General features: G+C 60.3%; 6 protein-coding genes and 1 long non-coding RNA gene across 10 annotated transcripts in view; 4 read left to right on the top strand and 3 right to left on the bottom strand.

Annotated features, from left to right (window-relative positions):
* The window catches only part of LOC132363237 (secretory carrier-associated membrane protein 4), an 18,836-nt gene extending 6,627 nt beyond the window's left edge, over positions 1-12,209 (bottom strand). The window contains exons 1-6 of one of the 3 annotated variants that reach the window (XM_059918878.1): positions 12,129-12,209; positions 5,504-5,552; positions 4,225-4,353; positions 3,779-3,935; positions 1,622-1,723; positions 1,279-1,458 (exon numbers count right to left, since the gene is read on the bottom strand). In XM_059918878.1, the coding sequence (XP_059774861.1) occupies positions 1,279-1,458; positions 1,622-1,723; positions 3,779-3,935; positions 4,225-4,353; positions 5,504-5,510 (575 nt within the window). In that variant the 5' untranslated portion in view covers positions 5,511-5,552; positions 12,129-12,209. Of the gene's footprint in view, positions 1-1,278; positions 1,459-1,621; positions 1,724-3,778; positions 3,936-4,224; positions 4,354-5,503; positions 5,553-7,032; positions 8,626-12,128 lie in introns of those variants that run through there. The other 2 variants (XM_059918875.1, XM_059918877.1) reach the window with 2 other exon arrangements.
* Positions 12,210-33,105: 20,896 nt separating this feature from the next.
* On the top strand, positions 33,106-41,601 carry ABHD17A (abhydrolase domain containing 17A, depalmitoylase). Its single transcript, XM_059918874.1, has 5 exons — positions 33,106-33,242; positions 36,656-37,192; positions 38,313-38,507; positions 40,841-41,020; positions 41,123-41,601. Exons 2-5 carry the CDS (start codon positions 36,861-36,863, stop codon positions 41,346-41,348), a joined length of 933 nt encoding a protein of 310 aa, XP_059774857.1. The 5' UTR covers positions 33,106-33,242; positions 36,656-36,860; the 3' UTR covers positions 41,349-41,601.
* Positions 41,602-46,800: 5,199 nt separating this feature from the next.
* On the bottom strand, positions 46,801-52,109 carry LOC132363235 (uncharacterized). 2 transcript variants are annotated; one of them, XR_009502577.1, is made up of 4 exons: positions 51,795-52,109; positions 50,636-50,725; positions 48,827-48,984; positions 46,801-47,438 (listed from the first exon to the last, which is right to left on the bottom strand). It is a non-coding gene; the product is annotated as an uncharacterized LOC132363235 (long non-coding RNA). The 2 variants fall into 2 exon arrangements; XR_009502578.1 differs by lacking the exon at positions 51,795-52,109 and adding an exon at positions 50,836-50,918.
* On the top strand, positions 51,401-60,865 carry KLF16 (KLF transcription factor 16). The gene is made up of 2 exons (XM_059918873.1): positions 51,401-52,017; positions 59,840-60,865. Exons 1-2 carry the CDS (start codon positions 51,561-51,563, stop codon positions 60,139-60,141), a joined length of 759 nt encoding a protein of 252 aa, XP_059774856.1. The 5' UTR covers positions 51,401-51,560; the 3' UTR covers positions 60,142-60,865.
* A 4,332-nt stretch (positions 60,866-65,197) lies between these two features.
* REXO1 (RNA exonuclease 1 homolog) lies at positions 65,198-86,094 on the top strand. Its single transcript, XM_059918872.1, has 16 exons — positions 65,198-65,448; positions 75,491-77,223; positions 78,201-78,305; positions 79,294-79,483; positions 81,247-81,410; positions 81,560-81,691; positions 81,756-81,879; positions 82,427-82,540; positions 82,649-82,786; positions 82,892-83,005; positions 83,602-83,675; positions 83,879-83,989; positions 84,407-84,522; positions 84,690-84,828; positions 85,020-85,140; positions 85,208-86,094. Exons 1-16 carry the CDS (start codon positions 65,292-65,294, stop codon positions 85,294-85,296), a joined length of 3,621 nt encoding a protein of 1,206 aa, XP_059774855.1. The 5' UTR covers positions 65,198-65,291; the 3' UTR covers positions 85,297-86,094.
* Positions 85,430-109,611, top strand: ATP8B3 (ATPase phospholipid transporting 8B3). The gene is made up of 31 exons (XM_059919183.1): positions 85,430-85,693; positions 88,311-88,440; positions 88,620-88,788; positions 90,139-90,197; positions 90,676-90,767; positions 91,194-91,307; positions 92,289-92,387; positions 92,715-92,776; positions 93,199-93,271; positions 93,380-93,450; positions 93,845-93,927; positions 95,756-95,914; positions 96,316-96,404; positions 96,924-97,114; positions 97,228-97,436; positions 98,551-98,579; positions 98,667-98,829; positions 99,180-99,374; positions 99,456-99,568; positions 101,171-101,335; positions 101,440-101,551; positions 102,438-102,513; positions 102,738-102,858; positions 103,143-103,527; positions 103,629-103,852; positions 106,191-106,274; positions 106,420-106,659; positions 106,832-106,970; positions 107,222-107,349; positions 108,628-108,951; positions 109,045-109,611. The coding sequence occupies exons 1-31, from the start codon at positions 85,430-85,432 to the stop codon at positions 109,528-109,530; spliced, it is 4,848 nt and encodes a 1,615-aa protein (XP_059775166.1). The 3' UTR covers positions 109,531-109,611.
* Positions 109,612-114,460: 4,849 nt separating this feature from the next.
* Positions 114,461-133,324, bottom strand: ONECUT3 (one cut homeobox 3). Its single transcript, XM_059919905.1, has 2 exons — positions 132,133-133,324; positions 114,461-114,753 (listed from the first exon to the last, which is right to left on the bottom strand). The coding sequence occupies exons 1-2, from the start codon at positions 133,322-133,324 to the stop codon at positions 114,461-114,463; spliced, it is 1,485 nt and encodes a 494-aa protein (XP_059775888.1).
* Positions 133,325-135,674: the final 2,350 nt, after the last annotated feature.

Raw genomic sequence — 135,674 nt, 5'->3', positions numbered from 1 at the left:
GGCCCCCATGGGAGGTGGGAAGGTCGGCTCCGATGTTCCCTTTCTGCAGACTGGGCCCCAAGGAAGGTGTGCGCCCTGCCCGTCCGCGCAGAAACCACGGCGATGGGGGGCCAGGCAGAAGGCGGCTGGGTGCCGGCGTGAGGCTGAGTCTGGAACCGGACCTCGGGGGCTCCCTGTCCCAACACCGCCTGTGCAAACGTGGGATCCACCCGGGCACCTACTCTCCCGCTGCATCTGGGGTCTCAGCCATGCCTGGGGGTCGCCCAGTGAATCCCTGCACCTGGGGTGGTCCTGGGGACCCCAGACCCGCATCTGGGAAGGCATCGGCCAAGAGGAGGCCCAGCACTCAGGGTCTGCTCACCACGCGGGGAGGGAGCGATGTCAGGAACCCGGAGAGACACACCCTGGAAATGACGCTGGGTGACAGGCTCCATGCTGCGGAGGGGTGAAGGCCCGGCAGCAAATGGACACCGAGAGGCCGTGCAACCTCAGCGGGGCCTCAAGAACAAAAGGAGCGCGCACAGCTCACCACTGCCAAGGGCACGTGGCGGCCGTCCCCGCGGACACGGCAGAGTGACGGGGACAGACACCTTGAAGGCAATGGCGACAGGCACCCCCCACCCAGGAGCCAGAAGATCCACCAGAGGGCGTGACCCAGAGGACTCCCCGCCGCTCACACGGGCAAGGTCCCGACATGCCGAGAAATTGTACCAAGAGATGTGGGGACACGCCCGGCGGCACATGAGGCAGGAAGAGCAACTGCCCAGTGCCACCTCTGGGCACTGCCTGCCGCAGACGGACCCGCTGCCCCGACAGTGCCACGTCCTGCTCCAGGGCCCCGAAGATGTGGCACCTTAGGTGGCAAAAGGGACTTTCCAGGTGGGATTAAGTTAAAGCCCCTGAGACAGGGATGACCCTGGATTCCCCGGGGGGTCTAGCGTCATCCCAGGGTCCCTATAAGAGGAAAGCAGGAGGGTCAGAGGCAGAGAGAGACGGGAGATGAGGCACTGCTGGATACGATAGAGATACGAGGATAGAGGACGGGGCCGCGAGCCAGGGAGGCGGTGCCTCTAGAAGCTGGAAAAGGCGGGAACCGCTGCTCCCCTGGAGCCTCCAGAAGGACCAGCCCTGCCCACTCACAGGTTAAGTGAGTTCTGACCTCCAGAACGTGACATAAGTTTCTTTCATTTCAAGTCACTAAATCTGGAGTAATTTGTTACAGTAGCCACAGAAACCTCATATGATACCCCAAAAGCAAACAAATGGAAAATGGCTCACCCCCTAGATGGTAGGCCTAGGCACAGGTGGCCGCTCAGGGCAGGCCCTCGAGCTGCTCTCCCAACCCCCAGACACACCATGGACCACGCCTCCCAGGTCCTCCTGGGGCCGGGTGACCACGCACAACGCGGCAGAAGGCGGGCGGATCCGCCGCACCCAGCCCCCTGAGCCGGCACCTCCCTGGAGGGTTGACAAGAGCAAGGAGCAAACGTCAGGCCTCTCCCAGCTGTCGGAGTTTTGGGGTCCTCGTCACAGAGCTCGGCCTGCACTAACGGTATGAGCAAGTGACTCGTGGCCCCAGAGCTGATCCCACTTGTCGCGGGCTCTCGGGGGCCCTGCTTACCACGCGCCCCATCCCGAGAGGCCGACAGCCTGGATGATGGTCAGGACAAACTGGGCTCCGAAGATGAAGAAAAACGCCATGAAATTGAAGGAGCTGTCAGATCTGGAGAGAAGAAAAACAGCCATTACTGAGGCCAGAGAGGAAGAGGCAGAGGCTGCGGGAGTGGGACGGCCCCTCCCCTGCAGTTCCCATCAGGAGGGGCCCAGCGCTGCCCTTCCCAGAGGACATCACCCAGACACACTCCTCCTGGGAAGGGAATTTAAGAGCCTCCTGCGTCCTAAGCACATGCCCGCACCCGCGTGGCCCGAGGGAGGTTCATCGCGGATTTGAGGTGCTCTGCATGCTGGACCCATGCCTGCCGCCCCGGACAAGGGAGGCTGCACGGGGCTCACCCAGGCCACTTCCGGCTAATGAAAGGAGGGCAGGCGCCGGGGAACCCCCAGCAGAGGAAGGGCGGGGGAGGCAGGGATGCTCGCGCAGCTCAGGGCTGCTCCCAGGCAGTCCCCGAAGCCCTCGGGGGTCCCCATTCCTGGGCACAGTCGCACCAGCCAGCCTGGGGCCTCAAGCAACGGGCCCCTTTCGCTTCAGCACATGTGAGCGGGTTTCTGGTTCTTGCCTCCAAGAGGGCACCAGGGGCCCTGTATGACTCCCACTGAGTCTTGGATTCAGGGACCTTCCAGGGGCAAACATGGCACACACCTGAGTAGCAGGGGGCTGGCTGGGGGCAAACATTCACAGAGCAAGATTCACAGCACCCAAAAGGTGGCAATAACTCAAACGCCCATCAACGGATGATGGATAAACGACTGTGGGGGGACTTCCCTGGTGGCGCAGTGGTTAAGAATCCGCCTGCCGGGCTTCCCTGGTGGCGCAGTGGTTGGGGGTCTGCCTGCCAGTGCAGGGGACGCGGGTTCGAGCCCTGGTCTGGGAGGATCCCACATGCCGCGGAGCAGCTGAGCCCGTGAGCCACAACTGCTGAGCTTGCGCGTCTGGAGTCTGTGCTCCGCAACAAGAGAGGCCGCGATAGTGAGAGGCCCGCGCACCGCGATGAAGAGTGGCCCTGGCTTGCCGCAACTGGAGAGGGTCCTCGCACAGAAACGAAGACCCAACACAGCCAAGAAATAAATAAATAAATAAATAAAGTGAAATTCCTTTAAAAAAAAAAAAAAGAATCCGCCTGCCAATGCAGGGGACGCGGGTTTGAGCCCTGGTCCAGGAAGATCCCACATGCCGCAGAGCAACAAAGCCCACGCGCCCCAGCTACTGAGCCTGCACTCTAGAGCCCGTGAGCCACAACTACTGAGCCCTTGTGCCACAACTACTGAAGCCCGTGCCCCTAGAGCCCGTGCTCAGCAACAGAAGCCACCGCGATGAGAAGCCTGCACACTGCAACAAAGAGTAGCCCCTGCTCTCTGCAACTAAGGAAAGCCTGCACACAGCAACGAAGACCCAACACAGCCCAAAAAATACCCACGATATTATTTTTTAAAAAAAACAAAAAAAACCTGTTGTTCCTCCACACATGGGAGCACCACTCAGCCACGAAAAGGGGTGAAGCCCTGACACTTGCTACAACGTGGATGGACCATGAGAACACGATGCTCAGTGAGAGAAGCCAGACACAGGACACACAGTGTGTGATTCCACTGACAGGAAACGTCCAGAACAGGCAGATCCACAGACACAGAGAGCAGGTTCATGGTTGTCAGGGGCTGGGGAGGGGGATGGGGGGATGCTAATGGGCACGAGGTTTCTCTTTGGGGTGACGGAATGTTCTGGAATTAGACAGTGGTGATGGTTGTACAACCTTGTGAAGATACTAGAAACACTGAACTGTTAAGCAGGTAAGCTGGATACTATGTAAAATGTTATCTCAATAAAATTAAGAAAAATGAACAAAACAGGCAACAGCTGGTTTTGGCCCATGGGCCACTGTCTGCAGAGCCGATATAAAGTGCCATCCCAACTGGACAAGAGGAAGGGGTGGCGCTCACGCCTGGGCCTGGCGGCAGATGCAGACCAGGATGCAGCCCACGCGGGGCTGGGCACGGAGGGGAGCGCACACGGTGAGGTATCCTGTTCCCCTCGGTTTGGGGCTCTCAGCACCAGACACTCCCCGAGGGCCCCTGGAGGGTGCGGGCTGCCCGCCCCACTCACCGGAAGGCCTTGTATGCGGGCCGGAACCAGCACACGTAGCTGCAGGGGGAGAACAGCAGCAGCCAGACCAGGGCCAGGCCGAAGTTGGCTCCCGAGCCACCGGCGATCCACCAGGCCAGGCAGGCGACGAGGTTGACGCCCAGGGTGGTGCAGTAGACTGGGGGGAGGGGGCGAGGGGGGAGAGAGGGGCTGAGCCGGGACACCCCCCACCCTGGACTGAGGCTCCCATGAGTGCAGGGACCGCGAGGCCAGAGAAGGGTCCAGGGGGCCCAGCCCCCCACCTGCTCCATGCACACCGGACAGGAGCTCATCAGAAAGGAGCTTTATTACCAAACCCTCAGGCTCTCACCGCCCGGGCACAGGGTGGCCTCCTAGCCTGTCCCTGTCCTGGGCTTGGGTCTCTGGGTGGTGCAGGTGGCCCTCCCATTCCTGCCCTGTCCACTCACACAGCCACAGGCGGTAGATCCTCTTCACCAGGACCTGGTGCTCGATAGGGATCTCGTCAGAGAAGTTCTGGTAGAAGCAGGGCTTCAGGGGGATGAACTTGGGCAGCGGGGGGAAGTTGTTCTCCTTTCCTGCAGGGACAGAGGGGCCAGAACAAAACCCACACTGCAATCAGCTCGTAGCGGCCCCAAAGATGCGCCCATCTGGTCCCAGGACCTGTGGACATGTCACCCCACGGGGCAGAGGGCACTTTGCAGGTGGGACTAAGTTAAGGCCCCTGAGATGGGGATGACCCTGGATTCCCCGGGGAGCCCAGCATCATCCCAGGGTCCTTATAAGAGGGAGGCGGGAGGGTCAGAGGCAGAGAGAGACGGGAGATGCTGCGCTGCTGGCTGTGAGGATGCAGGAGGGGCCGCGAGCCAGGGATGCGGCGCCTCCAGAAGCTGGAAAACGCAGGAACCGTTGCTCCCCTGGAGCCTCCGGAAGGACCAGCCCTGCCCACGCCTGGATTTAGCCCCGTGAGACCCCAGTCGCACTCCTGACCTCAGGACTGTCAGAGAACAAATTTTATTTAAATCACTGAGTTTGTGGTGATTTCTCAGAAGTCACAGGAACACACACAGACTCGATGGCGGGGCCCACGTGCCATTCACACCTTTGACTCCAGGGAAGGTTCTGGCACTCGGGACATACGAACTTCCCGGGGCGGCTGTAACAAACGACCACAGACTGGGGGGCTTAACACAACAGAGATTTATCCATCTCCATTCTGGACACCAGATGACTGAAATCCAGGTGTGACAGGGCCACGCTCCCTCCACACGCTCCAGGGGAGGGTCCTTCCTGCCCTTTCCAGCTTCTGGGGGTGTCCTGGGCTTGTGGACCCGTCCCTCCAGTGTCCGCCCCCATCTTCCCTGGCTTCTGCGTGTCTGTGCCCACATTTCCTCCTTCTTAGGACATCTGCCATGAGACATCAGGGCCACCCTATGCCACTGGGACCTCAAATTAAGTCACATCTGCAATAGGGTCCTGTTCCAGGGTCCCGGGGTCCGGACTTCATGGTTTTCAACACGAAACTTTTCCGGTCTTGCGTGTCCCCCCGCGCAGGGGCCGTGCTCATCTCTGTATGGCTCCATTTTAGCGCACGTGCTGCCGTGTCAGGCACTGCACGGGCCTCAAGGGGGACGTGATCCTGCCCGCAGCACAGCGTCCAGCACCCGAGCGCTTCCCAGAGGGGTGGAGAAGCCGGAACCCTCGCTGTGCGACGTGGCCAGGACTCACCTGACATTTCCGCTGTGAAGACAGGGCAGGGGTGGAAGCCTGCAGCCACCTGGAGGGGAGACAGTCACAGTCAGGGGGTCCCCATGGCTGCTGGGCGACCCCAACGCCAGCTGCAGACCCAGGGGGCCACCGCGGGCACAGTCCTAACCACCAAACCGTCCACAGGGGTATCTGGGCTCTTGGCCCAAAGGCTGGCCCAGCCCCGAACGTGCGATCCCAGTCACCACCTCACCTCAGAGCCCCCCGGGCAGCCTGGCACTTATGCGAGGGGAGGCATCAGGCCAGAGGATCCCGGCAACCCACCCCCACTGCCCTCCTGCCTCATCCCCCCCACCCCCCAAACTTCCCCTTTATCCACGGATGGCTCTGAGCACCTCCTATGGCCACAAAGAGTCTCTGAATCACCGATAAATGGGTCCATGCTCATTGCTGTGTGACTTCAGGCAAACCACACAACCTCTCTGGTCTGTGGTTTTTGCCCCTGTGAGCCTTCCAAGGCCAAGGACCCCATTGCAATCCAAGTAAAATGCCAGGGGACAGGCCCGGCACCCAGCGGCCCTGCCCAGAAGGAGCCCAGGAGCCAGTGTCACAGAGCAGCCCCTCACAGGAGACACCGTCAAGGCGCGTAACTGAGCTGAATTCACCTGTTCCACGAGGGCCCTGTGGGCAGATGGTGCCATCTTCAGGAAATGGGCCAGGCACTGTGGCCACGCCTGGTGCCCACCTGGCCCTCACGGTACAGCTGGGCCTGCACTGCCCCCTGCGCCTGGCACCAGAGTGAGTGGGGGAGCCCTGCCTGGAGGTGGTCCAGGTGGGAAGGATCCAGTGACCGAGAGTTCCCTGGGTCCACCCCCCGGCCCCCTGCTCAGCGAGGGACCCACCGGGACCCTCAGCCCAGCCCGGCCCTGCCCTCCTGCCTGCAGGCCCCACTGTCTGTCCACTGCTCCGGCTCTGGCCGAGCCCCCCTGCCCTGTCCCCACGGGCTGGGCGCATCCCCGGGCTGGGGGCTGGAGCGGGGGCTCAGAGCAGGGATGTCTCAGGGCCCTGTGGCACCGTGTGGTCAGTCAACGCGTGTCTGCTGGATGGACAAACAGGCTGCTCCGAGCCCCACGCACACGGGTCCTAGTGCTAACCCGCCTTGGAAGAGCCCAACGGCCCCTCTGGGGACCCGGTGGGCACCTGCGAAGGACGGGAAATTGATGTGGTCAGCTGAGTCCAGGCTGGCGGGGCTTCTCCCCAGAGTCCAGCCACAGCCTTCCAGACTCCGGGGGCCCCGCCCTGCCCATGCGTGGCTCAGAAGCTCGCCGCCCACCCCCCCACCCCAGTACAAGCCCAGGTGTCGGCGGAAGCAGCCACCCCGACCGAGGGACCCTCGCTCCTCTGTCAACAGACAACGACCTGGTTTCTTTTTTTCTCTTGGCCGCACCGCGTGATACGTGGGATCTTATCGAACCTGCACCCCCTGCACTGGAAGCGCAGAGCCCTAACTACTGGACCGCCAGGGAAGTCCCAGACACCGACCTGGTTTTCAGTTGTTTATTTTCACACGTCAGGGCTGTTTCCTGACACCTGAGAAGAGGAGACACAATCCCGGTGGCCCCAGAAGCCCAGGTCTGAAGCTGCCTGGCTACTCGGCCCAGCTGGAGCCCCGCTATGCCCAAGCCCGGGGAAGAGCTCACCCAGACAGGCATGCACCCCACGCGCCGGCAGCAACAGCGCGAGTGTCCCCAAGCCGAGACGGGGCGGCAGCCTCGGGCAACATGAGGGAGGCCGAGGAAGGTCCGGGCCAGGCCTATGCGTCGGGGTCCAGCCGGCGGCACTGGGCCTCCAGCAGGCCACAGAAGGCCTGGAAGCGGTGGTTGAGGTCCGGCTGGGCGTGGAGGCGGAAGCGGGTGCCCAGCGCGCCGTCCGGAGAGGGTGCCCCGTAGAAGACGCGCCGCACGCGGGAGTGGACCAGGGCCATGGCGCACATGGCGCAGGGCTCGCGGGTGACGTACAGGTCGTAGCCGGTGCACACGTAGGGCAGGCCATCGGCGTCCTCGTCCAGCTTGCGCACGGAGCCCGCGCGGACGCCCGGGGGGGCGGTGGCTGGGGCGAAGGAGCAGGCGGGGTGGGGTGCGAGGTCATAGGCGCCGCGGCCCTGGCCCCGGGCCACCAGGTCGATGCACACCATGGTGGCGTGCAGCAGGGGGCCGGCAGCGCTGCTGCAGTCGTGGCCCGTGGCCAGCACGCGGCCCGAGGCCGGCTCCACCACCACCGCCCCCACGGCCCGCAGGCCCCGCGAGGCCGCCTGCTGCGCGGCCCACACGGCCCGCTCCATGTGGCTCTGCATCGCCGCCCGCTCCTGCGCCGAGAAGAGCTGCCCGGCCAGGGCTCGGGTCACCTGCCGGTCCTCGTGGAAGGTGGTGGGCCAGTGAGCGCGTGCCTCCTCGAACTGGCCCCTGGTCAGGGGCGGCCGCGCGGGCACGGGCACCAGGAAGGGCTGCCCTAGGCCGCGGGGGTCCACGGCCGGCGGCGGGAGGAGCTCGGCCAGTGATCGCACGCCCGCGGCCGGCTCCGCCAGGCACAGCAGCATCTCCAGCGCGTGTGGGCAGCCGGGGCGGGGGCTGGGTCGCACCCTCTTGAGGTGAGGCTGTGCGGGCAGCGGGTGGACGGCCGACACCTCCTTGAGGAGGCGTGAGGTCTGGCGCTTGTCCAGGACCGGCGCGGCGTAGGCCAGCACCAGCTCCACAGCGCCAGACTGCTGCTCAGACAGGATCGGGAGGGCCTGCCACGCCGGCTCTCGCTCGGGGCTCCCGACCTTTGCGTCTCTGTGTGGCTCCACGGCGCCCGGGGTGGGGTCCATCCTCGGCGGGGCTCCGACTGCGGGGACAGACACCGGAGCAGGGCATCATCCTCAGCTGCGGGAGGCCTGCTGGGCCGGACGAGGGGTCGGTCCCAGGAGCGTGCCGAATCTGGAGGCTCGTCCAACCGAGCAAGACGCATCAGCGGTCGTGCTCTCACTCACGGCCTACTAACGCTTGCTTTGCACAGAGTTTAAACCGCCCTCGTCACGGTGTCTTTTTTCCCCCTTTTGCTCTGAGATGTTTCATGTTGGGAGAATGCACACCGGACCTCAGAGACTTAATACAAAAGAAAGAACGTAAACTGTCTCAGTTTTTTCTGTATTCTACAGATACCGAGGACCGTCTGCACTACACCGTTTTATATAAGGGCCTTGAGCATCCTCGGATTTTGTTATCCTTGGGGGTCCTGGAACCAGTTCCGCATGGATACCGGGGAATGACTGTGTTGCCTACGTGCTGAAGTGGGAATACTCTGCCTGTCTCAGGTTAAAGAAACGTACTACTAACGTTAAGTTCACCTGTTTCTTCATACTTTTCAAAAACATGGCTTCTAAACGCTTCATCTCACATACATGCCCTGCATTACATTCCTACTGGTCAGGGCTGCCTTGGATGACGTTAGAGATGCACTACAGATGACCTTCGCGGGACCCCAGAGGATCTCGGTGCCATGCCCGCAGCGCCCTGCACCCTGGTGGCGTCTCGGAGTGGGCCAGCCCCTTCCGCCTCTCCCCCCGGACGAGGCTTTTGCTCCTGTGATGCGCCCCGGCTCACAGGCCCCCCCAGAGGACACGGTAGGTCCTCGCCCACCACCGCCTGTCCGAAGCTCACGATACGAGCTCGGCAAACGCACAGGACCAGGGGTGCAGGTGGCAGCTCTGAGAAGCGGCCAGCGTGGACGGCCCCTCGGGTGCCCATGACGCCCGTGCCAGGCGGGGCCCTCAGGAGGGTCTGGAGCACTGGTTCTGAATCCGCTCCCGGCACACACCGTGCCCAGGATGCCAGGGCCCGCACAGCCTGCCCCAGGGCACAAAAGCTCCCATTGTCTCCTGGGCAAGACAGACACAGTCCCGTTTGTGTCTCCAAGAATGCAAGCTCTGTCTGATCAAAATAAAACAAGCGACAAATACAGGGGGCTGCCATTGGGACACTGCTGGCCGGGCTGCTGGCTCCCAGGGAGGATGCCTAAGAACCACAGCAGGCCACCGTCCGCTCCTAGGTGTGTGTCCAGGAGAACTGAGACCCACATCCACACAGGCACCTGCACATGCGTGTTTGCAGCAGCGGGATTCACAGCAGCAAAAGGTGGACACAACCCAAATGTCCACAGAAAGATGGACAGATAAACACAACGTGGTCCCTCCACACACGGGAGCATCACTCAGCCATGAAAAGGGGTGAAGCCCTGACACTCGCTACAACGTGGATGGACCCTGAGAACACGATGCTCAGTGAGAGAAGCCAGACACAGAAGGACACACAGTGTGTGATTCCATTGATGGGAAACGTCCAGGACAGGCAAATCCACAGACACAGAGAGTGGCTTCGTGGTTGTCAGGGGCTGGTGGAGGGGATGGGGAATGACTGCTGATGGGGACAGAGTTCCTGTTGGGGGGATGGAATGTTCTGGAATTAGACAGACGTGATGATCACACAACATAGTAAATACACTAAAAAACACTCAAACATACACTTTAAGTGGGTGAACCACACAGTGTGTGAATCGTATCTCAGTAAAGCTGCTGCTCCTTGGGGGTGGTGGGGGACATCTGGTGGTCGCCAGGGCAGCCGGCCCCAAACGAGGCCCAGCACCTCATGACCGCTGCTGGTGCTGGAACCACTGCACGTTCTCACACTGCCGTGAACAGGCTCCCCGACTCCTTCCCATGACCCGGGACAGAGACTATGGGGCTGTTCCCTTTCTAGAGGACAAGGAACTTGCCTGGGGCCACGTGGCTGGGAGGACAGAGCCAGGACCTGATGCTGAGGCCAGGTGGCCAGGAGCTCCCCGACTCTGCCTTCTGAGCCCCAGACGATGGGGGTCCTGAGCCCCTTCTACAGATGAGAAACAGGGTCCGCAGAGGGTGACCCGCCCAGCGACTTGCTTCATCGTCCCCGGGGACCTAAGCACGCGCGCTAGGAGGCTGACCTGTTCCTCTTTTCGTCCTCGAAGCCCCGCATCCACCCCCAGCTCTGGGCGCCCCACTGCGCCCCACCCTCCCCGCTGTGCTCTTTGCTGCTCCCGCCAAGCTCAGGCCCTTCCCTGGGTGCGTCCACCTCCCTCTGCCTACAGCGAGGGCACCTCCTAAAGGTGCCTGTGCTCCAATGGGGCGGGCAGCCCCGGTCACAACTGTTTACATTTACGGTTGTAGCCTCTGAGGCGGGCACCGGCTGCCAAGCTCAGGGAGGGCTCAACTGCGTGGGGCAGGCCCTGGAGGGTCTGCGGAACCAGGGAGCCAGGACACCTAACAGCCAGTCCCCTCACTGGGTGCCCTGGAACTCCTGTGGTGCCCGCGGGCTGTGGGTCTGGGGTCCCAGGAGGCAACGGGGCTTATTCAGCAAGCTGAGTCAGGCTCTGAAGGTGACACCCAACCAGAGGAAGGGGCCTTATCTCACCCCTGGGTGTGTCCCGGCCCTGCCCGAAGCCCTCACCCAGCCCACATTTTCCTGGCTGAGACCTGATGTTACCTGTCCTAACGCCACCCCCAGCTTCCCCCTCTGTGAAATGGGATCCACTGCCGCCATGCACGGCTGCCTGGGGCAGAAAGTGAGAAAATCCACAGGAGGCTCAGCGGCCCAGTGCCCTGTGACGAGCAGACTCCAGGAGGGCTCTTCAGAGGCGGTGACCCAGAGGTGGGCCTAGAAGGAGGGTGGGGAGCCCTGAACAGAAGGAACAGCCAGGGCTGGAGTCTCCGACGCTCACACCGCTCACACATTCTGGGTGGGCGCTGGTTTGAAATACGGTTTCCAGGACTCCGCCCCACAGAAGGGAGAGGGCCCCGAAATCTGCATTTCTGACAAGCTCCCCAACAGAGTGAGGTCTGCAGATAACATGCAGAACGCCTCGCTAAATTCGAATTCCAGATGAGCAGATAAATTTTTAGCATAAGTGTTGTGTCCCATGCAATCACTGGGATATACGTATTCTAAAATATATATGTATGTGTTGTTTACACAAAATTCCAATTTAAGGTGGCAACCTGCGTGTTTACTTGCAGAACCTGGCCACCCTGTAAGGGGCCTTCGTGCATGAAAATTCGAGAACCTCGTGCATGCGGGGTGTGTGAGAGACCCGAGGTCACAATTTTAAAAGGTCTTGAAAACTCACACTTTCGTTAAGTATCAGAAAGGATTATCAATGTTTAGGACGTACAGAAAGATTGGGGTCTTTCCCCCAAAGCGGGCGGGAAGCCGGTAAGTGGACAGTCCAGTGGACAGCCGGGAGGCAGAGGGCTGGCCGCGATGACCCCAGGGCAAGGCACGCCAGAAACAGCTGGGGCACGGGGTCTCCACCACGGACGGCAGGGGCGCACGCACGCGCAGAAAGGCGATGGCACGGAGAGCTGGGTCCCGCGGCCCGGCAGCCCCGCGCGCACGCGCACGCGCACACGCGCCGCTCCCCGCCCCCGCCCGAGGCGCGCACGAGCCCGGCCCAGTTTGCTTCTTAGCTCCCCGCACGGCCGGCCTCCGCCGCAGCCGCGACCCACGCCCCAGCTCCCGCTCGCCCTCCGCGGGAGCCTGGGACGCAAGAGCCCGAGACCCCGGGGCCGTGCGCTTACCTGAGGAGACGGGCGGAAGCGCTGCGCTTCACCAAGTCTTAGCAACCGGCCCGCCTGCCCCGCCTCCGCCACCGCCTGGCGCCGCGGGGCACGACGGGAGCGTAGTTCCAGGGGCGGAGTCAGCGCGAGGCGGAGGCGGAGCCGGGACTACAATCCCCACAAGGCCGCGCGCGCGCGTGCCGCCTCACTCCGCCCCTTTCTTGAGCGCTGGTCCCGTGACCCGCAGGAGAGAGGGGCGAGCTCTGAGTCGAGGGTTCGAGACCCATCAGGGCGGCGGGAAAAGTCCGATACTGGGGGCCCTTTGGGAAATCAGCAGAGTGAAGAGACTGAGGCAGAGGGGTACACGCCACCCGCTGCAGTCACTCCCCGAGTCCAGTTTGCTGCTGCCACGTGGCACCGGAGAGCCTGTTCCCAGAGACCAGGATGCGGTCTGGTTCCAGTTCTGCTCTGGGGCCCCAGCCGACTCCGGCCTCACTTTCCCGTCTCTACAGTAGGCGAAAGGGACCTCTTGACTCTCCCAGGCAAAACATGCTAATTTTTTAAACATGCTAATGAGCAAATCCGGTTATTCATTCTGGTTAAAGAGGATAAACCCAGAGGGTCTCAACCAGGGGCAATTTGTCCCCCCACTCCCAGGGGACACTGGGCGATGTCTGGGGACATTTGTGGTTGTTACGCCTGGGGTTCCTCCTGGCATCAAAACCTGGGATGCTGCCAAACACCCCACAATGCATAGGACGGACGCCCCCAAAACAACCTCCCCAATTGTCCACAGTGCAGGGGGGGGTTGGAAGACCGTGGTTTAACCCCACTGCTAAGCAAGGAGAAAGATTTAGGTCTAGAAGGACCCTGAAGGGGGAAAATTTTCAATCTTTCCATTTTCTCCCTGCTCCCCTCCTGCAAGAACCAAGGAATCCCCTGCCAAGATCCGTTCAACGTCTACCCTTGGAAGGCGGTGGCTGGAGGGGAGAACCCACCTCCTGGGGTCCCCACCGCAGCCCAGCTCCTCAACCTTGCAGGACCCTGAGAGTCCAACCCCCTGTGTTTCTCCTCTTAATTTGCAAAGCATCTCCTGGTGTCCCAATCTATTCCTATGTGAAACAGCACTCCGGGAAACCATCCTGCTGGAAGCTAATCACTCTTTTCTTTTCTAAATACTCAGATTAATGTGTGCTTTAGTTTAACTTTTTTTTTTTTTTAGAGACATCTTTCCATCCCTGTATGTCCCACTCAAGCTAGCCAAGCTAGCCAAGAGTCCCTGTTTTGCTGATTTTTTTTTTTTTTTTTAATTTGTGGCCCTGCCGCACAGCTTGTTGGATCTTAGTTCCCCAACCAGGGATTGAACCTGGGCCCTTGGCAGTAGTGAAAGCACGGAGTCCTAACCACTGAACCGCCAGGGAATTCCCTGCTGATTTTTTTTTTTAATGCTCTTTAATTGGTATGTTGTTAAAAGCAATGCCTAGGGGGCTTCCCTGGTGGCGCAGTGGTTGAGAATCTGCCTGCCAATGCAGGGGACACGGGTTCGAGCCCTGGTCTGGGAAGATCCCACATGCCACGGAGCGACTAGGCCCGTGAGCCACAATTGCTGAGCCTGCGCGTCTGGAGCCTGTGCTCCGTCCGCAACAAGAGAGGCCGCGATAGTGAGAGGCCGCGATAGTGAGAGGCCCGCGCACCGCGATGAAGAGTGGCCCCCACTTGCCGCAACTAGAGAATGCCCTCGCACAGAAACGAAGACCCAACACAGCCATAAATAAATAAATAAAATTTAAAAAAAAAAGCAATGCCTAGATTATTTGCATCTAAAAAATGAATCTCTTCAATGTATCTTTCTGCTTATTTTTAATTTCTCAAAATGCAAAAACACATACAGGTATGGATGTAAAATGGTGCAGCTGCTGTGCAAAACATTGTGGTGGTTCTTCAAAAAGTTAAACAAAAAATTACCCAAAAATCCAGCAATTCCACTTCTGGGTATATGCAGAAGAGAGTGGAAAGCAGGGACTTGAATGGATACTTGTACACCCAAGTTCATAGCAGCATTATCCACAATAGACAAAGGGTGGAAACAACTCAAATATCCGTCATCAGATGAATGGATGAACACAATGTGGTCCATCCATACAGCAGAATATTACTTAGCCATGAAAAGGAAGGAGATTCTGACACCTGCTATGACACGGATGAACCTTGAGGACGTGACGCTCAGTGAGAGAAGCCAGACACAGAAGGACAAATACTGTCTGATTCTGCTCACAGGGCATCCCTGGAGGAGTCACATCCAGAGAGACAGGAAGTAGATGGTGGGGTCAGGGGCTGGGGGAGGGGCTGGGGAGTGCCTGATAATGGGCATGGAGTTTCCTTTGGGGTGATAAATATGTTCCACAGTTAGATAGGACTGATGGTTATACAACATCGTGGATGTACTCTCTATCCCACCAAATTGTACTGTCAAAACAGTTAATTTTGTGTTGTGTGAAATTCTCCTGGAAACAAGAAAGACATAAAAGAGAGAAAAGAAATGATCCCTGTCTTCCTGCCTCTTGTTTGTATGCTGCCTTCATTTCCTTACCGGACAGGGACAGACAGGATTTCTGCAATCCCCTGGCTGCAACCTGACAGCTGCTGGCTGGCCTCCAACCCATCTGTCTACCAGTGGGGTCCCCTTGTCCAGGGACTCTGCTGTCAGGCTGTCCATGCAGACAAATGTCCGCCTACAACATGCATCCTCTGTGTCAACACAAAGAACTCCACTTTGGGGAGAAAAACCAACAAAGGCTCACTGAATCTTTCTTTTTTCTTTCTTTTCTTTTCTTTTTTTTTCTTTTGGTTGCACTGCACAGCAGCAGAATTTCGGGATTGAACCCGGGCCCGGCAGTGAAAGCGCCGAGTCCTAACCACTGGACCGCCAGGGAATTTCCCCCCCATGCCCGCCACTGAATCTTTCCAACGGAAGTCACGCACCAAGTCTGTGCATCCACAGGGCACCAAGGTGGGGAGGGAGAGGCAGTGTGGCGGGGTGGGCAGAACAGGGCGCACACACATAACAGCTTGGTCCAGGGGTGTCTCTTCCACTCGGGTACTTCCTGGTCATCGGCATGGATACAGCAGAGGGGGTGAGAGAGGGGGTGAGACTGGAGTCAGGGCATTGACTCCCAGGTGCACACCCCAGAGAATTAAAAACAGGGACTCAAATACTTGTACATGAATGCTCCTAGCAGCTCTACTCGCAATAGCCCAGACCTGGAAGCAACCCAAGTGTCCATCGATGGACGCGAGTGGATAAACAGAACAGGGGACTTCCGTATACTAGCATATTATTCGACATTGGTCCTGGATCAGGAAGATGGGGGGGGGAAGCTGCCTGTGCTTATGTTTCCAGGACTGGGACGGGGTGGCAATGGAAATGGGTTGGCATCTCCTTACTGGAAACCCCATCAAGGCCAGGCACTTGTAAGTGGTGTCTGTGTTCTATTCTCTTAGGATCCAGCATACCCTTCTGGACATGGCACTCCAATGTTTGTGGGGGACTGTCCCTCTCACATGCTCATGTGGTTCTACAGATCCATTATCAACTTAGCCCCATCAATCAGAGAATTTCCATCCACAGAGATTCCATCCACAGTGATTGGTTCGGGGAATGAACATGTGACTCAAGTGGGACCAATGAGTGTCATCCCAGGCACTTTGTCTGAAATATAAGCAGTGTCGCTCATGGTGCCATACAGTGGAAGCCTGGAGCTGCCAGGAGTCATTTTTTGCCACCCAACAGCTCTGAGATCTGGAGGGCGTGACCATGTTCCACATAGACTCTGACCCTAGATACTGGCCACTCTGCTGTTCCTCTTTTGTGCATTCACCCCCACCTATCAGCTGGGCTTAAGCCTTCTGGGAGCATCATTGTGGTTGTTTTGTATCTCTGGACCATGAGCCTCAGTTAAAAAAATTTTTTTTTTAATGAGAATGAAGACAAAACAGAAGAGGGCAGATCTTAGAGAGAAAGAGAAGTTGAGGGGTCCATGCCTTCACAACATTGTTTAAGCACCTTTTTTTTTTTTTTTTTGGCTGTGCCACACGGCATATGGGATCTTAGTTCCCAGAGCAAGGATCAAACACGTGCCCCCTGCATTGTAAGCATGGAGTCTTAACCTCTTGACCACCAGGAAAGTCCCTGTGTAAGCACCTAGATCCAGCCATACCTGAAGCAGGTAGCCCTTAGCCTTTCCTGTGTATTTTGTTTTGGTTTTTTGGTTTAAGCTAATTTGAGTCATGACTTCAGTCTTTTGTAAACCAAGAGTTTCGACTGATAGTGTCCCTTTTTTTTTTTTAATTTTGCATTTATTTATTTATTTATTTTTATTTTTTGGTTGCATCAGGTCTTAGTTGCGGCACTCATGCGGGCTCTCTAGTTGTGGCGTGCTGGCTCAGTAGTTGTGGCGTGCGGGCTTAGTTGCCCTGCAGCGTGTGGGATCTTAGTTCCCCGACCAGAGATCGAACCGGCGTCCCCTGCATTGCAAGACAGATTCTCAACCACTGGACCACCACAGAAGTCCCATGTCCCTTTTGTTTTGACATGATTCATCATCCAGCACCTCTCACAAGTAACGTGACCCTCAAAGCTCACGGTGGTAGGTTAGTGTCTGCCACCAAAATGTGGCAAAACCATGGAATCGGTTCCCCAATTGTAAGCTCAACAGCAGCAGAAAGCACCCTGGAGTCAGTCAGAAGCCTGTGTCAGCTTCAGAGGTAAGACTTCCACCTCTGCAGGGCAATCAGTCAATAAATGAGTCCAGGGGGAAGAGAGGCTTCCCCCCAAGCCACCCCTATCTCCATGCGGCTGGGGCCAAAGTCAACATTTCTTCAGCCAAGTTGTGTGGCTTGTGTTTATCTGGCTTTTCATCCTGTTGACTTTCTGAGGTTGCTATGGGGAGCTGTATAGGCCCCAGGTGTTTCCCGCCTCTCTGGGGATCTTCCTGGAAATGGGTTGCAGGGGGCTTCCTTCAACTGCCCAGGAAAGGCAGATTAAAGGCTGTGAGAGCCTGACAAGGAGGGGAAGGTTGCCGTCTCCTGTTTCCCGGAGGTTACAGGACACTTTCAATAAATGAATCTCTGCCTACCTACCCAGACTCTAACACACACACACACACACACACACACACACACACACACACAAACACACAGCTCATCTGGCCATTCCCCCAAGCCGGAAAACATTAGTTTCCAAAAAGCAAACTCAAGTGTTGTAAAATTCTAAAACACAACCCCTTTTCTCACAGCCCTTTAACGCTTAGTTTACACACAATTAAAACCTACAGCGTTCTCTGCGTTCCCAGGTCTCAGATGCTGAAAGTAATGATAATAATTAACAGAGGTTAGGGACTTCCCTGGTGGCGCAGTGGTTAAGAATCTGCCTGCCAATGCAGGGGACATGGGTTCGATCCCTGGCCCACGAAGATCCCACATGCCGCAGGGCAACAAAGCCCGTGTGCCACAACTACTGAGCCTGCATGCCGCAACTACTGAAGGTCGCATGCCACAACTACTGAGCTCATGTGCTGCAACTACTGAAGCCTGTGTGCCTAGAGGCTGTGCTCTGCAACAAGAGAAGCCACCACAATGAGAAGCCCGTGCACCGCAACAAAGAGTAGCCCCCACCTGCCACAACTACAGAAAGCCCGTGCACAGCAACGAAGACCCAATGCAGCCAAAAGCTAAATAAAATTTTTTAAAAAATAGTGGTTAATATTGAGACTTCCCTGGCGGTCCAGCGGTTAGGGCACTATGCTTCCTCTGCAGGGGGCATGGGTTTGATCCCTGGTTGAGGAACCAAGATCCGCAAACCGTGTGATGCGGGAAAAAAAAAAAAAAAAGTGGCTAATATTTACTAAGTGCTTATTTGGAAACAGACACCATTCTCAACACTTTATATCATGTCATTTAGTCTTTTCAATAACTCTGTAAGACAGCAGTGTAACCCGTTTTAAAGATGAGGAAACAGAGATGCAATCTCCTAACCACCCAGCTATCTTTCATTGAATCTGTTTCCTTTTGATTATTTTACATTTATGCTTACATTTATGTGTGCACCTCCCCAACTAACATCCCAAGGTCTGCCTAGCTGTCCACTGTGGTTCTAGCTTAGCCAAAAACAGGGCCTGGCACAGCTAGGAAGACCACAAACCTTCGTCTCTGAGTTTTGTGGCCACGGAATGACCCCTTCTCATGTCAGGGGGCTGGAATGCACCCCACCAGGCACACATTCCAAATGATCCTCCCCAAACCCCTGGCCACGTGGGAGTGGGGTGTCAGAGAGGAACCCCCATCTCTAGTACTCCCTATTCTTTCCCGGCCAGCTCTTTATTGTATTGTCTTTCCAGCATTTATATTAGCTGGTGATATTTACCTAGAATGTCTGCTCCAGGATGACTGGACATGTTGTCTACGGAGGTATCCCCATTGTCCAGAGTGAGAGAGCAATTCATGCGAAGTGACCACGTTATTATTGTTATGTTGGCAAGTCAGTCGCTCACGCATCCCGCCCCGCCCCAACCCCCCCCCCCTTCCCTGCACCCCTTCCCCGACCTCCAGGATCAAGCGGGCACTGTCGCCACCTAGCGACGAAAGGCACCATGGTCCGAATCCCTGGCTTCAGGCCAGATCTGGAGATGCAGTCATTTGAGCGCTTCCCCCAAAACATCCACCCACCACCACACCCCTACCCCGCCCCCGCCCGCCTCTGGCTCCTCCCGGTCAGAAGGAGGCAGCACCTGGCTCCGAGTGGCTCTCGGTCTGGCAGGGGCGGCGTTACAGCAGTGGGTCTCCAAGAGGGATTCCCCACCACCAGCAGCACCTGCAGCACCTGAGGGCCTTTAGAAATGCAGATTCTTGGGCCCCACCTCAAACCTGCGGAATCAGAGACTTGGAGCGAGGCTGGGCCTTCTGTGCTTCAGCGGGGCCCCCGGGGGATACCCCTCCCGCCCTGAGCAGCAGTCTTCAACCACGTTTGCTCCCCGACATTTTCCACAAGTGGGGAGTCCTCCAGGCATCGTGCAGGTGGGGACCAGGGATGCTGCTCAACACCCTCCAGTGCCCAGAAGGGCCCCAACTCAGAGAACGATTGGGCCCCAAATATCAGCAGTGCCGAGGTTAAAAAGCCTCACACTATTTGGGGGAGAAAATGGAATCTGACTCAATTGAGTCCCTGCTCACACTACGCACCAGGATAAATCCCCGATGGTCAGACAGGGTAAACCAGGGTGACCCCCAGTGTCTGTGTCTCCTCCTCTCCCTCCCCCTCAGGTGTGTATTTAAATGTGTGTAGCAGCATCCCAGGACCTCAGAGGTCAGATGGTCATGGAGTACATTGTCCTGGGGGGTCCATGAAATCCCCTAATCCAGTGAATCTCATCCATGGTGATCCTGCCAACCCCCCAGGGGACACTGGGAGATGTCTGGGGACATTTGTTATTGTCATGACCGGGGGGCGGGGGTCCTGGCATCCAATGGGTGGGGGCCAAGGATGCTCTCCACACCCCGAAGTGCCCAGGATGGCCCCCCCGCACCAAGAATCATCCACCCAGTCTACTGTCTAGACTGAAATTCCTGCCCCAGAGCCAAGCAGATATGCTAATCATAGTGGGGGACCTTGGGCAAGGGTCTTGGGGCTCGGAGCCTCCAAGCCCCAACTTTTGTAAGTTGGGAATGATGACAGGACCCATCCGCCTAAGGATGTTGCAAAGACAACGACGAGCATGGACACGGAAAGACCCAGTCCCTGGGTTTGGGAGGAATCTATGGGGCGGCAGACCCCTCCCCTTTAAAACGGAGGCCCGTATGGGACTTGGGGAGACCTGCTTAAGGAAATGGGGGCCTTTCTGCAGAAGCCCGCGCCACTGTGCCAGGGACTGCGGGAGCCCCCTTGTCCTTCCGCCTCCTGCTCTAGCCTGCAGGTACAAATGCCTGGCCGCGTCTCTTCCGCGAGAAATGCGGAGACATACTGGCCGCCCGTCCCGCCTCCGCCGGGAAAGACCGCTTTCTACTGGTCTCGGGTCAGCAGTGGCGAGGTCCGATTGGCCGAGAGGCGGGCCGTGGCGAGTGATGGACAGACAGGGGGCGGGGCCTCGGGGCCCTGAGAGCTTTCAGCGCGCGTAGGCTGGTTCTGGCCGCTGGAATGCGGTGCGAGGAGGGGGCGGACAGAGCTCCCCAGCCCCCGCGGAATTGCCCAGGGGCCGATTCGTAGGGGTGGAACCGCAACAGCGGGGAGATTGCCTGTCTTGCTCCCACCCTCTCTTTTCCTTTCTCAGATGGGGAAACTGAGTGTTTATTCAAAATTTTATTTCCTCCACCATGGCTTTTTTGCATTAATTTTTTTTTAATTAAAAAAATTTTTTTATTGAAGTATTTGCTTTACAATGTTGTGTTAATTTCTGGTATACAGCAAAGTGATTCAGTTATACATATATATACATATCCTTTTTCATATTTGTTTCCATTATGATTTATTACAGGGTATTGGATATAGTTCCTTGTGCTATACAGTAGGACCTTGTTGTTTACTTATTTTATATAAAGTAGTTTGTATCTGCTAATCCCAAACTCCTACTTTATCCCTCCCCCACCCCCTTTTCCCCTTTGGTAACCATAAGTTTGTTTTCTGCATTAATTATGATTTTTAAAATATATTGCAATAAAATGGTATTTACCTCTATGACTGAGTTTTTCTGGCGTGACCCAAGTCCACCTCTGCAGAGAAGGATCCAGGCAAGTGAGCCCAAGGGATCTGCTGCTGCTTCTTGGGCCTCCAGCTGCTGGGGTCAAATCATCACTCCCAGATCTGACCTTTGGGAGGGAGAGGGAGCGGCCCTGGCTCCTTTGGCCTTACATTTTAAAATTGATTAATTAATTAAGTACAATGACTAAGTTTTGTAACATGTATATTGAGACATAATTTTCATGCCTTACAATTCACTCATTTAAATTGTACAATTCAGTGGTTTTCACAAGGTTGTGCAACCAGCACCACGATCTATTTTAGAGATTTTCATCACCCCAAAAGGAACCCTGCCCCCCTCATTAGCAGTCACTCCCCACTCCCTTCCCCAGCCCCTGGCAACCACTAATCCACTTTCTGTCTCTGTGGATTCGCCTGTTCTGGAATGTTATATAAATGGATCATACAGCATTTGTCCTTTGGTAACTGGCTTCTTTCTCTGAGCATCATGTTTTCAAGGTTCATCCACATTCTAGTGTCAGTGCTTCATTACTTTTTACTGCTGAGTAATAGTGTGTGGACAGACCACACTGGTTTATTCATTCGTCAAGTTATGGACATTTGGGTTGTGTCCACTTCTTGGTGATTATGAATCATGCTGCTGTATGTGTGCACACATTTTTATGGGGCATACATTTTCATTTCTTGTGGGCATGTACCAAGGAGTGGAATTGCTGGATCATATGGCAATTCTGTGTTTAACCTTTTGAGGAGCTGCCAGACCGTTGTCCACAGGGGCTGCTCCATCTTACATTCCCACTTGCCACGTGTGAAGTTCTGATTTCTCCACACCCTCACCAACATTTGTTATCATCTACCCTTTTGAATGCAGCTGTCCTAGTGGGCATGTGGTACCATCTCACCATGGTTCGGATTTGCATTTCCCTGATGGCTTATGATGTTGGAATGCCTGCTGTGTGCCAGGCTCTTTCCTGGGCTCTGGACATAGAGCGTGGACAGCAAACTTGGCCCCTGTTCCAGGAGCACTCACGAACAGTGGAAGGAGACAGGTAATAACCAAGTAAGATAAAATTGGGACTTCACAAGCAGTTCAGTGGTTAGGACTCCGAGCTTCCACTTCAGGGGACCCAGGTTCAATCCCTGGTCGGGGGACTAAGATCCCGCGTGCCACACTGTGCAGCCAAAAAGAAAAAAAAAAAAAAAAAGAAAGGTGAGGTCACAGGAAGTGCTCTACGGAGAATGGAAAGTAGTTGCTGCCTTCAGGATGACCATGTGGCCATGGTAAATGGAGTGGTCAAGAAGGCATCTCCGCAGAGTGACACTTTCCCTGAATCCTGAATGATGAGACATTTTCTGTCAGAAAAGCATTCCAGGCAGGACCTGGCTCTGCACATTGAAACCAGGAAGATTCCCTGGGATTTGAGTTTGGGGAAAACAGGGGCAGGTAGAGGAGATGAAGCCAGGGAGCCAGAGACCCCGGCTACTCTGAAAAACCATTCGGCATTTTGGACAAAATCTAAACTCACGGGTATTCCGTGACCCAGCAAATCAGCTCCTGAAGGCGTAGGTGTCTGTTAGGGACTAAGTTTTTTCTCCCTAGATGCACACATTGAAGTCCTAATTGCCTGGACCTCAGAACGTGGCTGTATTTGCAGACAGGGTCTTTACAGAGTTAATTAGGGTAAAATGGGTCTAGACCCTAATCCCATCTGACTGGTGCCCTTGTAAGAAGAGGAGATTAGGACACAGGCTTGAACAGAGGGATGACCATGAGAGGACAGGGGGATAAGATGGCTGTCAAGGAGAGAGGCCTCAGAGGGAACCAGCCCTGCCCACACGTCAGTCTTTGGAGCCTCCAGAACTGGGAGAGAATCAATGTCTGTTGTTTAAGCCCCCAGACTGTGGTACTGTGTTATAGCAGCCCAGGCAAACGAATACAGTGCCCAGTAAAATATGAGTGCGGGCTTCCCTCGTGGCTCAGTGGTTAAGAATCCGCCTGCCAATGCAGGGCACATGGGTTCGAGCCCTGGTCCGGGAAGATCCCATATGCTGCGGGGCAACTAAGCCTGCGCACCACAACTACTGAGCCTGCGCTCTAGAGCCTGCAAGCCACAACTACTGAGCCCACGTGCCACAACTACGGGAGCCCGCACACCTAGAGACCATACTCCACAGCAAGAGAAGCCACTGCAATGAGAAGCCCGCGCACTGCAACAAAGAGTAGCCCCCGCTCACCGCAACTAAAGAAAGCCCGTGCGCAGCAGCGAGGACCCAACTCAGCCAAAAGTAAAAAATATATATATATATACACAGCCAGGAAAAGACTCATAGCAGCTATGTTCATAATAGCCCCAAAGTGGAAACCACCCAAGTGTCCATTTGCAAGAGATGGGTCATGAAATGGTGGTACGTAATAAACAATGATAAACCATAGTGAAAAAGAATATATATTTAACAAAAAAGAATGTAAGGACTTCCCTGGCAGTCCAGTGGTTAAGACTCCACGCTTCCACTGCAGGGGGCACAGGTTCGATCCCTGGTCAGGGAACTAAGATCACGCATGCTACACAGTGCGGCCGAAGAAAAAAAGTATATATATGTATAACTGAATCACTTTGCTGTACAGCAGTAAGTAACACAACATTGTAAATCAAGTATACTTCAAAAAAAGAGAAATCACAATTCTCAGGTCAGTGCATCAGAAGAACAAGAATGCTTCCGAATTCTTGTAATCTGTATTTTGACTTAGGATCATACAGTGCACTGTGAAAGACTTCATTTAGACTATTTGTGAATTTAATATATGTAAATTAATGAAATTGAATGGTTTTTTAAAATAAATTCATTTCTTTATGTATATATGTATTTATTTATTTATTTATTTATTTTTGGCTGCGTTGGGTCTTTGTTGCTGGGCGTGGGCTTTCTCTAGTTGCGGTGAGCAGGGGCTACTCTTCGTTGCAGTGCAGGGGCTTCTCATTGTGGTGGTTTCTCTTGTTGCAGAGCACGGGCTCTAGGTGTGCGGGCTTCAGTTGTTGTGGCACTCGGGCTCAGTAGTTGTGGCACGTGGGCTCTAGAGCGCAGGCTCAGTAGTTGTGGTGCACGGACTTAGCTGCTCCACGGCATGTGGGATCTTCCCTGACCAGGGCTCGAACCCGTGTCCCCTGCATTGGCGGGTGATTCTTAACCACTGTACCACCAGGGAAGTCCCAAATTGAACGGTTTTTAACATGTTTTTTAAAAAAGAAATGGTGGTATGTTTACACAATGGAATACTATGCAGCAAGGAAAAAGGTGAGTGCCCTCTGCATGTAACCTTGTCCTGCATTCCCTGACACAGTGTGGAGTGGATGAAGCTGGTCTGGAGAGAAAAAGCTGTAAGACTCCTTTTACAGAAAGTACAAAATTGGACAAAACATGTCAATGGTGATGAAAGTCAACCAGTGGTGACCTCTGGTAGGGGAGGGACTGGGACAGGGCAGGAGGGGCCTCTGGGGAGGGGGGCTGAAGTTGGGGCTGGCAGTGGGTCACATGCACAGGATTGTAGATATTTGCGTGCAGCTTTTTTTGTTTTTGTTTTTGTTTTTTTAAGGTATTCTTTTTGCTGTTGTTGTTGTTGCACTTGGTTTTAGTTGCGGCTCGAGGGCTCCTTAGTTGCGACTTGCTGGCTCCTTATTTGTGGCATGCGAACTCTTAGTTGCGGCACACATGTGGGATCTAGTTCCCTGACCAGGGATTGAACCTGGGCCCTCTCCATTGGAGCACAGAGTCTTAAACACTGCGCTACCAGGAAAGTCCCTTATGTGCAGTTTTTTTTTTTTAATTTATTTATTTTTGGCTGCATTGGGTCTTTGTTGCTGCACGGGGGCTTTCTCTAGTTGCAGCGAGCAGGGGCTACTCTTCGTTGCAGTGCGCGGGCTTCTCATTGCGGTTGTTTCTCTTGTTGCAGAGCATGGGATCTAGGCGCATGGGCTTCAGTAGTTGTGGCTCGCGGGCTCAGTAGTTGTGGCGCACGGGCTTAGTTCCTCTGCGGCATGTGGGATCTTCCCGGACCAGGGCTCGAACCCATGTCCCCTGCATTGGCAGGCAGAGTCTTAACCACTGCACCACCGAGGAAGTCCCCCTTGTGTGCAGTTTTTAAATACAATTTCTCAGAGCAGTTTTAGGTTCCCAGCAAAATTGAGCAGAAGGTACAGAGATTTCCCACTTCCCCTCCCCCCCCCCCACGCATAGCCTCCCCCGCTATCAACATCCCCCACCAGATGGGACATTTGTGACAAGGATGAACCTACACTGACAGGTCATTATCAGCCATTGTCTGCAGTTGACACTCGGATTCACTCTTCCTGGTGAACAGTCTACGGGTTTGGACAAATGCATAATGAGAGGCATCTATCACTATGGCATCACACAGAGTATTTTCACTGCCCTGAAACCCCTCCGTGCTTCACCTAGTCATCCCCTCCATCCCCCAACCCCTGGCCACCACGGATCTTTTTACCATCGCAACATTTGCCTGTATGTATGTGATTTCATTCAGTCGTGCCACATTGCGCTCTGTAAGATACATCTTTTTTTTTTTTTTGTCCTCACCACCATGGCTTGCAGAATCTTAGTCCCCCAACCAGCGACTGAACCCGCGCCCTCTGCAGTGGAAGCTTCGAGTCCTAACCACTGGACCGCCAGGGAATTCCCAATATATCTTCCTTTTTTAAACTTGATTTCTGGGTGTGTCTGTGCAGGGCTTTCCGGATGAGGTGGTCCTTTGAATTGGTGGACCCCGTAAAGCAGATGGCCCTCGCCTAAGTGGGTATCAACCAGTCCATTGTGGACATGAATAACAAGCAAGGCAAAAGAAAGGAGAATCTGTCCCTTCTGCCTGACAGCTGGCAGGACCATCCATCACCTCCTGCCTTTGGCCTTACAGCACCAGGTCTCCTGGGTGTCCAGCTTGTAGACGGTAGATCCAGATAGAGGGACTTCTCAGCCTCCATAATCCTGATTATACATCTCTTTCTGGGTAGCAATATATCTATATCTATATATTATTAAATTTTCTTTCTTTATTTTTTTGGCCGCGTGGCATGTGGGATCTTAGTTCCCTGACCAGGGATCGAACCCACCCCCTGCATTGGAAGTGCAGAGTCTTAACCACTGGACCGCCAAGGAAGCCTCCACAATATATCTATATTTGTATCCTTATATATTCTATTGGTTCTGCTTCTCTTGAGAACCCTCATCCAAGCTCTTAGGGTGGTCCTCCTGCACCTCTTTGCTTTGAAACCCAACTCCTGAGGCTGGGCTGGTAGGGCCGTGGTGCAAGGTCTGGCTGTGTCCAGGGAAGGAGCGGGGCTGGGTTCCGGGGAGGGGGCTTCCTCAGAAAAGTCCCATCCAAGCCCCTCTCCCCGTCCCCACCCGCAATCAGCTGGGTGAGCAGTGCTATTTTCAGACCCTCCCCCCCACTTCCTTCCGTGCCCTGTCAGAAGCCCACTTCCTGACCGGGTCTCATCCTCTCCCCTCAGGGTGGGGTAAAGACAAACTTGCATATTGCGGCGTTTCTCCACCGACTCCAGGGTCCCAGACCCCGACCTTGAGTCCTTTCCCCGAACCAAGACTGGCCACATAATGTACAGATCCCAGTGCAGAATGAAAATGAAGATGCCCTTGTTCAAATACTATGAGGAATTTCAAGACACAAGCCACAGAGCAGTAAATCATGGGTGCGGCCCTTCTGAGCGCGAGGTCCTGGGTGACTCCACGGGTCTCAGCCCAGGAGGCTGGCACTGCCCCCAACCACCTGCAGCCCTCCCTCCACTTCCTGGTTTCATAAAGTTTTATTTATTTTATTGTGTTAAAATACACATACTATAAATTTTCCATCTTAAACATTTTTAAGCACACAGCTCAGTGGCATTAAGCACATTCACATTGTCGGGCAACCATCCCTGCCATCATCTCCAGAACTTTCTCATCTTCCCAAACTGAAGCTCTGTCCCCATGAAACACTGACTCCCCAGCCCCTCCCCCAGCCCCTGGCCCCCACCATCTACTTCCTGTCTCTGTGGATGTGACTCCTCTTGGGACCTCACATGAGTGGAATCAGACAATATTTGTCCTTCTGTGTCTGGTTTCTCTCACTGAGCATCATGTCCTCAAGGTTCATTCATATGGTAGCAGGTGTCAGAATCTCCTTCCTTTATAAGGCTGAATAACATTCCACTGTGTGGATGGACCATGTTTCGTTCATCCATCAATCCACACATGTTGCTTCTACCTTTGGCTGCTGAGAACCATGCTGCTGTGAACATTCCTGTACAGGTATCTGTTTGAGTACCTGCTTTCAGTTCTTTTGGGTCTGTACCCAGAAGCACAAACATTAATTTTTAAAAATTAATCAATTAATTAATTAATTTTTGGCTGCGTTGGGTCTTCATTGTTGCACGCGGGCTTTCTTTAGTTGCGGCGAGTGGGTGCTAAACTTCATTGCGGTGAGTGGGCTTCTCACTGCGGTGGCTTCTCTCTGTTGCAGAGCACAGGCTCTACGCGCGTGGGCTTCAGTAGTTGCGGCACGCGGGCTCAGTAGTTGTGGCTCGTGGGCTCTAGAGCACAGGCTCAATAGCTGTGATGCACCGGCTTAGTTGCTTCGTGTGGCACGTGGCATCTTCCCAGACCAGGGCTTGAACCTGTGTCCCCTGCATTGGCAGGTGGATTCTTAGCCACTGAGCCACCAGGAAAGTCCCACAAACATTAATTTTTAATAGCCAGCCTTCCCTTAGGCATCTAGTTTTATCTCAGCTTCTGGCTGATCCTAACAGTGAAAGACTCCCTTTGCCTGGCAAAACCAACAAAAACTCAGAAGACACATCAAGGAATGAAGAAGAAAAAAAAAAATCTCCTGTAACCTCATCCCCCAGCGTCCCCCCCCCCCCGTTCCCACTGTGGCGTGTGTTTGGGGGCGGGGGTGTCGGCTACAGTTGCGCTGGTTGCACTGTTTGCTGGATGTGGCGCGTGAATCTTCTCATTAGAATCCTCTGCTTCCAGGAATCTTCCCCGCAAGTCCCGCCCACAAGTGGGAAATGCCCCAAGTGCTGTTTTTGTCCCGCCCACAGCGGAAACAACCTAAGTGTCCAGCAAGAGCGGACTGTGTACACAAACAGTGGGCCAGCCCTAGGGGTTGCATGAGAGGATCGCAAGTGCAGTGTTGCTGAAAGCTACTATATGTGTCAAAAAATAAGAAGAATGGGGATTGTGTCTTTACACCTGCTCACAGGTGAACACAGATGCCTGGGTTTCTCGGCACTGAATCGGTTGCAACTGGGAATACTGGCCGCCTTAGGATGGGGTCATCTGTTTCCTGCGCAACAGGTTTGGGGGAGAGATGTTTTCTGCACAGCCTTTTAAACCCTTTGAATTTTGAACCATGTAAATATATTTCCCATAAAAACATAAATCAAAGTAAAACTTTTTAAAAAAAATTTATTTATTTTTGGCTGCGTTAGGTCTTCGTTGCTGCGCGCAGGCTTTCTCTACTTGCGGTGAGCGGGGGCTACTCTTCGTTATGGTGCGCGGGCTTCTCATTGCAGTGGCTTCTCTTGTTGTGGAGCACGGGCTCTAGGCGCGCGGGCTTCAGTAGCTTCAGCACGTGGGCTCAGTAGTTATGGCTCACGGGCTCTAGAGCACAGGCTCAGGAGTTGTGGCGCTTGGGCTTAGTTGCTGTGCGGCATGTGGGATCTTCCCGGACCAGGGCTCGAACCCGTGTCCCCTGCACTGGCAGGCAGATTCTTAACCACTGCACCACCAGGGAAGTCCCCCAAAACTGTTTTTTTAAAAAAAAGACCGACAGCCTAGTATGGGTCCGCATACCTCAGGGCTGCAGTATTTTTCATCAGGGGTTGACCATAATCTTTTTACTTAATTTCCTCTCTTCACTTTGAGGATGTTTTTCTGTTTTCTTTTATATTTTCTTTTATTTTTTTATTGGAGTATAGTTGCTTTACAATGTTGTGTTAGTTTCTGCTGCACAGCAAAGTGAATCAGTCATACATATACATACATCCCCTCTTCTTTAGATTTCCTTCCCATTTAGGTCACCACAGAGCACTGAGTAGAGTTCCCTGTGCCAGCATTCCCAAACTTTTTGGCACCAGAGACTGGTTTCATGGAAGAAAATTTTTCCACGGACTGGGGGCAGGGGGCGGGGGCGGGGGTGAGGGGGTTGGGGGGATGATTCAGGCAGTAATGCAAGCGATGGGGAGAGGCAGATGACGCTTCCCTCGCTCGTCCACCGCTAACTTCGTGCTGTGCAGCTGGTTCCTAACAGGCCAGGGATGGGTACCTGTCCGCGGCCCGGAGGTTGGGGACACCTGCCCTGTGCTATAAAGTAGGTTCTCATTAGTTACCTATTTTATACATTGTAGTGTATATATGTCAATCCCAACCTCCCAGTTCGTCCCACCACCACCCCTTCCCTTCTTGGTAACCATAAGTTTGTTCTCTACATCTGTGACTCTATTTCTGCTTTGCCAATAAGTTCATCTGTACCATTTTTCTAGATTCCACATATAAGCGATATTATACGACATTTGTTTTTCTCTTTCTGACTTACTTCACTCTCTGTGACAATCTCTAGGTCCATCCACGTCTCGGCAAATGGCATTATTTTGTTCTTTTTTATGGCTGAGTAATATTCCATTGTATATACGTACCACATCTTCTTTATGCATTCCTCTGTCGATGGACACTTTGCACTATTGTAAATAATGCAGGGATGGACATCTATGGATAGAACTTGCTATCTTCATCAGATTATTTACTTTGATTCCTACAAGGAGAATTCCTTCTTTCCTCCCTCCCTCCTTCAAACATTCATTGAGCACTGACTGAATGCTAAGCCCAAAGGTAGGCACAACAGGAAACCAAACGGATACCGATGCAGATGCCTTTCCTCTTGGAGCTCAGGGGCTAGACCGGTACTTCTAGAACTTTCCAGGTGATGGACTTGTTCTCCATCTGTGCCATCCAAAATGGGAGCCCCCAGCGCCAGGTGGCTCTTGAGCACTTGAAAATGAGCCCATAGCGACTGGAAAAGTGAAATTTAAATTTTATTTACTTCTAATCAAGTCATTTCAATTTAAATAGTGGCTTAGGGCTGATGGCCTCCAAACTGGATAGTGCGGGGCTGGAACTCATGGCTCCAGGTGGGATTGACCTCAGAGAGAGACAGCAGTGAGCGGGGGCTTGAAGTGAGATCTTAGTTCCCCACCCAGGAATTGGACCTGGGCAGCCTGGATGAAAACCAGGAATCCTAGCCGCTGGTCCACCAGGGGCTAGAGGCTAGAAGCAAGGTTCCCCTGGCTCTTGCTCCCATTGAAAAATGCATTTCTCAAGGAGGCAAAAACTGTAAAAAACAGGTACAAAGTCTGTTATTAGAGACACAGCACAACAAGCCGCAGAGCACACAGAAAAACAATTTGTTTAGTTAAGACAGAAGCAAGGCAGAGATGCACCCCTGGACAGAAAGGATATGGGCGTCCCCCCTAATGAGGAGGAGCGCAGTAAAGAGGCGGTTAAGTCATTCATATAGGGCAGTTCTTCCGGGTCTTTATTTACCTTTGGCCAATTATCTGGCTTATTTTTCCATACCTGAACTGCCCTAGGACCCTCCCCAGCACGTGTGCGCAACTTTTTTCCAAGATGGATTCCAGCCCAGAGGCCTATGGGGGGCCTTGGCATCACCTATTATGGGGTGACGCCCCCTCCTTTTTGTCCCCGAAGGAGGCTTTCTGCGCATGTGCGGTGTCTCCCTTGCCCCAAGGATGGGAAATATGTGACCTCTTGATCTTTTCCTCAAACAGGATTGCTTTTAAGACCATTGATTCCTGTGGTCACGTTATTTTGCCAGTGGGTTGAGCGTCTCGGGAGAGAAGGAAAAGCACAGCATCCCGCCAGCCTGAGGTCTGTGCCGGTGGCACCCAAAAGCTCGTGGAGCTTCCCTCCACCCTCCCGAAAGCCTTCCTCTGGGCTGGAAACTACCCTCCTCCTGTGCATCCATTGCTTCATCAGACAGCATGGGAGACAGCTGGGGACTTGGTGGTAAGAGCCTGGGTCCCTGCCCCGGGGAGCTCATGGAATGGGGGGAAGACAGATGACAAGCAAACAACTCAATATAATGATGTCAAGTTCTATGATGGAAATGAATAGGGTGTGGTAGGGATTTTGACTGGGGGTGGTCAGGGAGGGCTTTCTGAGGAGGTTATATTTGAGCAGGTGCTTGAAGAGGCGGAGAAGCTGGCCATGTGTCTATCTGGGGGCACTCCAGGCAGTAGGCACCACTTGTGCAAAGGCCCTGAGGTAGGAACAAACTTGGCAAGGATGGTTTGCCTGGGGCAGAGAGAGCAGGGGCAAAAGAGGTGGGGAAGGGACTTCCCTGGTGGTCCAGTGGTTAAGACTCCGCACTTCCAATGCAGGAGGCATGGGTTCGATTCCTGGTTGGGGAACTAGGATCCCACATGCCTCGTGGTGCAACCAAAAAAAAAAAAAAAAGAGGTGGGGAAAATGGGCCAGCAGCTGCATGGCAACACCAAGCAGGGGCTTTGGGGAGGGGAGGAGAGAGGGGTGACTGACCTTCTGAGACCTTGGGACATTCACAGCAGCGCCTTCATCCTTGCAGAGTGCCCTCTGGTTGGTGGGAGAACTCCGTGGGAGCGGGGCAGGCCACATTTGGGTGGGGATTAAGCCTATCCCCACCTCCTGGCCACCCCCTTCACAGGTGTTCCCCTTAGGGCATTTCAGTCCTGGTGGAGCTGGGCTTTCTGGAGGCGCCACTGCTCTGGCCCTTTCTAGCCCAGGGGAAGAGGGCCTGGAGGGGAAGATGGGCGGGGGGGGGGGGGGGGGGCGGGGAAGGAGGCTGCGGACAGGCCTCTTCCTGTTCTGGCACAAGGAAACTGGAAGGAGCCTGGCCCAGGTGTGACCTTTGGACCTCAGGAGAAGAGCTGACGCCAGGAGCCCTGAGGGGGGCAGCCGAGGCAGGGGGACTCCGGGGCACCCCTCAACAGCCCCCTGGCACATGGCTGTGGAAGGTGGCAGCTGAGCCCGGGGCCGGGGGCCAGAGGAAACCGGCTGGAAACTACCTCTGGACAGTGTCCACTCCTGAGCCTAAGCCTCTCCGGGAATGGGGCCCTGGGGGAGGGCTGCCCAGGGAGGCTTATCTCTGCAAATGAAGCTGAAGGTTAGGCTCCCCGGGGAGGAGAGGGGCCTGGGGTTGCCTGCAGCTGGTGGGGCGGATTTTGAGCTGGAATAGGCTGGCCGGCCCAGGGAAAGGCACACGCAAAGGGCGGAGGCCTGGAGTGACGAGGCTGTCCCACTAACTCATCTCCCTGCCTCAGGCTGGGCCCTGTTGGCCTCTGCAGCCTTCCTGCCCCTGTCCCTGTCACTCCTCAGGAAGGCCTGCCCTGACTACCCTCGAAGAGGTTCCCTGGTCACCTTCAGCCACACTGCCACTTTGCTCTCAACTGACATCCTTTTTCATCTCCCCTACCTTCAGCTCTGTAACCATCCGCCTCCCTGCCCGCAGGGTGAGCTGAGTGGGAGGGGCTCGCGATCCATAATATTTTATTATATTATTTATTTATTTGGCTGCCCCGCGCGGCATGCGGGATCTTAGTTCCCTGACCAGACATGGAACCCGTGCCCGCTGCAGTGGAGGTGCGGAGTCTTAACCACTGGAACTACTGGACCACCAGGGAAGTCCCCGATCCATAATATTTTAATTGCATTAGTAAAAAAGCCAAAACCAAGGCAAAAGAACCCATGATGAACAAAATATCAAGATTTTAAATAAAGGCAGGATGACTCGCCTCACCCCAGTCAGCGGCCTGGTTCCAACAAAACTGTGGGTTTTTTAGTAGTGCATTAAAATATTTTTTTTTATGTTGACTACTGAGTTTTTTGGCACGCTGTAAGCTTATTTTCTAGGCGAGTGCCTCACTTGCCTCACCCGAGTCCTGGCTCTGGAATGAGTGAAGGATCCAATGTATGGTTGTGAGTCTCCACTGCCTGAAACCTAGGGGGAACCCAAAGCCCTGGCCCCGCCCACCCACTAGTGCCCCGCCCACCACGACGTGCCCCGCCCCTCCAGGGAGCCAGCTCCACCCCCAAACCCTGCCCCGCGCCCGGCTCCTGGCCCCCGGCCCCTCCGGCCCCCGCGCACACCTGCGCGTCACTTCCGGGGCGGCGGTGGGAGTGAGGTTCACTTCCGCCAGCGGGGGAGCGGCGGCGGTGGCGGCGGAGGAGACCGGGCCGGGGCCCCGGGGGATCGACGGACGCACGGCCGGGCGGCCGGGAGCCATGGAGCGCGGCCCCGGGGCCGGGGGGCGCGGGCCGCGGCGGTGAGTGTCCTGCAGGGGCTGGCGCGGCTGCGCGGAGCGGTGTCAGTGCTTCCCGCGGCCGTTTGGAGAGCCGGGCCGGGCCGCGAGGCCGGGGCAGTCCGGCCGGACGCCCCCGAGACCCCGCACTCCCGGAGCGGCCGCGGTCCCAGCCGGAGGACCCCCGGATCAGGGCCAGGGACCGCGGGACGGCGTCTCCGATTCCGGCAGAGCGCCGTCCGCCGTCCATTCAGCCCTCCGACGTGGGGTGTGTTCTCACCTTTGCGGGTACGTGGCCCTGCCTTCGGGGAATGCGCTGTCTGAGCCGCGGACTCTATCCCCGGCCCCGAACCAGTGCCCCAGCCTGACACCCGGACCCAACGAAGCAGCCGGAGCCCTGCTTCCTAAACGTCTCCAAGACACCTCTGCCCTTTCGCGGGCGTCCTCTGGCGGGCTGGGACACCTGGACAGGCTTCCCAGCCTTTGCTCCAGTCCCATCTCCAGGCTACAGCTAGGGCATATCCACAGCTCCTAACCCACGGGCTCCATTCCCAGCCCGGGACTCCTCCAGGGCTCCTCCTTTTCCCCCAGGATGAAGTCCAAACTGCAGTAGGGCTCACGGGCGCGGCCCGACCCAGCTCTGGCTCTCTCCAGGATCCCTCTGCTCTCCTCTTCCTCCCAGTGTCCCTCTAGCCTGGGACCCGCAGTTCCTGGAACCCGCTGTCACTTCTGGGTTTTGCCTGTTTTCTCCCCTCCGCCCTGCTCCCTGTCACCCGGCACTTTGCCTGTGCCTTTCAGGCTGACTGGCTGAACGAGGTGCGGTCATAGTCGTCCGTATTTAGGTCGTCCTGGAGTATTGTAATTGCCTGGTTCCTTGTTGGTCCTCATGACACTGCCAGCCTGCACCGGGCCCGGCAGCGGGGTGCCCGATTATGTGCTTGTGGGTGAAATCGCTGGGCTCTTGGTGCCAGGGGTGCCTGCCCAGTGAGTGAGGCATCTGGGTGCGCTCTGTCCAGTCCGAGGCCCGGCTCTCAGGTCACATTCAGTGACATCTATAAAAGACAGCGGGAGGTCCCAGGTCTGCGTGGCTTGAGAAGAGACCTTCCCCCGTCTCTGTCAGATGTCAGACCTGGCGGACTGTAGCATCCCCCTTTCCCTTTTGCCCCTGGTACTTTGTCCATTCGTTCAGTCAGTGTTTACTGAGCAAGAACAGGTAGTAGTCTTGCCCTCATGGAGTTTCTCTTTGGTTTGAGGGGTATGGTTGAACATGCAACCAAAAGCTGCAGAGACAGATCTGAACCATGAGAGTGTGTGTGGGGGGCTGACCCTGTTTGGAAGGGTGCTGGAAGGGAGATGTGAAGGGTGGGTGGGACAAGGGTCACGGGCTGTCTGGTGAGATTAGGGGAACTGCTGGGGCTTTGGCTCTGAGGCAGGAGGAGGCAGTGGGGCTCATCAGGGGAGGGTGAGGTACAAGATGCGTGAGGCTGGAGAGGTCGGCCCCACGCCTGGTGCCGACCTGGCAGATCGTGGTGAAGGCTTTGATCTCTATCCTGAAAATAGGGGGGCTACTGGGGCACCCAAAAAGGGAGGTAGCGTGATCAGATTTGTGTTGTGAAAAGATCTTTTGGCAGCTGGGGTGAGAATGGCCCAGAGTGGGTGATGGTGGCTCAGCCGGGGAGGGGGGGGGACCGGCGAGGAAGGAGACTGTGCATGCCCCAGGCAGAGTCAGCAGGCCCTGTGACGGGCAGATCTGAGGGTGCAGGGAGGTGTCAAGGATGGCACCCCAGTTTCTGGCTTGGTCAGCAGGACCGTGTCCACCTTAGTATACCTGTTCATCCTCGGGTCACCAGAGGCCTCCTACCTGCCCACTGGCTCTCAGCCAGGCCTTCCTCTCAAAACGAGCCTTCCCTGTGCCACCCAAACTCCAGACCCGCCAAGTCACCAAAGCACCAGTGCAGTGTCATCTGTTGGGGCCTGGGCCTCTTTGAGAATATGTTGGAGCAACATCGGTTTGGTTGACACTCTGGAGGGGGAGGGAGGGCGTCCTGGGCACTGTGGGGTGTTGAGCAGTACCCCTGGCCCTGCACACTCAGTGCCAGTAGTAACCCCCCCGCCCCCAAGTCACGACAACCAAAGATGTCTCCAGACCTTGGCAAGTGTCCCCGGGGGGCAAACTTGCCTTCGTCTGAGAACAGTGTGATGGACTTGTAAAGCGAGCATCCCACCTGGGAGTCTGGGGGCTCCTGGAGGCAGTCCGTGTCCCCGCCTCGGCTTTTGCCACCCTCTCCCATGCCACTCCATGTGCCCCCATCCGAGTGACTGCGATGCGGCTCTCTGCAGCCCCCGGTCTCAGATCACAGGTCTGGAGGGAACAGGTGTATTTCTGGGCCTCAGACTGCGCCGACCTGCTCTGCATCTGCGTGTCCCTGGCCCAGTGGTTTACAAATGCTGTGGCCCCGAAACAGAACGGGCTCAGGTGCTCTGCTGCTGACACTGAGTTGTGAGCGTGTGTCCCTCCCTTACTCCAGGCTGTAGGGAAAACGTAGTAAATGAGTATTCTGTATTTTCAAACCTCTGTATTTTCTTCCAGTCTCCCTGTTGGCAGCTCCATGTACGATTGTAGTTGCTTTAGCAATTTCGCTGTAGTCTGTTCAAGGCCACGTTTCACACGACATTCTGCGTTTCTTCTCTGAGCCTGGCCCATTCCACCACTTTCCCCTCATCTTATTCACTGTCTCTGTGACCTGAGTGGTGTCTGATTGATAGATGAGGAAACTGAGGCCCAGGGAGGCTAAGCGACCTGCCCAAGATCACAGACACCTAAGCTGGCAGAGCTGGGGAAGGAACCCCAGGCTCCCATGACCCAGCCCTGCCTCCCCCCGCAGCAGGCTGACCCCTGGGCCTGGCCCCAAGCACTGGAGAGAGCCATTGTCTCAGCCCAGTAGCCCTTCCCAGCCTCGAGATGTATCCTGCTTTTGTTTCCAGAGCCTTTGTTTGTTGTATTTCCTCTGCCTGGGCTCCTGTCTCCGGACTTCGCAGGCCCTGGGAGCTGGGAGCGTGCTCCTGGGTCCCTGTGGTCAGCAGTTGGTCCTCGCCTGGCTGAGCTGTGGCACCTGGGGGTGGCAGATGGTGATGGGCCCCAGGGCAGAGTCTGGGCCAGCCGTGTGGACAGAGGCACGGGGCGGGAGTGGGGTGGGGTGACGTTTCTCGGGGCCTGGAGCAGGAGCTGTGCTGGGGAGAGCTGGGTGGGCCAGGGCTCTGATCGCCCCGCACAGCCTGCAGGCCGAGGCTGGACTGATGAATGGGCTTAAATGTCAAGAGTTGGTGTCTGCCAGCGGAGGAAGGGTGGTGGCAGGCGGGGTCCTGGTCAGGTTTAGGTCCCACCAAGGTCACTTGGGAGCCCCGGGGGAACCCCACATCTTGCTGTCCCCCTGCAGGGTTTCCCTCTGTGCGACATGGACACACGAGGCTGCGAGGCTCCCAAGGGCTCGGCTTGGACCGCGATGGGGCCGGGCTGCGGCCTCCTAACGGGGCTCTCGTTTGGGGCGGTGGCCGGGGGTCGCCCTGCCCCCTGCCCGTGTCTCCAAGCACCCCCATCCCTCCCCTGCCGGACAAGGCCCGCCCTGGGGCCCGGCGCCCGCCATGAACGGCCTGTCGGTGACTGAGCTCTGCTGCCTCTTCTGCTGCCCACCCTGCCCCGGCCGCATCGCCGCCAAGCTCGCCTTCCTGCCTCCAGAGCCCACCTACTCGCTGGTGCCTGAGCCCGAGCCCGGGCCCGGTGGGGCCGGGGCCGCCCCCTCGGGGACCCTGCGGGCCTCGGCCGGCACCCCTGGGCGCTGGAAGCTCCACCTGATGGATCGCGCCGACTTCCAGTACAGCCAGCGCGAGCTGGACACCATCGAGGTCTTCCTGACCAAGAGCAGCCGGGGCAACCGCATCTCCTGCATGTATGTGCGCTGCGTGCCCGGCGCCAGGTGAGCCACGCGGACTCGACCCCCCAGGGTGGAGGGACCGGGTGGGGGGTGGGAGCCCAGGATGTGCTCCATCCTCAGGGCTCTTGTTTCGGCCAGTGGTGGCCCCTGGATGGCCAGAGACTGGCGAAAGCCCATCTGGAGGTGCGGGTACCCCGGGGATTCTTCTCGCCAAAGGGGCGGCAGATGAGATCTGCCCATGGCCACCGAGGAACTGCCGGGGGCCCTTCCACGTGCAGCCCTCTGGGGGGCCCTCTCGGCACCCTGCCTTGTGGACAAGGGCCCTGAGGCTTGGGGGTGGCTCTGAGTGGCTGTGTCACATCACCTGCTCGATGTGGAGCCATCTGCTTCCGGGTCTCAGTGTTCACCTGCCCAGGGCTGGTCTCCTGGGCCCTGGGTGCCTGGTGAGGCCCGGCACCCGCTTTGGGCCGGTGGCCCCTGAGGCCTGGCTGGCAGCTTGGGCCAGGTCTGACTGCGGGATCCCTACAGTGGTGCAGAGGGGGCCTTCCAGCGGCTTCTGCCTCAGAGCAGGCTGGGTCCAAAGGGCAAGCTTTTACCTTTCAGCTGGGCTGGGCTAGGGCCACAGCGGGGCTGGAGGAAGAAAACTCTGCAAGGCTGTCGGCCGGGATCCAGCCTGGTCACCTGCCCTCGGCATGACCGCCTGGCAGGGCCGCCATGGGGCACAGGGCAGAGGTGGCGGCCCTGGTCATTCCCTGGAGGAGCGGGAAGAGCTGCACCGCGGTGAACAGGGGTTGGCTCTCTTTGCCTGTGGTCGGAGGGGCCTCGTCTCATCCTCCAGGATGGTTCCGAGCAGTGGGCAGACGTGCCTCCCATCCTCGGGCCGTCAGAGTCCCTCCAACAGGAACAATTCCAGGGGAGAGGTGGCTGCTGCCCAGGGCGTCAATGTGATGGTCACTGTGGCTTCCTGGGCTCACGCTGGGAGTCCACCTGTGCCAAGAAGGTGACCGGTGGGCCCAGCGGCCCCCTTTGATGAGCGGAAGCCCGAGACTCCACTGTGTGTCGTGGCCTGAGTCACGCCGGGCAGAGCCAGGCACTGTTCCCCTCGACAGGGCTCCTGCCCCCTCTGCCCTCTGACCTGTGCTTCCCCACTGCCCACCCCAAGGTACACGGTTCTCTTCTCGCACGGCAACGCGGTGGACCTGGGCCAGATGAGCAGCTTCTACATCGGGCTGGGCACGCGCCTCAACTGCAACATCTTCTCCTACGACTACTCGGGCTACGGCGTGAGCTCGGGCAAGCCCTCCGAGAAGAACCTCTACGCCGACATCGACGCCGCGTGGCAGGCCCTGCGCACCAGGTGAGCTCACGCGGCGGGGAGGGGCTGGCAGGCGTGTCTCCTCGCAGGGGGCTGGACCTGGTGAGACCAGGTGGGAGGAAGCCCAGGTGGGTAGCCCCGCAGGAGAGGGAGCTGGTCTGCAGCCACACTGGGCCACAGGAAGAGGCCTGACCCCTGTTCCCTCTGCAGGGTGCAGGGGGAGGGCGGTCCTCCAGCCTCCCTGGGGGGAGCCCCTCCTGGGAGCCGCTGGCCTGGGACTGTCCCCATGGAAATGGAGGTTCCGCCTGGAGGGAGGGGGCGGGCAGAGGACGAGGCCCCTTCTGAGCCCAAGAGGTGGTGTGCGAGGGCGGTGTGAAAGGACTCTGGGAGCCCCGAGGCTGAGGGAGCACTTGGGGTGCGGGGAGGGGCCGGGCCTCTGCATCAGGGTTCTGGTCATGGAGCTTGGCCTCATCCTGAGGAGGGTCTCCTCTGGGCCTGGAAGGTTCTGTCGGGCAGCTTCGTACCCAGCACAGTCCTGGTGGCTGGAGGGAGGTCAGCTCCCAGAGGCTGGGTCCTCCCCAGGCATGGTGCCCAGCACACAGCTGCTTGCTTGACTCAGACAGGGCCCCCGCTGTCTGGTCTACATCTCCGTCCCCAGACCCCACCGCCCCGGTCATCCAGGTCCTGGCAGCCCCCTTCCACCCGTGCTCGCTCACTGAAGCACAATAGCTCAGTCTCTGTGCAGAGATGGCCCGGCGCCCTGTGCTGCTCTAGAGGGAGACCCACCCAACCCCACCCTCCCGAAGGCGGTGCCCTCTGCCTGCCCAGGGCCACCCCATCTTGGCCCTGCCTGGCCGACTGGCGCAAGCAGCTCCTTCAGGGACCACAGCCAGCCTGCCTTGGGGAGGCGGGGCCCTGGTTGCTGGAGTGATGCACCAGGCAGTCCCTGATGAAGGCCCTGGGAGCAGGGTCCCCTGGCACCACCCTGGCGCTGGGGACCCATGCTGGGTGGCGTGGTGCAGGTGTGTGTCCACACTCGGCTGCCGCAGCCTGTCCCCACTGGCTGGGGGTCGCTGGCAGAATCATACCCCGCCAAAGGGCCAGGGGTCTGAGCTCTGTCATCCATCCGTCTGTCCTGCTGCCAGCCTTGACCTCCAGAGACCTGGTCCCTCAGACCCAACAGCTGAGAATCATCAGGAGGGTGGGAGGCTGGGGCCCAAGTGGTGGCCCGGGGCGGGGCAGGCCTGGAAAGAAGAGCTGTGTCATCCGGCACCTGTCACGTTTGTCCAGGTGGAGACAGCCAGGTGGCAGCTGGGGGTCCCTGCCTGGAGCTGGGTGATAGGACGAGGCTGGTGCTCAGCACAGCAGTGCTCATGGTGAACCAGGGAGCAGGTCGGGGAGGAGCAGCCAGGGTGGTAGGCACAAGGCCAAATGGCAACCCTGAGGCCTGGGGGTTGGGGCCGGAGGACAGGGACGGGTACAGATGGCACCTGGGTGCCCAGGTGGGTTGCCCAGGTGAGGCGAAGACCTTCCCTGGCCACTTGGAGGAGGGGCACCCCCTTTGAGATCAGGATGTGGGTGTGGGGAGGAAGGCCGTGGAGGCCCCCTGCAGTGGGAGGGTGGTGAGTGGGTCCTTGTGGGGTCAGGAGAGGACTGTGCTGGGGCGGCGCTGGGGGAGGCCCGTGTGGAGGGGGCGTGGGGGGGTCAGGACCTGGCCACTGTGTAGGAAAGGTGCCCAGGGAGGGAGGTGGTGGCCACCCACCTCCCCTCAGGAGCCGCTATGCCTGCTCACCCACGTTGTACTAAGCAGCTGAGGGGCCGCAAACTGGCTGAGACGAGAGAGGACGAGGCTGCCTCCATTCCCCGAGGCCAAGGGGGTGGGTGAGGGTGACGGGTGCTGGGAGGAAGACACGCCCCCTTGCCGTGCGACCTGGAAAGGCTGTCGAATTCCGAACAGCGAGAACAGGAGGGCCCCAAGCAGGTTCTGCATGTGGCCCTAGTCGAGTGTGTGTAGGGGTGGGGGTGGCCTGGTGACCAGGAGGAGCAGGAGAGGCCCCAGGGATCTGCCCCCAGAAACCACACGGCGCAGGTAGGGCCCGCACAGGTGCACTGCCCAGGTGTGACCAAGTAGATGCTGTCGAAACTGAGGGTAGAGCCGGGGGCCTGGGGCTGCGGGCAGCCAGCTCCCCTCACATCTGCGGGTCCTGCCCCCCCTGCTGAGCGGACCGCCTCGGGGCTGGGAGGCAGGGGAGGGTGCCTGGGCGCCACCCTATTACCTGGAGCCTGCGCGGAGAACGGGGGACTGCACTAGGAGGGCAGGCAGTGGGAGGGGTGTGCTTGTTGCGTCGCGGCTGATCTGCACCCACCGCCGCCAGGTACGGCATCAGCCCAGACAGCATCGTCCTGTACGGGCAGAGCATCGGCACGGTGCCCACCGTGGACCTGGCCTCGCGCTACGAGTGCGCCGCGGTGGTGCTGCACTCCCCGCTCACCTCGGGCATGCGCGTCGCCTTCCCCGACACCAAGAAGACCTACTGCTTTGACGCGTTCCCCAAGTGAGCGCGGAGCGGGGCGGGTCCGCGGGCGGGGGCGGGGACCCAGGGGGCGGGGCCTCGGCGGTGTTGGGGCGCGGAGGCCTAACGTGCCCCGCCCCGCAGCATCGAGAAGGTGTCCAAGATCACGTCGCCGGTGCTCATCATCCACGGCACGGAGGACGAGGTGATCGACTTCTCGCACGGGCTGGCGCTCTACGAGCGCTGTCCCAAGGCCGTGGAGCCTCTGTGGGTGGAGGGTGCCGGGCACAACGACATCGAGCTCTACAGCCAGTACCTGGAGCGCCTGCGCCGCTTCATCTCCCAGGAGCTGCCCAGCCAGCGCGCCTAGCCTAGCGGCAGGCCCGAGCCGCACCGGGACATCAGCAATAAGGCGGCGCCCGGATCCCGCCCCGGCCCCGGGGGCTGCATGTGAACCCCCGGGCGCCCCACGTCCTCGAAGCAGCCGGCCGGTAGGGGTCGGGACCTGACCCGGCCCCTAGGCCGTGGACAATGTACAGGCGACGGAGCTATGCTCTCCTTTCCTTTTGGAAGCAAAACGAAGGAAAAACGTGAGAACAGAAATTAAAGATTTAAAATTTTAAGGTTCCTCTCCCTATCTTGGCTCATGCGTGCTCTCCCTGGGGCTCAGCAAGCACGAAGAGGGGGCCGGGCTTGTCCCCAACCCCCCAAGGAAAGTTCACAACTGCGGATGTCAGGTCACTCCCTACAGAAGAGGGGTCCAGTTCGGGTCCTTGGGGCTGCCGGTTGCCTGGGTGGTGACGGAGGGGCGGCAGCATTCGAACCCAGGACTCTGCGTGCTCGGAGGGCGCGCCTGGGGAGGGTGGTGGGCTTCCTGTCTCCGAGACAACCCTGGGGGTGGAAGTGGCCGCCGCCGGTTTAGGCTGGGCCTGCTCCGGGCCCCCAGAGAGGCAGACAACCCTTCCGTGCCCATGTGGTAGACATCGCAGGGCTGCTCTTCCCATCCCACCCCACCCGTCCTCGGCTCCCGCTGCACAGAGGGCCAAGAGAGTCTTGCAAACGGGGACGCTTGGGTCCAGTGGAGGGCAGTGGCAGGTCTGAGGCCCCGTGGGGCCTCCCCAGGAATGAGGTCACGATGAGCACTCCGCAACACGCCTCCGGACCTTGGTCTGAGCTGTATCCTCCACCCGGGGTGCCCTTGAAGACAGGGTCGGTCCGCGTCACCCTGGACCCTGGCCAGACGCCTGGCTCATCAACGGCCTCCGGAGTACCCCCTGCGACCTCCAAGGGCGGCACTCTAGAGTGGGTAAGGCCTCAGAGGCCTGTCATCCACCCCGAGGTCGGGCGGCGGCTCGGCGTGTGTGGCGACACTAGGCAGTGGCGAGGCCGGGAGCCGGCGATGCTTCCGCCTCGGCCCCTCGGGGTCCGCGGCCCCTTTAAGAAGGGGCGGTGCTTAGGCCTGGGGGCGGGGAAGACGGCAAGGGGCGCGGCCGGGCGAAAGCGGAAGTGGGGTGGTGCCCGCACAGCGGCGGCGGTGGGTGGCTGAGCGCGAGGAGGCCGCGGCCTGCGCGGTAAGTGGCGGCGGCTCGGGCTCCGGCTGGCCGGCCCTGCCCTTGCCGCCGTCCCGGCTGTGGGGGCGCGCCCAGCGGGCCGGCCGACGCCGGCGGGTGTGTGTCAGCGCTGTCTGTGGCTCACAGCTGGGCCTCGGGCCAGGGGCGCTGGAAGAGCTGGGAGTGGCCCCGGGCACGCCGTCCCTGACCCAGGACGGTGCCCGGCCTTGACCCTCCCGAGACCCACGGGCCCTCCCGCTGGGAGTCTAGGCTCGCGTTTGATAATCCACGACGTCTGGGAGCAAAACGGAAAGTGGGGTGTGTTCTCTCGGGAGCAGAGAGCATCGGTCCTTTCCGCCGCGGGGCCTTTGCACGGGCTGGTCCTCGTGACCGACTTGCCGCCACTACGGCCCGGCCTTTGCCGATCCCCCTCAGCACGTCCGGCTCCTCAGCCTCCCGCTGCAGTATTTCTTCCCCGAAGCCGCCCCCCGAGCCCTGTGCTCCCATTGACCCCACTGCTGCCCGTGTCACAAGAGCCCGCCGTCTTTTCACCCCATCAGAATGTAAGTTCCCTGAATGCCGGGACTCCGCAGTGCAGCAAGTCCAAAGCGACGGCTCACGATTGAACAAAAATGTTTTCAGACACACAGAGTAATTCAGAGTACAGAAGAGTGTTGGGTGAAAACTCAGTGTTCTTCCCACCACCCCTGACCTCAAGTGCTCCCCTCCACTGGGGCAGAGAGGAAGCAGTTTCTTATGTGTCAACAAAGAAAGTGCATGTGTAGCTAATGAGTTTATACAAAAGTGTGATCCTCTTACTCAGCGTGCCTTGGAGAGTGTTGAGTTTCCTCTACATAGATAGATTGGATCCAGTCCTCCTGGTGGCCACGCCATAGTTTATTAGCACTATAATTTATTCATTCTGTTTCTTGTTGGTTGAAATGTAGGTTTTTTCCAGTCTTCTGTAGCAGGCAATGCTAGGTCCAGTATCCTCGTACAAATATCTTCCTACCCAAGTACGAGTACTTCTGGAGGATGAATTCCTTAATACAGAAGGGCTAGGTCCAAGGGCTTTCCATAGAACTCTAAATGGGTATGTGATCCCTTAAAATAGTATTTCATTGTAGCTTCATTTGTGTTTCCTAGAAGTATAATCAAACATCTCAGTGCTTCTGTCAGATTTGTTTTTATGTTGATCATTTCTACCACTAATATAATCATTTTGAAACTGGAAGTCTATTATAAACATGTATATACTTAAAAGCCATTTGTATTTCACATTCTTTGTCCATTGGGTTCTTGATGTTACTATTGGGTTCTTGGCTTGGGTTCTGTTGGGTTCTTGGTGTTACTGTTTTTTAGGAACACTTTACAGATTAAGAAAATTAGCCCACTGTCTTAAAAAAGATATATTTTTTTCCCAACTTGTCATTCGTGTTTGACTTGGATTGTGTGTGGCTTTTTTTGGTTGTTTTGTTTTTCGTTTGTTTGTTAATTTTATTTATTTATTTTTGCCAGGCACTTAAAATCGTTATCAGTCATTACCTTATCAATATGGCTTCTGCATTTTGTATCATGCTCAGAGATATCTTCCCTACTCCACGATTGTAAAACGTTTGATGTTTTCTTCTGTAAATATAATGGTTTGTTTTTTAAATATGTATTTAAATTTTTGTTCTAACTCTAGAAAGGACTTCTGAAAAGGAGTAAAGTAGGAACCCAAACTGCTTTTTCCCAAATCATTCGCCCCCAACGCCATTTCCCGATAAAGCCATTCTTTCCCCGACTGAAGCACCGCCTTTACCGCACGTACGAGGCGCTCTCCGTGTCCGGGGCTCTGTTTCTAGACCCTATCACCCTAGTCATCCTGAACCCTGCTGACTTCTTTACTGTCTGGAGGCCCCAACTCCCCTCATGAAAATCAAGAGAAGTTCTGTCATAATAAATATAGCTGATGGCTTGAACATGTTCTCTGTAATGCTAGTTCTAACAGGATTCTGAAAACTTAAGCCTTTGGGCCCTCCCCCCTGGCGCCCGTGTACAGTCACAGTGCGAGGTGCTGACCTTGCTTGAGGTCAGCACAGTGCTTTACTAGCCGGTGCCTGCCCATTGCAAGGAAGGGATAAGCTAAGGCCAGGGGCTCCTCAGGCTGGCCCGGCCGGCGGGCTCTGCCCCTCTGCGGGGGACTCGCCTCTCCCACGGGGGGTGCCTCTGAGGGGCTCAGCCTCTGAACCGCAGGGGCTGTGATGGGGGTGTGGTACCTTCCGGGATGCACCCCCCCCCTTCCTTTCCACTTGGTACAGCCCATGAGCCCAGGCCGCCTGGGACAAGGGCCAACTTTCGGTTCTCCATTTTGTGAATTTCCCAGGACACACGTGTTCACACCGGGCAGCGTTCTTGCGCTTCTCAGCAGGCGCCCCCCGGCTCCCCGGAGCCTCTGGTCCTCCGCTCGACACTTGGCCTGGCGCACCTCACCTGACACCTGGCCCCTGGGTCCCGGGACCAGGGTCCAGGCTCTCTGTTCCGCGGCCTAGGCACGCCTGGCACCCAGAGACCCCGGGGGACACAGCCTGCCCAGGGGGTGGGGCTGCCTCAGCCAGGCACAGGCCCCTCCCCGAGGGTGGGGTCCGGGTTGTGCGCATGACTCTCGCCCTGAGGAGCCCCGACTGGACTTCATGCGGGGCCCAGCCCCCGAGGGCCCTCCGTCCATCCTCCCTTCCTTCCTCTGGCGACCCTGCTTCACTGCCCCCCCAATGAAGCTGAGCTGGTGGGACCCACCCCTCTGGTTCTGCCGTCTCCGTGTGAACTGGGGGTCCCAGAAGAGGGTGGGGAGTTCAGTGTCCTCCCTGACGCGTGGTGGCTGAGGTTATGTGAAGAGCTGTGTCCCCCCCAGGGCCCAGATCTGAGATGGGGCCTCGCGGTGGGTACCACCCGTCAGGGCCCCTGGCACCCTGACCCAGGGCCTGGGCGCTCCCCCAGGGCAGGCACTTGTCTGTCTGCTTCACGGTCAGGGTGTAGGGCCAACGTGTTAACTATGCGATTCCGTCAGGTGGGAGTGCCAGCCCAGCGTCAGGGTCCCCCTTAAGTTTCGAAGCTCCTGCCGTGTGCCAAGTGGATCTTCACGACGACAACCCTGGGCTACTGGGGTCGCCGTCCCCACTGTCCCCACTTCAGGGGAGATGGCTTTGGCCAAGCTGCCCAGAGAAGAAGGCCTGGGACCCTGACTGGACTCAGGCCTGGGCTCTCTTGTCCTCAAGTGGTGTTGGGACACAGGTGTGCCCCTGCTGGACAGTGAGCTCTGTGCTGCCAGACCCCAGGGCCAGGGGGCACAGGTCAGAGCCCCGTGTGTATCCACAGCATGTCCAGGTGAAGTGGAAGGGACGGGCCTGGCTGTGGTCATGGTCATCGCTGGGAGGAGCCGAGCCAGGTGCTCTCTGAAGCCCAGCAGAGCGCCGCGCAACCCACGTTACAGGAGAGGGCCTTGAAGAGGGCTTGCCATCTCCCCCAGCAGGGCACGGGGAGGCCAGGCCCACGGGTGGCCCCCACTGCAGCTGGCCATCTGAAACTTGCCTCCGGAAGCCCCTGCTTTCCAGGGGTCGGTCCCGGGCCAGCAAGGAATGGAGGATGAGAAGGGGCCTTGGGGAGGGAATTCACACGGCTCAGGCCAGACCCGCCTCCTCCCGCTCCTAGAGAAGGGACGTGTTGCGGGGGCGGGCGGGCTGGGTCTCTCCCCAGCAGCTGGGAGCAGGGACCTGGCACCTCCTGTGGGGGAAGATAGCCACATGCCCACTGCCCGGCTAGGCCTGGGCTGGGGCCTTCTGCACTTCCTACGTGTGACCAACCCCTAGGACCACGTGAGTAATCTGACACACGTTAGAAATAAACACGGATGGGGACATCCCTGGTGGCGCAGTGGTTAAGAATCCGGCTGCTAATGCAGGGAACATGGGTTTGAGCCCTGATCCGGGAAGATCCCACATGCCACGGAGCAACTAAGCCCGTGTGCCACCACTACTGAGCCTGTGCTCGAGAGCCTGTGAGCCACAACTACTGAGCCTGCGAGCCACAACTACTGAGCCCGTGTGCCTAAAGCCCATGCTCTGCAATAAGAGGAGCCACTGCAGTGAGAAGCCCGCGCACCGCAACGAAGAGTAGCCCCCGCTCGCCGCAACTAGAGAAAGCCCACGCGCAGCAACGAAGACCCAATGCAGCCAAAAAAAAAAAAGAAGAAATAAACACGGATGGGTTACAGAGGAGAAGGCAAATCATGCATGAATCTTAAAAAATGCTCTGTTGTCAAAGTACAACATCCTGCTGGAACGTCCGCTCCACGAGGGGTGGGGGCTTTTGTCCTTTGAGAGCTGCAAGCAGGACCCACGTGGAGAGGCTGGGGGTCACACCCACAAATGTCCAATGCCAGGCAGGTGGTAAAAACGGGTGCACCTGCCTGCCCAGCCTGACGCTCTGAGGAGCTGAACCACCCGCCCCTAGCCCCCCACCCCATGTCCCCTTCCTCTTCGTGCGTCTCCAGGCCCCTGCAAAGGTGAACGCTGTGGACGGGCTGGCAGAGGCCACTGTGCACTAAAAGGCTGCAGAGACAGGTGGAAACACCCAGAGTTCACAGCGTGAAGGGGCTGTGGCTTCCGGTGAGCTCGAGTTCGCAGCTGACCCTGTGTCTTGGCCCTCCCATAGCCTCGTGCTCCATGACACAGTGACCGACACAGGCTGGTCCACCTGTTCTCCTCTTACCCCATTACAACAGTGCAGCCATACACAGACGTTTCTGTTTCCTTAAGAATATTTTCTGGGGGACCTCCCTGGCAGTCCAGTGGTTAAGACTCCGCACTCCCAATGCAGGGGGCATGGGTTCGATCCCTGGTCAGGGAACTAAGATCCCGCACGGTGCACGGCTTTAAAAAAAGAAAAAGAAAAGAATATTTTTTGTGTACCTTTGCAGGAGTGGAATTGCTGGGTCACAAGGTACCACATTTACGGCTGTGACAGCTCTGTACACAGCTGTGAGAGTGTAGAAGTCCTCCTGGTGCCTCCGACGTGGGCTGCTAGCGTCCACTCCTCGTGTTTAATTTCAAATGTTCACCTCGGATTAGTTTGGGGTTTACAGGAAAGCTGTCATGCCTACCCTTCCCCCAGCGCCCCTCGTGGGAGGGTCTTGTGAAAACCAAGGACTAACTTGTGTACCTGCCCATTCGCACACTCCAGACTTTTTTCCCATCTCTGCAGTTTTCCCACTAACGTCCTGTTCTGTTCCAGGGTCCGACCCGGCAGCCCACATGGCCTTCAGTCATCATGTCTCCTTACCCTCTTAAAATCTGTGACGCTCCTGCAGTCTTTCCTGGTTTTTCATGACCTTGACAGTTTGGGGACCAGTCGGGAATTTCTGTAAAATATCCCCTAATCTGGGCCTTTCTGAGGTTTTCTCGTGATCAGACCAGGGCTATGGGTATAGGGAAGAACACCCAGAAGTGAGGTGCCCTTCTCATCACATCCCACTGGGGATTGCTGACACCCTGAAGACGACCTTGACCTCCTGGCTAAGGTGGGGTCCCCAGGTTTCCCCACAAGCAGGTTACTGTCCTCAGCCCAGCCCACACCAAAGCGGGGGAGTGATTTAGAAGATAACTTCTCAGGGACTTTACCGGCGGTCCAGTGGTTAGGACTCCGTGCTTTCACTGCCAGGGGCCCAGGTTTGATCCCTGGTCGGGGAACCAAGATCCTGCAAGCCACATGGCATGTCCAAAACAAAAAGAAAAACGAAAACTTTTCATACAGAAAAGTATGAAAGGAAAGGGCCCATGGCCCATAATGGCACTGCCTAGATATCTACTGACATTTAAAGAAAATAAAATAAATACACATGGATTAAAAAAAAGGTTGAACTATACAGAAAGTACTATTAAAACAAAAAGTAAAGGCTTCACTGTCTTTAAAAAAAAAAAAGCTATGGTCCTTCCAGAATGTCTATACATACAGACACACAGACGTACACTCAGGTACACGAGCCTAGATTCCCACCCTGACCTGTCGGGGCCCCAGGGCATCCATGTTTCCGATGTGCTCCACTTTATATTGCCTTCCCCTCACTGGCAGCAGGGAGGCTTGCCCTCTGAGCCCCCTTCCCTTCCACACCTCCCTGTGTCTGCTCCTGCCCAGCTCGGCTCCGTGGGCCTTGTGGTCTGGCGAGAGCCCCCCTGAACCCCCTGGTGCCAGAAGGGAAGGCTAGAGATGGGCCCCCATCTACAGGTGAGGAAACTGAGGTCTGGAGAAAGAAGAGACTGACCTCTGTGTGGGTGCCCCGGCCAGGACAGAAGCTCAGGCCCCCAAACCCTCTGCTGCCTCCTAGCTCTTGCATGTGGGCCAGCCACTTCAGGCCTCTTCTGGGGCCTCTCCCAGCCTTGATGTCTTCATCTATGAAATGGGGTGACAACTCCTGAAGGGCTGTAGTGAGGATAGGGTGATGAAACATAAGGCAGAGGTGAGCATGGGGTCAGGGTGGGGCAGGGGGTGTCATCAGGGGTCACCCAGGCATCCCCGGGGGCCTGGGGTGTGAACAGAAACACTGTGGGTGGAGTGTGGTCCCCCGCCTGGGGTCTCCTGCCTGCACAAGTGGTCCGTGGAAGAAAGCCACAGGTCCAAGACCCTGATTATCCGTGGGAGCTAGTGCACACCTGGGGTTCTGAGAAAATGGTTTATCTGGGGCCGTGAGATCTGTCAGGCACAGCCAGGACGGCAGTCCTAAGCTCTGCTTTGCCACAGTCCACCCCCCCCCCCTTGCCTGTGGGAAGAAGGGCCCCCTTCAGTTATCGCCCCATTTTCCCGTGGCTGCCCCCTTGAACTGCAGGCCCCAGGGGGAGCCATCTTTGGGATGCTACCCCCACTTCTTCCACTTGTCAGGCCTGTGTCCATCCCCTGTGCCACTATCTTGAGTCCCAGCTGCCTTGCCCTAGACTCTGAGCCCCTGGAGGGCAAAGCCACTGGGGAGATCTTGCTCTGGGCCCTATAAACATCAGTGGAAGGAATGAACAAAGGGTCCCGGCCTCTTTCTTGTCCTGCTTCTTCCCCACGTGCTGGGGTGAGCTGCGGCCTATGGGGGCAGCCCGCAAAGCACTTCCTGCCTTGTCTGGACTTGGGAGAGGCCAGGCAGAGGGACTTGGGGAAGACCTGAGGGTGGGTGTACTGAGATGGTGGAGGGTGGGGGCCTGCCCAGGTGGGCCACCCTCCTAGACTTTCAAAGGCACAGGAGGCCCCAACCAGCAGGAATGCTGACAGCCGGTGCCCACCAAGTGCCCACCTGGAGTGGGAGTGGGCTCATCTGTTAAAGAAGCGGCATCTCCTCTCTGAAGCCTGAAGTCATTGCTCCAGTGCCCCTCTCCTCTCCCTCCCTCTGTCCACCCTTGTGCAAGGGCGGGCCCCCAGAGGGGGCTGGCACAAGCTGGCACCACCAAGGATGGTCGGGCCTAGACCAGGGGGACGCAGGGGGCAGAGGCCAGCCTGGGGCCAGAGGGGCGGAGCCAGGTCTTGTCAGCTAGCGCGCGGAGCGGGTACGTGTTGCAGGTGGCCAGGGTGAGTATTCAGTCCGGGGATGGGGTCTGGGCCAGAGCCCCCGGCCTCTGTCCACACCCAGCTCAAGACAAGAACCCGTGCAGGAAGGCCCCCTGGAGGCCGCTCCTGCCACTGCACGGTCCCCGTGGCCTGCCTAGGAAGGGGCGGGGGCGTGGTCGCAATGGAGGGGACCACCCCATCGCCCCACTTCCCCGCGCCCGCTGCTTCAGATCTGCGGGTTGGGCGGACCCCGGGCATCTGCGTTCCTGGCGTCATCGACGACATTAAACAACTTAGCCAGGACGTCCTCGGGGGCTTGCCGAGGCCCTACTTTCCCCGTCTGCGCCCCAAATTTCCCTGACTGGCGCCGGTAGCGATGTTCCCGACCCCCTTGTCCTGGAGGGGCCGGCCCACTCTTCCTCCCCAAAGCACCCCGAGCCCCGCCCTTTGTGACCCCAGCCCTCCTCACTCCCGAATGGGGCAAAAAAAGAGGAACGAGCGCACGTTAGCTCGACCCTGCCAGGCGGGGAGTCCTCCCCTCCCCTACCTAGCTGCGGGTCTCCGGGAGCGGCGAGGGGGACCCCCATGAAAGCGGGCGAGAGAAGGCAAGGGGCGCGCGGTCGAGCAGGGCCACAAACTGGGGAGGAGAAGAGGGGGAAGGGTCGCGCACGTGGCCGGGGGGCGGGGCTAGCCGCTTCCGCACCCCCACCGGGCCACGTGGGGAACGGACCCCTCCCCCATCTTGACCTGGGGCGCGCCCGGGCCGGGGTGGAAGCGTCCGAGGAAGGGGCGGGCCCCCGCCGGCCGCGCGCCTCAGCGTGGGGCGGGCGAGCCCGCGGGGAGGCGGGGCGCGCGCCGAGCAGGGAGGGGCGCGCCCTAGGAGGCGGGGCCTTCCGAGGAGGGAGGGGCGTGCTGGGACGGGGCGGGGCGCGCTCTGGAGGCGAGACCGTAGCGGGGACCAGGCGGAGCTTCCTGGTGTGAGGAGAGGGTGCTCGGGGAAGCGGACCAGGGGTGGCCGCAGGGGGAGGGGAGGGCCAGAGGGGGCTGGCTCCACGGCCTGGCGCCCCGCGTGGGTAAGGAGCGCTCGGAGAAGAAGGGGAGGCGTACTCTGCTGCCAGAGTAGGCGCGCCAGGGGGCGGCTCCTTCGGCCCGGCCCCGCCCCCGGCGGCCGCGCGCAGCGGGCAGGGTGGTGGAGGGCGCGCCGGGCGGGGGGCGTGGCCGCGCGCCCCGAGGGGGCGTCCTCCGGGCGGGGCGGGCCGCGGCCGCCCCCGCGGGCTCCGGTGCGTCAGGGCGCGTCAGGCGGGGCGGGGCAGGCCGAGCGCGGGCGGCGGCGGCGGCGGCGCGCGCCGGCCTCCTCCTCCTCCTCCTCCTCCTCCGCCTCCCGCACTCGAGCAGCCGCCGCCGGCCGGACGGGCGCCGCTCCCGCCGCCTCCGCTCCGCCCGCTCGGCCGCGCCGCCCGCCCCTGCCTGGCATGTCGGCAGCCGTGGCGTGCGTGGATTACTTCGCCGCCGACGTGCTCATGGCCATCTCCTCAGGCGCCGTGGTGCACCGCGGGCGACCGGGCCCCGAGGGCGCGGGCCCGGCCGCTGGCCTGGATGTGCGCGCGCCGCGCCGCGAGGCCGCCCCGCCCGGGCCCCCGGGGCCGCCGCCGCCGGCCCCCGCCGTCCCGGGCCCAGGCCCGGGCGCCGCCGCCGCCGCACCCCACCTGCTGGCCGCTAGCATCCTGGCCGACCTGCGCGGCGGGCCCGGCGCCGCTCCGGGGGGCGCCTCGCCCGCCTCCTCTTCTTCGGCCGCCTCGTCCCCGTCCTCCGGCCGCGCCCCCGGCGCCGCGCCCGCCGCCGCCAAGAGCCACCGCTGTCCCTTCCCGGGCTGCGCCAAGGCGTACTACAAGTCCTCCCACCTCAAGTCGCACCTGCGGACGCACACAGGTGAGTCTGGCCGCGCGCCCGGCCCGCGCGAGGGCGGCCTCCCGCGCTCCCCACCCCCCGCCGGGACCCCGAAACTGCGTGGCGCGTCGGGGGCGGGGAGGGGGGCGCGCCCGGGCCGCCGCCGCGCCGGCCGGGAGGGCGGGGCCTTGGTGGGTGGGGCGCGCGCGGGGGGCGTGGCGGCCACGCGGTCGGGCGGCGAGCGGATGGCGGGCGCCGAGGTAGCGGCAGGGGCTCGCGGGGCGCGGGGCGCGCGTCGCGGCGGGGTCCGCGGGCGGGGTCGGGGCTCCCGGGCAGTCTCCTTCGCTCTCGGCCTCGTTTCTCTTTTATTTTCCGTTGGTTTCGGATCTGGTTGGTGGGCGTTATGGTCGGAGCGTCCAGTTCTGAGGTTCTCGTTCTCTCTCCTGCCTTGGTTTCCTTCTCTGTAGAAAGGCAGGAGGAACCGCGCGCTGCCTCCGAGGTGGCCGCGAGGATTCACCCCAGAGAGCGGCGGAGCGCCTGGTGCGGAGCCAGGTTGGGGGGTGCCCGGCACGTTTTTTCTTCCTTTATATGTATTTTAATAAGGCGGAAGGCAGGGCTGGGAGTGCGGGTTAGGGCTTGAGTCTGGGGAGGAGGGGGACCCCAGAGGATGTCACGTCCTCAGTGCGTTTCGCAGCTTCCTGGGTCCCCCCCCACGCCCCCGCCTGCAGCGGGAGCCTGGAAGGCTTGGGGGCGGGGGAGGGTTCCGCGCAACACTGTCACGTCTCACAGCCCAGCCGGGGGTGGGGTTGGGCCGCGCCGCTAGGGAGCCGGAGGCAGGGAGCTCTGGCCACCCTTTTACTCTGTCACCTCCTCTTTTTCCTCCTGTGGGTCCCTCCAGTCCTCCCCACGGAGTCCCACCCTCAACCCTGAGTATTTTCTCTTGGGCTGGGGGTCTGGGGATGGTGGGCCTTCGTCACCAGCCTGAGTTTGAACATTGGAGGTTTTCCTTCTGTTGGGAAGGGCAGGGGAGCTGGGTGGGAGTGCACTTGGACTTGGTGGTTCTGTCCGTTTCTAGCGCATTACGTACCGCCTCCGGGCTGCCTTCTCCTGAGGGCCGTTATGGGGGTCACGTCGGGCAATAGGGTGCATCAGCTTGGCTCAGTGGACACGCTCTCACTGTAGGAACACGTGGAGCGGGTGCATGGAAGAGGGGTTGGACCTAGCGTTGTGGCAGAGACATGGATGGTGTGAACCCTGAGAGTGGCTCAGACCCCCTAGTGCACTAGTTTGGTTTTTTCCACATTCTGTTCGAGTCTCTGGGTCTGGTGAAGGGGGTGGCCACCTCCCTTCCTACTGTGGCTTTGTAGGGACACTTCCCCAGGGTATCCTGGGATCCTTGAGTACCCACGTGGGCCCCCAGGCAGTACTGGCTGCCCCCCTAAGCCTTTGGGGGAGCAAGGACTCCTTGTCGAGGGCCTGGATGTCAGTATTACCATTCTGGTTTTAAAGAGAAAGTGAGGCCCAGGGGACTGAGTTGAGGTGTCCCAGTGATGGGTGGGGGAGGGCAGGGTGCCATCCCCCCATGCCTTGCCCCCTGGATAATAATGGTGCTGGGCCCTGGGGTGGGGGGGTGCTGCTCCTAAGAGTGAAAGTCGTGCACCCAGGCACCTTTGGTTCCGGTTTTGTAGGGTTTGGGGCACCTTCGTGCTCAGTGATTGCTAATTCAGCATCTGTCTAGTGTTCAGGACCACCAAACCCTACCCAGGGTCTGTGTCAAGGCCTTTGGGTTTTTCCAGCCCCCAGGGGAGGGGGCAGCTGTTTTTATGCCTGTTTTGGGGTGGGGAAGCCATGTTTGTCTTGGACCTCTTGTTGCTCACTGCTGGGGGCAGGCCTGGGGAGTGATGTGATGAGGAGCTTTAATTAGATGATGGCTGTCTGCTGCGCCGTTGTCCCCCGAGGGCCTTTGGGAGGGAGTCCCGTTCCACCCGCCTCTGCCTGATGACCGCTCTCCTCTCTGTAAGGTAAAGAGAGCTCCCATCCTGGCCTGGCCCCATTTTACAGATGAGCAAGCAGGCCCAGCAGGAGCCAGGCGAGTTGAGTGTGGCGTCTCATCATCCCTGCTCCATTTGGCACAGAGGCTTGGGGTGGGGAGACCAAGAGGGGCGATGGGGTCTTTCACAGGGCCACCCAGCTGTGGGGGAGCGGGGACGGCTGTCCTCTGGTCCCCTGTGTCTGGCCCGCAGCCCCTGGCCCAGAAGGAGCTCTCCTGCCTCCAGTGTGGGGCAGGGAAGGACTGGGAAGCTGCAGGAGATGTTGACGCGGTTGCCGTGGATACCGAGAGGGAGAGGGAGGGAGGTGGGGCGGGGGCGGAGAGGCTGACAATCTACTCCTCGCTCTCCCAACCTCCCTCGTCTCCGGACTGCTCCCCTGCCCCAGAGCCCCCAGTGTCCAGCACCTCTGGGGGGCTCAGGCCCCCTCCCCGCAAGGAGCTGAGATCTGGAAGTGGGGCTGTTAGTCTAGGGTCTCCTCTTCGGCCCTGCTGACTTCGGGGCTGGCTCATTGTCTGTGTGGGGCGTCCTGGCTACTGTAGGGTGTTGAGCAGCCTCCCTGGCCCCCACCTGGAGCACCCCCCGTTGTGACAATGACAAATGTTCTCAGACATCATCCAGTGTCCCCTGGGCGTTGCGGCAATACCTCCAGCTGAGACCCCCTCTAAAACCCTGTCTGCTTGAGCCTGAGCAAGAGTAGCTGAGCCTTTACAGTGTGTGAGAGGCACTGTGGGGATGACCCAGTCCCCGTCCCCCGGGACTCCTGGAACACTGGGGGGACAGTGAAAGCAGCGGTGATGGAGGAAAAGGCTTCCTGGAGGAAGAGGCCTCTGAGCGACACCGCGGAGTCAGATGCAGCAGGGAAGGGTGTGTCCCAGGGGAGGGGACGGCACCCTGGCTGCAGGGGGTGGGGGCAGGGGCCCTGGGGCGTGGATTTGGAAGGCTGTAGTGGGAGATGGGGAGGGGGCAGAGTAGGTAAGTGTGCCCTTTAATCCCAAGGGCAGGGCGGGGGTGGGGGGGGCAAGCCCGGCTTTGCAGAGGAAAATCCGTTTATGGGGAAGGGATTAGGATCCAGCAGAGGGATCGAGGAGGGGGGCCGCTGTGTGGGAGGGAGAGCGGGGGGCCACCGCAGGAATTGGGTGGGAGGGACAAGGCCCAGGACTTGGGGGACAAGAGGTGGCTAGGGCGACCGCTGTTTGCCGAGCAGCCTAAGGAGGGGGGTGAGTGGTGGTGGTATTCTTTGCTGAACAGGCCCCCAGGAGGAGAGGCAGATGGGGAAACTGAGGCCCAGAGGGGAAGTAGCCACCGCACCCCCCAGGGCTGTCTGAGTCAGCAGACCCCACCTCCACCCCTCGCAGAGCTGTGAGCGCCCCTAGCGCACCAGGTGGGGCGCAGGAGACTGGTGGCTTATCTGGGGGGCCAGAATGGGGCAGTGCCAGGGCACGGGGTGGGGTGCGAGTGCCCAGGACTGCCTGCCCCCCAGCCCCCTCGTCCCGCAGCAGGGTGCAGCGAGCAGCTGGGACTGCTCACAGTGTCGGCGCCCCCACCTTGCAAGGGGTGATAACCACCCCCCACCCAGGCTCCCTGATAAAGATGGCCCAGATGGCCCGGGAGTTGGCACACGATACCAGCCTGAGGAGCTGGCCTCCCGGGGAGGGAGGGGCGCCACCCTCACCCAGTCCCGTTTCCAGAACAGCGGGGCTCCGGAACACACATGCTCTGGGGGGCCTGAACACACAGGCACTGAGTAGGCCATCACCCCCGATGCTGAAGATGCCGGTCCGGGTGGGGCAGCAAAGCCAAGGCAGCTTGGGTTCCCCAGGAGGGAGGAGAGGTGTGGGGTGGCAGGTGGCCCGCTTTTTATGTAAACGGGGGTAGTGGTGGCTCCTACCTGGGGGGGTGGGGAGGTAAACCAGATGACGCACCAGCAAGCTAGCTGGTTAGCTGCTGCTGGAGCTGTAGCAACCTGAGTGCCATTCTCGGGGCTTGTAGACGCTTTCCACACATGTGTTAAGCACCCACGGTGTGCCAGGCCTGTGCTGTCAGTTTTATGGTCAGGTGGGGGGCACATATACCCAGGAGAGACTGAGCATAAGCGTAAGAAAGCCGAGAACGGGGTCAGTGGGGGGGTACCCCAGCGGGATAAGGAGAGTCTGCTCTGAAGGGTGACGTTAGCACAGAGAAGGGACTGAGTGATGGGGGAGAGGTTCCAGGCGGTGTGTGAGGAGCAACTACCGGGGCTGCAGAGAAGCGAGGCCACAGTAAAGACTTCAGCTTCGACTCTGAGCCAGGGAGCAGAGCACAGACTGGGCGGCCCAGGCACCCGCCGATGGGCTGCCGCCCCACTCCCGGCCTGAGCCGGGGGCTGGAGCCACGAAGAGCCAGGGGGGGTTTGGACATATTTTGAAAGGGGCTCTGATGGGATTTGCTGCCAGGTACCACGTGGGGAGGTGAGAGTCTGGGAGACCTCTGCCTATGGTTTTTGGTGGCAACCGCAGAGCAATTGAAATGGAAAACCTACAGGAGGGGCGGGGACAGGGAGAGAGATGGGGGTGGCTAAGATCACAGAGCAGATGAACTTCGCACGGGTTGGTCTTTGTTAAAGCCATCAGGATGGCCAGCCGCACGGGGACCCTGTGCTCTGCCCCCCGGACCTCACCATCAATTTTCAATCCTTTTGGCTGTATGTCCGTACTGTCCTTCGCGGCCTGCTCAGGCCTATTTCCTTTGGGAAGCCCCCTGCCCCCCCACATGCTGCAGTCCCAGCCTTCTCCAGCTCTCCTGGGATGCTACCTTACCTGGGCCCCTCCCCCGGTGCAGTTCACCTGGTAGGTGGCCATTTGCGCAAGGGTTGGCTGCGGGCCACACACACCCCCCTTAGGTTAGTCATGACCTCAGGAGGTCACAGTGAAGGTCCCCTGTCAGACCCTTGGCCCCCAGCCCCAGACCAGGGAGGTGGGGCACTGTCCCCCGTGAAGGCCGAGCACACTGAGCCAGGCCTGGCGCACGGTTGCCAGGACCTCCTTTCTGGCCGTCCTGAGCTCACGCCTAGTCCCAGCCCAAGTCAGAGAGTCAAGTCCACCGCAGCCCCGCCCACCGCATCCTCCTCCGGCACCCAGGTGGACTCAGCAGACAGGCGGCCGCACCCGGCATGCCGGCTCTGAGCCTCTGAATGTTACCCTCCTTCCCGACCAGAGGACTGAGAGGGTGGCAGGTCCTGGCATCCTGCAGGCATCCGCCCGACGTTGTGGGGAGGGAAGCCTGCGCGCCCCGGGCCCCGCCACCCACGTGTGCACGTGCGCTGCGCTACCCAGCAACCGGGCGTGGGGCGGGGTTGGCAGGCGGCCAGCCGGTGAGGCGACCCCCGGCCCCGGCGGGAGTGGGACCACGTGAGCGAGGCCGGCTGGGGCTGCGGATGTCCCTGCCGCCGCCAAGCTACGTGCGGCAGCTGTGTTCCCGGCGGCTGCAGGCGTCCGGCCCTTGCGGGCACGGGCACCGCTCTTGCAACCTGCTGGTGGCAAAGTAGAGCTGCGGGACGGAGGGAGGGGAGGGCAGGGCGGGAGGCGGGCCCCGCTGCCCTAAATGGGGAAGTGAGCCAACTGCGGGGCGCACCCGCGGTGGCCTGGCCCCCCTCTCCCCCACCTTCTCCCCGCCTGCGTCCTGCAAGATGGCGACAGGGCCGCATACCCCTCGGAGGGGCGTCGCTCCCCCAGGCCCCCGTTTGCTTGGAAGCCAGCAGCCCCGCCCCCAGACTTCGGCCCTCGGGACCTGTCGGTTCCAAGTGGGGTGGGGTGGGGTGTCCCTTCTGGGGCTGTTTTGAGCCCCGTGATTCTATGGAGGACGTCCCCGCTGGGGCCCCTCCCCCAGCGGCTGCGGACTCTGCCTGCTGGATTGTTCCAGGGGAAGCATGGGGTGTGGGGGGTGGGACAGGCCCAGGGATTTGGGGCCACCTGTGGTCTTGGACAGTTGCTCTCCACGAGCACCACGATTGTGGCCTGTGACCCCTGGGGGAGGTGGCACCAGCGCGTCTGGGTCCCCAGCCTCCTGGGGCCTGCCCTCCCCCAGCCGTGAGTATAACCGACAGGTATCCCGCAAGAAACTTTCTGGGGGAGGCTGCTGGGCTTTGACCCCCCCTTTTCTGCCTCGCTGGTGGTGTCCGAGTGCGACCAGGAGGAAGGGGTGGGGGAGGGGAGGTTTTAGTGCCGCTCTCTCCTGGGCAGCCCCTCTAAAGTCCACTGGTGCCCCTTAGTGGTTCGCGATCCCTTCCCCCTCCCAGCCCTCTCCCCAGGGCGGGCCTTGAGCTTCCAGAGCAGAGATGTCACTGGGTCACCCTGAGAATGCAGGTTCCCCCACCCCACGGCTGCGGGTCTGTCCCATGGCCCCCACCGCCGGCTCCTGGTCAGCTGTGCACGCCCCCACTAGGGTGCTGCTTTGGGGGTGCTTCTCTGATCCTCGGCTGAGGACACCCTTCAGTCTGTCTCCCTCAGCACCTCCCCCACCGAAGGGCGTGTTTCCTGAGGCAGGGTCAACCTGGGTCACCGCAGTCCCCAGTGCTCGGTGTGGGCCTCCCAGTGTGTAACCTACCCTGACCCCACTGTGGCTCCCCCTCCTGCCCCCCAGCTGGCCTCCCCCTCTTCCTCTGCTGGGTTCCGTCCAGTGCCACGAGGGGCGACCCTGCCCACGTGTCCACACTCTATCCACCCCCAACACACCCTGCAAACCCCCTGGGCATTGGGCAACACAACGCCTGGGGATTCCAGGGTCCCAGGTACCCGGCGCTGGGTCCAGAAGGGTGCAAACTCTTGGGTGCTTCACGGCCCCTGGGCCTGGGGCGTGGCGGGGGTCCCCCCGGGTCGGCTGGGGACACGCTGACAACACACACGGTTGATGAGGGGGGATCGGGCGACCCTGTTCCGGGGCGGAGACCCCCCAAGGGATGGGCGGGTGGGGACTGGCAGGCGGGATGGCGGCGCCCGCAGGGGCAGGATGGGCGAGGCCGGCCTGGCGGTGGGAGGGGTCTGCGGAGGAAGTTGCCGGTGGCGGCCCGCCCCTCCCCTCGCCTTTGCTCCGATGGGGCGGGGCGAGTCCTGGGCTGCCTCGGGCTCCGCCCCTTCCCGCACCGCACCCAGGGGCTGTCCCCGCCTCGCCTTGTGTCACTCCGCACCCTGCGAGTGCAGCCCCGGGGTTGGCCGGGGTTGGGAGTCCCTTCACATGTCCCTCTGCTCGTAGAGGGGCCACGAGGGTCAGCGGTGGCGTCAGGCACGGGAAGCTGCCCAGTCGGTGCCCCCCACCGGGTGGTCATTTCCAAAAGGAAGGGGCTTGACTGGGATCGCGAGCACCTGGGAGCCCCCGGAATGCCCCCACAGGAAGGGCAGAAGGGAGTTTCGCGGGGGTGGGGACGGCAGGACCCGTTTGCATAAGAAGCCTCTCCGAAAACTCGACGTGCGTTCGGAGCGGACACGTGTGTGCCAAGTACACATGTCACCGAGGTGGCGCCGTCCTGGGGGTGGGGGCGCGCCGGCGCGCGGTCCTGGGAGAACGCGGTCTCTTTAGGTTCTCCTTTCAACTCATGGCAGCTGCTCTCAGTCTGATTACCATTAGTCGTAGAAATAGAGGGGAGAGTATTCACGGGGGTTCGCGAAATGAGTTGGGGCCGTTTTCTTTAAACATTCACGTCCAGAATTCAGCCTCTAGAACGAGGTGGGGAGAGATGAGGCAGATGACGAGGACCCTTGGGGATCTGATGGGACTTCCTCCTCTCCCTCTCTGCCCCCACACTGACCGCTGTCTGTCTGTCCTCCGCCTCCTCCGCGCAGGTGAGCGCCCCTTCGCTTGCGACTGGCCGGGCTGCGACAAGAAGTTCGCGCGCTCCGACGAGCTGGCCCGCCACCATCGGACGCACACGGGCGAGAAGCGCTTCCCCTGCCCGCTCTGCTCCAAGCGCTTCACCCGCAGCGACCACCTGACCAAGCACGCGCGCCGCCACCCCGGCTTCCGGCCGGAACTGCTCCGGCGCCCGGGCGCCCGCAGCACCTCGCCCAGCGACTCGCTGCCCTGCAGCCTGGCGGGCAGCCCCGCGCCCAGCCCGGTGCCCAGCCCGGCCCCCGCCGGCCTGTAGAGCCCCAGTCCAGCCGCCCTGAGCGCGCCCCCGCTGGGCCTGGGCATGGAGCACCAGCAACACGCCTACTGTCCCGGCCCGGGGCGGGGAACGGACTGACCGCCAGCCCGGCCCCTTCCAGTGTCCCCCTGAGGGCCCCCCAGATGCCCTTGCCCCCTCGAGAAAACAAGGAGGGGTCTGAGACTGGACCGGGGTCATCCGGGCCTTGGAGTTTGCTCTCGGGAGGGGTAGTGGCCCCGTGTCTGTATATAGCCATGATCGTTAACTCTCTTCCCAGCTGTTAAACAGGGACCCTGGGTGGGTGGCCAGGAGGCGTCCCCCTTCCCCCTTCGCCACCTCCCTGCTTTGAGGGACGTGTGGGCCTTGGGGGGAGGTGGCCCAGGAAAGGCACCCCCTAACCGGTGTTCACACTTGGTCCCCAGGCCCCTCTGTCCACGTTGGGATGAAGTATGCAAAGAGCCATAGGTGAACCAGGGGTTACCACGGGCTGCCTCGTGTCCCCCCATCCCCCGCCCCGGGAGCCCCTCACCCCCCCGAAAGCCATTGGAGACGTTCAGGGAAACGGGGTGTGGCCCGGCCGCCCCCTTCGGGTACTCAATCTCAGGTGTCCACAGGTTCTGCCCCACTGCTCACGGGAGGGGCCCCTCAGCTCCCCAGCCTCGAGGGCTGGGTGGGTGGGGACGGGGGAGGTCGTAGGGTTTCCATAGGGGTACCGGTTTTGCTTCTGAGACTTGGGGTAGGGAGGGAGAGAAGGGGGGGGTTTCTTCCAAAGAGCAATTTGACTCACGGTGGGGGCGGGGGGCGGGGCGCGAATATCACGGGATGGGAGTTACTGCAGGCTTATTTATTTTCCTCTGTCTGCTGGCGCGGGGGGGGGCTGCCCTGCCCCTCTGGGTGGGTGTGCGAGTGTGTCAGTGAGAGAGACTGGGGGGAAGCTGGCCCCCAGTTTGGATGGCCGGCTCCCCTCTCCTGAAGGGGAAGAGTCCCCGACTTTGGCCTTGTGCAGCATCACGTGACAATCAATCCCTCCTATTTGGGACCAGGCCAGCCTTCGGGCAAAATGCACCCCTTCCCCGCCCTGCGGATGGGGGTGAGGAGGCCCCGGGCCCTGGCTCCATCCTGCCCCCGGCGTGGCCACTGGACCAGCGGTTGAGGTCCCGCTCACGCGGGCGGGCGGGCGGGAAGCGGGAGGGCTGACCCCCGAACCCCCTGGGATAGCTCGATTTTTTTGGACCGGGTAGAATATTTTTTCAGGCGCCAATCTCTTCCTTGATCTGGGCCCCGGTGGGTGGTCTGTTGTCCTCAGGCTTTGTGGGTGTGGGAGGGAGGGTCTGCGTGGTCTGAACTTAGGATGGGGAGGGACAGATGTCACGTCCCCTCCTGGTGTCTTCCCACTGTGGCTGCGGTTGGATTTCATTTTGGACAGAGGGACTGAAGACCCCGGCCCTGGAATGGGAAGGGACCCAGGCTTCCTGTCCCATACCGTGAAAAGGCCTATCCTGCCTTTGGCTGCACGAGGTCTGTGGCACCCCTCTGTGTTCCAGAACCTTCCTGCCTCCCAGTTGGGGGCTGGGGCGTTTGGATGGCACTAGCGTGGACCGGAACCGGCCCTGGCAGGATCCAGGGACAGGTGCCTGGGGTCCTGGGGAGGGGGGCGGGGCTGCGGAGGATCTTCCCGCGGTGGTGAGATGCCTTAGTCCAGGGGGCGGAGGGCGGGCCAGGGCCTTGTTTCCCTTTGTGTCTGTCTGGACGCCCCCCTCATTGTCCCAGCCCTGGCCGGTGCATGTCCGCAGTGGGTGGGCTGTGGTCTGAGGACCCAGGGAGCTGAGAACTTGTCCCTGGCCCCCCCCCGCCCCCCCCCCCCCGTGTCCAGGGGTCTGGAGGGACCGATGGTCATTGGGATCTGGCTCCAGCCATTTTAGCTGTGGCCTTTCGAGGTGTGTGTGTGGGGGGGTAGGGTCCCAAGGGATTTGTGCTTTCGGGTGACCCCCCCCCTCCCCTTGCCCTGCCTGGCCTCATCCTGGTATTTAATTAATTAAACATGTCTTTTTTAAACCCGATTTCCAGAGCCTGTGTGGTTTTTCCCATCGCTGGTCCGAGCCGGTGGGCCCTCTGAGTTCCTCTGTCCCCCTCGCCAGTGGGGTCCCCAGCCTCCTCTTGGGGAAACTGAGGCAGTGGGCTAGTGAATCGGGGGACCTGGTGGCGGTCTTGGCAACGCCCCTCCAGCCCTAAGGCGCGGGGAGGGGGCTGCCCTCTGCGGCGCGTGCTGCAGTCCAGCGGCACCCACGCCTCGCACAGCTGCGCCCCCAGCCCGCCTTCCGGCTCCGTTACCCGGCAACCGAGGCGCGGTGACACGGCGCCCGGGGGCGTCCGCTGCCCGCCCCCTTCCGGAACCGGGGGTGGGGGGAGCCCGCGCTTCTCTAGACTAAAGGACTCCCGGGCTCGACAGGGCTCCTCCCCGGAGGTTCCCCTCGACCCCTGCCCGGCTCCTGTGCCCGTCGTCTGGCCGCTCCTGTATCGTATGCCTGCTGTATGCCGGCTCCCAAGTGAGAGGGCAAGGGGCCTCGGGAGCGTTGAGAAACTGGTGAGGGCTCTGAACCCCTTAGGAAAAGTGCATCCCAGGTTCCAGCGGTCTCCAGAGCCCGGAAGGCGTGTGGGACTGCGGTGGGGGGAGCGCGGACCCTCCCTACGCGTTTCCCCGCTTCCCGCCCCTGAGAAGGCGGCAGACCCGCCATCTGGTGGCCTCCCCTGGTACTGCACCACCGGCTCCGGCCCACCCCTCCCCAGGGTCCTGTCCTTGGGGCCGCCAAGGTGGCCCCAACCTGGGCACGGGGCCCTCGCCTTTACTCGAGGGTGGCCTCCCTCTGGCACTCCCCTTGCTCCCTTTCTCCTGGAATCTGGCCCGAAAGCCCGCAGATCTCGCTCCCTGGACCCCTGTCCCCCTCCAGCTCTGGCAGGCTTCTCTGCTCCTTTGTGGCAGGGTTCCTGGAATGCTGGGTCCACGCGGGCAGCCCCCCACTTTAGTCTCTCTTGGTCGCACTCCCACATGCCCCGGAAACAGCTCGAAGATTCCCCCTCTGCCTCCTGGACGCTTCACTGGCAGGTGGCCTCGGGGACCCCTGGCCCTCCTCCCCAGGTGTGCTGAGGACACCCCCTGGTCCATGCCAGCTGGACCTCACCCTCAACTCCAGGCCCGGGATATTCTTACCCCTGCCCCCAGTCTGCTTTGGTCGGCTCCCCTTCATCACTGCAGCTTCATCTTTCCAGGTGTACAGGCCAAAATCTTTGGGGTCACCCTTGACTCCCCTCTTTGTCTCACCACCCACATCCAGTCCACCCGGAAATCTCCCTAGAGCTCTACCTTCAAAACATATCCAGAATCCACCCACTTCTCCCCCCTCCTCGGCCTCCACCTGGTCCCACCTCATCATGGCCCACCTGGACCAGCATGGCTTCCCCCGTGGTCCTTGACTCCCACCCTCGCTCCTGACAGTCTGTCCACCCTGTAGTGGCCACAGGGCACCAGTGAGCACCTGCACCAGGTCCAGTCCCTCCTCTGCCCATAAGCCTGCAAGGCTCCCACCTCCCTGGGGGTAAAAGCCCATGTTCTCCCCGTGGCCCACTGGGACCTGCACGACCTGCCCCATCCCCTCCCTGCCCTCCCCTCCTCCCTCTCTCCCCCTTGCTCACTCTGCTCCAGACACATGGACCTTCTAGCTGTTCCTCCAACATGCCAGGCCCGGCCCTGCCCCAGGGTCTTTGCACGGGCTATGCCCTCTTCCTGGAAAGCCCCTCCCCCAGATGCCTGCTTAGCTTCCTCATTCCCTTCCTTAGAACTGCTCAAATCCCACCTTTCCCATAGGACTATGTGAACCACCCCTTGTCCCAGCCCCCTACCCTGTTCTACTTCCCCGCCATAGCACTTTTTACCTTGTATCAAGATACTTACTGATTTCCTGTTGTCTGTCTATCTGCATCTAGAATGCTACAGCCACCAGGGTGGGGATCTTTGCTTTGTTCAGGAGCCCACCCTCCTGTTGGCAGTGGAGGAGAGACATTGAGAGACCCCTGGGGTGAGGGGTCTCAAGCCCATATGTCTGCAGGGCCAGGTGGCTGAGGTAGGGAGAGAGGTGGGCTGGAAGAGGGGGGAGGTGACCTGCGCAGACTACCACCTGCTCACAGGAGGATCCTTGGTAATTGCCAGCTGGTGGACAGGCTGGGAATTGTAGTTGTATGTGACATCTCCCTACATTTTAAAAATGGGCAACAGGCAAATTTACATCATTTGAAAAACTAGTACTGAAACAAAACTGGTACTCAGATACACATACACACATGTTCACAACAGCACAATTCACAATAGACAAAAGGCGGAAACGATCCGAATGTCCATCATCTGATGAATGGATAAAATACGATTTAGGGCAGGGCCTTGGTATACAGTAGGTGCTCAATATTTGATGGACAAATGAGTGAATTGGAACAGGTCTCCTCTGGTAGACCTGGGGATTAGACTGCTGACAAGAGTCCAGGTGGGAGAAATGAAGCACTTATTGCCAGTCAACCAGGCCGGAGTTGAGTTTCAGAGCCTGAACTGGGTAACTCAGCTGAGGGTTCCCAGGTGCAGGTGAGATGCGCCCGCAGGACTCGAATCGACCCGCAGAGGGCGCTTTAGGGAGACAAGCTAATAAAACGCAAATTGAATGCAAATGAGCCACAGCCGGGCCGTGTGGGGCGTTTTTTTTTTTTGATCAGGCACGCCTTGGACAGCCCAGGTGCCGCAGGGGCCTGGGGCTGAAGATGGTGCTTCTGCCGCCACAGAGGCCCGGGCGGCGGCGGCGGCAAGACACCGGGAGGCCGCAGGCAGGGCAGCCCGCGCCCCCCATCACTCCCCCCGCAGCCACCTGTCCCAGGCCACGGGTCCGCGACACGCCTCGGTCCCGCGGGAGCAGGCGTTTCTGATCAGGCGCACTTCGGGCAGCCGCTCCCGGGGTCCCTTGCGGCGGCGTCCCGGGGGCCTCCGGGGACCTCGGAGCAAGATGGCGGCGGCGGCGGGGTCCGTGAGGCGCGGGCGGCGGCGACCGCGGCGCCAGTGAGGGGGCCCGGGGGCCCGGGCGGCTCCGGGCCGGGGCCCCGCCGCGGGACGGACCATGCTACGCTCCACCGGCTTCTTCCGGACCATCGACTGCCCCTATTGGGCCGGGGCGCCTGGGGGACCCTGCCGGCGGCCCTACTGCCACTTCCGGCACCGCGGGGCCCGGGGCCCGGGCGCACCTGGCGAAGGCGGAGCGGCGCCCCCCGCAGCAGGTAATGTCTATGTGCCCGCCCCGGGCTGCGTTCCCTGGCGCGGGCCTGGACCCCAGCGCCCGGGCTTCCATGGTTTCCTGATCCCCGCTCAGCCCTCTCCCTGCATGGTCGCGGGCTTCGTCCCCCCAAGTCGGGACCACCCACCCCGGGGCCCAGTGCCAGTCGCGGGACCTCTGTGAGCCACCGTTTCCATAAGTGTAAAACGTAAACAATGGGAGGACCTGCCCTCCTAGAGGTGTCGCGAGGGTGGAGCGCGCGGGGCTCGGGAAACGAGCGCGGCCGACACTGGTCTGCAGGCTCGGGACTCCTGCCCGAGGAACCGTTCCCGCCGCCTCCCCGGCCCGGGGTGTTGGTTGCAGCCGTTGTTTATTTCCGCGCTTCCTCCCCCGCCGCGCCTCTGCTCGTGGCCGCTCCTGTTTACTACAGCGGAGTCGAGAGGGTCTTGTTTAGCGGCCGCCGACTGTGTGTCGAGCCCTGTGTGTCACGCCAGGGTTAGGGAGTGAGTCAAACCCGGTTGACTGTGTGTGTGTTTTGGGGTCGGGGGCAGGCTTCCGAGAGAACGCTCAGAGACTGCGCATCCCATCAGCGTGGTGATTATCAATGTCATGGCAGAGTTCGGTGAGAGCTGTCATGGGGCAGGCAGTGCTTCTCGTAGGAAGTGTGGGCCTTGAGCCGAGACGTGAAGAACGGGGGCAAAAAGAGGGACATCACAAGGAAAGGCCCGCCGGGAGGATCGAGTGTGGTGTCATTCTTTCCGAGGGGAATTCAGGCTCCCGCTGTGGCCCCTGTCCTCTGGGACTGGCTCCCCCTTTCCATCAGGGCCTAGATTTCCCCCATAAGGCACTGGACGTCATCTCAGAGCTTTCTTACTTGAAGAGAGGAGCGTCATTGCTAGGATGAAACCATAGGGTTGTTTTCCCAGTTTGCCAGAAAAAAAAGAAAAAAGGTAGAATTTTTTCAAATTTCTACTGTAAATTTGCTCAGACCACTGGCTCCTGTGGCCCAGTGTTTGCAGCCGGGCAGATGCCAGCGTTCAAGGTCGGGCTCCACACCTGCGTTGGGCGCCGGCCTGGCTCTCAGGAACCTTCCCTCGAGGAGGGAAGACAGCCGTGCACACAGGTGCCTGAGCTTCAGGTCTGGGAGAGGGGAAGGGGGTGAGTGGGAGGCCTCTCGGTGGTCACCCTATCACAGTGCAGTTTCTCACTCCATCTGTTGAGTTATTGGCGCAGTGTGTGGCGTTCTGTAAAGAGCCCCTAGTGTCTAGGCTCCTCACCGTCGGGACAGATCGGGCGGGCCGGCTCCCTCAGACCCCGGGACTGACTCTTCTGCAGGCCCACAGGTGGCCTTCCAGCCGTCTGCGCTCTGGGGCGCTGACTTCTCTTCCCGTGCATTCCTTGTGCCAAGTCAGTCTCTTGATTGCTTCCTACACCACAAATGGCCAATTTCCCAAAGGATCGTTTTTGAGAATCCATTCGGTGACGTAGCCCTGTCTGCTTCACTTTCCCGCAGGAAAAAGTGCAGCTGCCTACCCCTGACCCCAGTGTGTCTGCATTTTCCTTTTGCAGGTGAGAATAAGCAGCGCTCTTCCCATCACGGAGGGCGGGGCCTGGGGGGTCGGCTCTGGTTACCTTCTGGTCGAGGGTTGCCTCGCCCTGCAGAGAGGCAGGGGCAGATCCCAGCTTGGCCTCTTTCTCGCTGTGGGGCCTCTCTGACACTCTCTTTCCTCCTCTGTGGTGTGCTCATGGGCCAGCGGGAGTGTGTGCCTAAACCTACCCCACCGCTTCAGCTCCCTTTGCTCCAGATTTTGATAAACCCACTTCCCATCGGGCTTGGAGAGACTGCAAAAATCCAGGCTTTGGCTGGGTCCACTTTTGACCAGATAGGCACGGCCCAAGCACAGGTGCTTTGGCAAGGGTGGGCTGCGCAGGGATGCTGAGGTGCTGGGTGATGGCCACCTGCAGGCAGGATGTGGGTGGGGGTCCCTGTGTGGCCCAGCACCTCTGGCCTTGGGTTGATGGCCTCCTGAGGGCTGGGCGGGCATCCCGTTCTTCCCGGCCCTCAAATCTGCCCTCCAGAGCTCCAGGGTCCCCACCTTGGCACTCAGCTGGGGGATGCCCAGTTACCACCACGCACCCTCAGGGGTGCTCTTTAATCAGTGGTAGGGACGATTGTCCCTATTTTACAGACAAGGAGACAGGCCCAGAGAGGGGAAGCCACGCACCTGTGTACACATGGCTGGTAAGTGGGTGACACGGGGTTGATCTGGACTGTCAGGCCCTTGCCCCTCACCACCGGCGGCCGATTCCTGCTGCCTGGCACCTGTGGGACCTGGGCACCTGGGTACCCATTACGTGTGGGCTCAGTGCTGTGCCCTGATGCTGGGAGGTAACAGTGAGATCTGGGAAAGGCGGTATAGCAGGGCCTGAGCACTGAAACCTTCCAAGGATGGGCCAGAAGGAGGCTGGAAGGCGGGGGTGGCCCCAGCTGGGTGGCAGTGGCAGCTCCCTGGGCAGCCCCCTCCCCCGGGTCTCAGATTTGGGCCTCGGCAGCGGCCCCTTGTGGTCTGGAATCCTGAGAGCAAGCCCTGCTTCTCCAGGGAAGGTAGCAGCCAGCAGTCAGGCAGGGAAGGGAGGGTGCAGCCAGAGAAACAAGTGCTTCCAGCAGAGGGTGGGTTTTGTTTGATTTTCTCCGTGAGCTGACTTGGGACAGGAGGGGACAGCAGCCCCTGCCGTATCACTGCCCCGGGCCGCTGGCCACACTGCCCCTTAGCTGCCTTCCCCGTGGGCTGGGTGCCAGCAGCTTTCCCACTGTTCTGATGACAGTGCTTTCCTCGGTTTGACACTTTCTCTTCCAGAGTGAACTGCCGTGTGCACTTCCCTCCCTCCCCTTCCTGGGAGAGAACTGATACTGAGAAAACCCAGCAGAGAGCAGTATCGCCTTTGTGTCTGGAGGCCCAGCCAGGGTACTTGAGGCCCCGGGAGGGATTTTCTTAGCTGGCTGTCAGGTGTGGTCTTTGGTCAGGCCAGCCAGGGCCTCTCACTTCGTCGGGGGGTCGGGGGGAGCTATGAAGAAGAGCAGAAACTGGGGACATGGGGGGTTATCCTCTGGGGCCCGTCCTGGGCACTTTGGGGTGTGGAGCAGCCTCCCTGGCCACAGCCCCTCGATGCCAGCAGCCCCCCAGTCACGACATGCGCAGATGTCAGATGTCCCCAGACGTGGCCCAGTGTCCCCTGGGGGGGGCGGGATCACCCTGGGTGAGACTCCCTGGTTGTAGGCTGCTTCTTGCTGAGGCCACTTTTTTTTTTTTTTAAAGTCTCCTCCCTGCCCCTCCCAGGGAGCTGTGTGCCCAGGTGCAGCTCCAGCCCCAGGGAGCCCGGGCCACCAGGCTCAGAGGACAGAAGCTTGTGGCCTCCCAGAGGAGGGGCCTTCAGTGCCATCCTGTGGGTGGTTCTCTTGTTCTATTGTTCTTGACTTTTCTGTAAAGAGGGAGTGGAGGAGAGGTGCTGTTGGATTTTCAGAGCAGAGTTCGTCTCTTACACCAGGATGAGAAGAATCTAGGTTCTGTTGGTGGTTCAGCCCCACCCAGATGCAGCCCTTGTCTTCGGGGGCAGTGTCCCAGCCAGCGGCAGCCTGGACACGTTGTCTCTCCATTCAGAGCACTTTTTTTTCTGGACTCGGAGAAACGTTCATTTTAAAACCACTGGAGAATGCCGCAAAGTCAAAGGAAAGATGTTTCGTACGTTGTCCCAAGTCCTGCATCTGCCAGCTTGTTGTGTGTCCTCCCAGCCTCAGAAACAAAAGGCTCTGTGTCTCTTTCCTGTACTTGTGACCCTGCCTCACTGGTGAAGTTGCATTCTTTTGCCAAGGCTCCAGAGACCCCAGTGAGGTGAGAGGCCATCCCCAGGCCCCTCTTCAAGCACTTGGGGAGCTTTAAAAACCTGCCTTCTTGCCCAGATCCAGGCTTGGGACATTTGAATAAGGGTACGTCTGCCGCTAAAGCTGTTTTTGGGATTTTAGGATTTTTTGCTTAGTGTCAGTCAGTAAAGCAGTGTCTTTCACCGTGGACAGCCCTGATCCCACGGGGGACACAGGGCGATAACAGGGACATCTGTGGTTGTCGTGACTTGGGGGTGCGCCTGGCAACGAGGGGGCGGGGCCAGGGGTGCCGCTCAGTGCCCTCCGGCGCCCAGGATGGCCCCCTTCCCCTACACGCACAGACTTACCCAGCCCCAGACGTCAGCGGTGCCGAGTGCCACGGAGGAGCCTGAGCAGTATCCCAGCAGCTGGCCCTTTGTGTATTTGAGAATAGGACGGGAGAGCTGGCCACGCCTGCAGGGAGCGAAGAGCCCCGAGAATCGTCACCGCCCCAGCTCCTCCGGCTCTGGAGGTGAGGCAGGGCGGCCCAGGCGCCCAGGTTGGGGTGGACAGGGACCGCACCCAGCTGGGAGAGCTCAGAGGACCATGTGGGTGCCCGAGTGTACCCCCACCCCCAGAGCATCCTCCAGAGAAGACGTGCAGGCGCCACGGCTGGCTTTCAGCCCTGCAGGTGGAGTAGGGCCTCAGATGAAGGCCTTTTGGCTCCACCTTCCATTGTGCGAAGAGCCTGGCGTCAGTTACCTCTTCTGCAAAACGGGGTCACAACGCAGACCCTCTACACACAGTGCGCCTCTCTCGTCTCGCTCAGCTGTGCTGCGCAATGCTCCTGCTTTGCCGTCCTCCTCCACTCCCATTCTGCCCTCAGAATCCCCCGCACAGGATCGTGTCCAGTGACGAGCGAGTGCTGGGTGCATAGGAATTTGGTTTATTATCATTTAAGCTGTCCAAGTGCGGAAGGTGGATTTCTGCTGGTCTGATCTGACTCAAGGCAAAACCTGGAACGCTAAAGAGGAAAAGCGCAGGAGGGTCACGGGAGCTGGGAGGTGGTCAGGGCAGATCCAGCAGGAGCCCCACAGGGTCATCTCCTGGTCCCCTGTCCTCCTTGGTGGTGGCAGGTCCTCAGGCTCCTGCAGTAGCCAGTCTGCCCTTTGAAGAAGCAGGCACATGTGCCAGCTGTTTTAGGGTGCTGGGTCCGTGGCTTCCTCTGAGCACTGAGGCTTTCTGTGAAGGGCCATGCGGAGCACCCTGCCCCCGAGGGCTGTGCGGGTGGCAGGCAGTGTTGAAAGCCCAGGAATGTTTCTGGGGGAACTGCCCTCCTGCCTGCTGCTGTAGTTGCTGGGGGGAGCAGGATGGGTGGCTGACGGACCTGGGTGCTCTGGGGGCTGGGACTTGGCCATCTCACAAGCTGTGGCCTCAGCCTGGGCATGCACGCGGGCACGGCACAGCCTCTGTGTCGTCCATAAAATCAGGAGCTGACTCTGGGGCCCTCCAAGGGCTCTCTGGGTCTGTCTGAATTCAGTACTTATCTGGGGACCAGGCTGTGGGGATTCTGCAAGGGAAGGAGGGGTGTCCAGCAGCACAGATATAGGGCCAGAGTCCAGGAGAGCGAGCCGTTGGCACCTGAGGTTGCAGGGAGTCGGGCAAGTGTCCCCAAGCAAGCAGTTACCGAGCTGGGCTTTGAAGGATGAATAGAAGTTTGCCTAGTGGCTGGAAGTGGAATATCCTCCCTTCTTTCGCTGCCTTTGAGGCTTTTGCCACCTGGGTAGCTTCCTGGGGCAGGGGTGGTCTAGTTGCTCTTCTTTGACTCATCCTTGTGTCCTGCTTACCTCTCGTGTGGCGGGACGGTGTCTCTCTTCTCCTGGTCCCCCTGCCCACCCCCTTGTGTTGTGGTCGTCCCCTGTGTTGGAGGAGTCCCAGCTGATGTCTAATCAGGGCACAAGTGGGCGGGGGGTGGGACCACTGTGTGCTTATCGTCTTTGGAGGTGCAACGGGGAGGAGGGGTGGGGTGATGGGGAGTCTTTCAGGACCCGGGAAGGATCGCGCCGCGCTGGGTCTTCTGGTCTGGGGGCGGGGAGCCAGGGTTTGGGGTTAGGCGGATCCCTCACCTGCTGCCCTAGACCCAGCCTCCTCTTTCCTCTGTGAGGGGGGCTGATGCGGGCAGGGCGAACGTCGGGATTAAAGGGGAAGGCCTCGGAGCTGGCTGGGTGGGGGTCACGTGCCTCCCAGTGGGGTCTTCACGCTCCTATGTCTGCTCGTTTTCGCTTGTCGTTAATTTTACGTGCAGCTAGAGCTTGTGGGCCGGGCGTCTGCACAGTTATGGAATGGTGCGGAGTGTTTTCTGGAATGGAGGGACGTGGTGGGAGCAGAGAGGAGCAGGGGGAAGGCTTGGAGGGGTTGGAGGTGGCCACCACCCCACGTTGTCCTTCGACCTGCCGTGGGCTCCGCGTGATCCGTTTCCCTGAGCGCTGTGGCCCCGAGTGTTTGCTTTTCCCGCCGTGGAGGTGGGGCAGCTGGCCTGGGCCCTGACATGCCGGATGCCTGCTCAGAGCTGGTGATCAGAGCCGGTCAGGACTGGGTCACTGGGAGAGCGTCCAGCAGCACCAGAGCTGGGAGGGGGAGCTAGCACACACAGAACTGGGCACAGGGATGGCTGAAGAAGGCTCGGACCCATGAGCTGGCTGGGAGCCTTCCCAAGGGGCGTCCTTCAAGCGGCAGCCCACCTGGGCAGACCCTTGGCCTTGTGGGTGTCCCTCGAGCGGCAGTAGCCGACCCCTTCCTTGCCCTGGGCCAGGGGCAGGAACTTCTCCTGAGAGTGTAACCCCAGTAGCCAGGCCTTCAAGGTGCTTTTCCAGTCATCCTGAGGTTCGCCCCCTTTCCGAAAAACAGCCCAATTAATCTTGTTTACCAAAGGCATGCTTCCCTGGTGCAAGCCCCGAAGGAGCTCCCATTGGCTTCCAGCCAGGTTAACTCCCCAGTAACGAGGAGGCGCTTCTGAGGCGCTCCCACGGCCATTCCTGACCTCTTGAGGGTCACCTGTCGAGTCACTTGTAAAACATTTTCTCGGGGAGCTTCTCCAGTTCCTACCGGTCCCTGAGGCAGGGTAGGGTGGGGGGGCTAGGTAGCATCACAGATATCTTCTCCATTCGCTCGCCTCCCCCCCACGAGCCTCCAGTAGCCTTGGGGGGGGCTCAGGGCTGCTGCTCCAGGGGCCAAGCTCTGGGCCCCATGCACTAGCTTCTGAGCTACAGGGGGCTGCAGCCGAGCCCCTGGCAGCTGTGTCCTTGACGCGTCTAGACCTGTCTGGAGCTCCTCGGGCTGGTGATTTGGCCTTATGGTACCTTGGGGACACTGAGGCTCTGGAGGGGAGGGTGTTGACCTAGATGGGCTCACGTCCACCTCGGGCTGTTTCTTTTGCTTTTTGGTGTAGCCTGATGGGGTGTGAGCAGGCAGCCTCCCCTGGGACTGAAAACACCCCACGCTGACAGAGCTCCTGGACGCTCAGATCTAAGGGGCTGGGTCCCAGGTCACCTCCTTCCTCTCCTTGCTTCCAAAGCACAGACTTGTTTGTGGGGGGATTCCTTTCAAAATACGAAGTGCAGGGGTTTGAACTCTGCCCTTACTTGGGAAGGGCTAGAGGCACTCCTGGGTGATTTGCATGTTGTCTGTGGCCCTTTGTGACCTGTTCCAGAGCAGGTAAGGGGTGGGGAAGGACCCCCATCCATTCGATCCCCACCCTGCCCTGCCCACCTCTCCTGGGGGAGGGGCATTCCCACCAGCTGGGCCCTTGCTCCTGTCCCCCACCTAGGGGAGCCGGCTTGGGTGGGAGCCATCTTGGCCTCAGGAGGGAGGTTGGGAGTGAGGTGGGTTGGGCTGGAGGCCCCCTGAGACCGGCAAGACCCGACCCACCCCTCACTTGACATGCCCTGTAAGTGCCCCCCGGCTTGCGTCCTGGGCCCTACGGCGTGTGGGGGCACTGGCTCTTCTGTTCATCCGGGCGGGTGGTGGGCTAGGGGTGGGTCTGCTTTAGTGCCTTCGGACCTGTTGAGGGTTAGGGTGGGCTGGGAAGAGGGCCCTGGATCTCGCTGTTGGGGTTTCTAGCCTTCCCTCTCGATGGTGCCTTCATCTTGAACCTTGTGTGGGGCAGAGGGCCCAGTGGCTGTGTGTCCTGACCTGTCCCCCACTCCGCCCTTCACCCTGGCATCCTCAGCTGGGAGGTGGGGGCATGAAGTGACTGCTCCCCGGCACCCCAGTCCCGCTGCCCCCTGCGGCCTCTGCATCTTGGTTTTACCTCCCCGTCTATAACCCGCAGCCTGGGCGTGTCCTCGGTGTTCTGAAGCACAGGTGTACACGCGTCCTTTCTCCTTTCTAAGCATCGTTTGAAAAATAGGTTCCAAGGTACAAGCCAGACAACAGGCCTGCAATGGGCTCCGCCCCACGTTGGGCCCCCAGGCGGCCCAGGCCCAGCCACTGGCCCCGGCAGTGCCGGGTTCTCTGGTGCTTCCTCAGTCAGTGATGCGTGCGTTTCCCGGGGCTTCTGCAGCAAACCCCACTCACCAGTGCCTTAAAACAACACAGGGCTTTTTTTCTCTGGTGGTTCTGGAGGTCAGAGGTCCAAAGTGGGTCTCCCTGGGCTACAGTCCAGGTGTGGGCACAGCTGGTCCTATCTGGAGGTTCTGGGAGAATTGGCTGTTACTCTGCTAACCAGAGGGCACCAAATCGATCCACTTTTTTGTCAGAGGTTTTACAAATTATGTCTGGCAGACGCTCTTAACAATGAATCGTCTTTTTTTTTTTTTTTTTTAATTTATTTTTATTTACTTATTTTTGGCTGTGTTGGGTCTTCGTTTCTGTGCGAGGGCTTTCTCTCTAGTTGTGGCAAGCGGGGGCCACTCTTCATCGCGGTGCGCGGGCCTCTCACCATCGCGGCCTCTCTTGTTGCGGAGCACAGGCTCCAGACGCGCAGGCTCAGTAATTGTGGCTCACGGGCCTAGTTGCTCCACGGCATGTGGGATCTTCCCAGACCAGGGCACGAACCCGTGTCCCCTGCACTAGCAGGCAGACTCCCAACCACTGCGCCACCAGGGAAGCCCCAATGAATCGTCTGTACGTTCTGGAATATTTGAACACGGTACGTTATTCCTTTCTCGGAACGTTGGGCTTTATTTGCTTACATCTTACTGAGAATTTCCGCACCTCTGTCCCAAGTGAGTCTCCCGTGAGCTCCGTGTCAACGTGGGTGGTATTGGGGTTGGACTGGTCTCGTGGAATACACCCCGGAGCCAGGTAGCCCGCCAGCCGCTCCGCCACCCCTGTTCAGATGGACACAAACCTGTGTGTCCTGTGCCCGCCTTGCCGTCCACCCCACTTTGTGCTTCCCCAACATTGCCCATTGCCGGAACGTCTTTCACGCCGTGGCGCTGTTCCCTGGACGTCATCGTGCTTCGCTTCCCCCGTGAGATGTGCTGTGCTGTCCTTCGTCCACCGCACCCGCTGCCCCTTCCCAGTGGACGCTTCGGGGCTTTCTGTGTCCTCACTGGTACACACGCAGCCGGCGGAGTTCTCTGTGGGCGAGAGCGCTTGTGGGGGACAGAGCCTTAAAGGCGCTGTTGCCAGGCAGGGCCGTGTGCACCCGCCTGCCCACCTGCTGCTGTGGGCGGGCTGTGTCGCCCCGCCTCCTGCTCCCTCTCTCACCCCTGTTGCCCCCAGTCAGGCGTCTGTGCACCCTGCACTGTCTGCCCCGGCTGGGTGTCCGGCCTCCCCGGCTGCAGGGAGCAGCGTGGTGTGGCTTCAGTGTGGGCTGGGCCCTGGGGGAGCCACCCTCTCGCCCAGCTCCCCAGGCCTCACCATCCCCTGTCCCAGGCGGTGAAGCCCCCGGGCTCTTGTGGCCTCCTCTGGGGCCTGGTCTCTGTGCCCTCACCCCACTTGGCAGCCTCTTCGGGGCAGGACCTGCAGGGAGGGGCCCTCTGGAAACCCTGACTTGCTGCTGGAGCCTTGGCGGGGGTCGGCCGGAGGCCTGGCCCCCGGTGGGTTCTGGAGGCTGGTACTCTGCTCTTCCTTGCTGGCCCCTGGGGTCGCGGCCCGGGACGAGGCAGTGACCGGTCCCCGGCTCGTCGGGCCTGCTGCGGTAGCCGCCTGCTCAATGCTGTTTTCTCCCTCTCCGTTTCAGGGCTCGGTTACGACCCGTACAACCCCGAGCTGCCCAAGCCCCCCGCCCAGAGGGAGAATGGAGCCCTGGGCAGAGGTGCCGAGCCCCGCTCAGACATCCTGGAGCTGGAGCTGGTCAACCAGGCCATCGAGGCCGTGCGCTCTGAGGTGGAGCTGGAGCAGAGGCGCTACCGGGAGCTCCTGGAGACGGCCCGGGAGCACGGCTCGGCCGAGGCCCCCGCCCTGGCGCCCCACGGCCCCACTGCCGGCCTGGATGGGGACGCCTTCCCTCTATCCTTCGAATACAACCCCAGCGGCCGAGGCCTCTTAAGCCCCGATGCCAGCTACCAGCCCACGCCTCTGGCCAGCCCCACCGAGCCTGGCACCAAGTACTCGCTGGCCTCTCTGGACCGGGGTCAGGGCCATGGTGGAGGGGCTGGCGGCACCCTGGAGTACGTCCCCAAGGCCGTGGGCCAGCCCCGGCGGTATGGCCGCCCCGTCTCCAGCGGCAAGTACGTGGTGGACAACTCCAAGCCATCTACAGACCTGGAGTACGACCCCCTGTCCAACTTCTCCGCCCGCCTGCTCAGCAGGGCCAGCAGCAAGGACGACAGGGCCCCCAAGCGGCCCCGGGGCTCCCGCGGCAGTGAGCCCTACACACCTGCACCCAAGAAGCCCTGTGACCCCTTCGGCGGCTGCGACGCCAGGTTCTCAGACTCGGACGATGACACCGCTGCCGCTCCGGGCGACAGGCCCGCCACCGCCAGCCCACCGAGAGCCCGAGCGGGCCCTGAGAGCAAGGCCCCGGGGAAGCTGGGCTCCAGGGAGGGCCCAGAGCCCGAGGAGGGCAGCCTTCGGGAGACCAAGGAGATGGCCGTGCAGTACGACGTGGGGGACCTCGGTCAGCCCGCCAAGGGCCCAGGCGGGCTGCCTCCTGCCAAGCCCAGCTCCCCGGGCAGGGCCTCGCAGGAGCGCAGCAGCCCCAAGGAGGGGAGACCCAAGAAGAAGAAAAGCGGGGGGCCGCCGGCCGCCGGCCGCAAGGATGGTGTCGGGAAGACAGGCAGGGGTCAGGGTGGAGAGCATGGGAGGCCAGCCGAGAAGCCCTGTGTGGACAGGAGGGGCCCGCAGGCCGGCAGCCCCCGGCACAGGGCAGAGCGGCCCCAAGGGACCAAGAAGAAGCCATCTTCAGCCACTCCGGTGGCCAGCTCAGGGAAAGGCCGGCCCGAGTGGCCGGGCCCACGGCCCAGCCCCGCACAGGGGGCTGCCCACCAGCTGCCAGACAGGACGGGCAGGAAGACCCCGTCAGGGAAGCTGGCAGAGCGGAAGGCCCGCTCGCTGGATGAGGGTGCCCCCCGGGGCGCCCCCAAGCTGCCGAGGCGGGCCCTGAGCCACGCCGAGCTCTTCGGGGATGAGAGCGAGGACGAGGACACGGGGCCCGAGGCGCCCGCCCCGCGGCCACCTGCCCTCCCCAGCCTCAGCTCCAGCTCCGATTCGGACTCAGACTCCAGCCTGGGCCTCTCTGGTGCGCAGGGGCCGCCCAAACGCCTCAAGGCCTCCCTGCCCCCCTCGGCCAGCCGGTCCTCCCCTCCCCCGCCCTCCTCCTCCTCCTCCTCCTCGGGGGCGGGCTCCGACGTGGACTACTCGGCCCTGGAGAAGGAGGTCGACTTTGACTCCGACCCCATGGAGGAGTGCCTGCGCATTTTCAACGAGTCCACCGCTGTCAAGACGGAGGACAAGGGCCGCCTGGCCCGGCAGGTGAGGGCGGGCTGGGCTCGGGCAGCCGGGCTCCTCCCCGGCTTCCCCAGTGACTGGAGTCCCAGCGCCCGGTGGAGACGGCTCGCTCAGCGTCGGCCTCTCAACTCGTTCAGAATTCAGGACCCCTCGCTGGCTGCCTGCTGCCCCCCTGCACCCCGTCCAGAAAGAGGACGCTGGCTTATGGCCCACCCGGCGGGGTTCCCACGGCAGCCTTCTGAGAGCATCCCGGCCAAGGGGTATCAGGCACCACCATCCCGCCTTCCCTGGCCCTCTCCCCTGAAGCCTTGCTTCTCCCCTGCCTCTCTTGCCTCTCCCCTCCTCCCTCCTTCCCCGGCTTCCCCCCCTCCCCGACCCCCCAAACTCAGCCAGCCTCCACCTTTCTGGTCTCCTGCTGCAGTGTCCCCACCTCGCCACCAGAGGGAGCTTGCTCTAAACAAAGCAGGCTGAGCCAGTCCGTGCAGAGAACTTGCCGCTTCTGAGGGATCCCAGGGTGGGACCCTGGCCCCGCCCCTTGCTCCCTCCCTTAGTGCCCCACCCTGTTCTTGGCCCGTTGCTTTTCCGATTTCTTCCCCTTCATTCCCTGTTCTGAGCTCGTCCCTGTGCTGGCTGGGTGCGTGAGGAGCAAGAGGCAGGCATGAGCGTGGGCTGGGCCAAGTCTGCAGAACTCACCATCCACAGGGCCTGGGAGGGGGGCCCGGGGCTCAGGCAGCGCTAGGGGCCTTGGCTCCGGGGCGCCAAGTCTGTTTGCTCACCTGGGAGGCAGGGCAGGGCCTGCGCACCTCCCGGGGTGGAGGTGAGAACCCCAAATCGCATGTCTAGAAGCGGCAGCCCTCCCTCAGCACGGTACTGTCTTCCACCCGCTCCCCACCTCGGGCCTGGGAGTCAGACCCTCCGCGTGCTGCAGGCCAGGGTGAGAGGAGCCGCAGCCTCGGTGTGGGGGGGAGGGGGCCTCGCTGAGGGCCGGATGTGTGTCTCAGCCCCCCAAGGAGGAGAAGGCCGAGGAACAGGGGCGCTCGGGGCTGACCACTCTGTTTCCTGGGCAGAAGAGGAGGATCTCCCACCTCTCCAAGCAAGGCAAGGAGGTAAGGGAGGGCCCGCTTCTGGGTCCTGGGTAGAGGCTGGCGGGGGGGAGATGGGCCTCGCTCTCCCTTGCCCATGGGCGCCTCTGGCAGCCGTGGATCCAGCACTGCCCGTGTCCTGCAGAGAAATGCCTGGGACCCATGTCCAGTCATCAAGTTGCGCTTAGTGCGCAGAGTGGGGCACAGAGCAGGGGCAGCAAGGTGAGGGGCAGCCCTCCAGCAGGGTCACACTGCCCCATCCCAGTCCCAGTTCAGAGGTACGCTGTGTGATCTTGGGCAAGTGGTGTGACCTCTCTGAGCCTAGGTTTCCTCCCTTGTGGTCCAGAGACAGGATCAATTGTCAGTCACTATGGGGCTGCTCAGTGAGTTAGCACAGGGAAGGCTGGAGCAGAAGACAGGGCTCTTGGCTGAAGAACTGCAGGTGATCCAATCACCAGACCCCTGCCCCACCCTGATGGGGATTTTGGAAGTACAGTTCAGAGAAGATTGGATCAAGCAGGATCTAATCTAGAGGCTGGGCGTTCCCACCCACTCTGTGTCTATATAAGGGCTGAGAGCACAGTCTGGGCACTTAGAAGCCAGGACAGCAGGGCTGGGAAGGGACCTGGGATAGTGAAGCAGCATGGTGAATTTGAGAGCCGAAGCACCAAGCTGGTTCCCTTCCAGGTATCTGCAAACTTGGGAGGAAGGTAGTTTGTTCCTTCCAGGGTATCAGCAAACTCAGAAGACCAGCTGGTTCCCTCCGGGGCCCCTGCACGCTCAGGAGGGGGAGAGCTGGTTCCCTCCGGGGCCCCTGCACGCTCAGGAGGGGGAGAGCTGGTTCCCTCCGGGGCCCCTGCACGCTCAGGAGAAGGCTTCTGAGGTGGCCTGCTCCATCCCAGCCCTGGAGCACCTGCCGCCCGTCCCGCAGTACTACCCCTCTACTGACACCCTGGGAGGCCTGCTCTGGGTACCTCTGACGTGCAGTCTGGACTTGAACTTTGTCACCCAGGCAGAGCCCACGAGCAGAGGCCCCGCGCTTCCTACCCGCCCCCCGACTGCGCAGGAGGTGTGCTACCGCCGGGCCCAGCAGGCACAGAGGGAGTCGGCCGGCCGGGCCGAGAAGCAGTCCTCCGTGCGCCTCTCAGCCCCCGGGGAGGAGAGGAGGCTTGCCCACGCCCCCGGCCCCCTCCTGGCTGCAGGTGGGTCCCAGGGTTCTGGTCTCGGGCGTGCTGCTTGTCCGGCAGGAGGATCCCAAGGCCGGGCTCCTTTTATGCCAGCAGTGGTGGCCTTGAGCAGGCCCTGGCTGCGTCTCGGTGATTATCTGTCAAAAGGGGATAAAAGTCTCCCGGCTGCTAGTGGGAGGCTGAGGCAGGCCTGGTGTGGTGCCCGGTGGCTCTGGGCCTCTGTGGGCTTTGGTGTTAGCAGTGGGGCGGGCCGTAGGGAGTCTGAGGGGTGTCTTCCTCCCTTCCCTGTCTGTCCACCAGCCCCAGAGGTCTGCCTGTGACTCCGCTCTGCCCCTGCTGCCTGCTCTGTGGGGGGCTCCCACCCAGGTGTGGCTTGCACCTGGTAAGGTGTTAATGGGGGGGTGGCCCTGGAGGCCTTCACCCTTGAGTCGAGCCAGCTGATCTGGAGTGGGAGTTGGGGGCTGGTTTTCCTCCCCCTCCCACCCTGAGGGCCACTTTCCCCCCACTTGGGCTTGTCTGAAAGCTGGGCTGCCCTTCAGCAGTCTGATGCGTGGGGTGCTCAGTGGTGTGTCTGGGGCTGAGGACGTGGGATAGGAGCCGGGGCTCCGCAGCCACCTGGAGGCTCGTTCAGATGCAGTCATTTGCCCCCTTGGGCCGGGGGGACCCCTTTGAGGAGCCAGCCCCGAGGAGACGGCTCCACGCGCTGGTCCTGCGGATACAGGCTTCCGCAGGCCTCCCTGGTTTCCCTGGGTGCTAGAGCCTCCTTTAGGAGAAGCTGGCCAGATCCCCATCCTTCCCCCCGCCCTAGGATGCTGGAGGGAGAGCTTGCAGCCAGGGGGCTTGTCAGCCAGGGGCTCTATCTCCGGCCTGGGCTTTAGCAGTGGTTTGGCCCTGGGGATGTGAACAGAGATCGCCCTAGGCTGTGGACCTGAGACGGACACTCTCAGAAGCCTACACCTGCTCTCAGGTTGTCTGGTCATCACCGGTGGCTTGGGACAGTCCTGCCACCGTTGTCACTGCACGCACTCGGGTGGGGTGGTGGCTCTCCCGAGCCCCAGGGGGACTCACCTGTCATCCAATGCCTCGTGCTCCAGACGACCGTAAAAGCGTTTCTTCCTCCGTCACTGAAAAGTGTGCATTCTTAGAGCCGAGGCCGAGGCCGGTCGGCAGCTGGCCTCCTTTGTGGCCCGAGAGGGTGGGCCTGGTGTGGGCCCCGCCGCTCTGTGTCTGTGCCTCGGTCTCCTCGCTGCTCCTGTCCTTCCTCGGGGCTGAGCCCTCCCGCCACCCCACCCACCCCCCGGCCCTTGGAAACAGCCCTGCTGGTGGTCACAGGAGATTGTCTGGTTTGTGACCTCATCAAAGGGAGAGACAGAACACAGAGGCCGCTGGGGGCAGGCTGGCCGGTCACAGTGAGCAGGCCCTCTGCCCAGGAGCCAGGGCCTTTCGTCCCTCACGCTTGAGCGCCTCGGGGTCGGGGCCGCAGCATGTGGCAGAGGCTCCCCACACCCCCCCCCCCACTTGTGGGGCCACCCCAGCGGCGACCTTGTCTGAGCCGGCCTCCAAAGCCCCGTTTTCGTCCCCTCCCCTCTCGATGGACTTGCCCAAAAGCCGATAGAGCCTAATGGCGTTCCAGAGCCCGCAGGCCAGACCCCGGCCCTTCCGCCTGTGCCCCGAGATGCACGTCCTGCTGACGCTGAACGGCCGCAGCTGCCTGGTGCTCTGCAGCTCAGTGATGGGTGTGCTCTCCTCCTGTACTCACATCCCCTGTCCCCCTCCAGCCCCTACAGGTGCCAAGAGGACCCTCTCGGCCAGCAGCAGCCAGCCCCCCAATGGCCCCGAGCCGGGCAGCCAGCCCCTGAAGACGCGCACGTTGTCGGGCATGGCGTCCAAGACTACCGCCACCGTGGCCCCCAAGCGTGTGGCGCACAGCCCATCCTTACAGGTGAGCCCTCTGCTCGGCTTGCCTCTCCTGGCTCCCCCGTTGTTTCCATTTAACCCGCAGCCTTACTGCTTCGAGCAGTTTCAGTTTGCAGACCCTGAGCGGGGTGCAGGCGGGAGCGTGCCACGCTCTGCTGGTCTCTGTTCCCCTAGAGTTTAAAGAAGCCCGTTATCCCAAAAGAGTTCGGGGGCAAAGTCCCCACTGTCATCCGCCAGCGCTATCTCAACCTGTTCATTGAAGAGTGCCTCAAGTTTTGCTCTTCTAACCAGGAAGCCGTAGAGAAGGTGCGTGGGGCGGGGCTGCCGGGAGGCGGGGCTGGGCGGGGCTGAGCCGAGTGTCCTCCTGCAGGCGCTCAACGAGGAGAAGGTGGCCTACGACCGGAGCCCCAGCAAGAACATCTACCTGAACGTGGCCGTGAACACCCTCAAGAAGCTGCGCGGCCTGGGCCCTGGCACCGGGCCTGGTCTCAACAGTAAGTCGCCTCCGGAGGACCGGGGCCCAGCCCTCCCCACCCCCATGCCCGGGCCGCCCGCAGGTTGTCAGACAAAGGCTCTGCGCGCCCGGCCACCCGGTTGCCAGGCTCCTGTCAGGATGGCGCTGGCCCCGTGCCCTCAGCACAGCCTCCTCTCGCTGTTAACCGCCCTCCTCAGCGAGCCGAGGGGCCGCCGCTAATGGAGGCCTCTTCAAAGCACAAGGCAGGGGGGCATTTCCTGACCCCTCTCGAAGGATGCATTAGCGCCCGTCCGCTCCGCCTGCCCTCCCGCTCGGCCCCGCTTCCCCGGCAGGCGGCTGCGCACAGCGCCCGAGGTGGCCAGCAGAGCCTGTGTCGACTCCTTTCCCTTCTCCTCCAAGGGGGGGTGAAGACCCCCGGGGGGTCCAGGGGAGGTGGAGGGGCTTCCGGGCCGCCTGCTGCTCCCCAGAGAGTTCAGGTCACAGGAGGTCAGGCCGTCCCCTTCTGGAGGGGGGTGCAGGAGCACTTACGAGGGCTGAACCTCGTCTACCCTCCCCTCCCCTTCCAGAACCCAGTGGCCGGAGGGTGGTGTCCCATGAAGTGGTGCTGGGGGGCAAGTTGGCTGCCAAGACCAGCTTTTCGCTCAGCCGTCCCAGCAGCCCCCGCGTGGAGGATCTGAAAGGTGAGCCTGGCTCCTCCGGGTGCGGCCCCTGGAGGCTCTCCCACCCTCCCCGGCCCCTGGGTCCAGCCCCAGCCCTGCTGGGGGCTGACCCCTCTCCCCTGTCCCCAGGGGCCACCCTGTACAGCCGCCTCAAGGAGTACCTGCTCACCGAGGCCCAGCTCAAGGAGAACGGCTACCCCTTCCCGCACCCCGAGAAGCCAGGGGGCGCCGTCATCTTCACGGCCGAGGAGAAGAAGCCCAAGGACTGTGAGTACCTCCTGTGCTACCGCCCTGGGGGCGGAGGGGGCAGGGAACGCCAGCCCAGGCTGGCCTGACGCCTTGCCCTTCCTCCTGCCCCGTCCCCACCCGCAGCCGCCTGCAGGGTCTGCTGCCGCTGCGGCGCCGAGTACCTCGTGTCCTCCTCCGGCCGCTGCATGCGCGACGAGGAGTGTTACTACCACTGGGGGCGGCTCCGCCGGAACCGAGGTGAGACCCCCGCCGGGCCGCTGGGCTGGGCTGGCGCCAGCGCTGACCGTTTGTAACTTTTTTCCGTTGGTTGTTCTTCACGGGAAAAGTAATACAAAGGTCTTCCTGTGACAGTGTTCCCGGGCAGATAAAAGGAAGGCCTCCCACCCCATGGGGCCCCCACGCACCCTTTCCACGCCTGTCCCTGTGGAACTACGTGGGCGGTTCTGCCCCAGCGGGAACAAAGCGTTCGTCCTGTCCTTCCGCTGCTTGTTTCATTTTGTCGCCGATGTGGCCAAATTCCCTCTCCTGGGAACACAGGGGGTGGAGCTGCCGGCTGGCCGCCCACAGACCCATCTCTGGGTGGGCAGGCCTCCCTGGGGGCCGCGCCAGGCGTGTCCTCACTACCAAATGCGAAGGGCTCGCGCTAGGCCTGGGCGGGGGGGGCGGGTCTGCGAGCTGTCCTGCCCCTTACTGCCTGGTCGGGCCTGCGGCCCCTCCAGGGAAGGGCACTGGGAAGCCCCTGCTCCGCGCAGGCAAACCGGCGTTTGTAGTTCCTTGCGGGAGGCTTGGGCCCAGGGCATCAAGGAGGTCTGCTGACCACGTCTCCCTTGCAGTGGCCGGGGGCTGGGAGACTCAGTACACGTGCTGCTCGGCCGCCATCGGCTCCACCGGCTGTCAGGTCGCCAAGGTGGGTGTCCTGGGCCCTTCCTCGTCCTGGGAAGCCCCTCCCCCATTCTGGCCAGAGCCCTGACCTCTGAGCGTCCCTTTTCCCATCCTTGATCTACCTGCCTGGTCTGGGGGCTTTGGGAAGAGGAGGACAGTCTGTGAAAGCCACCAGCACAGCCCAGCCCCCTGAGCCCGGCCGTGACCTTCCTTCCCTCCTACCCTCAGCAACACGTGCAGGACGGCCGGAAGGAAAACCTCGAAGGGTTTGTGAAGACTTTTGAGAAAGAACTTTCAGGAGATGCACACCCAGGAGTCTACGCCCTCGACTGTGAAATGGTGAGTTGGCCCGGCTGCCCAGCGGGGCTGCCCCGGTCCCTCTACCCAGAGCCTCGGGCCAGCGCAGGTGCCAGGGTAAGAGCGTGTACAGCAGCCGGGCCCACCTGCCCGCTGAGCACACGTCACAGCCTTGCCCGCGCCCGCGGGCCTGGCACACACGGGCCACCTTGGCGCTCGGAGGCTGTGTGTGCCTCACGAGCACAGCTCTGGCTTTGGGAGGGTGCCTGGGTTCACGCCCCCTCCGACCAGCAGAGAAGCCCCAGAAGGCCTCTGGCCGGGTTTCTGTATCTCAGAGTGGGAGCTGAGCCTCCGCCCGCAGGGTTCGGGGACAGGGGTCGCCTAGGCGGGAGTGCTGGTGCGCGGGGCCGGGGAGGGCCACCAGGCGCTCTGTCTGAGGCCTGTTCTCTGGCCCTGCAGTCTTACACCACGTATGGCCTGGAGCTGACGCGCGTCACGGTGGTGGACACGGAGCTCCAGGTTGTGTATGACACCTTCGTCAGGCCGGACAATGAGATCGTCGACTATAACACTAGGTGTGCCCCTCCCACCCTGACCCCCGACCCCTTGACCAAGGAGCTGGGAGCCCTAACGGGACCCCCATTCCCCACCACGGCCCAGCCTTCCTGCCCGCAGCCCAGCCCCCGGGTTGGGGTCCCCGTGCCCTCCCCAGCTCCCTAAGGCCTCCATCCTCCCGCCCCAGGTTTTCAGGGGTGACCGAGGCCGACCTCACAGACACGAGCATCTCGCTGCGGGACGTCCAGGCCGTCTTGCTGAGCATGTTCAGTTCAGACACCATCCTCATCGGCCACAGCCTGGAGAGCGACCTGCTGGCCTTGAAGGTACCCGCCCACCTAGGCTTCGGCTCCCTGAGGGTCCTTGGGGGGGGGGGGGCGTCCGGGGCCCGCTGCCCTTAGCCCAGGGCGGGAGCTGTGGGGTTGGTGACCAGGCACTCGGCGTCCTCCTCCCCCTTGTGCCACCCCAGCCCTCCTGGGGTCCCTGACCGCCCACCCGACCGCCCGACCGCCCGCAGGTTGTCCATAGCACCGTGGTGGACACGTCCGTGTTATTCCCGCATCGCCTGGGCCTCCCCTACAAGCGCTCCCTGCGGAATCTCATGGCCGACTACCTCAGACAGATCATCCAGGACAATGGTGAGTGCCGGGCCGTGGGGCCGCGGGTCGCGGGCTCCCTGCCCTGACGCATCTGTCTGCCCCGCAGTGGACGGGCACAGCTCCAGTGAGGACGCCAGCGCCTGCATGCACCTGGTGATCTGGAAGATCCGCGAAGACGCCAAGACCAAGCGGTGACCGCCGCCTGCCTGCCCGCCTCTCCTGCCGCCCCGGCCCGTTCTCTACCCCAGGCCTCTTCCAAAACAGTGCAATAAATCTCGAGAGCTAACCCTGTCCACGTCGCCAAGACACAGAAAACCGAGAGAACGGGATGAGCCGGAGGCTGCAAGAGCCCAACGCCGAGACTGACCCTGGAGCCCTGAGCCCCCGCCGCACCCTGTCGCCCGTCCCTGCCTCTCTGCCCCAGACCTCTGTCCTCTGGAGACTGCTGCTGACTCGACGGGCGAGGCCGGGGCCCTCCCGCCCGGCACCCCCAGCGGGCCCTGCTCGTGCCCCGGGCAGTGAGACCACCTGCCCCCGCTCCTGCTCCTGCTCCTTCTCGTGGGCAGGGGGCGGCCGGGCAGGCTTGTCGAGGGTTTGTTTGTGACAGGAGTTGTCTTTTTATTTTGTATTGTTATTTTTATTATTTGTAATTTAAACCTGATGACTTGCACAGTTGTCTTCCCCCACCCGGAGGAGCAAGACCCTGGTGCTGCCTTCCCTCCTGGGGGACGGGGGTAGGGCTGGGAGTGGAGCGCCGGCACCCCAGCAGCCGCCAGGACCTGGGAGTTCTGGGAACCAAGCCAGCCCCTCCATCAGCCCCCAGGGCCTTGCCTTCTGGATGCCCCAGGGCCCGTCGGCCTCTGGACACTGTCTTCCCGCCAGAGCCCCGCCCTCCTCCGGGGGCTGTCTGTAAAGGCCCGCAGCGCCCCAGTTCCTGCATCCCCTCTCCCCCACCCCCAGGCAGGGGCAGAATAAACGTTTGTATGGATTTTAGAGCTCATGGCATCTGGAGGTGTTCTTGGTGGCAGGTGTGGCTCTACACACACAGTGGAGGTCACCGTCACCCCTAACGGGGGGGGGGAATCAGGAATGGGACCTTGCCGTCCTTCACAAAAACCAGCCCAGTGCCCGGGTTGCCCCCAGGACCAGTGTCCAGAGCAGACCAGGGCCCCATGCTTCCAGCCCCTCGGGGTGCCGTGACAGTGGGGCCAGCGGCCAGGCCCTGGGACTGGAGTTGCCTTGCCCACCCATGAGGTGGGGCCTGCGTACGGGGCTGGGAGTGGGGAGACCCCGACCACTGCTGCATGTTCCCTGTCTGAGCAGCTAACTTGGGAAGGGAAGGGCAGCCACTGGGTAAAGCAAAAAGTGAAGCCCAAAGAGCCTCATGGGTCGGAGAGATGCTGGGGGGCCCCAGGTCCCAGTGCAGGAGCACAAAGATGCTGGAAGGAGGGCTGCCTGGAGGAGGCCCCCTTGCCACTCCACTTCTGCAGAAGTTCCGCTGGCTTCTGCTAAAGGCCTAGAGGGCAGGCTCCCATCTGAGGACACAGCAGCCAGCGCTGCAGGGTCCCCAGGGGGTATCGACTGAAAAATACAAGACCTGAAAGCTGAGTTATGTTTTATTCCAGGAACTCAACTGAGGACTGTAGCCCAAGACATTGCTTCTCATATAGCTCTGAGGAACTGTTCCTAGGAGTTTTTGCTGAAGAAAACAAAACCAGAGTCAAACATCAAAAGTTTCCTGCTAATCGCAAAAAGCTGACATCTCTAGTTAATGATTGCAGTGCTTTTCTGTGTATGGGAAGATGCTAGATGCTGTCTGGGCTCACTGAAATCATTCCTTTGATATGCACTTCAGCTATCTAGGGCCAGTATCTGGTTTTTCTCCATCCTGAATCCCCTCAGGGCGCACCACTGTGGGGAAGCGGGGCGGCGCTGCAGTGGCAGAAGGCTTGATGGTGGGCAACATTCTCTGTCCACAGGGGCCCTGAGGGGAGGGTTCTTGGTGAAGTCAGGCCCCTGCCACCGTCGTGTCCCTCCGGGGCTGTTCTTGTGACCAGTTGACTTTCCCCCACCTTCTGTGAACAAGGAGTGTTCTTCTAAAGAAAAGATGCAGGCAGCATCCCAGGAGCCCCGTTTCTGTGTGGTCTGTCCCCCTCCCCAGAGCATGAGTGCCCCAGGGAGGCCTTGGGCAGTTGGGGGAGGAACTCCCGGGGGTGGGGGGGGGTTGGGGGTGGGGTGCAAGCTTTCAGCTTGCCGAACCTGCTGCCTCTTGGAGGCCAAAGAGCTTTTGAAAACTCGCTGCTTGGGAAACTCCTCTCCCTTCTGTCACTGTCCCAGGGGGGAGAACCGATCCTGACCCCCCCCTCACAGGCGCACACCGGGTGAGGTGTCTCCTAAAGGCTGTTAGAGCAGTTTGTCCAAGCCCCTCCCCGCAGGGCCTTTCTCAGTAACCGCTGGGTAGGGCTGGACGAACGTTTCCCCGGTGAATGAAGGAAAGGTTTACCTGGCATCCCCCAGAGGCCGCTGGGTGTGCAGGGCTTCCCAAGAAATGGGAGTGGGAGGCTGCTGCTCTGATGGGGGCGGTCAGCTCCTGTGTGCTGTCACCACCCCATCATTCATTCCTTCACCCAACATCAGCTCAGAGGTGATGCCCGTGCCCCAGGCAGGGCACAGTCAGACAGGCACCCTTGGTCCGTTGGGTGACGGCTGGGCCAGAGGGAGGGAGCAACCCCGAGGCTGGGGAGAAGGGTGGTGGAGGTGTCCAGTACCTTCCTACTCTCTGCACTTCAGAGGGTTCCTAAAAGAATATGAAAAACAGAGCTTAATCACCACCCCTGAACCCCCAAGTTTGCCCCTCCTAGGAGGACCCTACCTTCAGTAGCGTCTCCCACACACCCTCCCCGCCCTGGCTCAAGTCCCCCATCTCCGGCCTGGACGCTGCCCCAGCCTCATCGCTGTCTCCCACCCCTGTCACCACCTCCAGGAAGGCCCCCGGAGTCCCGGCCGCGCGCTGGTTAGGCATACACCGGGCTAGAACCCTGTGGGCTTCTTCCTGGCGGGATGAGCTCGGTGGTTCTAACAGTCTCCCCCAGCCCGGCCCCCAACACTACCTGCGCGTACGACATGCTCGCTGAACTGGAACGCGCACACAGCTCAGACTCACGCCCCGCATACCTGCGATTACCTCTGCGTCCTTTCTCCGCCCCTAGCCTCTCCCCCAGCCCCACCCGGCCCCGCCCAGCTTCAGCCGGGTCCAGCCCACCCTCCCCAGCGACTGGCCCCTTAATACCCAGGCCCAGATTAAGACTCCTCCATCCCGCCCCCGCTCCTCGAGGTCACGCTCGGTCCCGCCTTAGGCCCCGCCCCTTTTGGCCCCGTTCGGCGAGGAGGCCTAGCTCGGCCCCGCCTCTGTCCCGCCCCGCCTTCTGTCTTGGCCCCACCCCTGGGGTTCCACCCCGCCCCCTCTACCCTGGCCCCGCCCTCGGCCCCCTTGCTTTCTGCCAGGCCCCGCCCCTAAGCCCCAACCTTCCGCGCCGCCCCGTGCCGCCCCGCGCCGCGCCCGCGCCGCCCGTTTCAGGCCCGTTTCAGGCCCGTTGGCACCGGGCTAACAGCTCCACCACGTCCGTCGCCCTGGACGCCCGCGGACCGCCCCAGGAAGCCCGGCCCCGCCCGCCCCGGCCCGCGCAGGTGAGCGGCGGCACTCCCGCAGCTGTGCGTCCCCGGGCGCCCGCGCACCCTCTCTGGACTCCGCCCGGCCTGAGGGCGGGAGGCCGCAGCCGCGGCGGCGGGGGCGCCCCCTAGAGGTTCGCGTGGGCCAAGGTCCGGACGAGCGCCGGAGTGCCCGGTGTCGTGTGGGCCCGGATCTCCAGGTGCATTTCCCAGGGGGCTGGGCGTCGAACCCTGAGCCGCTTCGCTGCGGGAATGCTCAGGGCTTCCCGGGGGGTAGTGGGCGTTCCGGTGAGCTGAGAATGCGAGGGAGGAGGGCGTGTCCCTTCCCCCTGATACGCTTTGATTGGATTCTGGCCCACAGCATTCGTCTAACCCCATCTGGCCCCGGCCGGGTTTCCCCCGGCTCTGGCTCCTGTGGGGCCAGAGCTCATCCTGGCTCTGGCCCCACGGGATGAGCCTCACCCTGAGCCTCACTTTTCCTCATCTGGTGAATGGGCACTGGCCTTGCTTGGGCCCCCAGGAGCATCAGAGCTGGCCCTGAGCCAGGCCCTCCCCCTGGGGGCCCGCCCCCCTCGACACCAGTGACCCAGACGCCAGCAGTCCCTGCCCTGGGAGGTTCCAATTTCAGCAGGCAGCCCAGACAGGGGAAGAAGCAGAGGGGAGAGGGTGATCAGAACTGGGATGGGGGATCCCGAAGGCAGAGGGGAAGCCCAGAGGAGGCGCCAGAACAAGGCTGGGCAGTAGGAGAAGTAGGGGCTGAGAGCCGAAGGGTGAGGAGGCTCCGGCCATGCGAGGGGGAATGGTGCTCAGGGCAGAGGGAACAGCGGGGCCAGGGCGTGGGGAGTAGGGAGCTGCCGAGTGCTGGGGGTGGAAGTCATCTGGGGAGCTGCCAAGGGCATCGAAGGACTAGGAAGGCTCCGGGCTCTGTGGAGGGCTGGTGGTCCCTGCCCCAACACCACACTCAGACCTCTCAGCCCCTTGGTCCTCAAACACACTTCGAGACATGATGGAGAGCCCTGGGGCCCCATTTAGTCTGTCAACAAACTGACTGAGCACCTGACCAGGCTGGGCATCGTGTGCCGTGTGGGGATTGGGGCAGGAGGGGCAGCAGGGGGGCCCGGGAGGATGTGCGTGCGATCGGCCCCGGAGAGGTGATGGGGGCCGACCATGGGGGGCCATGGGGGGCCGTGGGGGTGGGGAGCAGCGGCCGGGTGACCGGCTGTAACGGGGAAGGACTCACAGCTGGTGACTGGACCTCCAGAGCCTGGGGAGGGGACAGCAGATGGACGTGGGAAGTGACATCAAAGAAGGTGGAGTGGTGGGCACTGTCCGGCCGCCAGTGTGACCTCAGGCCCCTCTCCTCGACAGCCCCACCAGCATGGGCAGCCTCGCGTACCGAGAAGACCTTGAGGAGGAGAAGAACTCAGGTGCGTGTCCGGCCAAGAGCGGGTGCAGGGCTGGGGGTAGAGTGAGGGGGTGCCAGGGGGACCCCTACAAGGGGCGTTAGAGTGCAGTGACTGAAGTGGGGAGACGGGAGGCCCAGCGCGGGGTTCTCAGTGGGTTACAAAGAGTTCAAAACCCTATCACTGAAAGGTGGACTCAGGATTTGTGGGCCTGTGAGCCCAGAACTATCTGGGCAGGGAGTGGAGCCTCGGACACCTCGGCGCCCGTCCCTGGGCCTCAGTTTACCCCTCTGTAGACAGAATGTGCGTGAGTGGGTCTCCCAGGGCCTAGGGATTGGCTCAAGGGGAGCCGGATGCTCAGATCCACCTGGGCTCCCCGAGCGCCTACTGTTGTGCAGGGGCCGCGTGGGCCCTCTCATCTGTTTACCGGCTGGATCCCCGGGGGGCCCCTTAGCCTTCCTCCAGGGTGTCGTTAGCCCGTGTTTGTCCTCTCGGGCCTCAGAGTTCACCTGGGAGGTGCAAGCCAACAACCGGTCCTACAACAACCAGTTCAAGGAGAAGGTCTTCCTGTGCTGGCAGAGGAAGAAGTACAAGGTGGGCAGGCCCAGCCCCCCACGGCACAGGCCTCCCCCGTCCCCACCCCCACCCCCACCCCCACCCCACCCCCGCGGGCCTTCGGGACCTGCCACCCAAGCTCTGCACGCTGGGTCAGTCCACTTAGTCCTGAGGACCGTAGCGCCGCCCTCGCTGAGTTGTGGGGTCCGGTGCTGGCGCTTCGCGTGTCTCCTCCGCCCTAAATAAGTTACTAGGAAACCTTCACGGTACAGCGTGTCCGTTGGGCTCTACCAGAAACCCCCTGCCTGCGTCTCACGCGGGGAGTCCTGGGGTCACAGCTTGGCTCACTGGGTCTGCACCCGCGCTGGTTGTGGCCGGAGGGAAGGGGGAGGCCGGGTGGGGCTGGGTGGGAACCTGGGCCCTCCTGGGCGGCGCCCCCATGCCGGCTGCCGGCTCTCGTCCCAGAGGAACGTCATCCATACGGCCAAGTACAACGTCTTCTCCTTCCTGCCCTTGAACCTGTACGAGCAGTTCCACCGCATGTCCAACCTCTACTTCCTTCTCATCATCATCCTCCAGGTGGGGCGGGTGGGGCAGCCCCAGGGGTCAGCACCTGTGCCCACTCCACTCCTTCTACCTGCTCAAGCCACCTCCTCCAGGAAGCCCTCCCTTCCCACCTTCCCACGTGGCTCTGTAGACCCAGGGTGGTCCTACCTCGTGTTTGTCTGTGTGGCTGGTGGGTCAGTGTCCGGCCCCCCTCACACTGGGAGCACCCTCATGGCTGGGTCCCCACTGCCCGGCCCAGGGCCTGGCACACAGGAGGCGCTCAATATATGTTGGATGCCGAGGGTGCATGGGTGGCCCCTCCAGGTCTGAGGAGGCCTCCTGACCCGTTTGGCCCCAGCAGGCTGAGCTGATCCCAGAGGGCCAGGAGGAAGGATCAGGTTCTTGGGACCCGCCGGGTCACTTCCTGGCATCAGGCCGGTCATGGGTGGAGATGGGTGAGGGATGGGCAGTTTCCAGAGCACCCCAACCGCACCCAGTTTCTCATTCTGTTCTGAGTGAAATGAGACACTCTGCTTTTATCCGTTGATCCGATAAACTTTTATTGAGCACCTACTGTGTGCAGGTCCTATTGTGGGTACTGGGGACCCAGCAGTGGCCCTAACACCTGTCTTCAGGTGGCCCAGGGAGTGTGGGAGGTGACTGTCATTAAACCACATGGTGGGGACCAGTGATGGGGACGGGGACCCCCCCCCCCAGACTGGTCTAGGGGCCACTCGGAGCTCAGACCTGAGGGTTACAGGGAGGGGAGCCAGAGAGAGCCAAGGCCCTGAGGAGGGAACAAGCTTGGGGTTGGGAAGGCTTCCTGGAGGAGAGAACGTAGGAGCGGGGCGTGGAGGGGAGAGGAGAAGGCATTGCTGGGGAGGAGGTCTGGGTAGGGAGAGGGACTGAGGTCGGAACACACGATGCCGGGTTGGGCTGCTGGGCGTGTGGGCGGGGGCAGGGCAGGGGCACCCAGGACGGCTGGCCAGCGTGATCCCCCCACTCCTGTGTCAGGGCATCCCCGAGATCTCCACGCTGCCCTGGTTCACTCTGTTCGCCCCGCTTGTTGGCCTCCTCACCATCCGGGCCACCCGAGACCTGGTGGATGACATTGTGAGTGGGACGGGGGCAGGCGGGCCCTCAGGACTCCTGGGCACGGCGGGAGGAAGGTCGGCCCGGGCAGCCCCGGTGGGCTGCAGCGTCCATCGTGCCTTGTGGCCACGAGGGGCAGGGGCCGATGAGGTTACCTTGGTGTCAACGCGGGCGGCAGAGGCAGGAAACTGCCCTCCTTCTGCCGCTGCCCCCGCCCTCCTGAGGGCAGGGTCGCTGGACGGACACAGCAGGGTGTGGGCTTGCTAGTGGGGCACCTGAGTCTGTACGGTCACCTGGGCGGCGTGGGGGGCAGCGCCATCGCTCTGACCTACGTCCCTGTCGGCCCAGGGGCGACACAGGAGCGACAGGAACATCAACAACAGGCCATGCCAGATCCTGATGGGGAAGAGGTGAGGCCGTGGCAGCCGGGCACAGGGTCCATCCCCGGGCGGGGGGACCCCAGCGCAGAGGGGGATGGATGGACACCGCAGGGAGGGGTGCCCGGAAGATGGTCCAGCACCTTCCATGCTCCCGGACGTCCTGGTTGGGTCTGACGGCGGGGTGGGGGTGGGGGGGCAACCCAGACCAGCACTTATTAGGCGCCTGCTGTCTACCAGGCCTGGGGTGGGCCCTGTGAAGGGGCAGAGGCTGAAGACCCAAGTGTTCACCCTCGTGGAGCTGAGCGTTCAGCCCAAGGGGAGGGCGGGAAGGTCTGAAGGGGCTTGGAACCTGGGAGGAGGGGGCGGTCAAGGCTGAGCCCCCAGGGCAGGTGGGTGGGGGCTGGGAGGACCCCCCTCCCCCGCCTTCACCCCTGCCGCCCGCACCCACGCAGCTTCCTGTGGAGAAAGTGGAAGAATCTGTGTGTAGGAGACGTGGTCTGTCTGCACAAAGACAGCATCGTCCCGGTGAGCTGGCGGGCTCCAGGGGTCACGGCCGCCCCCCACCTGTCTTCCTCCCCCCCCACCCCCCGCCCCGTGCAACACCGTCTCCTCCCACCCCGCTCCCCACCCCAGGCCGACTTGGTCTTGCTGGCCAGCACGGAGCCCAGCAGCTTGTGCTACGTAGAGACGGCTGACATCGACGGGTGAGACCAGGTTATCACTAGGGCTTTCAAGGGCCTGGGGGCTGCTTTCCCAGCCCACTTGGATATTGTGGTCCTTTGCCCTGGGAGCATGGATTGGGGGGGGCGCCTGCGAACCAGCAGGGGCAGTAAGATGCACCAGTATTTCTGGAAGCCCCACTGGGTGCCAGGTGCCAAAGCAAAAAGGCCTAGGGTTTGGCCTCAGCCCGTTGGCAAACGCACTGCGTGACCTTGGGCAAGGCCCTCTCCCTCTCTGGGCCTCAGCCTTGTGCTTGGCAGCTGGTGCACAATGGGTGCTCGGGGAAAATGCTGGAGGGGCTCTGGAAGGAGGCTGGGGACGACTTGCCCGGGCACTGTCTGTCCCCACCTTTCACCTCACTCCACTTCTCGTCACCAGGGAGACCAACTTGAAGTTCAGGCAGGCCCCGACGATCACCCACCACGAGCTGACCAGTATAAGGAAGATGGCGTCCTTCCAAGGTGGGAGCTGGCAGAGCCATCCACCCGCTCTGGGCCCTGTCTGCCCCCCTGAGCGGTGGGAGCACAGGTTTCCCACTTGCTGGGGTGGGGGATGGTGATGGGGTGCAGTGGGGTGTGTTGGGTGGCTTCTGGCCTCCAGATGGGCACAGCCAGTTCTCCTGCGTTTTCCCTTGTCTCGTTTATGCCCAGACCGTTGGGATTGGGATAGCTTTTAAGAGACGGGGTTATTCCAGGCCCATATCAAATCCCTTAAATTGATGCAACAGTGGAGGCATTTTCTGTTGTTATTACGAAATGTGCTGGGCGTTTTATCAAGTGATACATTTTATTTTTAGCACACTTCAAAGCAAACGCTTTCGGTTGTTTATGCAAAAAGGCAGCCTGTGGGAATTCCCTGGTGGTTCAGTGGTTAGGACTTGGCGCTTTCAGTGCCCGGGCCCGGGTTCAATCCCTGGTCGGGGAACTAAGATCCCGCAAGCTGCGTGGCATGGCCAGGAAAAAAAAAAAAAGGCAGCCTGTGTACACTGGCTAGCAATTCACCTGCATGGTGGGAGAGGCCCATGGGAACAGGGAACCATCCTCCACCTCCAAGTTTCTTATTTTCCACCAGGAAAGTATGACATTTCACACCGTTTCACACTAGGGATCCAGTTACTGTTTGCCAGGACCCAGCGAGGGGATACTTTTTAAAAATGATTGTCATTTTTATCATTATTCCCCTGTCATGTTGCAGAGGCAAGTTACTCTAATTGGTTCTGGAGCAGACCAGGACCCTTCTCTCCAACCACAGCCCCTCTGCTCCCAACATCCAAACACTGGTTGCATGTCTGCTCATGAATCTGGGGAAAGGCCTTCCCATCCCGATGGCTCTCTCTGGGTCCTGACCTGGCCCAGCTGCCCCAGAATTCCTGCAAGGCGTGGCCCCATTTGCCAGAGAAGGGGACCGAGGTTCAGATGGGTGGCGAGTGGCGTGGGCTTGCCCTGTGGCTCCTCCGTAGTCCTTTGCCCTTCCCCACCCGCCCAGACAGCTTTCATTTCTACGTTCAGGACAAACTCAGGCTCTGCACCCTGAGAAGGAAGGGGTGGAGCAGGTGAGGGTCATTCAGGAGCAGCCCCATGGCCCCCAGCCGACTCCCTTCTGGGGTCCCAGCCCCTACCCCGCCAGATGCTGCCAGGGGCCAGCCTTTGCATCCTGGGTGGGTTTTGTCAAACGCGAGTGAGGCCGGTGGTAGCACTTTCTCAGGGTGATGGGGGAAAGGCCCTCCCCTACCGCCTGCTGGGGAACTCTACGCTGTACCCTGCATTTGGCCCCTGTGGTTTAGGGTGCTGGATGGGGGCATCCCTTCCTTCCTTCCCTCCTCACACATTTATTGAGCACTTACTGTGTGCCAGGTGCTGGGCTGGGCCCTGGGGTCCCCAGCTCAACCGAGACAAGGCTGGCGCCTGCACTCGAGAACCTCACAGACGTTAATATCTGGTGACATCCCAGGATTGTAACCACGAGGAGGGGGCTTAATGGGGGGAGGTACCTGATCTGGCTGGAGGATCAAGGAGAGCTTCCCTGAGGAAGTATGAGTGCAACCACAGGGGATAGGACACACAAAGGTCCTGAGGCCGGGAATGGCCAGCTTTGGAGCATCCAGGAGGAGGCCGTGTGGTGGGGGTGGAGGTGTCAGCAGGTCAGGTTTGGGGCAGGGCAGGGCCTGTGAGGGTGGCCCCAGCCGGAGGATGACAGGAACATTCCCTGAGTACCCCCCGACCCCACATTGGAGAGGGGTGGCTGAGCCCAGCTATGCCCGAGACTCCCTGACCGCTGGCTCGCCCCCAGGCAAAGTGGTGTGTGAGGAACCCAACAGCCGGATGCACCACTTTGTGGGGTGCCTGGAGTGGAAGGGCAAGAAATACCCGCTGGATAGCGGCAACATCCTCCTGCGCGGCTGCAAGATCCGGAACACGGACACCTGCTATGGACTGGTCATCTACGCCGGTACAGCCACTCCGGGGACCCTGGGGCGTGTGCCGTCCAGGTCAGGAGTGGGTGGGTGAGAACCCTGAAGTCAGTGGCAAGAAGTCACATGGCCAGGCACGGCCGCTGCATGTCTGCTGCTGTGTGATGAGGGGCTCCTGGCGTGGTTTCTCTGCACGCTCAGTTCTGAAACTGTGGAAATGGACAAGTTGAGCCGGCACCTTTGTTTTGACTGGGAAAAATGGGGTGCTTGTAGTAGACGGAAGGATGGGAGGCTGGGCAGGTGGATGGTTGGGTGGGGGGATGACCCAACCTCCACCCAAGAGGGATGTAGGACGGGTGGATGGGTGAGTAGATGGAAGAGTGGATGGATAAATGGATGGATGCATGGACAGATGGACGGATGGATGGAAACCTTGCAGGTTTTGACACAAAGATCATGAAGAACTGTGGCAAGATCCATCTGAAGAGAACCAAGATAGACCATCTGATGAACAGACTGGTGGTCCTGGTGAGCTTCCCAGAGCCCCTGCCCTGGGTGGGGCGACACGGAGGAGGGGAAGGAGAGGGCCCTACCCCATATACAGAAGCCCCGGCTGTCATCTTCCAGGCCTCAGTTTCCCTCCTCTGCCAAATATGCAGCCTGATCCTGCGGACAGGTCTTCGGGCCAGAGAATGTTTTCTTAAAATGACCATTTGGGGAAAAAAAAAAAAAAAAAGTTTTTATAAAATAATATTTGATCCTGACGTTTTCCAAACCCACAGGAGATAATAAAATGCTCACCTATCCTCCACGGACGTTTAACAATCCTTAATTTTTTGCCTAACCAGCTTTACCTTTTTAAAAGTTATCGAAATAATAATTTAAAAAATAGCAGCCGCGAAGCCCGGCGGGGGGGCATCCCCTCTCTGTGCTTGTTCGTTCACACTGAGCGCGCGCGTGTCCCCGTGGGCGCGTCCCCGGGGTGTCTCGCTGCCGCCCGGGCCCCCTCACGCTGCGCCCCAACGCCCCCCCCCATCCACCGCGCAGATCTTTCTGTCCATGGTGGTAATCTCCGCGGTCCTGACCTTGGGCTTCCGGTACAAGGTGAGGGAGTTCAAGGCCAAGCACCACTACGTGTCTGCTCAGCACGTGCGCAGCGAGGCCACCCAGACCTTCTTCATCTTCTGGGGCTTCCTCGTCCTGCTCAGCGTCATGGTGCCCATGGCCATGTTCATCCTGTGAGCCCCGGGGCCGGCGCGCCCCGCCCTCTGCTGAGCTGGGAGGGAGGGGCGGGAGGGCGAGGCGGCCCGCGGGCTGGGCGGTGACCCCGCGTGCGTGCTTGGGTCCGCAGGGCCGAGTTCATCCACCTGGGGAACAGCATCTTCATCAACTGGGATGAGCGCATGTACTACGAGCCCCAGGACTTGCCCGCCAAAGCGCGAAGCACCAGCCTCAACGACCTGCTGGGCCAGGTGGAGTACATCTTCTCCGACAAGACGGGAACGCTCACACAGAACATCATGACCTTCAAGAAGTGCTGCATCAACGGCGTTATCTACGGTGGGGCCCCGCCCCGCCCGGCCGCCTTCCCGGGCCCACCAGCCCTCCGCCTCCCCCACTGGGACCCGCCACACGGGGCCGCCCCCGTCCTGAGACCTCCATGGGTGCTGCCCGCACCCAGCATCCCGCCCAGATTGGTGCCCCAGAACCGTTGCCAAAGGGCTTCTTCTCACTTGGGGGTCGGCAAGCTATTCCTGTAAAGGACCCACGACAAGTCAGTATCTTTGGCCGCTGGGACAGCCCCCTCTCTGTCCTGGGAAAGCAGCCGCCTCTCGCAGGGACGACGAATTTTTGAATTTCATAGCATTTCCACGTGTCAGATAAGATAATATTCCTCTTTCAATTTTCTCCCAACTATCTAGAAATGCGAAGAACATTCTTAGCTTCGCAGGCCACACAGAAACTGGTGCAGAGGGAGTCTAGTTTATAATTAGCGGACACGGTGTAGACCGGGAGCCCACAGAGGACCCCACTGGGCAGTCGCCAGCATGACAAATAGACCTGGGCCCACGCCCTCGGGTAGATGCCACCTGACCCTCAGCCAGGCTCTCGGAGTGATGGGGGGCACTGGGGTTGAGCGGCACCAACCCCAGGCTGGGTCCTCTGATGTTTCTAGAAGTGCTTCGGACCCAGGTTTTCATGTGAAATCACCCGAGTTTTCAAAGCAGGTAGCCAAGTCCAAATTTTAAAAGGACACCAGGGACGTCCCTGGTGGTCCAGTGGTTAAGACTCTGCGCTTCCACTGCAGGGGGCACAGGTTCGATCCCTGGTCGGGGAACTAAGATCCCGCATGCTGCACAGCATGGCAGGGGAGGAAAAAAAAAAGAAAAAAAAAGACACCATGAGGAAGTCAAACTAAAACATGTTCCACAGGGCTGAGCCCCACTCTGGGACGCCCTCCCAGGGCCCCTGGGACACGGGGCTGCATCCTTTGCCTCCTCCGGGCAGAAGCTGAGGCTGGGGCCTTTGGCTGCTTGGGGCGTTGGGTCCAGAGCTCAGGCCTGGCTGGTCCAGCTGCATCCGGCGTCCCCAGGAAGCCCGGACCGGGGAGGGGGCGCTGTGGGACCCCATGCAGGGCCCAGGAGCTGAGGCCTGAAGCAGGGTCTTTCCCCAGGCTCAGAGGAAGAGGACACCCTACTCAAGGTGAGCCCGGCCGCCCTGAAGCCCCAGATGGTGGGGGCACGGACAGGGACCCACCCAGGGCTGGCCTGTCCCCCCACTGCCCCCCAGGAGGACCCCTACCTCTGGAACAAGTTTGCCGACGGGAAGCTGCACTTCCGCAACGCAGAGCTCCTGCAGGCTGTGCGGGCCAACCAGGACCGGAGGGTGCGCGAGTTCTGGCGCGTACTGGCCATCTGCCACACGGTGATGGTGCGGGAGAAGAACAGTGAGCCTGCCCCCAGGGCTGCCTCCGCCCTGGCCTCCTGAGACACTCTCCCGCCCAACTCCCGGGGCCCTCTCAGCCGGGTTAGAGGGTGCGCAGGCCCCTGGCCCGAGCCCCAACCTTTTCCGCAGAGGGTGTCCGGGCCTGTCATCGCGCAGGGAGGAGGAGGTCATGGACATTGGGAGCCAAGCTTAGAGGTTGTGCCGGCGCAAGAGACCGTCATCCCGCAAATACCTGACGGGCACCTCCTGTGTCCACTTTCTCCCTGTGCTAAGGCTGCGCAGATGGTTGGGTGGTGGGTCACTGATGGAGGGCAGGCTCTCAGCCCCCTCCCCCTCCTCCACCCCACCCCCCTCCCGGGCCAGACCAGCTGTTGTACCAGGCAGCTTCCCCAGACGAGGAGGCGCTGGTCACGGCAGCCCGGAATTTCGGCTACGTGTTCCTGGCACGCACGCAGAACAGCATCACTGTGATGGAGCTGGGAGAGGAGCGGGTGTACCAGGTCCTGGCCATGATGGACTTCAACAGCGTGCGCAAGCGGATGTCGGTGCTGGGTGAGCCCCTGTGGCTCCAGGTGGGGTGGGGGGAGGCGGAGAGGGGAGCGTGTGTGGGCAGCCAGGGCTCTTCCTCCACAGTCCGCAACCCCGAGGGCTCCATCTACCTCTACACCAAAGGGGCCGACACGGTCATCTATGAGCGCCTGCAGAAGAAAGGCCTGATGGAGCGGACCACGGAGGAGGCCTTGGCCGTGAGTCCCTGTGGGAAGGGAGGGTGGAGGGGCAGGGTCAAGGGCACAGGGACAGGAGGAGAAGGGCAGGAAAGGAGAGTGTGCAGAGAAATGGCCTCAGGTACCCAGGGCGGCCATGTACAGTTGATCAGGTTGTGCACTGTTCTGCCCAACACGCACACACACACACACACACACACACACACACGCACACACACACATATACACACACACACACAGAGACTGGAGAGGGAGCCAAACTCCAAGCTGCACCTGCCCAAAGGGAACATCTTTTTCTCAGTCACGCAAGGACACCCTGTGGTTGGGCTTTTGCTCTGGTTGCTACCCCCCTACCCCAGCCAGGCCTAGGTTTCAGGACACGCTCAGCCTTCTCTGCCCCAAAACTTTTGTCTCCGTGGGTGAAGCCCAAACGCCTTGGCCCAACTTTCCAGGCTGTGTCTTTCTGTGTTCTGCTGTCCTGTCTAGCCTGGTCCCTCCTTGCCCTCGAGGGGTTCCCCGGAACCCCAGTTTCTGGCTTGCAGTTTCCTCCATGCTCAGGTGTTGCCTCAGGACCTTTGCACACGCTATTCCCTCTGCTAGGAATGCCTTCCTCCACTCTGGCGCTCAGTTAGTATCCTTTGGCCCTCAAGGTTCAGCCTTAGGTCCCCACCTCCAGGGAGCTGTTCCCGCACCAACCCTGACATGGGGCTGTCCTGTAGTGCTGGCCCAGCCCTGACCCTGCAGGTCCCCAGCCTCACCCAGCACAGGGGCCAGCGGGGCTGTTTGTGCAAAGAAATGTCCTGTGTCCCTCCACACCACACGGGGGCCTCCCAGACTGCCCTGTTCTACCTCTGCCGGGAGGGGGGTGGGGAGCAGGCATCTGGTTTGTGACCCAGAACTGAGGAAGTGCAGTCAGAACCATGACCCAGAGCCCAGGAGCTCGGCAAGACGGCTTGGCTTAACCGCCTATGGAGCGGATGGGGAAACTGAGGCACGAGAGGAGCACAGGCCTGTCTGGAGCTCCTGACCTGTCCAAGCTCGGCCGCTCAAGCCCACCTCCAGTCAGGAACAGAAGCAAGACCCGGGGCAACAAGCAAAAAGCCTGGGGGAGGGTTGGGGCGTAGGAGGGAAGGAAGGAGCCACGATGGGACCCCCTGGGACAAGCGAGCTCTGGGTCTTCCCTGGGGTCTAGAGACAGAGTCCCCAGGATCCTTCCGGTTCCACCCACCCCAGAGGCCTCAGCTCCTTGAAAAATGAGGCAGAGGGAGGGGTCTGGGGCTGGGGGAGCCCTGACGGCAGAGGGTTCTGGCAGGGCTGCACCCAGTGTCTTGCAGAATAGTTAGAATTTGCCTCACAAAGCAGGGGGAATGGCAGGTGCGAGGTCTGGGGGCAAAACAGAGCTGGGCATCTTCAGGGGGGTGGGGGGGTGGGGTGCGGGCTGAGACAGAGCGGGTGTGGAGCAGGGGCGGCACGTGGTCCCAGCTCCCCCTGCCCGGGAAGGCAGACTGTGGGTGGCGGGTAGGTTGGGTGACCCCAGGCAGAGAGAGAGGGCTGGAGGGGTGCCCGGGTGAGGGGGCAGGGGTTGGCGGGGGTGGCAGCGCCGCCTGCCCACCCGGGGCCCAGTCCTTCGCCAAGCAGACCCTGCGGACACTGTGCGTGGCCTGCAAGGAGGTGGACGAAGACATGTACGAAGAGTGGCGCCAGCGGCACCAGGAAGCCAGCATCCTGCTGCAGAACCGTGCCCACGCCCTGCACCAGGTGTATGAGGAGATGGAGCAGAACCTCCAGGTGGGTGGAGCTCAGGGGGAGGGGCGCCCGCACCCCAGCTCCAGCCCCTCAGCCCCACCAGGGAGCTGGGTCCCTGCTCAGTCTGTCCCCACGCCCACCTCCAGCTGCTGGGAGCCACAGCCATCGAGGACAGGCTCCAGGACGGTGTCCTCGACACCATCAAGTGTCTCAAGCAGGGGAACATCAAAGTGTGGGTTCTCACAGGGGACAAGCAAGGTGGGTCCCAGGGCGGCCACCCCCAACATGGGGAGAAGGGAGGCGCGGGGAGAGCTCACCCCTGCCCAGGCACCACCGTCGGCCCATCCCTCTTGTCTGAGTTCAGCATTGCCCTCCACCTTGTCCCTGGGAAGGGAGGACCGGGAACAATGGACTGGGGTCCCCTGGGCGCCTCCCTCGGGTGGGCCGCTGCCATGCTGAGCGTCTCCTTGGGGTTTGGCCCCCTGGCAGCGCCATGCGGTGGGGCCCTCATTACCCCTGCCTCACAGGTGGCCCAGCGGGGCTCAGAGAGCATGGGCACCTGCCGAGGTTGCCCAGCCACCCAGGAGCCAAGCTGGAATGGAGCCTCAGGTCCTGTGGCCGTGGAGCTCTGACTCCACCCTGCTGAGGCTTCTTTGGGGACCCACTGGGCATGGGTGCCCGCAGGGCTGCATTAGAACTTCTGTGGGCAGGAGGCACGTACACACAAAGTATTTAGAATGACGTTTAACAGCTGTGCTGGTGTAAAGACAAATATCCAGGCTGGATTTTTATATTCATTTTTTTCCCGCTTCTTTATTTTTTTTAAACAAATTAATTCATTTTTGTGGGTTCCTAGAAGTGCCCTGAGGCCCTAAGCATGATATGTCTAACGATCCCTTGGCCCTGGCCCCAGACCCACCTCCCACTGGCAGCCCAGCTCCAGCCAGGCGAGTGGAATGGAGCCCCCTCTGCTCAGAGCTGCAACCAAAGTCTCAGGGCTGACTCTCATTGGCTGGCCTGGTCACATGCCCTCCTCCAAACCAATTGCTGTGGCCAGGGGGAGGGGCATGCTGCTGTGATGTGCAGAGTGGGCGTGGCCCCCAGGCAGGGGGCCGTGGAGGGGCTGAGCTGGGCTGGTTTGCAGAGACAGCGGTGAACATCGGCTTTGCCTGCCAGCTGCTCTCGGAGAATATGATCATTCTGGAGGAGAAGGAGATTGTGTAAGAAGTGGGGGTTGGGTGGTTGGGTGGATGAGCCTGTGTTGGGGGGGGTCAGGGTGGGGGCAGGGCACCCATGGCCCAGGCGTGGCTCTGGGGTCTGCAGAATGCCCTCAGCGTCTGCCTGGTGGGGGGCTCCCAGAGGGGGAAGCCAAGGCACAGCTGGGGAGTGGGTAGAAGGAAGCCTGTGTGGCTGGTGTGGCTGAGCCCCTGCTGGACCCCTGCAGGCGGATCCTGGAGGTCTACTGGGAGAGCAACAATAGCCTGCAGGGTGGCAAGAAGGGCCACCTGAAGAAACAGCTCCCCCTGCAGGTCAAAATGGCCTTGGTCATTAACGGGGAGTTCCTGGTCAGTGTCAGCCCAGGGTGGGCAGCGGGGCCCTGGTACCTGGGAGGGGGCTGGGAGGAGCCGTGGTCTGGGGCTGGGGACGGCCTCCACCAAAAGGCCCCCAGATGTGGTGTTGGACCAGCCAAGGCGAAGGGCCTGAAGTGTCACACCGAGAGATGGTTCTCAGCAGGGCGAGAGCAAGGGAAGGATGCAGTCAGGTCCAGCCGGGAGGAGGGCCCATTCGGGGCGTTCCTGGAGGGGAGGGGTGCAGCTGAGTGACGCGCCCCCTGTCCCCCGCGGGCCAGGACCAGCTGCTGCTCTCCCTGCGCAAGGAGCCCCGGGCCCTGGTCCAGAACGTGAGCTTGGATGAGGAGGAGCCCTGGCAGGAGCCCAGAGAGGAGAGGGCGGACTTCCTGCAGACCAGGCGCCTGTCCCTGATGTGGCGGGTCCTTGGGATCCAGCTGTGGAACACGGGGCTGGCACCGCAGGACAAGGGCTACAAAGCCCTTGAGAGCGCCGAGGTGCGACGGGAGCGGGCCTTCGTGGAGCTGGCCTCCCGGTGCCAAGCGGTCATCTGCTGCCGGGTGACGCCCAAGCAGAAGGCCTTGATCGTGGCACTGGTCAAGAAATACCAGGACGTGGTGACCCTGGCCGTCGGGGACGGGGCCAATGATGTCAGCATGATTAAGAGTGGGTGGCGGGCAGCAGCGCGGGGGGAGGCTGGCGGCCGGCAGCAGTTGGGGGTGGTAGCTGAGGGACCCGGGGCCGACAGGCTGCGTGTGCCCCTGCAGCTGCGGACATTGGCGTGGGGCTGGCGGGTCAGGAGGGCAATCAGGCGGTGCAGAACAGCGACTATGTGCTGGCCCAGTTCTGCTTCCTGCGGCGGCTGCTGCTGGTGCATGGCCGTTGGTCCTACATGCGCGTCTGCAAGTTCCTGCGCTACTTTATCTACAAGACGCTGGCCAGCATGATGGTCCAGATCTGGTTCGCTTTCTACAGCGGCTTCACTGCCCAGGTGCGCTGGAGGGAACTCCCCTCTTGGGGCGGGGGCGGTGCTCTGGGATTGCCGTGTCCTTCCCACAGCCTCCAGGAAGGCAGCAGGCAGGCTCACACTCTGGGGTCCTCACGGGGCAGAACTTGCCTGAAGTCACAGAGCAACACAGACTTTTATTTGGCTGCATTCATAGAGGTGTAGATTCCAGATGAAGGGAAGGGATGGTTCCATGCCCAGCTCAGTGCCAAGCATTTTCAGGGATATTTGGCAAATTTGAGCTTTGGAGCAAGGGCAGGACAGGTGCTCCAAATATACATCCTTCAAGGGGAGAGAACGAGAGCTTGAACTTGAGAGAAGATAAGACTATGGGGGCTGGGTCCCTAACTTCAAGACTCTTGACAGTATCATGGTGAATACTAGCTGTGCTCTCCAGAGCGTTAGAGGAGTTGTAGGGCAGTGATGTCCCCTGTGTGCAAGGAAATTGTCTGAAGATAGAGTACTGTGAGAGGGAATGAGCTTCCCATCACTAATGCCCAGGCATTAGAGAGAGAGCTTTACAGCAGCACCCCTCATAAATATATATATTTTTGTTTTACTTTTTACTTCTAGATATTTTCTTCTTTTAGATGCTGCTATAAATGGAATTGTTTCCATAATTCACTTTTGAGATTGCTTATTGCTGGTGTATAGAAACAGTTTTTTGTGTGTGTTGATCTGTGTGCCCTTCCACTTTGTTGAATTTGTTTATTGGCTCTAGTAGCTTTCCTGTGAATCCTTTGGGATTTTCTGCATATAGATCCTGTTCTCTGCAAATAGAGATAGTTTTACCTCTCCCTTTCCAATTTGGATACTTTTTATTTCTTTTTCCTGACTAATTGCTCTGGCTAGGACTTCCAGTGCAATGTTGAATTGCCATGGTGAAAGCAGGCACCTTTGTCTTGTTCCTGATCTTAGAGGGGACAGTGTCCAGTCTTTCTGTATTTGTTAATTGGAACTCTTCCATGGGAAGAACTGTTCCTTCTCCCCTATTTATTTATTCAATTATTTATTCCCATCAGTGTGGACTCGTGGGTGTTTATTTTATTCTATGCTTTGTTGCTCAAGTTGTCCCCGATTTGCCCCTTTGTCATGTGCCTGCTCTTCTCCAAGTACATCCTCACTTCCTGGTGCTACAGGAGGTTCCAGGCCCATTTTGTCTTTTCCGTGCCCCAACCCTGGAATGAGCCATTCCCATATGGAGCCCTGGTTCTCTTCACCAGAGAATGGTAGCTAGACACCAAGATCCAAGTGCTTAGTGTGGTCATTGCTACTGGGATGCCATTACCCTCTCAGTAGACAGAGCTAGGAAATGCACACATATTAACCCATGTTTAGATGCAAATCTATATCGCTATCTGCACCTATCCATCTATCTATTTTTGTGTATGTGAGTTCACACCGATACCTCTGATTCCTGACCCACAGAACAAGGCTCAGCTTAGCCTTTTCCTTTTACTGCTTTGTGACTCTTATCTCCAATGGTGAGAAACTTGATTCTGGTCAAAAGTTTGATCGTTACTTATTTGCTCAATCCCAGAATGCATATAAAGTGGTGAAACTGATATTCTTTTAACTAGTCTGGATTCATGCATTCGGGAAGGGAGCTGGGCTATTTGTCTGTGAGGTCTCTTCCAACTGTCCTACCCATCAGTGATTTCCTAAATCGAAAATGATCTAAAAACACACTCTCTAGCCGTTTTCCCTCCTGTAGCTTTTTATTGAAGTCATCCACTTAGAACAGGCTCAAAGGTGCTGCTTTAAAAGGATTAGACCGTGCTTTTTCTCTCTGCCTTTTATTTTTTTTAATAAATTTATTTATTTAGTTAGTTTTAGCTGTGTTGGGTCTTCGTTTCTGTGCGAGGGCTTTCTCCAGTTGCGGCGAGTGGGGGCCACTCTTCATCGCGGTGCGCGGGCCTCTCACTGTCGCGGCCTCTCCCGTTGTGGAGCACAGGCTCCAGACGCGCAGGCTCAGTAGTTGTGGCTCACGGGCTTAGTTGCTCCGCGGCATGTGGGTTCTTCCCAGACCAGGGCTCGCACCCGTGTCCCCTGCATTGGCAGGCAGATTCTTAACCACTGCGCCACCAGGGAAGCCCCTCTCTGCCTTTTATCTTTCAGTCTTTATCGTTTAATGTGGCGCTGATCTTAGCCCCAATCTTGCTTGCAACTTGACTTTCGAAGTCACCTGGAATCCTCTCCAGGTGCCGACCTAGCTTGGGTGGGTTTCCTCAGGTAAAGGCTGGTTTCTGTTTCTGGCCATTTGGCTCTGAAGGCTCACCTCATTCTCCCTCCCCTCTCCCCCTCTCCCCCACCCCACACCCAGCCTCTGTATGAAGGCTGGTTCCTGGCGCTCTTCAACCTGCTATACACCACCCTCCCGGTTCTCTACATTGGGCTCTTCGAGCAGGTGAGCAGCTGCATGCCTTGCCTCCTGCTTCCCTGTAGACGCTCCTGTCTCTGCCCCACCTTCTCCTCCTGGGGGACTGGGGTGGGGTGGGGGACGTCCCCACCTGGTCCCTAGAGAGCCGGCTTCCCCACTGCAAACTCAACAGGACGTGAGCGCCGAGCGGAGCCTGGAGTTGCCCGAGCTGTATATGGCGGGCCAGAAGGACGAGCTCTTCAACTACTGGGTCTTTCTCCAAGCCGTTGCCCATGGCACGGCCACGTCCCTGGTCAACTTCTTCATGACCCTGTGGATCAGCCGGGACTCAGCTGGGCCTGTCAGCTTCAGTGACTATCAGTCTTTCGCGGTGATCGTAGCCCTGTCGGGACTGCTGTCCATCACCATGGAGGTAGGCATGGCCGCCTGCCCACCCCACCCCAGGGGACCTCAGACAGGCACTGAGGTCTCCCCGCTCAGTGACCTGCCCCTTCACGGGCCCCAGGGGCCGGGCCGCCACCCTCCCCACGGAGAGCCACCCGGGGTTCCTGGCCCCGCTGCCTTAACGCCCCCTCCCTGTTTAGATCATCCTCATCACCAAGTACTGGACCGTCCTGTCTGTGCTGGCCATTTTCTTCAGCCTTGGCTTCTACGCGGTCATGACCTGGCTCACCCAGAGCATCTGGCTCTTCAAAGTCTCCCCCAAGACCTTCCCGTTTCTGTGTGAGCCCCCAGCAGGGACGGGGCAGTGGGGGGGACCCCAGTCGGAGCACCCTCTCTGAACCTCGGTCTCCTTGGCCATACAGGTGGGGGTGTGTGTGTGCAGGGGATGTCGGTGTCTTTTGGGAATTTTCACAAAGGCATCCCTGGGGTAAAGGGAGGGGAAGGAGATGGGGCGTTGGGGGGTGAGGGGCACCAAGCAGGCCCTGGGGAGGCTACACCCCAGGCCATTCATGACCCTGCCCTGTCACCAGACGCTGACCTCAGCGTGCTGTCCCAGCCCCCCATCCTGCTGGTGATCCTGCTGAACGTGTCACTGAACACCCTGCCCGTGCTGGCCTTCCGCATCATCTACCAAGCCCTCCAGAAGCCAGGGCCCAAGGTGAGGGGCGGGGGTACCCACCGCATATGTGGGACCCCAGCAGCTGGAGCCTGAGCTGGGAGCCGGGGACTCGACAGAGACGCAGAGCTGGGGGTACAAGGATGGAGACCAGACACACGCCCAGTGCCCCCAGGGGGCCCAAAGGACAGGCCTCAGGGCCCCAGAGGGGAGGCCGCACTTCCTGGGGAGGAAGCAGTGGAAGCACGCAAAAGGCCAGTGCTGGTGCTGTCAGACTTCCGCCAGGAAGTAACTAGGGCTTGGGGGTCGAGGTGACAGGAGTGACTTGGAAATGGGGCAGGCAAAAGGGGGACTTAGGAGTAACCCCAGTGTTCGTCGGCAGATGATGGATAAACAAAATGTGATATAGACATACAGAAGAATACTAGTCTTAAAAAGGATGGAGTTTCTGACACCTACTACGATGTGGATGAACCTTGAGGACATGATGCTCAGTGATATAAACCAGACACAAAAGGACAAATACTGTCTGATCCCACTCACAGGAGGTCCCCAGAGGAGTCACATCCATAGAGACAGGAAGTAGATGGTGGGGGCCAGGGCCTGGGGGAGGGGTGGGGAGTCAGTGTTTCTTGGGGACAGAGCTTCAGTTTGGGAAGATGAGAAAGTTCTGGAGATGATGGTGGGGATGGTTGCACGACAATGTGAATGGACTTAATGCCACTGAGCTGTGCACTTAAAAATGGTTGAAATGGTACATTTTATGTTATGTGTATTTTACCACAATGAAAAATGGTGGAGGAGAGGACTCACTGGCTCATGGAATCAGAATCTAGAAGGATGGGTCTCAGCTGGGCTGGGCCCCAGAATTGACTGGAATGGTGGACTAGGACATGGCCACAAACCTGCCACCTTCAGCCACACAGGCTGGACATAGGGCTGCCCCAGACTCTGATTGGCTGATCCAAAGTCAGGTCCTAGGGAAGGAATCTGATGGGCTGGTCCAAAGTCAGGTCCCACGGGACTTCCCTGGGGGTCCAGTGGTTAGAACTCTGCACTTCCATGGCAAGGGGCACGGGTTTGATCCCTAGTTGGGGAACTAGGATTCCACATGCTGCGCGGTGTGGCCGATAAAAAAGAAAAAGAAAAAAGTCAGGTCCCATGGAGGACTCCAGTTGGGTCAACTTGGGTAGGAAAGAGCCTGGCCAATCAATGGTGGCCAAGGGCCCTGATTGGCCCCCACTGGAGGGGCAGGTGACCCGAAAGCAGTCAACATGGCTTGGGAGCCTGATGACTCCTGCTTTCCCCTTTGCTCTGTAGGAGGAGGAGGAGAAGACCACAAGTGAGGAGATCATCACCGTGGAGCCCATACCCCATGTCCTCCGGGAGGCACGGACCCGGCGCTCCAGCTATGCCTTCTCCCACCGGGAGGGCTATGCGGACCTCATCACGCAGGGCACAATTCTGCGGAGGTCACCAGGGGTCAACAGCGACATGCTGGTTGATCACACGAGGCCACCCGATGAACTGCCCTCGAGCATGGAGGAGTCCTCCTGGTACCCCAGGAAGATGTCGTTCCTGGGGAGGAACAGGCGCCAGCACCAGGGGAAGGTGTCCTCCGAGGATGTGCAGCCTGCCTCTGAGGTGAGCTCATCCGTGCCTGTAGATGGGCAGTCCTCTCCTTATCAGGAGAGCCAGCACTCTCTCACCAAAAACCGGCTGTCCGGTTCTCTCCAGGAGAAGCTGCCGAAGAGGCAGGAGAGGTCACTGTCATATGAGCCGTGGCCATATACTCCCGAGAGTCTGCCACCAACCAAGGAGACACCACTATCAGCGGAGGAGAGCCAGATGACATCTTCTGAGAGCCAGATGCTGTCTTCAAGCCAGCTGTCTTTGAAGAGCCAGTCAGCACACTTGCAGGAGAAGACATCCCTCTGGAAGATCCGGAAACTGTCCTGGAAGAACTGGCCATACACCTGGCAAAAGGAGCCCGGGCCCCCCAAGGAGGGGACGGTGCCAGTTTCCAACTCGAACCTCACTGCTCTGATGGAAACTCCGCCACCAACTGCGAGAGGATCATCCACCAGCGAGCAGCCGATGGAGGTGGAGCCCTCACCTGTGGAGAGGCAGCCGTCACCCATGGAGTGGCTGCCAGGGCCCAGCGAGGGTCAAACTCCACCTGATCTGGCAGGGCTGCCGCCCTCGCCTGAGGAACAGCAGTGACTGCCCAGGCTTAGTAAGTGTCACCCGGCATCACGAGGCCTTCCCCCAAAGACAGGGGCTCCACCTGCTCTTCTTTCTCTAATAAACCACGGTCTGTCTGACCCCAGGTCTCCTTGAGGCTCTCTCTTCCTATACTTCTTTTTGTGATGTCCCACGGAATAGTTCTTTTCTGGTTTTAAAAATCAAAACACTGACCTCTAGTGGCCTGATAGGGGATTTGCAGGGAAAGCTGGGTTTCTTTGGGTTTTTTTCTTTACCCTGGGGTAGATAATGTGGATAAAAGCTTTATTGCTCTCAGAAGGGAGAAAGGTGCTGAGCAGATTCTGCTTACCAGCCCTGGCTTCCTGCCTGCAGCCTGCTGGCCTGTCTCAGGGCAGTTTATAAGGTCCAGTCCTGACACCACCCAGCCTTTTCCTCCACCGGGTTGCCCTGGTTTCTTCTCAAACAAACCACCTTACACTTTAGGCTCCAGAAAGCAGTGGTCAGTGACACCTCAGAAGCAGAGCCCAGTGAGATCCTGAGGCTCAGGTGGCCCAAAGGCCCCGTGGAGGTTGGAGCCCTGTGGGGGCGGGGGCTCAGGGAGAGCTGAGTTCAGAGCGGAGAGGGGTGGGCTGGGAGAGGCCCATTTCCACTTTCCCTCGTCCCCTTCCTCCTTCATGGAGGGTGAGCCCCATGCCTCCCCCTCCTGCACCAGCCCCTCCCCCCCCATTCAGCAAAGGCACAAGCCCAGGTGAGTGACTAGAAAATAATTTATTGGAGGGAAACAAAACAACAAATCCAGCACAGCAATGGTTCACAACGATGACGATATATTTTTTTAAACTTTTAAGCCTGTCGCCTGAGGGTAGGGTGGAGGGGGCCTCCGTTCCCTCTAGCCCTGGGGGTTCGGGGGAGGACTTTGGATGACCGAAATCGTGTGTCCCCTGAAAGCAGCCCTAGTGTCCAGTTGTGATTACACACTCAGGGCCACATGGCCTCTTGGCCCCCCCTCACCCCTGGTGGAGACAATCCCCCCAAAGACCAGCCCTTGAGGGCCTGCCAGGGATACAGGAGGAGCCCAGGGAGCTGATGGGCTGGTGTGGCTGAAACTGCTTTGGGCCAAGAATGTGAGTGGCCCCAGTTCCAGCCGGTGCAGGGGCCCCAGAACACGCCCCACACCCCCCGCCCTCATTGCAGGTGGGTTGAACCTGCGCCCCCAGGCCCAGCCCTCCAAACTTGGGCCTTCTGTCCTCCAGGGTGTGAGGGACCCCCTTTGGCCACCCAAACCCACCTTACCTGGGGCCTGTCCTGGAAAGTGGGCTCTCCCCTGGTGGGAGCATGGGCCCCATGGCAGAAGAGTCATAGTCTGGGAGACTGTCCCAGAGCCCCCTTTCATGATTTTTTGGGGAGCCCCTTTGTTCTCTGGGTACCAGTGGGGGCTGGGAGGGAGGGCTCCACAGGTGTGCACCTCCTACCTCCCAGGCCAGACAGAAAGGTGAAGGCCAGGCCTGAGGGGGCTGGGGCGTCTGGGTGGAGCCCGGGCAGGTGCCTGCCTTGGGGGGTTGTCTCAGGAGGGCCCTTCAGATCTGAGGAAGTTGGGGTACACCCCGTCCCCCACAAACCTAGGCGACAAGACTCGAATTGGCTGATTGTCTGTCTCCTCTGAACAAGACACTTGGGAATTCATGCTAACGTGAGACCGACCGGGCGGGGTGCCCGAGGTGGCAGTGACGCCCACTGGTGCCCCAGGACCAGAACCCGGAGGGACTCTGGCGCCAGGAGCTGGAGGCCCCACCACCGGCCGCCTTCCTTCTCCACCTGAGGCCCGTCCACCCACCGCCGGCTGGACACAGATCCTTGGAAAGGGGGGATATTAACACAGAGCAGCGCCGAGGAGCACCGAACAGCACCGACTGGGGCATGAAACACAAGATGCGACACGGAATCCCCGGGGCTCCGGCCCCGCGGCCCCGCCCCACCCCCACCCTTCCACCTAGTACATTATCTTCAAGAAAAAGTACATTAGTCATGCATCAAATCAAATTCCATTGCGTCTTTTTTTTTTCATTTTTCTTCCTTTTTTTTTTTCTTAAATTACATTTGAACACAGAACACATAGAATAATAAATACTCTTATAAGACATGACTCCAAAAAACGAGAAACAGAACACGCCAGAGAACAGAAAGGTATCCAACGCTCTCTCTCTCTCCTCTCTTTCCTAAAGGACTCATTGAAATAAGAAATCTGTAAACGCCGCCAGTCCTTCCTCGTGCGCTCCCAGACTCTCTCTCTCTCTCGCTCATGCTCCCCCGGCCCTTTGCCTCTGACCACCCAGCTTCCCCTGCCCTGACATTCAACGCGTCTCCCACGGAGCTCACCAAAAGAAATGACATACCATCGTCTGCAAAATTATAATTTAACAGTATAAAGCTTCAAGTCACGTATTCCAAAAACTAGCTAAGGATTTTTTTTTTAATCACATAAACTATACATTAAATATCTTGAGGTATTTCAGAGAAAATTGTCAAAGGCTCGAAGGAGCTGTGCTGGAGGTGTCATTCCCTGTGTGGAGAATGGTCTTTGGTATGTGACAACCAGCTGGGTGTTAGGGCGAGAGGGGCTGGGGGGGCTGGTCAAGCGGGGGGGGGGGCGTCAGAAGGGAGATGGTGTGTGTGCACGTGCATGCGTGCGTGTGCGCATGTGTAATAGGAGGGTGTTTGAAAGGGATGCAGGAGTCAGGGACACTTCTGTGACCGGTGTCACTGGGGCTTGAGGGATCCCATCACCAGAAAGGTCCCATGTCCATTCCTAAGTGTCCAACAGGGGACAAACCCAGGCCCTGGCCTCTGACCCTTGGGCCTTGAATGCAGGACCAGCAAGTGACTTAACCAGCAGAGAAGCCCCGTCCCCAGAAAGCAGGTGCTCTCTCAAGTGGGGCCCATGTGTTCATGGCAGGCTGAGAGAGGGGCCGTGTCCACCCAGACCCCAGCTCCCAGCCCCCAGTGTGGTGGGACCAGTGTGTGCACAGGAGTGTGTACGTGTGTCTGGGGGGAGGGGTTGGTTGCTGAGCGGGAACGGGGACCCTTAGGATTCTGCCCCAACACCCAAAGGTTCTAGAAGCATCACTCAGATCCGGTTGCTTGAAAAGCGGGGAGAATAGCGAGTCGATAAGGACAAGAGAGCATCTCACACACGTCTTTGGTTCAAGAAAAAGGCACTCATCGACCTCACCACCCTCTCCCTCCCTCCCTCTCCCTCTCTCTCTCTGTCTCTCTCTCTGTCTCTCTCTGTCTCTCTTTCTCTCTCTCTCTCTCTCTCTCTCTCTCTGCTCTCTCTGGTGGTGGACAGGTGGCACCTGGGGGGCAGGGCCCAAAGCAGACCCTCGCCCACACCTGGTCCCCAGGCAAGGGAATCCTAGCATCCAGCACAAGTCCTTGGGGGAAATCTTTGGTATCAGGCGTGATTTTTCCAATCACAGACATGAACATTTGAGTGAGGTAGCCTTAACCTGGGGAGGAGGAGGGGCATTTCATTAGAAATGTCTCTTGCATTCTCAAAGGGGAGGGGTGTGGCCACCTCCCTGGGAGGCGGTGGTCAGGGGGTGGGAGGCGGTTTGGTGGGGAGAGGTTCCTTCTAGCCTCCAGCTCTTGAGCCCTGGGCGGGGGAGCAGGCTCTTGGGACCCAGCTGCCGGCCAGTCCTGGAGGTCACCTGGAGAGGGCGAGCAGGGGAGGTTGGGGGGAGGGGGGCGTGCTCATCTTCATTTCTGACCCTTCCTTCCCCTTTGTCATTTTTTTTTTTTTTCTTTTGGCAAAAATCAGAGCAAGCAGATTCCACCTTGTTCATCATCTTCTTTCTCTCTTTGGAGAAAAAGCAGCAGCAGTACAGGCTCACCCCTGCGGCCCTGCAGGCCCAGCGCCGCACCCCCGAGCGCTGGGAGGTGGGGGGAGTTCCGGGGGAGCTCCGCGACGCCGCGACCCCAGCGCGCAGAGGCTCAGGTGCGCCCCTGCTCTCCCGGGGCCCGTTTCTCCGTGGAATCCGGGTGTTTTCTTCTGTTTCCTGGGGTCTGTCTCTCCCCGCGCGTCAGTCATCAAGGTGCCTAGCGGTAAAGTGAAGTGGCAGAGGGATGTGGGGAGGGAGGCGTCTGGAATTACCCGCTTGTTTGAGCTGCCGTCCCCTCCGGTCTGGGACAGGGTGGGGAAGGGTGCTCGCCGGTGGGTGCTGGGCGGTCGCCGCTGCAGGGCCCCCCCCCCCAGACGTTAAGGCAGGCAATTCTTGGCACAAGGAATCCCGGCTGCCGGGAGGGGCGGCTGGGTCTTGGCTGCGGAGGCAGTTCTGCCGGCGGACCCGGGGTGGTCTTGGTGGGGTGGGGGCAGCGTGAGGCTCCAGCTCGACGTGGGCTTTGGCGGCTTTGGAGGGGCTGAGTTCTCGGGGAAGGGTCCGTGGCGGGGGTTTGGGGGGGTACCGCTGGAGAGGAAGCCTCCCTGCCTCCTTCCGTGGGGTCGGCGGGCCGGCGAAGGAGGGGTTATTCTTTAAATTCCTTTTTTAAATACCCGGTTTATGTTTCTAGTATGTGCTTCTTGACCCGCTTTCGGGACGACACGTGAGCCCTGGTTTTCGTCGAGGCCCCCTGCGCGTCCTGCATTGAAAGGGAGCCCGGGAGCCCCTTTCTGTCACCCCCTCCCCTCTGGGGCGGGTGTGTGGAGGGCTTCCTTTGGCCTGAAGGGGATTGGGACGGAGGGAGGAGGGGGGCCCTTTTTGTGCACTTGGGCTGGGGGTGTGCTGCGTCCCTTCCCTGGGTGTGGGAACCCGGACGGCAGCCCCTCCAGGCGCCCCCTAGGGCGGGTCTCCGGGCCGGCAGGGTTGGGGCTGGGGGACGTGGGAGGGCAGCGCCCGGGCCGTGGAGGCTGGGAGGGCGCGGGAGGGGGGGGAGGGGAAGGGGGCGGGGCGCCTCAGGCCTTGGAGAAGGTGGCCGCGGCGCCGGCGGGGCCCCCGGGGGCCGCGCCGGGCTCCTCGGCCCAGCGGTTCATGCAGCGGCGCCGCGCGTTCATGAAGAAATTGCTGACGGTGTTGAGCTCCAGGCCGAGCTGCTGAGAGATGGTGACCTGCATCTCCTTCGACGGCCGCTTGTTCTCCTTAAAGATGGCGATCAGCGTGCGCCGCTGCAGGTCGGTGAACACCAGGCGCTGCTTCTTGGGCTGCAGCGCGCGCTCCTTCTGCTGTTCCTGCTCCTTCCGCTTGCAGGCTGCGGGCGAGCGGGCGGGCGAGCGGGACGCAGCGCCACCGCGCGGCCGGACGGAAGAAGACAGGCCACACGTCCCGGAGCGGAGAAACACCAGGAAACACACAGAAATAACGCGGGAAACGCGAGAGATGGAGGGAGAGACGACCCGGGGACAGGGCCGAAAGAGACAGGGAGACACAGAAAGAGGCCAGGAGGCAGCGAGTAGAGACCACCAGTAATGGAAGGAAAGGGGGGCAGACAGTCGTGGGCGGGGAGACAGAGACAGAGGAGGCAGATGTGGAGGTGGGGAGAAACAGAAGGGGACACAGTGTGAGCACACCTCCACAGGCACGGGTCGCCACCCCCTCCCATCCCCCTTCTGCATGCTGGCCCCCTCCCCAGCCTCATATCCCCAAACCCCTCCCCACCCCCCCCAAGAATCCTGACCTCAAGAGCACCACTGGTGTTGGTGGCTTTCCGCCCTCCCTTCTGCAGCCCACACCTGGGGGGTGCTGGGGGAAATGACATGGAAACTCTACATGTGAGTTATTTGGCTCAGTGTAGACCTGGGTGAAAGAAGTGGTTAATTCATAGGTCCTTGGAGGTGTGTCACAAAACCCAGTAACCTCCCCCTGGAATGATGGGGCAAGAGGGTTCTCAGAAGGGGGTGACAGTCCATGCTTCCTTCCCTGGTGTCCTCTGGCGCCTGGCCAGCTCAGGGACCCTGAACCAGGCTCACATGGGTGTCCACTGCCTGATTCTGGTATCTGAGCCCCCACTCTGGCCTCCCCCCACCAGCAGACCGAGACTGAGGTTTGGCTCCCCTCAAGTCCCCAGAGGAACTTCTGGAGCTGGGAGGATCTAAGGGGGGTTGCGAGACCAGCCCTCCCTCTCCCAGGGCCACCTGGCACGGAGGACCGGGAAGGCCGCAGGAGGCTGCCCTGTGGTCGGTGGATGCTTGCAAAGGGGAAATGGCAACATCTCAGGGTGGTGGAGCTGGGCTGGAGCCTGTGGTCCTGCTCCTCCCCGCCCCAGCTCCAAAGCGGACCCCTCCCCTCAATGCTGTAGGGGCCAGTGGGTGGAAAAGATGAGCTTCACCAGCTACATCCCCCCGGGGGCTGGTGACATCAGCACAAACTCTATCAGAGTCTCAGTTCCTCATCCACATACCAGTCAGGGGCAGTGGGCGGTGGACACCTGCCCTATCCTGCCTCCCCGCCAACCGCTTGCCCCAGCGACTCTGTCACCCCCATAGTGGCCGGTGGCACAGGCTGTACTAGCAGATCCCTGCTGCCAGGCCTAGTGGCCTGCTGGGACCACACGCCAAGCTGGCTTTTTTTGGTTCCAGGACAGTCTGAACCCGATGACATGCCAGATCAATGTCCACACACGTCAGCAAAAATAAATGAATGTCCCCTGCACTGTGGCTTGTTTCTCGGGGACGACAGGTTCCCCTGTGTGAACTGACGCACCACGTCCCTCCCTGGCCCCCTCTGACCTGGAACACACACGGGGCTTCTGATTGGCTGTTTCAGGTTTCATGATTAAAGAAGAGTGATGATCAGAGCTTACTGGACATTTCAGAAAAGCCTCTAATGAAGGAGAGAGAGGTAAAGTGAGAAAAATGGCAGGAGGATTGAGGGGTGATGCTCTCAGAAGAAACAGACAGGTCAGGCACTGTTATAAGTCAGATTCTTGGAGAGGTAAGAGAAAAATACTGTATCCATGAAACAGGACCACGAAAGGGGAAGACAATGCTCTTAGAATTTAAGTATATAATAGCTGGAATAAAGTCAACGTAAGAATTGGAACGTAGGGAATTCCTGGTGGTCCAGTGGTTAGGACTCAGCGCTTTCACTGCCAAGGGCCCGGGTTCAATCCCTGGTCGGGGAACTAAGATCCTGCAGGCCATGTGACTGAACCAAAAAATTAAAAAAAAAAAAAGAAAAAAAAAAAAAAAGAATTGGAACATAAAGCAAATATCCCTGGAAATACAAGTGGACACAGAGATGGAAAATGAGGGAAAGGTGATAACAAAGTTAGAGGATGAATGTGCAGGTTTGTCATCTGAGCAAGAGGCCATCCAAAACTAGAGGAAGGGAAGCCCAAATAAATTTTATATATATATTTAAAAAATCCATGGCTGGAAGACGAGAGTTCAGTTTAAAAGAGCCCATGAAATGCTCAGCTCAATGAATGAAAAATAATACACTCCCTGAGGTTCATCCTCGTGAAATGTCAGGGACCCAGGATGAAAAAGAAGATAAAAGGTCCCAGAGAGGAAAGCCACATGCCATTTGGAGACCTAAGAATCAGAGTGGCTTTGGGCTTCTTGAAAACTGGTAGCCAGTGGAACAATGCCTTCAAAATTCTGAGGGAAAACTGTATTCAGCTAGAATTGTGTGACCAGCCAAACATAAGCATGAAGATGGACTAAAGATATAGTCAGACATTCAAGGTCTCCAGAAGTTGACTTCTGTATATCCTTTTCTCAGAAAGCTACTAGAGGGTGTGTTCCATCAAAATGAGGAAGTAAATCAAAAAAGGAAGGTGTGGGAATCAGGAAATGTGATTCAACCTAGAGGAAAAGGAAAAGAGGTCCCCCAAATGAAGAAGGGAGAGCCTGAAAGACAGCATGACAAAGGCACCAAGGGCACGGAGGACAGCCCCATTCAGATCAGAACAGAAGAACCAAGGGAAATGGAAATGTCCTAACATGCGTTGGTTTCAAATTCTGTTGGAGGATGTAGGAAGAGTTTGTGATTGGCAATCATTAACTCCTGGAAAAACAAACAGCCGTACAAGAAAGGAAAAGCAATCCTGGTACTGTATGAGGCAAAACCTAGGAGATGAACAGTGTATGGGGCAGCCTTTTGTATACAAAACAGGGGAGTGAGAACATTTGTTCATATTTTGTCTGCTTAAAGAAATGCTGGAAGGAAGCACAAGGAACTGCCTTGACCTCCCATCTCCTTGGAACTTGGCCAGCCTGCGAGGCTCAGGAGAGGAGGCCACCTCCCCCACTCTTTCAAGGGAAAGCTGGGTCTCAGGCAGCAAGGCCAGGGAAGAGTCAAAACTCAGCCAGGCCTTTACATTCCAAAAGAGGCCTTTCTTGCCCTCCTGTTGTGATTGTCAATTCATTCATTCACTCATGCATTCATTCATTCTCAGCAATTTTCTCATGAATTCACTATGCATTTACACTAGGGACAGAGATACAAATGCTCCTTTGTATCAATGCTCTAGCTTGCAAGAGCTTTACATGTCCAGTGCCCTATAATTCCATAGGGCAGGAATTTTCCTTCTTACTTACTCAGAGAAGGTAAGCCCCTTGCCCAAGGTCGCCCAGCAAGTCCTGGCAGGGGCAAGACAGCAGCCAGGGTTGACTGGCAGATGGGAGGGAGGTAAGATGTGGGTCGCCTCTTTGCCCCCGGCCTCCCCCTTCTCCAATCCAGAGCCTAATGGGGGCCCCAGAGGCAGAGGCTGGGGGAGGGGCCGGGCGAAGCAGAGTGGTGAAAAAACTTCGCGTTTTGTCGATCGCAGCAAAAAGAGGCTCCGCTCGCCCCCCTTCCCAGCGTTCAATCTAATTACAGCTCCTCACAGCCCGGATCGATCTGGGCTCCAGTCGGAGCTGTTTACCTCGAGCAGCTTTTGTCACCACTTCCCTCCCCCACAGACCCCGGCGGCGCCGGCCTGGAGGCCCCTGCCCCTGGCGGGGGTGTGAGTGCCAGCATGGGAGGTGCCCCAAAGCCCCCCAGCAGCGGGTCCTCACTATCGCTGCCCTGCCCCTCATCAATATCCCCCCCAGCGCCCAGCATCACCTCAGCCAGCCCTAAAAACCACTGCACCCCTGGAGGCAGCCCCAGAAGGAGGAGAGGTCTGGGTATGAGCCCCTTTCACAGAAGTGAAAACCAAGGCTGCCAGAGGACCGGCCAGGGAGCAGGGCTGGGGAAGAGGAGCCGGGGGAGCAGCCTGGGATGTACTCATGGCACCAGCCAGCAGCCTCACACTGCGGTGCCACTGCTGCGGCCACCTCTTCCACGATGATCTCCAGTGGGGACCGCCACTGTGGTGTACCTGCATCCCCTCCTCCACCTGCATCACTTCTCCCTCCATCACCTCCTCCACCTGAATCACTTCTACCACCATCACCTCCACCATCCCCTCCTCCACCTGAATCACTTCTACCACCATCACCTCCACCATCCCCTCCTCCACCTGAATCACTTCTACCACCATCACCTCCACCATTCCCTCCTCCACCTGCATCATTTCTCCCTCCATCACCTCCTCCACCATCGCCTCCTCCACCTGAATCACTTCTACCACCATCACCTCCACCATCCCTTCCTCCACCTTCATCACTTCTCCCTCCATCCCCTCCTCCACCTGCATCTCTTCTACCATCATCACCTCCTCCACCATCAGTGTCGCTTCTACCTCGTCATGCCCTCCATCACCTCTGCTTCTGTCACCTCCACCACCCCCACCTCCTCCACCTGCATCACTTCCACCTCCATCGCCTCTTCTGCCATCACCTCATCTCCACCATCATCGGTGTCCATCTACCACCATCACTTCCATCATCTGCATCAATTCCACCACCAGCCCCTCCTCCTCCACCATTACCACCACCTGTACCACCACCACCTCTCTCCACAGTCGAACTCCGTCATCAACACCACCTCTGCTCTCATCACCTCCTCCACTTGTACCTCCACCACCATCACCTCCATTTTATCACCTCCACCACCGTCTCCTCCCAAATCCTCACCAACACCATCAAACCCCATCCTAGAGTCCACCTTGTATGTGCCCAGCACAGGGGGACTCAGCCCAGGTTCCCTCACCAGGGCCACCCAGCCTGTGGTGGGGAGACAGGGAGTGGCCTCAGACACAGGGCCTCACCACCAACCACGGTTGCCATGACAGCCAGCAGAGGAGGAGCCAGCTGGGCTGGCCTGCGGGATTGGTGTGGTGGGGTGGGCCTTCATACATGCTCTGGGACCCTGGGTGGGTCAGTTCCCTTGCAGGGCCTGCCTCAGTCTCCTCAGTTGCAAAATGGGACATTCTGCCTCCTTCAAACATTTTTCAGGGCACGTCAGCTGCCCAAGCCCTCCCCATCTCACTCGGCCCCTGGCCCCCCACTGCCTCTCTGTTCCCACCTCCTCCTGCTGCCCCTCACTCAGCTCACTCCTCCGTGGCCACACTGGTCCCATCCCCCCGGCACAGTCCAACCTCAGGGCCTTTGCACTGGCCGCCACCTCTGCCTGCATCGCTCTTTTTTATTTTTAAAATATTTATTTATTTATTTGGCTGTGATGGCTCTTAGTTGTGGCACGTGGGATCTAGTTCCCTGACCAGGGATCGAACCTGGGCCCCCTGCATTGGGAGCACGGAGTCTTAGCCACTGGACCACCAGGGAAGTCCCTGCCTGCATTGCTCTTCCCACGTTTCTTCATTGTTCCCTTGCCTCCTTCCATTCTTCGCTCAAATCTCTTTCTGTGAGGCCCACCCTGACGCCCCCCCCCCCCAATTTAATACTGCAACTTTCTCCCTCCTCTGCTTTTTTCTTTCTTTTTTCCACACCATTCTCCCACTCTATCCAGGGGTGCCACAGAGTGAGGGTTTTGGACCCAACTTTCTCTCCTGTCCACCCTCCATGACCCCAGGGACTGAGAATCTGATACTTGGAGCTGCTGATTCCGAGATGCTCTGATCTTAAAGATGGTGGGGAAGATGATGGAGATAGAAATGATTCAGGTGGAGGAGGGGATGGTGGAGGAGGAGATGGAGGGAGAAGTGATGCAGGTGGAGGAGGGGATGCAGGTACACCCCAGTGGTAGGTACACCCCATCCTGTTTCCCTCATTGCTATCAGTCTTTTTGGAGTCCAGGGATGAGGAGGGTCTGGGGCTGGCTCCTGGGGGTCCCAGAGGCCCTGGAGGAGATCAAAGGCGTTACAGAAGAGACCTTCTTCCCAAATCAGCCGCCTCACGGGGAGCCCAGCAGGCGCTAACGGCGGGCTTTTCAGCTGGTCTGGCCTGCGGTTCCCGCGGTGACTGGCAGGGGGGCCGTCCCCGCCCCAGCGCTGGCCGGGACTCCAGGTAGGAGGGTGGGCCCTGTTGGTCTGCGTTTCAGGTGGCAGCAACGGGAGGTGAATTGGGGGAACCCTCAAGTTCCCTTTCATTTCAGACCCTCGGAGACTTGCTCCCATGGCACCTCTGTCCCTCTTGCCTTTCTAGAAAGTTGCTCGCCTCCAGGGGCCCAAGAGGGCAGTCAGACCCGCCCCCCACCGTGGATTACTGCATGGTGACGGTCTCTGAGTCTCAGGTTCCTCGAATGGAAAATTGTCTTAATCATGATCTCTGCCTTGCCAGGCTCTGAGAAGGGGTTTAGCCAGAAAAGTCTTGAATACAATGGTGGGGCTGAGATGAGGCTCCCAGCTCCCATATGGGGGCCCCGGGGAGGAGCTAGGCTCTGGGCCCCACTTGCAGGGCAGCCGTGAAGTTTCTCCCCGTCTTGGGGCAGGCCTCAAGCCTCAGCACCTTCCCTAGAATCTTCCTGGAGGGGGGAGGGATGGAGAAAATGAGGTCTGGAGTAGGGAGTTGGGCTGCCTCAGCCAGAGAACTCCTAGACATCCCTCAAGGCCCAGCCCCAGTTGCCCTTGCCCCAGGAAACTCTTCCCCTCACCCTCAGCAGAGCCCCAGTTCTCTCCCCTAGGAGCCTTCTGGTGCCCAACACAGAGTGTATCCACAGGAGGCTGCTGGCTGGCTGTGTTGTCCAATGCCTGACACCCCTGTGTGGGTGGTAGGGGACTCAGCCCAGACTGGAAGACCCTGCGCAGGGAGACCCGGCTGGCCACTGCCCTGGAGGGCCCGGTAAAGCAGGGGGACCCCAGGGAGGGCCCTCAGCAGGGAGCAGCCTGTCCGCAGTCAGCCAGGGAGAAGCTGGGGCTGTGCAGCAGGCGGGGGACGGGGGGTGCCCCTGGATTCAGTCGCCCCTCAGGGGATGGAGAGGATCAGGCCCGCACTGGAGGGAACTGGGGTTGCACCTGTTCACCCCCATCACCACCTGACAAACACCCATCTCCTTCCCCCTCCTTCTCCCCCCTCCTCCCCCAACTTCCCCTCCCTTGCTCTCTCCCTCCTCCCTTCCTCTCCCCCTCCTCCCTTCCTTCCCCTCCTCCCCCCGTCTCCCCCTCCCCTCTGGCACCCTGCGCCTTCCTCCTCTCCTCCTCCAGAGGCCCACTGTGGTCTGGGTGGGTGACGTGGGGGTGGATGGGTGCCCCTGCTGTGCCTGTCCTGGGCCATCCCTGGCCCCAGCCGGCTGACCACGCGGGAGTCTGTCTGTCCCCCATCAGCTGGGTGTGCCCGCCTGGCCAGGTGGAAGGCGGTGTGTGCGGTGCGGCTTTGCTGTATTTGGAGGAGTAGCCACGCACAGCAGACCACACGCGTGTGAGGAACGGGGGAAACTGGGAGGGTAGCCAGAGGCTTCGGTGCGACAGGCAGACAGGTGGGCAGCGGGCGGGGACCTGGAGGGGCGGTGGGGGCAGAGGCTCAGAGGATGTGGCCGGTCAGTGGGCAGCGGGGGAAGACCTGGGGGCCAGCAGGCCTCAGCGTGACGTGGGTTGGGGACACAGTGTGGATGTCAGACAGAGGATGCAGTGTGAAGAATCAAGGGCGGAACGTGACTTGCTGGGTGTGACAGCCAGTGTGCGTGGTGCTGAACCCACTGGGTCTGAGTCTACAGGATGTAGGTTGGGCCATCGAGACCCCCAGGGTGGCTCCCGTCTGTCTTCTGGCCTTGGGCCTGCTAGCTGCCCCCCTGCCCTGCCCTTCCCCGTCAGCGGGGACGCTGGGCCTGGGCTCCAGGGGCCGAGTGGCCCTGAGCACACAGTCTGTGGACACTGGTTTCCTGGTTTATAGAGCGGGCCCAGCGACCCCTGGTCCTGATGTCCCCGTCTGTCCGTGGGGTTGAGGGTCCCAACTGCACAGTGGTCGGTCGCGAGGGTTAGCAAAGCTGGCTCCAAATGCGGGCCAGGGCGGACCCCGCAGCTGCTCACTCCTTCCCCCCTCCCCCCTTCTCTCACACACTTATCAAGCACCTCCTGTGTGCACTGTGTGCAAGCTCCCACGGAGCCTCGATGTGGTGTGAAAACACGTCACCCGAATAATCGCACAGATACAGGGAAACCGATGACTGACTGTTCCCAGACGGGGCTGCCAGCTGCCCCCGCTGTGCGGCTCGGGTTGGAGGTGGGCAGGGTTGGGCTATCTGGGGGGGAAGACATGAGCCCGGCTAGGGGGGAACAGATCTGGGCGTGGAAGGTGGAACTGGAGGCCGAGCTGGCATCGGGGACGTTTGGGGCAGTCGGGGAGAGGGGCTAGTGAAGTCCAGGGGGGAGAAGACGCAGAAGCCAGGTGGCATCAGGAGGCTGACTCCCCCCGCCGTGAAAGCCTGGGTCTGACAGGGGAGGACAGCAGCCGGACGGTGGCCCCAGAAGTCAGCGATGCAGGCACCTGAGCAATTGTGCTCATCCCTCTGTGTCACCCTCTGTGCAGTGTCAAAGCCACCACGGAGCCACTCTTGCCTGCCCCCAGGGCCCCGGCCCTGTGTGCCTGTACCACCCCCTTCCCAGTATCCGTCCACCTGGGCACGGGGTGGTGGTGTGGGAGCGGGAGCCAGAGCCACTGTCCGGTTCCCTCCCCTCCGGCCACCTCCTGCGCTCAGCTCAGCTTCTCGGAGCAGACAATTCAATACGGAGCCGGGTCCCCGGCTGGGATGATGACCGGTTTCCTTGGTGACACGTCCCACCCTGGCCACCAGCTGCCCAGCCCCAGATGTGGGCCACATTGATGCCACCACCCTAGCGGCTTGTCCCCACTGGGCTGAGCTGCCCTGAGCATCCCCCGCTGGCTTCCCCTGGCCAGGGACAGTGAGTGACTTGCCCAAGGTCACACAGTGAGTCACTCGGAGGGGAGCCTGGAGCATGTACATGCCTCGGACCCGGCTTTATCCACACCCTGCACCCCTCAGGGCACCGGGAAGAGGTTCCCATGGGTGGGGGGAGGGGAGTCATCTCCAGGGAGACGGTGCTGAGCCAGGCCCCTGCCCTCAGATGCGGACCCCCTGGAAGTCTCAGCAGCCCCTCCTCTATCTCCGATGTCTCTCCACTCTCTGCCCCTCCACCCCTCCCCTGCCCGCCAGGTCCACACCTCCCCCTCCCCCAGCCTCTGAACGCACCTTGGCTGTCACCCAGCCTCCCTCCCCACCCCCCTGCTTCCCCTGATGGGATTTTAATGGCCCCATTTTCAAATTAGTTCTGAGCCTTTCAAAGACTTATCAGGGAAATGAGCGTTTCCACTGGGCTCTGGGCTGCCCCTCCCGGGGGGCTCCATCTGGTGGTTGCAACGCCTGGGGATGGGGGTGTCCAGGGGCAGCTCTCACGCCTTGAGACCCGCCCCCCCCCATTCAGGCACTCGGGGGCAAACCTCATCAGCGGGTGCACACAGAGCTTTTATTTTTTAAAAAAATGTTAAGAGTCACAGCGGCCGACAGTTGGAAATGGATTTGAAAAAGATGACAGGAAAGGAACCTTCTGTGATAAGAAAAAGCATAGAGAAGCCAAAGCAGAAGAGGCCGGCTGGGGGTGGGGGGCAGGGGGGGGAGTGGGGGAGGAGGACCCAGCATTTCAGTGATTGGGAACCTAAGCCACAGATAAACTCACAGGCAAAATTGTCGTGCTGCACGTGCTCACTGCGGCCCTGGGGGCGACGACAAACCACCTGGAACGTCCTAAATGTCCATTGGGCAGGGACGTGGTTGAAGACAGAAGGAAATGGCCAAAGAGAATACTATGCAGCAGGCAAAAATGCCTTCGAGGCTCTCTCTTTCCTGATGTGGATGTGCCGGGTGTCGGTGAAGCAAAAGCACAGCAGAACCGGTGTTTTTTAAAAAGAGGAAAAGGAAAAGTACGTGCATTATGGCTACCGGATTAAGTGTAACCTCTCTTTAGAAGGAGCAATACAAACTGTGGTTTACAGAAAGGGGACTTGCTCCACTTAAATTTGGAACTTGGCGAATGTGTCCGCTGTTTGAAAAAAATAATACAGCAGTTTTTAAAGAACAGGGTGGGTAGACAGGAGGGAGGTGGAGGAAGCGAGCAGGGACTCTGCACTTGCTCCAACGCGCGCAGGAGGCTTTTCTTTACGTGCTTCGTTCTCAGCCGGGCTGGGGATTCTAGTCTCCATTTGGGGAAACGGAGGTGCACAGGGGAAGCGCCTTGTCCACAGTCCCGGGCCTGACCGCCGCCGTGCACATCCCTCCCCAAGCGCCCGGGCCCCCGCGCTGTGCTGTCTGCGTTCCAGAAGCAGTGACCCGACGTTCCGAGCGCACAGCCAAGCGCGCCAAGTCCGTCGCCGCCCTGGGTTGGGCCGGAGGGAGGCGAACCCAGAGGCGGCTCCCCACGGGTGGGATGTGACTTCCCCCGGGGTGGGATGCGGGCGCTTGTTGAGGGCGCGCCGGTGACCCTGAGGCTCGGAGGACGCGGGTGTGCAGGGCAAGGGGCCGGGTCCTTACACTGGGCTGCGTGCGCCCATGTCCCTCCAGCCTGTGGAGGGCGGATGCACGCTAGATCCTTTCGGGTTTGTGAGATCCCACGTCCGCTGAGGACAGACGTGCGGAACGCGGCGGCCCCGGCTGCACTCCGCGGCTTTGCCGGCACTGCGAGGCGGCGTTGGCCTGGTGGTGGAATCTGAGGCACTGACATCTTCCCTAGTGGGCGCGGATGCGCTATGGTGCGTAGAAAAGCATGAAACCCGCTGTGCCTGCACCAGGTCCCCCATCACCTACCTCCGTCACCGCGGGCGGACGCGACCCTCTCCCAACACCCCAGCTCTAGGGAGTGGGGTCCGGACAGCAGCTGCCCAGAAGCGGATGGGTAGGAGAGATGGCCCAGCGGCTCAGCTGGGGGCCCCTGAAAAATTCCCAGGCGCCAGCGCAGGTGTCGGGGGAGGGAAGTGGGTTCTTCCCTGCACCCACAGCGCCGGGATGTGCCAGACCCCGACTGGAGGGCGGTGGGGGTCCTGGGCCGGAGTCTGCGCGCACTTGCCCTAGTGTGGATGTGGGTGTCTACACTTGTGTCCCGTGAGGATCTGCACTTACATCCCTGTTCCTTCGCATCTCCGCTTGCGTTCCCTGCATGCATCTACACTGTGTCACTGGCATGTCTACACTTCCGTCCCCTCTCTCCAGAAGCCCGCGCCGGTCATGGGCGCCTCTCCTTGTCCGTTTCCATCTGCTGACAATCTGTGGCTTTGTGCGTGTGACTCTTTAGGTCTAAACCCCCGGCCTACCCCACATCTGTCCATAGAGCAAGACATCAGCAGCAGGAGAGTCCCGTTTCCTAGCCCCACCATGTCCACACCTACTCAGCAGAGGGGAAACTGAGGCCGCAGGTGTCCCTGGGCTGCCCAAGCTCAGGTGGGTCTCCCAGGCTGCCCCTGGCTCCCGGCCAGCCTCTTCCCTCCCCCACGAGCACAGCCTTCCTTATTGATCAAGGGCCATATTTAATTAAACACTTGATTCAAACCAGCCTGAGCTTCCCCGGTTAAGCTGAGCTCGCTGCTGCTACGTACAAAGACTCCAGCCGCAGCGGTCCAGCCTCCATCCTTACAGCAGCTCTGGCTTCCCACCTCCCAGCCTTTGTCCTTGGTGGTTCCACCTGCATTGATGCAGGACAGAAAGTTAGGGCCGTGGCAGGAAGTTTCCTCTACTTCTGGGCTCTTGGGAGCCACGAGGCACGGTACTAAGCAGAAGAATGACGAGCTCTGACTTACTGTAAGAAGCCCCTCCAGCTTTGGAGAGAGGACATCAGGGGAGGGAGTGGAGCCTGGAGACCGGCAAGGAGGAGGCAGCGGCCAGAGGTGGGTTGCTCAGACTAGAGTGGTGATGGTTGATAGGGAGGGAGTTTAGGGAGAATGGCTGGGTCTTGGTTAGCCCTAGGATTTTCAGCTAGGGGGACTTCAGAATAAAGGAGCCAAAGCCCAGCTCCAGCCCCTCACCTGGCAGATTCCTCTGTGCGCTTCTCTGTGACGTGGGAACGACCATCCTTGTCTTTCAGTCAGGAAGGGACTATCGGGACTGAGGTCCAAGGAGGGCTGGACCTCCAGTTCAGGGCCCAGGTTCCCCCTGAGGGCTGGCAGCCAAGAGGGGGCAGTTCACCAGGAAAAGCAGAAGCGGGTGGTTCTGAGTTTGGCAGGAGGACACTGGGACCCGGCCCCCATCCCCAGGGTCTCTGGTGGTTCCTGGGGGGACTCATATGGGTCCGTGATCCTGTCCAACTCTGAGTCGGAAGGAAAAGTGCAGGCCTGCCCTCCCGGCCCAAGGGTCACCCAAGCGGTTTGTAAACTGGACCTTGACATGACCTTGAGAGCCTCCCTCCTGTCCCTGGCCTCAGTCCACTGAGCTCCTCTCCCAGCCTTTGTCTCTGCTGGGCCACCTGCCCGGAATGTCCCCCCATCTCTGAGGGAGGTGGGAGCCTGAGCATCTCAAGCCCCATTTACTAAAGGCTCTGAGTCACCCTGAGTGTGCAGCTTTGGCAAGCACCTTTCTTTCAGCCTTGGCTTGCTGGTCTGTAAAATGGGCTCAATATCCAAACTGGCTTAAAAGGTCCCTCATTTCTGGTGAGTGAACCGAGCCCGCCCCCTCCCCATCTGGCATCCCAGCCCGCCCCCTCCCCATCTGACAACCTACCCCTCTCCTCTCCTTCCCCCTCTGCATGGAAGTGGAAGCCAGAATCAGTGAACCTGGGCAGGGTACGGGTGCCGCCCCACTTGGGTCTTGTGGTCTAGAAGGAAGGACTGGTTTGGGGGACCCAAGGCATCATGCACAGCCCCTCATGGCCCTGGCACACACAGCCCCAGACAGTATCCCCCCACTCCCTGCTTCCCTGAGGAGGCCTGCAGTGTCCCCTCCAGGTCCCAGACCCCTTCTGGCTCCCCTGCCCACTCTCTGTGGGTCCCACAAAGCACAGGCTGCCAGATCCTCCCTAAAGACAAGGAGATGTGGGTGTGAGTGGGTGATTAAGCAATGTGGCCTCAGGGTACAGGGTCTGTGAATACATTCTGAGGGGCTCTGGGGGGGGCCAGGGTTGATAAGAAAAACCTCAACAAACACCTAGGAGGTGGTATCTGATTCTGTCCATTTCTCAGATGAGGAAACTGAGACTCAGACCCTCACCCAAGATCAGTCAGTGACAGAGACCGGGTGAGGCCAGGTCTCCAAATTCTCTGCTGGGGTGGCTTTTTGGAGGGGTCTGTAAGAGGTGTGGACCCTTGTGGGTGGATCAAGGTCAGGTTTTACTGAAGGTACATTGGTCTTTGTGGGGGTGGGGGGATGGGGGGAGGGGAGAGGGGGTCGAGAGTGCTTGCAGGGGGATGGATAGTGTCCCCCCAAGTGGGACTCCGGAATTGGACCTTGTGGGTTGAGTCTCTTCAGCCTCAGGACCCACCCCCATTCAACACCTATCCGGGGATGGTGGCTGCAGAATGGGGGGAGGGGTGGGGGAAAAGCCTGTCCTAGCCTGGCGGGGGGCAGCTGGTGTGCCTTTCCCCTTTCCATCACCATCCCTTCCAGACTCCAGGCCCCTGGCCACCGCACTGCAAAGCCACCGCCAACCCTGACATCTGCCCTCACCGTGCCCACCCCCTGTCACCTCCGGAAATGGCTCCCTCTCTGCCTCAGTTTCCCCCACAGCCGGTCTCCCACAGCCTTCAGGGATTCTGGGTCTGGGGCTCATCAGCAGGCGAGAAGGAGGAGGAGGAGAGGGCCCTTCTTTCAATCGCCACCATCTGTTATTTTATATATATTTTCTGATCAGTTACAAAAAATACTTTTCCTCCGGAGTTGCAATTTAAACAATATTTGAAGACGGCCGAAGTTATCGACCCGGCGACGGTGATGAATTAGAGACGGTAATTCGAATTCATCGACCGCCCCGCCCCCGCGGAGTCCGCCAGCCCCTCCCCCAGCCCCTCTCCCGTAATTACTGTTTGAGACAGAGTCGGGGAGGGCTTCGAAGAGGCGGCGGCTCCGAAGCTGTGGGACTGAGGATCCTGGGGTGGAGTAGGGCTAGACCCCCCCCAAGGGCAGTGGGGTTGGGGGGCTGCAGGATGGGCCATCCCCAGAATCTCAGAATGTCAGACTCAGAGCCTGGCTCCTCCAATGCACACACGTTGTACAGGTGGGCAAACTGAGTCACAAAGAACAGGCAGGCCTGGGGGCAACGGAGTGGGGGACCCTCAGGTCTACCTGGCCAGATTTCTTGGGTGCTTCAGAGAAACAAAGAAACTGCTCTTCCCTCCTCAGCCCCAGAGCCGGGAAGGAGAGAGGGGGGAGAGCTGGGAGGTGACAGGATCTAGACTAGTGGAAGCCAGCAGAGGGGCAGCCGCTGGGACCTCTCAACTCCCCTTTCCAGTCTCTCCTTTTCTGTCTCTTTGTCTCTCTCTTTGACTTTCTCTCTTCTTTTTTTTTTGCCACTCTCTGTCCTTCCTTACCTATCTCTCTTTCTCTCTGTCTCTGCGTGTGTCTTTCTCCCTCCTGGTCCAGCGCAAGGACGGGACTACCGGACGGGATGGGACGACCGGAGCAGCTCGGCCAAGAGGCGAGGCCGGAGGAGGGCCAGCGCGAGGGGGTGGGACTGGGGCGCGGAGCTGCAGGGTCCCGGGAAGGTGGGCGGCTTTCGCTGGGCCCGGGATGGGGCGGAGGAGGAGGGAGGGCGGCGGTGAGTGCTCCCTGCCGGGGTTGGACTGTGCAGGTCTGGGCGCCGGGAGGTGCTTTGTGCTGTCGCTTGTGGGTCGGCGCGTTGGGGAGGGATGCGCCCCGCCTCCCCCGCCAACCGCTGCGATTTGCCGCCACTTAACAGCTTTTCATTTGCGCAGCGACCGGAACTAAAGGCCTCTTGGCCGGTTGGTGCCTAATTACCCCGGCCCGGCCACCTCTGACATCCTAAGGCCAGCCCCGCGCTGTGGACAGGGTCCTGAACGCGCTAGAGGTGTGGCGGGGGCCCAGGGCCGGGCGCGCGGACCAGGCGGACGGGGGGTGGGGTGGGTGGGTCACGCGTGGGCAGCGGCCTGGAGGAGTCGGGGACAGGCCGGGTGTCGCGGTTCAATGTCCCCTGGGCCTGAGCATGTGTCAGGTCCTGCGCTCATCCCCTCCATTTCCCCCACGTACCCCTGAGACGGCCACTATTCTGACTCCCACTTCAAAAGGGGAAACCGAGGCTCAGAGAGGTGAGGCATCTGGCTGCCGCCGCAGAAGTCGGGGAGGCCCGGCTGGGATGCAAACGCAGCCTCAGTTTCCCCTGCCCTCCCCGTACTTACACCGACTCTGGGAGCTGGTGCCCTGATGGCTGGCGCTGATCCCTCAGAGCAGGCACCCGCCACAGGGACTTCTCACCTGAGGCTTGTCATTCTAAGACGCCCTGGCCAATCTGTTGGGTGGCCCCGAAGTGTGCCACTCAAATACCACAAAGAGGTCCAGTTAGTTACATGACAGTGACGGTGGACAAAAATGGAAAGTGGTGTGTCCTTTGGGTACACGCGTGTCAGACACAATGTCCCCAAAATACATGTGCCGGGGAGGAGGCCGAAGGTGGCCAGTGTGCAATAAGTCAAACCTCACAAGTGACCCCATTCATTGAGGGCTGCTTAGTACCTGAGCGTCAAAGCCATGCCTTTGGCCTGCTCCCTAATCACCTGCATCACACACGGCAGGCTGTGGCTGTGTGTTGGTGTGACTGAGTGTCCCCTGTGAGCACACCTGTGTCATTGCATGTGTCATGAGCAGGACAGAGTGGGTACTGCCCTTACACAAGACCGTCCAGGTTCCTGATGCCATTTCTAACATTTCACGGCCACCTTCCCACGCACTTGGTTACCTGCCACATAAAAGGAGGATTTAGTCCCCCATGTGGAGAATCTAGGAAGCCTATCCGAGGCTCAGGCAGTCACCTTGCTCTGCAGAATGGGCAACTGAGGCCCGCGTGTGGGTGCAGGTCCCCCAGGTTGTCCAGGACGCCTGGGGGGAGGGGAGCAACGAACACCGACCCCTCTCCATCCCCCAACGGCATCCCCTCTTCCCCAGCCCCCCTGCCCGGCCCCTCACAGCCAAGTCCCTCCCTGCCTCCCCGCTTACGGGGTGCCTGGTTCGAGCCCCAGCCCACTCCATCCAGCCCCACTCGCCCCTGTGCGCAGAGAATCGATCGATCAGGCGCCCGGGGCCGCTATTGTCCCCACTGCTGGGGCGGCTGCGGCGGCTGCAGCCCCTCCCCAGAGTGGCCAGGAAAAGACCCCCCACACACAAGCCAGGCCACCGTGGTGAGAGTGGGGGCTCTCCTGCACCCCACCACGCACACCCAGGAGAAGGGGTCCTGGCCGCCGGCTCTCTGGGGGCAGATGTGGACCCAGCTGTTGTCAGCTAGGAGGGAGCGAGGGGGGCGGATAAGCATCATTGTGAGTGAGAAACGGAGACAGAGGCAGAGAGAGGTAGAGAGGGAGCGGGACAGAGAGAAGGAGAAAGAATGAGACCAGGAGGAAAAGGGAGATCGAGCAAAAAAATAGACCCCAGTTCGCCGGACAGAAAAAGAAGTAGAAACGAGAGAAACACAAAACGGAAAAGAGAGGCCAGTGGGGTGCGCGCACCCTAACCAGGAGCAAACGCGTGGGGCGGGCGGCCGGCTGGGGTGTAAAGGCCTCCGGGCCGCGCGGGCCGAGGGTCCCCCGGGCTGCCCCTCCCCCGCCCGTTCTCGGGTGACCTTTGCCAGCGGCCGGAGAGGGGGAGGGGGCTATCGATCGCGGAGGCCCAGCTACAAAGAAGCGCGCGCTGGGGCCGGGGGCTGAGCGCGGGCCCGGCCCTGGCTGCTAAGGTTCTGGCACCCGGTGCACGGTCCCGGCGCTCTGCCCCGGGGCTGGAGGCGCAGCGAGGGGCCGTTTGGGAGGAGGGGAGTGGCACCCCGAGCTGAAAGCGGCGGCGCGTCTGGGGCACCCACCCCCTAAAACACACACAGACATCACACACACAATGAGCGACCCTGCTGGCAGCTTGGGGATCCTCCAGCAGTCTAAAAAGGGTCCAGGGACCCCCTCCCAGTTCCCGCAGGGGCTGGGCGGGAGTCTACGGGAGGGACGGCGGCACAATCCTTTTCCCCCTTTTGCTGACGGAACTGACGGGCAGGGGCGCAGATCACACTCTAGCCTCCTGCAAGGGGGTCCAGAGAGGGCGGCGGGGCGCAAGGCCGCCGACTGGGGAGGGAGCCGGGGCTCTCCGCTGCCGCACTCCTTGGTGCTGGGGAGCCCCGAGCCGGACCCCTAGGGTCGGGCGGTACGCGCCGCGCTCCTACCTGCGAGGCGAAGCGCCGACATGCGCTGGAACTCGGGCTCTTGCAGCCACTTCCACATCCTGCGGAAGGTCTCGCGGCCCGACTTGAGCTTGCTCCAGGGCTTGGGGTTGCGCAGCAGGTCGGAGAGCGTGCCCTGCGAGCGGCACAGGATGCGCTGCGCGAAGATGGCCTGCGGGATGCTGTAGCGCTTCAGCTCCGCCGTGATGCGCTGCGCCACCTCCTTGGTGTTGATCTCCTCGGCCGCCGCGCCCGCCCCGGGGCCGCCGCCTCCCGCGGCCGGGCCGCCGCCGCCGGAGTGAGGCCCGTGCGCTCCGGCCGCCGCCAGCCCGCCCAGCGGCGCCAGCAGCCCGCCGGTGCTCCCGGCGCCCGAGCTGCTGCCGCCGCCGCCGCCGCCTCCGGGCAGCCCGCGGGCCAGCGCGTCCTCCGCGCGACCCAGCAGCGCGGCGTGAGGCTCGAAGGCGGCGGGCGGCAGCAGCTTGTCCCCCGCCAGGTGGCCCGGCGCGCCATAGGCGGCCAGCGGCGGCGGCGGCGGCGGCGGCGGCGGGGGCTGAGGGGCGCCGTGCAGCGCGGGCGGCAGTGCGTTGGGCAGCGGCGACAGCGGCGACCCCATGGCGGGCAACTCCTTGCCGTAGGGCCCGTAGAGGTGGCCCACGGAGGCGAGCGCCGCGCGTTCGTCGCGCATGAGGGTGAAGCTGCCGCTCACGCTGGCCGCGAGGCGCTGCGGCGGGGGCGGCGGGGGCGGCGCGGCCGCCGGGTGCGGGTGCGAGTGGGGGTGGCCGCCGTGCGCCCCGGCTACGGCCGCGGCCGCCGCGTGCTGGTGGAACTTGTCAGCCACGGCCGCGAGCGGGGGCAGGTGCTGCAGGGGCGTGAGCGTCGTGTAGGTGCCGCCCAGGCCGGGGGCCTCGCAGGCCATGCCCATGGCCGGGTGCAGCGGGCCCGCCAGCTCCCCGCGGAAGTCGGCGCCGCCGCCCGCGCCGCTCGAGCCGCCCGCGCCCCCGGCGCCCCCGGCGCCGCCGCCGCCGCCGCCGTCCAGCAGGCTCGCCATGCCCGCCACCAGGCCGGGGCGCCCGGGCGCCACCAGGCCGCGATGCGGCGCCGCCGCCGAGCGCGCGTGGCTCGGGCTCAGCAGCTCGCCCGCCTGCGCATGGGCCACGCCGTGCAGGCCCCCCAGGCTCTCCAGGCTCAGCTCCATGCTCGGCCGCCTCGCGCGGGCCCCTCGCCGGCTCGGCCGCCCGCCCGCCGCGCGCGCTCCTTGGCGCCGGCCCGGCGCGCTCAAGGCCGACGCATGGCCCCCGCCCGCTCCCCGGTGGCTGCGCGCGAGGCTGCCCGGCTGAACGGCGCACGGCCCGGCCCGACTGCGAGCGCGGCCACCAGGATGTGGCGGGGGAGCGGCCGCCGGCGCCCGGGCCCGGGTCTGACGTCAGTGCCCCCGCCCACCGGCTCCCCTCGCCGCCGCCTCCCGCCGCCTCGCTCTCCGCCCGCCCCGGCCCCTTTCAGTGCCAGGCAGGCCGGAGTGGGCCAGACTCCAGGCTTCTGGGGTCCCCTGCCTCTGTCTCCGCCGTGCCCCCTGGGGACTGGTCGTACCCGGGGACAATGGGCGGGGGTCGAGAACAGACTCTGCCGAGGTGGGACTGGGGACCTCGTCTCTGGGTCTCTGATTCCCTCTCTCTCCCGAGGGTCGTGAAGGTTACTTTCCTACCTGGCACCCAGGAGTCCATCTTTAGGGAGTGCGCAGGAGTGTGGCTGAGTGGGGGTCTGTGATCGTGCTCCCCCCAACCCACACAGACCCCCCAGGAGGTGGGCCCTCTGCTCGCTCACCGCCCTCTATCTCAGCACAGGTAGGGAGTCACAGCCCCCCACAAAGGTCTCTCTGGAGCGAGTGTGCTGAAAGGGGGTCCTCAGGCTGGGTCATGGCCTGTGCCTCCCAAGTGTCTGGATCTGCCCCCATGTGTGGGCACCTGGGCCTCAGTTTCCCCAGCTGTACAATGGAGCGCCTGGACTCAGGGGTGCCCAAGGCACCTCCCACTTCCAGGTCCTTCTAGTTTCCTTCATCTCCAGCGTGGGAGCAGCTTGGGGGTGACTCTTAAAGAACCCCTCTCCCCCTCCAGAGCAGGCAGGCCGAAGACACAACCTCCCAGCTTCCCACGAAGCCCCTGGTCCAGCTCCACGCTCTCCCTGGGGTTTCTCTTTTAGGGAGGAGCGAGGCTGCTCCTTTTCCTCACCATGTGGAGACAGGTGAGGCCCAGGGATCCTTGGGAACTGGGATAAATGAGAGGGCCTCCCACACTCAGAGAGACCCCCCCCGCAAGGTGATCCCTCTATTGGAATAAGATGCAGATCAGGGAGGGGAGTCTGGAGTGGCCAAGCCAGACCCCAAGGGGTGTCCCCATCTGAAGGCCAGAGTGTGGGGTGAGGAGGGACTCCCCAAACCGGCCCCACCCTTTCCTCCTTCCCTGCTACATCTGCCCCAGGAGGTAACCTTTGCCTTTTCCAGAACGGGGAGGGGAAGGGTAGAGCTAATAAGCCCTCTGCTAGGGTACCCCGGGAACCCCCACCTCGGGGGGAGAACCAGGGCTCTAATCTGCAGGCGGATGGAGGGGAAGACCCTATCAGCGAGCTACGCTTCCCCCCCCCCCCCCGCAAACCATTGGGGCAGCCCCTCCCTCACCACCTTCAACAGGATTCCCGCCCCTGTAGACGCGGCTACGCATTGGAGGTTTGATTCTCTGAACTGCCACTGGGCTTGGACCCTGTGCCAGGGCCCTTTCTGTGTCTGTTTCCCCTTCTCTGACGGGGAGGAGGGCCTGGGGCACATCTGTGTTTTCAGTCATAGCGGGAGAGGGAGGTGGGGGTCTCTGAGTGTGAGAGAGTTGGGGAACCAGGATGACCTGACCCCCAGCTTTGGAGGATCAGACAGTAGAATGGCCTGAGCCAAGTCCTGGGGTGGGATAGGGCTAAAAGGGACCCCTCTTAGTGCCTTGTGCTCAGGACTCAGCATTTAGTGGCTGCCTACTCTTTCCCAGGCACACGCACTCTTCGCCGGGCCCCAAAGGGAAGCTGCATCGCTGCTTTGCTTCTGCCTCAGGCCCAAGGTAGAGTGTGGCAGTGATCGTTCTGATATTCTTCCCAAGGGCCAACACTGCCCCCAGGTCCAGGTCCATGAACTTTTCAATTCAGGATTTATATATAATTTCAGGTTATATATCAGTACACCCATCTTGCAGGTAGGAAAACAGAGGTGGCAGAGATGGGCAGGTCTGGACAAGTGAATATCCCCCTCCCCATGCAGATTCCAAGTCTGGGAGGTTGGGTTCTGGCTGTGCGGGGCTCCAGCCCCCCGCCCCCCCCATCTCACTCGCCAACAATCACAGATAATTAAAAACAATCGTGGGATCTAAAAATCAATCAGCCTTCATAAAATGATCGCATCCCAGGCCCAACAAGCGCAGATCAGGCGGGTGCGGGGGGGGGTGTCTCTATGGGTGGGAAAGCTAAGGTGGAAGGAAGTACCCCTAAAGTCAACCAAGGGGTGCTCTGTGGGG

This window comes from Balaenoptera ricei, chromosome 3 (assembly GCF_028023285.1).
Source record: "Balaenoptera ricei isolate mBalRic1 chromosome 3, mBalRic1.hap2, whole genome shotgun sequence".
NCBI lineage: Eukaryota > Metazoa > Chordata > Mammalia > Artiodactyla > Balaenopteridae > Balaenoptera > Balaenoptera ricei.
This window is presented reverse-complemented; position numbering and strand designations above follow the sequence as displayed.

What these genes read in the sequence shown, in the direction of transcription:
- ABHD17A (XM_059918874.1), top strand. Translation starts at nt 36,861, where the DNA reads ATGAACGGCCTGTCGGTGACTGAGCTCTGCTGCCTCTTCTGCTGCCCA. An exon ending in CGCTGCGTGCCCGGCGCCAG is followed by an intron (nt 37,193 to 38,312) that starts GTGAGCCACGCG and finishes GCCCACCCCAAG; the next exon opens with GTACACGGTTCTCTTCTCGC. An exon ending in TGCTTTGACGCGTTCCCCAA is followed by an intron (nt 41,021 to 41,122) that starts GTGAGCGCGGAG and finishes CCCGCCCCGCAG; the next exon opens with CATCGAGAAGGTGTCCAAGA.
- KLF16 (XM_059918873.1), top strand. Translation starts at nt 51,561, where the DNA reads ATGTCGGCAGCCGTGGCGTGCGTGGATTACTTCGCCGCCGACGTGCTC. An exon ending in GCACCTGCGGACGCACACAG is followed by an intron (nt 52,018 to 59,839) that starts GTGAGTCTGGCC and finishes TCCTCCGCGCAG; the next exon opens with GTGAGCGCCCCTTCGCTTGC.
- REXO1 (XM_059918872.1), top strand. Translation starts at nt 65,292, where the DNA reads ATGCTACGCTCCACCGGCTTCTTCCGGACCATCGACTGCCCCTATTGG. An exon ending in GGAGAAGAAGCCCAAGGACT is followed by an intron (nt 82,787 to 82,891) that starts GTGAGTACCTCC and finishes CCCCACCCGCAG; the next exon opens with CCGCCTGCAGGGTCTGCTGC. An exon ending in ATCGTCGACTATAACACTAG is followed by an intron (nt 84,523 to 84,689) that starts GTGTGCCCCTCC and finishes CTCCCGCCCCAG; the next exon opens with GTTTTCAGGGGTGACCGAGG.
- ATP8B3 (XM_059919183.1), top strand. Translation starts at nt 85,430, where the DNA reads ATGAGCCGGAGGCTGCAAGAGCCCAACGCCGAGACTGACCCTGGAGCC. An exon ending in GCCCGCCCCGGCCCGCGCAG is followed by an intron (nt 88,789 to 90,138) that starts GTGAGCGGCGGC and finishes TCTCCTCGACAG; the next exon opens with CCCCACCAGCATGGGCAGCC. An exon ending in TGAGGAGGAGAAGAACTCAG is followed by an intron (nt 90,198 to 90,675) that starts GTGCGTGTCCGG and finishes CTCGGGCCTCAG; the next exon opens with AGTTCACCTGGGAGGTGCAA.
- ONECUT3 (XM_059919905.1), bottom strand. Translation starts at nt 133,324, where the DNA reads ATGGAGCTGAGCCTGGAGAGCCTGGGGGGCCTGCACGGCGTGGCCCAT. An exon ending in GTCGGCGCTTCGCCTCGCAG is followed by an intron (nt 114,754 to 132,132) that starts GTAGGAGCGCGG and finishes GCTCGCCCGCAG; the next exon opens with CCTGCAAGCGGAAGGAGCAG.